Genomic DNA, 144,179 nt, shown 5'->3' with positions numbered 1-144,179 from the left:
TAAAAAGTTGCATTACATAAATTTGTGCCCTTTTTTAGAATCGATTGTTTTTGGATAGATAAATTTGTATTACATAAATTTGTTTTTAGAATCGATTGTTTTTTGATAGATAAATTTGCATTACATAAATTTGTGCCCTTTTTTAGAATCGATTTCTTCTAGCTTTGTTTATAGATATTGGTCATTTCCCCATAGAAGCAAATAAGAAAGAACTTTTAAAAGGGACAAAGTCTCAAGTTGTACTTGCAAAACATGGCCATTACCTTCGAGGTGGCGAAAGCCCAACGTCATAAAAGGTTACCTACTCTAAATTGAGATGGGAAACTACATTAAGCTCTCACCATTTGTTATTGGAGTAGTGATACGGTGACATTGATTGGAGGCTACTTATCTTCAAGTCGCTACGTTTTGTGTATCCCCAATGCTACATAAAACACATTTCAATTCATATTGAGTTAGTGGAACAATCCATCATATGGAGGGTGGATTCTGCCCTGTACACATCAAGGTAATTGACATGATGAATTGTGGTGAAGAAGGCTTGTCTACCGTGCAAGATGTGCATAAGTGTGCGCACCCATACAAGCACACAAATAAGCTGACACGAAAGAGAACGCTTCTTGAATGCTTTCTACACGCGACCCATAGTAAGATGACACAAAAGACATAGGCATACAAACATCATTCGCTTCTCACCGGAACCACACAAACATAGGCACATGTAGGGAACGCACACGAGTGCGCACACATACTCTTGATCTCTACACATGCACATAAGCATGATGAGAGCTTATACAAAGAGTAAGCCTACGCGTCCACGTAATTGAAGGTGGCAATCTGCTTGTGGTGGACAGAGCCTATCCACAAGGTGTCATCTCTCTGTTGCACCTCACTCACAAGCTTGACAACCTGCCCATCTCTGTCCTCCAGCGAGTCTAAGAGATTTCCGTGTGCATCGAACAGTGCAATCATGGTGAACATTCGCATTCCCACAATCTTGTAAAGGAGTTTGATGGGCAATGGAAGCTTGAAGAAGCTTAGCCTCAGCCATGGCCTCGTGCTGAACACCTCCTGCAGCCGAGTCCTGCAGCAGTCGATGGCCACCCAGAAATGTCCCTTCTCGTTCATCCTCACGTTGTCGGGGAAGCCCGGCAGGTCAGCGAATACCTCCAACGTGCCCTTCGCTGGCCCTTCTAGCCAATACTTCAGCACCCTGCTCAGAAATGCACCAGAATGCATGCATCCAGTCACATGCTTTTGCGCCATGCTTTTCAGTGCTCTCTTGCGTGAACTGATCACACAAAGCATGGTCAAGTCTTGGCTAAGAGTAGCTCACCTGCAATTCGTCGTCTCCGTGATCAGCAAGAACGTTTGATCCTCCGACAGTTGCAGTCCGTTGGGGAACGCTAACCCTTTCAAAACCACCACGGTCTCTCTTGTGGCCGGATCGTACCTCAACAACCTGCCGGAGTCCTCGCCTTCCAGAAGAATTCTCTGATGGTGCCTGCCATTTCACACGCTTACGCATTTTCAGACAGCAATAAATTGAGCCACAGGCTGTCCGAGCTTGGGGGGCTTACAGTCTTGTGTGGCGTGTGCTGCTGTCGGTGAAAAAAATCGATCCGTTTCTGTGAATGTCCAAATCGTTTGCAAACTTAATGCGTTCGCCACCCGCCTCTTGAGTCAAGATTTTAGCGATCCCACCTTCAGGACCAACAGCTAGTAATCCGTAATATGAATCTGCGAAGTAAAGATTTGGATCGCTGTTGTGAAACCTAAGGCCTAAAGGTCTTCCGCATAATTCTTCATCCCTGCGCTTTGGTCTTTTCGTAGAATTCTTTTCGATGCATTTTGCCATCCTGAAAAGCAACGATTAGGAGAGCCTAGAAAGCCTACGGTCTAACGAGATACTGCTCACAGACAAGCGTCATAACGAGGAGGACTCAAATCACAATTTACCATTTAGCGGAAGGCAAAGCAAACTGTTCCCAGCCTCTTTCTGCACTCGACCAGCGCACAACTCTGCCGTCAGCCAAACCTGTGTAAGGACCTTGCCCGCTAGCATCGAATTCGAGAGACTCTGGCCCATGGACCTCGCCTTTGAAGCGCAAAGTAGCGAATCGAAGTCTGCTTGCCGCATCTCGAGGCCAGTTGTTCATGACCTGACGATAGGAACCAAGAGTATGTTTCATGGGTCGATAATCAAAATCTCCCAGAGGACCAAGGCCCAAGGGATCGATAGCCACCAAGATTGCCAGGAGAGCGATGAAGACGAAGCATGCGACGGGCTGATGCTTGGTGATAGTGGTCCGAAGGGGGATCAGAGAGGTCCAAAGATACCTAATTCTACTTCTGAGAACTGGCAGGCTCTCCATGACTGCAGGACTAAACAGGAAATTGGAGTGATCTATTGATGCATGAGGGTTATGAGGATTTGATTTACGTGAAGGGCGAGCGGCTCTAGTATATTGGACCATATAAGACAAGGGTTAGGTGGATGCGCACATGGAAGTCATGAAAACAAGGGTAGGTCCGCAGTCATAGGAGGGAGTATTGACTCTTTTGTTTTGTATCCACGACCGCATAATATATTTGAGTTTGCTGCCTAATTTGCCATTAACCCCAGCAGCATGCAAGAATGGCCTCGGCGGAAGCTTTTAAATTTTACGTTGTAGAACTCGTTGAATACAAGATTAAATATGCCTTTAAAAATTTTTTTAAAAGGGGGCACGATTTGGGTGCCCCAAAGCACTGCCCCATTGACTATGCTTTATGTTAAAGGAGTTGTGTATTTGAAGTACTTTTTTTTCCAAATTGTCTTAAATAAATGGCATTGATAAAACATTTACATTGATGCTTTTATCTATAAGGATAGCTCATTTAACGAACGTTATAGATGAGTAGTTGTAGTAGATGTTGATGTAAAGCTGAATTGGCTTTTGTTGATGCGAGGCACCTAATTGATTTTTTATGATTACCGGTGCTGTAGTTCGTATTCTGCCTGTTGGTTAGCAAACTTGTCTTCAATAGCACCTAGCAAGAATTTGAATGGAAATTGGTTAGTGGAATTGGTAAGCTTGGTTCACGATTCGTGAATCTCTTTCATGAAAGAAATAAATTTGTGTGTAGCTTACTTGTTGGCATCGAAGTAGTGTTGTACAAGTTTGTGTCTCTAGCGAGCGAGGCACATAAAAGATGGTTTGGAGATTATAAAATCTAGAAATCTAGTCATGGTTGATAAAACATTTACATTGATGCTTTTATCTATAAGGTTCGCTCGTTCGGAGTTTCTCATAAGATACAAGTTTACAAGTATTTGATTCCAATGAATCTAAAGTTGACTAGCTCGAGAAAAAGCTTTTGGCATGCTGCCCTTGAAATGATGGAGTAGCTGTAGTAGACGTTGGTGTAAAGCTGAATTGGCTTTTGTTGATGCGAGGCACCTTATGAAGCTGAATTGACTTTTATTGATTATCGGGGCGGTAGTTCATATTCTGCCTGTTGGCTTGTAAACTTGTCTTCAGTATCACGTAGCAAGAAGTTGCATGGAGATTGGTTAGTAGAATCGGTCAGCTTGGATCATGATTCGTGAATCTCTTTCATGAAAGAAATAACTGTGTGTAACTTACTTTTGGGCACCGAAGCAATGATGTTCAGGTTGGTATCTCGAGCGAGCCAGATACAAAAAAGACGGCCTAGAGATATTGCAATCTAGAAATCTAGTCATGTAAACTTCAAGCTTCTAGCTTTTAAGCGTGAAGTTTCCTGGCAGCAAGTTTTTTTTTGTAAATTTTATCAAAGCATGTGTGATGGCATTTTGTAACATAGTATAACTACATCATGATCTAACCAATAGATTGGTATATTGTTGATAATTAATTCTGACAGCGGTGCATTTGTCCATATGTGATCTAAAAGTGATTTGTGATGTGTTGTTGGTAAGTTGTTTACTAGCACCAGGTTATTCGAAGACATTAATTAGTGTAACATTCTTCGCTCTTTAGTTCTTGCAAACATATTAATATTGAAGTCACCAAGGATAAATGTCGGGAAAGCACTAGGAATTGTTTTTATTTTGTTGCTGAGTGTTGTCAAGAAAGAGTCTGTATTACTAGATGGCAAATGGATAAATTGCTTTGATATAAAGGGATGGGCCTCCGTCAGAGTCTAATTTTGCTTCTATTATATCATAATCAGTAGTTGTTTGTGTGCTTGTTTGTGAAGATTGTATTTTTTATCATATAGAAGTGTTGTTGCATATCTACTAGGACTTGTGATCAATTTATATTTTTCGCTTGGAAGATATGTGGTCAGTTGCTGTTTGTTGACCTCTGTCATACAAATAACATGGTTGTATTCTATCAAATAGTGCACTTTTAGGTCATCTGCATGTGCTAGTAAGGAATGAGTGTTTAATGTCATTATAGTATGGTGGGTTACACAAAATTCTTGTATTCGTAAGATCGAAAATTGCCATGGGGATTTTGTTAATAGTCGTGCAGATTTTTGTTCAACGATGCTATCTATGTGGAAGTTTGAAGTTATCAGTGGTGATAGAACATATAAGTTTTCTTTTGAACATACATGTGAGAGTGCAGTATATGTTAAGCCATGTCTATGAACATTTTTGGGGAAGAAAACTACATGTTCTAGAGTTAATCCCTGTGAATGATGTATTGTTCGAGCTACAACACGTTGTATTGGGAATGGTTTTCTTGTTACTTTATTTGCGATGTTGTGTCATATTTGTATTTCTTTTGAGATAGGAAATATGCATGTCCAACATGTTGTATTCCAATTTTGTATAAGCTTGCATTTCGAGCTCGTGTTTCCGCTCCTACATCAGGTTGGAGAAATTGTATCCAAATTATCAATGTCTGTTGTTGTTGCTGTGCAAAAGTAGCCATCCGCTCCATTTACCAGTCCATCTGATGTGTCATAATTTCCTGCACAAAGTTCCACTAGCATTAATGGCTTCAGCTCGAGTGTTATATGCAAGCCGGCTGTTTTCTTTGGATTATCTAGTAATGTTATGTATATTTTGGAACGAGGGTTACGAAAGTATTTTTCTTTAAAAACGTAGACTTGCCCGGGTGTTTTTTGGAAAATGATGTTGTTGTGTTGATTTGTAGCTTTTTGGGTATAGAATAAGTGTGGTATTGTCAAGTCTTCTGCGGGTTTACAAAAACATGCTCGGTTTATGGCATCAATCTCTTGCTACGTTTGCTTGTTTTTTCAAAAGTTGTTTAGAATGTTATAAACTCAATATCAATTTAGTGCATAACTTGTGAGATTTCATAGTATTTAAAATTTTGTGTCCAGATGTTTGTAGGTAGTATACCTTGCTGTGCGAATAACCACTTGTCACGCACAGGGGACGCTTGATATAAGTCACCGAAGAAGAAGATATGCAATCCTCCAAATGGTAGATGTTGTACATGTTTGATTGTGCGCAAATGTTTGTCTAGTATATTAAGCATTTGTACTCCATTTGTGCTCCTGTTAAGGATATCTCATCTACAACTATTGCATGTACTTCGGAGTATGCTTTTGTGAGTGTGTCTAGTCGTTCATCTAGTATTTTTGTCTTTTCTTTTTGGTTTACAGGGACAAATAGAGCAGAGTGTATTGTCATCCCACCTATATGAAATGTAGCTCTGCTAGTGTATGCTAGCCTCATGACTTTTAGTTTTAATGGATTGGCATGTTTATTAGAATTAAATTTTCTTATTAAGAATTCAAAGAGCACCCTTAGGATAGTTGTTTTGCTAGTATCAACTCCCCCGATAATGAATGCACATATTTGTTGTTCTTCTTGATACATTAACTTGAATGCAATGCCATCAAAAATTTGGCGTTGTTCTACATTTAGCTATCATATTTGTCTATGGTATTTGTCTGTGGATAAGGCAACTCCTTTTGGTGTTTGTAAGTGGTATGATTGAGTGTTTTTTTGGCAATTATTGTTATTTTCTTCATAAGTCAACTTGTATAGTTAAACATTTGCACTGTTGGTTATCTGGATGCTATCTTCACGAAGTCTCCTCGTTGTTGTGCTTGTAAATTCATCGTTGTCTTTCGATAATTGCTCAGTAGTTTCTTCGAAGTTAGCCCAATTAGTTTCGTCGTTTTTGTAATTAGCGTATTTGTATTTTTTTGCTGTCTTAATTATATCATGAATCTGGAGATTGTATGACTTTTCCCATGTTTCACATGAAGTTTTTAAGTTTTCTTCATTTTCCCAAAAAGGTATGTGTAGTAGGAGCATCTCTTTGTATTGGTTTTCAAGGTCACGATGTTTATTGTATTTTATTGATCTTATGATTCTATCTTTCTTCCTTTTTTGAAAGTTTTCACTGTAGTTGTAAGTTGCTGCAATCCCGGATAGGCTGAAATGTTTGAGTGCAGAAGGACACATTTTGTATTTTTCTATGATGGATGTGCACATTATATCTATGGATTCATCATTTACAGCTTGAAGCTGGTAATTGCATTTTAGTATGAAAGCTCGAACTTGTGGAGGTGCTATGTTGTTAAACTAGAATGTTCTAGAAGCATGGTTCAATGGTAATGACAATATTAAGAAAATTGCTTGCTACACAGACATTTGTTGCATGTTTAGCAATGCTGACCCAAGTTGTTTGATACATGTACTGGCATCACTGTGTTTGTGCTTACATTTTTCTATAATATTTTTAATGTTTTTGTTATTGTATTATCACATTTTGTGAGGTATGATGTACAATATGACGCAGTTGCATATGGCTCTAAAATATATTGAGTGTCCATGTTTGATTTCCATAGGTTTATAAGTTGCGGTGCAAAAGGTTAGTGCGTATATTTGCCAAAAAACGTTTTAAAAATACTCTTGGATGTTTTAATGTTATGGAAATTGCGTGTTTATATGTATCTTCATCCAAGTGTAAAGTAGCTAAAAAATCTTCAAAGGTCTTGATTTTACTCTCTGCAATGTATAATTCTAAGAATTGATATATTTCTTCTGCTTTCTCAATATGTTTTGGATCCATATTTTCATTGGGTACTAGAATTATGGTTTCTTTCATTGGTGGTTGAGGAAATCCAATGTATTTGAAGTGGGAAGATCATTGGAAACCATGCACATTTAAGGTTTTGTCTATTATATCCATGGCTTGTATGTGTACCTTCACTTAGAACCTATAAACAATGCAAAAACAACGAAAAGTACAAAGCCATTAAAATCCCTTACATGCATGTTTTTTTGCTTCTAAATATAGAATAACAAGTGAATGCATCCAGTTTTGTAAAGATTACATGGCATGGATGATGAGCAAAGAGTACTTAAAACCAAGTTACCATTATCTTAAACGTAAGATGTTACATTAAGTGTAAGTAAGCAATGTGTTCAAATGGGAAAAAACACTTAATGCTAATTTAATTAAAGGTAACAAATATTGGACGCTCTTACAAGCTCAATTCTAGTTAAATTTGTAGGGCACTAGGTGCCTTAAAGGAATAAAAGCTTCTCATATATAATTTAAATGGAAAAGCTACTTGATATTTCCAAACTGATTGTTCTTCTCGAAGTTGGCTTTAATGACTCTTTGCTTTTAATTATTTACCCTCTATGTCATCTCCAATATCTATCTTCCATTTTTTACTTCGCATGAACTAAGTTTGAGCTCGTCAACTTGAATTGTCCATGTATTCTTTTTGCATTACCTTGCTTGTGAAACCTCAGTCGGTTCTCATTGTAGTAGGATTCAATTTCCTATTCTATCCCTAAAAAAGATGGGAGCCATTCATTTCCAATGGCAACATTGATTTTGTTTGCACTTGTAGTGATGGTGTCTATCATCAATGGTATTACTTTTGCTTTGACATTATTTTGGCATTTTGAGCAGTATAAAGCATCATTCTCCAAGCTCTGGCTCATTTGTCCTTTGGTGCCACATTCTAAACAAACATAGTAGAAAGGCTTGCTCATAGGGTTAAACTTAAATTCTCCTTCAACCTACATAAAAACAAGAAGGATTTTAATAAAAATTTTCTTTTATATTTACGTATAACTATGCATGTTACACGGAGAAAAACGTAGTTCGTTGTAAGAAGACTTTTGTTTTTTCTCGTATCTTGCTACCTGCATCAATTCTTCTCGTAGTGTAGCATCATTCACTAGAACAAGAATACTGGATGTTTGAAACTGAATGGTCCTTTTTGGACTATATGTAAGTACTTACATAATTATTTTTAAGAATGCACATAGGGAACTCCTTTGATTGCAACTCACCAACCATCTAATTTTTCTCATCTTCTATCTCAGAGAAGAAGGTAATCTAGTATTAAATATTTTTTTTTTAATTTAAGAGAGTTAGTATAACGTTGATACTAGTTATAGAGCTAATTTATGGATATTTAAAATGAGCAAGTTTAGTTACCAATTCATTATCTGCATTGTCCTTGCTATATGCAACTTGTGGTTTTTAACCATCTTCCAAGATCACCACAACAATGGTGCCTTCAGTTTCTTACTGAAGACTCATGTTAATTCTTTTATAGTACTGTTTGGAAAGAAGTTGATCTCAATTTCTTAAGGCTATATGTTGTATATTTTTGAATGGTATGTAATTCGGAGGGTTACCTCCGCATCCCCTTTGTCATATGTTGTTTTCTTATTCGAGATAATATAATTTTCGATCCTTATATAATGATTCTTTTGTATATTTGTTCAAATTTTTTTATTAGCTTCTTATGGAGTTGCAGGGTGACTGTTATATGAGTCCCTCTTCATCTACCAAATCTGTGCATACATTTAAGTACGAACTATGAAGTCAAACGTGCCATAGCGATTCAGCACCAATCCTTCAAAAGCAACCCCTTACATTCATTCTACAAGGTTTGCAACTTTGACCACTTTGAGCGCATTGTTATAAAGTTGATTAGTTGCCATCCTACAAAAATAATTAGATGTAAATTAATAAAAACTAATATTACATTGTTATAAATGACTTATTTAAATGAACTAGTCTAACAAAAAGTAGGTAGCATAGGTATTAGTTAAATGTATATCTGCGTGGTATTCTCACCCAAATAAAAAAAGTATATCTATGTGATAATATAGTTTGCAAATCGATTTCCCTATGCTAGGAAAACTCTATAAGTTAACCTTAGAAGCTACAAAAAACAAGCTTTTAAGATATCTTAGAGCTTTGTTTGGTCACATTCTCTTTGCAAAGGACATTGCCGAGCATATACTTAGCAAAAGTGAGATAATAAGGATTAATATTCAAGTATATGTGAAACATGTTAGGAATAGTATGAACATTCTATTACTTTGATTAGTATGTACTTTTTACTAGTTCTCAGACCACAATTATGAAGGGCTAATAGTGAGATCATTACTATTTGAGACTATTATAAATATTCACTCCATGTATTATATAAGCTTCTTTATTAGTGCGAGTTTATTTTATTATCTCAATTTCAAACCTTGTAAAGATTCTAAGTGATATTAATATATAAATATATATGAAAATATTGATGAGAGAGAATTTGTATTTTAAATGAAATAGTCTACCAAAAAGTAGGTAGCATAGGTATTAGTTAAATGTATATCTACGTGATAATATAGTTTGCAAATCGATTTCCCTGTGCTAGGAAAATTATATTAACCTTAGAAGATGCAAAAAACAAGCTTTTTTATCTTAAAGCTTTATTCTGTACCATTATCTTTGCGAAGGACAATGCTAAGTGTATACTTAGTATTAGCCTTTTCTTATTGCAATTTGGTCACTGCTAATTACAAACTATTTAAAGAGCTTATGAATTAGTAATGGTACGGCATGATGCTCCGATCTTTGAAATTTGTTGCAAATAAAGCATTTCTTGTCGTGTAATCATCTAATTTTTTATTGTGGATTCACAGTTAAACTTTGAAAGTATGGAAGCATAGTATTGTTAACAGTCTAAGCTTTTCAAGTACATTTAAGCTTTGTTTAGCATCTTTATCTTTGCAGAAAACAACATTGAGTCTATACTTAGTACTAGCTTTTTTAGACTGTAATTGGCTCTCCATTAATAACAAACTAATTAAAGATATTATGAATTCGTGGTGGTATGGCATTATGCTTCATGCTTCAGAATGGCCATTGTTGTTGAAACCCCATAAAACTTACTAATTTAGTAATCTGGTGGGTATTTTTTAAAGCTACGTGAGTACTATTTAGAGCTAGAATAAATCCTTGTATAATTTATTGCAAATAAAGTATTGCTTGCTGAAAGTATTCTAGTAATCGATCCATTAGCATAATTCACCATGTTTGCATAATGGAAAGCTTACTTGAGTAATGCATTCAAACTTTCTTTTCGTCGTTGGGTTCATAGACACCACTCATACTAATTGTGATGAAAAATGTTTCCTAAGTGGTTGTGTTCTCGCTAAAGTCCTCGAGGTCCCAGCTCACATTGAGCTTTCTACGCCAATGCATAATTTTGGGAAAGGCTTCGTGATCGCTGTCTTTTATGCATGGTAGTAGTCGATGGGTCTATGGAATGGGGTTTGAAGTTAAGATATTGCCAAAGTGGTTATGGTTAGGATAAACACACACACTGATGGGCTTCACTGTGCTCCAACTGGGGCACTTAGCTAAAAACCCACATGCCAATCGGTGAAAAACTCATGCGGCTGTAAACCCAGTGTGGGAGACATACCTCACTGAGTTTTTGGGCAGAAGTATGGAGCTCCAAATGCTATAGCACCCTAGTAGTGCGGACTTCTACCTAAGCATAGTAATAGAAGAGAGCAATGATGAAGACTAGTAGCATGGCTTGAGTATCATAGCATCGCTGTGATCGAGTTTCTATAACTTGTATCTTACTTGATCAGCTTCCATGGCACTAAAGTCATGGAGTAGTTTCATGAGGAGGTCTAGCTTCGCGTAATGCATACCCCTTCTGGTAGCAAAAAGACAACTGTATGACTTTGTTGAGCATCCAAAATGGAGACAAGCATATCCACTAGTATGAGGAAGGTGTTCCATGCACTCCAGTCAATAGAACTATTAGCTACATAGACCCAGATTGTCATCTAGGCCACCATGCTCGTTTGCATATAGATCTTCACCTAAGAAGATGTATGTTGGATTGATGTCCTTTTGCTAGATAGAAGGATTAGCTGTGCTAAATGTATTCGCTTGGTGCAGGAAGAATAATTTATGGGGGTAAAGGAGAGAAAAGCTTTATAGCTATTGCTATTTGTTTATTTTGGATAATTGCAAAGGTTCTTTTGAATGATTGCCAAGAATTTCTAGTTGTCAAAAAAAGAGGTTGGTTGCGTAGAAGATGTTGTTTGCTTGATCACTTTAAATTCTCATTTCGAGCATCAAACTATCCTCTAATGCCAAAATCACTCTAAAGTTTGCAACCCAAACATTCGCTAGCCCAAACGATAGTCCCGTGGCTTGCCTCGCCTTCAATTTGCCACCTTTTTGCTTACAAGTGATTCAAAGAACCTACATATCACGTCCCTATTCTCTAACTCATCACTCACTTGTCTAAGGTTTATTTTACCTTCCTACAAGACTCAAAGCAGCTCGTTAGTCTACTTATCGCCCTCCCTAGTCCCTCCAATGCTCCCAAACTTTGTCCATTCCTTCATATATATATTTTCTCAATAATGTCTTCTTCTTCGATTGATGCTCTAAGGGGATTTCATTAGTACAATAGGCCTAGCACGATCTTTGTATTTCTGCTCCATCTTCCCGATCAATAGAATCATGACAAGTCTCTTATTCTAGGTTCATATTTCCTAAACTTTGTCTAAGCTGGTCATGTAAACAGGTACATTCAAAAAGAGGCATCTCTTGGCATAATGAAAGATATTAGGTTGGACATCTACTCCTACCCAAGCATGTCCCTTTATCCCTTATTTTGGCTGCCCTTTCTCTTGAATTCGATGGTTGCAAAGAAAGAAATTTTCTAAACTCCAACATCTTTTCAATTCAAGCACTAACCTTTTTACCATTGCTATCTTACTCATGATTGTGATCTTAGAGAACATTTTAGAGCATGTTTGACTCACCAAACCTCCCCACTCTATGCATTTTCATCTTTCCTCATACTCCCTTGGGCATCAATGCTTAGTACCCAACACTTGGGGGAGATGATAGCGAGCGTTTTAGCCTACCATATCTAAAGATGCAAATGGACACAAACAATTAATGGTTCCCATGTCCACCCTTCTCACACCATGGCCAATATTTGTACAGACATTGCACACACTTTGTTGGTCATCTAGTTGAGCATGAAAGGATCCTCCAAGGTTGCTTCAACTAGGAGGACTTTTCCTCAAAGAGTGGAGAAGTTGCCCTATCAACTAGGACATACACAATGCTCTTGCATTTTTTGGTACAGGTAGTAATCGTCCACATCCAATTTAACGATTTTATGAGACAACTTCAAGAATGCACATTCCAATCAACCAACCTGTCAAAAACAAGATCAACATCACATTTGCTTCCACGTTGCACCAGCAATGAGATGAGGTAGTTCCCTAGAGATCTATGATCTTCTCGCCCAATTCTGCACATATAGACATGTAAGCACTTGATGTACGCTAGGCTTTTATATTTTCTACAATTTTGCAATATGGATATAAAGTTCTCAACCGAAGGTGGCTGGGGTGTTTTGCTCCAAATAAGGGAGTGCCCTACTTTAAGCTAAGCATTTCCGCGCCACTATTCATATGCATTCACAATTCATGTATTTCACATTCATTTGCAATTCTTGTATTTCATTATTCACTTGCAATTCTTGCATTAGCTTGTATTCCAAACAACAAGCTAGCCTTGCAACCGCAACTAGCCAAGTAGATTGCTACCGACCAATACCTCTTTTACATCCATAATAGAAGGATGATGAATTAAGAGGAGTACATTTATCTCCCCTAGAGATGTTATCAGAAAGCTCACTCTCTCTTTCTCCATCTTTACTTTCTTTAGAGCTACTATGTCTTTGGTTTCCTTATCCTGAACTCTATAAACAAATCCATAAGAGCACTTCATCTATCCTGTTTAACCTCTCAAACTCATCCACAATTCTATAACCTTGCATCATATTTATCAATCATTGTGGTGGGATAACCAATTGTTCCTACTTAGAGTCTAATTCAGGATGCGCATCTTCATTAACGTCTATAAGCACGCTCTCGTTCAATCCCCTCTCTTATTGCTTGCCTATCCTAGCATCTTGGTTCTTCCCTAAAGTACTTCCAACATTGATGTACAATCTCTATAGATGTCACTTTTAGATAAAAGAGGCAATTGGATACCTTTTCAATCAAACAAGCTATTTCTACGTCTTTAACTCTTATAAGCACAAGTGATCATGTCCCCCTGCTCTCATAAGCACAAGTGATTATGTATTAAGATCCATTGATAAAGTCCACGTACTAGAGAAAAGCCATCACCCATTGATAAGGTCCACCTACTAACAAAAATCCCTCACCTTCAAGTTTATGTAAGTGGATATTATATGCTTCTTTTTCCTTGAAATAGGTGAGAGATCCAGCCGACCTCGACCTTCACATCAAAGGAAACAGGATCTAATTAGGTCTACATCAAAGACCTAAGAAGCAGACAATAGGAGGGCTACCATTGATGCTCTTGTAAACTAGTGTTTCTCTTTTCTTTTTTGATGTTGTAATAATCCCTTCTTTCTCCTCCATCCCCTCATCTTCAACCCCTACTTTCTCATTATCCAACACATCACATATAAGCTCCACAACCCTACTACCCTCATGGATTGTCGCCTTCTATTGGAAAGCCATCTCCACTTCTCCCCCACCCAACCCCTTAATCATGAGCCACAATAATTACCTCCTCTAGTTTCCCACAACCTCCTAGTATTTGCAACTACCTCTCCATTGCTAGTGCTTTTACTCATGACTCCAACTTCTTTATCTACTTGGAAGGAAGTGATCGTCTAGAAAACAAAAACTCATAACCTCTTGTGGAGGATATCCAAATGGTTTCAAGCACATATTACTTATCCAGAATGAATTGGATAGGAGAGGGTGTTAATGAATTGCAGGTGAAAACTATATGAGACAAATAGTTCACTGTGCATCAAGAGTGCCAACTTCAGGATGACACTCGACACCTCATTGAGAGAGAGTCAAACTGTAGATATTCTCCTCTACTCAATGAGAGGCTGCAATACTGATGCTGGTGGCATTGGGAGTGTCATTATCTCTAGGACTATTTGGTTCTAGTTCATCTTGCAAAAGGGGAGACTTACTAGAGGAGTCTTGCATGCATGCCCCGATCTCATATTGAGGACATATCAAACTTGTTGCTATGTTGACCTTATCACTGGATGCATCTCTCAATGCGATGCCTACTAGGAAGTGATCCATGAATGATTCTACTATACCAAACTCCAACTCAGATCCTATGCTGACCTCCCCCCAACCCTTGCCATGGACAAAAGTTATACCCAACACGGATGCTACTATGCCTAACCAATACAATACCCCTTTTTGGAGAGTTCCAGTCTCTAGATTTGAGGGTGCACTACAGCTGCACATTGGACAACTATTTTTGCAACAAATGTGCAGCCACTTTAAGTTTGATTCGATGACTGTTAACATAGTAATCAAAGAGGGATACTCGCTCTTCTACTGTTGCTACTCTTGCTACTGGAATTGGTTCATGCAATGTTGATCGTGAGATGATAAGCCCATGGATGCCATATCCAATGTATACATTCCTCTTCCAGCTTTAGCGATTCTCTTAAAAATGTCAGAATGCCTCTAGGCGATCTTCATTATATGTTTATGTAGTTGACTTGGCTTTGCCCTTTTTAGAGCACTTATCTCGGGCACTTGCTCGTCTATATCACGACTGGTGTCAAAATCTGTCATTCCATCCTCTATATCAATTGTGGCCACATGAGCAGCACTGAATGTTTCATAGCTACTTATCTTTTTCATGTCCTTTTGGATCTTCTTCCTTAGTCCTACAATGAACCACGCTATCAGGTACTTATCATCAGGATGTGGGTCACACTTTGCAATTAGGCACTATCTTTTGCCTAGGTACCTATGTACATCCTCCCTGTAACCTTGTTTGAGCTTGCTCAATTGGAGAGTGGGATCATCTTAAAGTCTTTCCGTTTGGAGCCTCCTCTTGAACTCGATTTGTAGTAATAGGTCTCATGTGGCTCATTCTTCTACTACGAGGTCGAGGTACCATTCGGAGGCTTCGTTAATTAAGGCCATGGAAAACCATGCTACCTTGGTTTCATTTGATTGATCCCCTCTAGCTTGACATGCAGCATCAAAATGCTGGAGGAATCTTGTTGGATCGCCCCAGCTATTGTATTTTGGAAGTTCTAGTTTGCCTATGGGGTCTCCTGCCTTGATTATTATTGTGTCGGCCATAATTGTTGCAATGGAGAAAGAAATTGTCCCCATCCGCTTCTAGGGGTCACCATCACCGCAATGGCAATCTACCATGTTGTGACTTGGAGTCAAATGGATTGGATGAATTTCAAGGGGGAAATTTGGGGTGGAGGGTGGTTGGAGACATTGGTCGGAGTGTAGTTACATGCAAAATTTTCAAGAGGTCGATTGGGTAAGTCCTCCTCAAGTCCGATTGTTGATGTGTGTTTTCTAGGGGGGTTAGACATATGTCGGTGTAATAGGGATCATTGTGCTATAATTGTGCCTAAGATTGTCCCCCTTGAGTGTGGGAATGTGCCGGTGCAGGCAAATCGTCAATCGGAGGTCACAAGTGAAATTTATAAGCGAATTAGTGTAAAAATTAGCCCACACGGGGGTGCAAATTAACGAGTGCTATGGATGCCAAAATGGTGTGTATTGGGCTTTAAAAAATTCCCCACGGTGTGGTATTTTTTTTGTGTATGGGTTTAGACCGAGTTCAATTTGGTTCCCAAATGGGCACGTTATGGTTGGACTTAAGGATGGGTGCAAATTAGTCTTACGGAAACTAAGGGATCTAACTAAGCAGTTAGTGACTGTGCAGTTAATGTAACTAACCTAAGTGTTCAATTAATCTAATTGATCAACCTAACTATGGGTTAATTCAACTAACCTAGCTGAACCAGTTATGCTAACTATCAGTTAACTTATAACAACTAGCCTAACTAACCTTAGTCTTACCTTACCAACCTATCCTAGGTTTAACATACCTTAGTTAACCTATATAGGGTTAGGTTAGGTTAGGGTGTCTTTATTTAAAAAATAGAGAGAGAGGGGGGCGCCGGCACCGAGGTCGTCGGCTCAATGGGTGGGAGAGGCAAAGCGTGGAGGGGGGTGGGGCATGAGGGGGGAAGGGATGTGTGGTGGAGGGTTGAGGGGGTGCTATAGGGAGTGGAGGCAGAGGAGGGCGGAGTTCGCACAAGAGGAGGAGGCGATGGAGGGGCACCGAGCGCTGGTGGCGGGTGGTTGTGCATGCGAGCGGAGGAGGACGGAGGTAGGCATCGCTATTGGTGGAGGGGGGTTGAGCCATTGGTGGAGGTGGGTTGGTGTGGCACCATGGGTGCTAGCGAAAGTGGGCGTATGGCAAAGCAGGCATCACCCACATGGCAGGCACCACCGTCGATGTGAGGGTGGGTGCCACCTACATGGCAAGCCGTCGCTAGCGTGCCACCGCAATGCTAATCTGTTTGCACTATTTCCTTTAAAAGATAACGTTATCAGCATAATATTTAGAGAATAGAGCAACAAAGTGACTTAAACTAGTCGATAGTCACAATTGTTAAGCTAGCTTGGGCTAGAACAGTCTCGAGATGAGTGACCTCCCAGGAGGTTTTGAGAGCAATTTCACAAGCCTCCCTCACACATAGCCAATGATGCCTTTAGCACTAGGTATACCAAGGACTATGCCTTGGTCACCACCTTGGTCCCCCGCTTGGAGGAAGCTAGGGAAAAATCACAATTGTTGGCTTCTTGCAGAATACAATCTTCCTACTTTCTTTTACAAAAAAAATTCATCTCCCACATTCCCTTTCTTTCATAGGTCATTATGCTTCGTTGAACTTCTTTTATCACTCCCTGTTTACACATAAAACTCAACCTATTGTGTTGTGACTTCCTTTTTGCCCGTTGATGGCACACCTGGTCCTTTGCAGTTTGTTATGCTTCGTTGAACTTCTTTTCTCCCTCCTGTTCTTACACAATTCTCAGCCTGTTGTGTTATGACTTCTTTTTTTTATGTTGATTGCATGCAAATCTTCTTCGTTTGCATGAACATGAGCTTCTTGTGCTATGGACTTAGGAATCCTTACTCTAATACCACTGCGATGGGAAACACTCATGGAACTTGTAAATACTTGAAAACACAGCAAACACGTAACGAGGATATGTGCAAACTTTCAAAACTCACAAACAAAAAGACATAAGCATGCTAGATGCAATCTCCCCTGCTAGGAGTGGTTCTCTCCTTCCATGTCCTATTTATTTGAATTCCAAAATAGCTTGCTTTTTCTAAAAAATAAGTTGTCTTTTCCTACTATAGTTAATACGCATAGGCCAAGTCTCTAATGTTCAAAATTTGAAATATGAACATGAGCAATTGTAATGTCAAAAATCAAGCTTAGCCTAGTTCATCCCTGCATCACTGGAGTTGTGCCTAGATGCCTAACATATGGTGAAAAGCCATCGCCAAATCAATTATTCTTCCCTTGAATTCACAAAATTAATAATAACAAAATATTTCAAGCATAGAATAAGCTTGGAATTAATCATCATAATTAATCAGTCTTTTAGTATTTGAGCGACACAAAATTAATAAATCATAGATGGATGGTGCACATATGCAACACATGCCATCAAATGGTGCACACATGCCACACATACATAAAATATGAATGGTTCACGCATGCTACACATATCATCATCACATAAGCGATACACACAATGATACACACTCATACAGCCATAGCCGTATATCCAATCATGCATCATTACTACAAATAGCGAGCATACACGCATTGGTGGATGCATGACAAAAATGCTTGATCTCACTCAACTAAATGCTAATGTATTAGATTAATGACATAATTCCAATTCTCATCATAGGGATAATTATTCCCTATGTAGAAGGGGCTAATTAACCTAGCCAAATCACCTCATACATGAGATGAAATTTGGGTGGTGTCAAGGGGAATGGGGGAATTAAATAAGCAATTAATCTCCAAGTTCAACCTTTTAGGGAAACGTGTTACCATGCCACATGTAGAACTTGGGAAAAGACAAACCACAACTGGGATAGAGTAATTCATACAAGTAAGAATTAAGAGGGCAAACCCATGATATAATAAACATCCATATTATGCATACTTTTTTCATAACAAGGATTGTGGGGAAGATCTAGATTGCCAGGCCATTAATGCCGAAGGTCAACAAGTAAGAGGCATGCCACCAAGAGACATTAAATGTAGCCTATGGTAGGGAGACATCAAGAGACATCAAGTGTAACTTATGGTAGGCTAGGAATCATATCACGATTTAACAGTGAGGTCCAATAGGGGAGCTAGGGGTCTAAGCACTCATTCCCATAACCAACCATTATGGAATCCATAGTCTCACACATGGCAAATGTGGTTGCATTAATAGATATAATATTGAAGCTAGATCTCACAAGATTGACATGATAATAAGTGTGGGATGGCAACAAGATTGAGCAAGTACATGAGGCTCGAGTATGAAGACATTGTTTATTCATGTTTGAAGCCTCTTTTATAGGCAAAGAAGACCTTTCAAATACATCACATGTGAAATCAGCTACATCTTCCCTTTTTCCTCTCCCTATATCACTCAATCACACCTACTCATATCCACTCACACACTTCATAGCTTTCTCTGTTTGTCAATAAGTTTCAGCATAGATGACAAAGAAAACAAGCTTCCCTCCTCCTCTAAACTTTTTCTCCTTGGCCTTGAGCACTTTCCTCAATGTTGTTTGCATGAAGAATCATACAAAGAGGAGGAATAAGATGCACCTAAATTTACCGTTAAATTTTACATCAATTATCATCCACATTACCACACGATGATCTAGCATTCCCCCCCATAGTGATAAGGTGGCTAGAAAGCCCATTGCCAGTGGCAGTGTTTGCAAATTCTTCATGAGCTTTTTTCTTGGCAAGTCTCTTTTAACACTCTCCATTGTAGTATCCCAACTTGTGATAAAATATTGAAACTTACCTTTGTTTTTATTAGTTTCACCTTGTGACTTGTTTTTTATCTAGAGAAGAAAGCTTGAGCTACATCGCCAAAGTATATCATCTATTTGAATGAGCAAAACAATACTCTAATAAGTGCACAAGATCAAGAAAGCCTATAAATGCCGTAACAATGTGAGAATCCCATGAACAAGATGCCAAAAACTCATGAATTTACAAGGGTATGCACTGAAAGCAAAAGAGTAGCAATTGCAAGAAAACCAAGGAAACCTAAGTGTTTATCAATCAAAGGTATAGGTTAACCAAAGAGTGGCAATTTCAAACCACATCATCCATGAATCAAAGGTAGAGCTTCACTAAAGCTTGTAATGAGCTATATAGGTTGAGCCTATTCTACTAGATGACAAACTGAATCTAAGGAAATGCTAGATATAGAGGTGGCACACATGCACATAAGCTATTGGCTTTAGTGACAAAAACACCTTTACAAATTGAATTCTAGCGGCATTTTTTAGTAGGTTGTGGTAGGAAATGAGAAAATGGTAGTAGAATAATCTAGAACAAGATGAGTTGAAACTCAATTCAATTGGGATTCACTACTAACTAAGGTTAGTGAAAAAAAAATAAGGTTAATGGAGCACTAGCATGCAAGCTCTCCATCAACAGCAAGCACACAATTTGACTAGATGTGTGCTAGCTTGTGGACTATGAAGCTAGGTGCTCACAACATTGGCATGCTAGAAGGTGTGGGATGAAAATGGAATTGGACACTATGTACTATTTTGTGTACTATGCAAGTACTATTTCAAGTACATTAATTACACTTCTTAAAAAGTACTATCCAATACTATGCACTTTGTTAGTACATTGCTACTCTATCACTATGTGCTACAAATACTATCTATTGTTATGTATTACAAGTATTAGATAATAACTACTTTTTACCATAGCCCAATTAGCACACTATTGCACAATACCATAATATCATGGACTACAAGTACTAGATAGGAAGTACTTTTTAGTACTGTGCAATTAGTACTATTGTATTATGTCATAGTACTATGGATATGTTTGTAGATACTAAAAATTAATAACCAAAAGGTGAAGGCATGCCAAGAGGAAAAAAATACTTTTTTGCTCATTGTATTTTGTGAATAAGTTATTGCTTATATTGGGTTTGTATGTTCCTTATTTCTTCATCAATAACTTCTTTGTCACATGAAATGTACTTATCTACAAACTTAATGATTTCATCATTGTTTGTTTGGTTGTATGTAGATGCATTGTTTATCCTATACAGCTTCTTCAGCAGAGCTTTCAATAGTATCGTTCTCTTGTTGGGGGTTGCATTCCTGAGTTGTTTCTCTGGTGCCAAAAAAGTGCAGTTGTAAGTTTTTGCATCATGGTTTTTGTTTTAAGGGCACTCAAAAAACTATCAATTATGATTTCGTGTATATTTATAGAAGAGTACTTAAACTCCATGAGGAAACTTGAACTGTCAACAAACAATCACCATCTTCCGAAAATAATTTTGGAGATTTTCTATGCTAAGCATCAATCTCATGTATTGCAACTAGATGCAAGCTTTGAATTATTCTAATAGAATTATGTTTGGTTGTTCTGTTTATATGTGTTTGTAAGCTTATTTTCATGGCTAGAGTCTAAAAGGTTCCAATATGGATTTGTTTAGACTTAATTTACTATCTTGGAATATAGGCTTACAATTAATTTGCTATAGGCTGATAATCCTAACATAGATGTAATGGTGATTTTGATTTTCCATGAGTTGTTGGTGCATCCCTTTTGCATATTATCTTTAGTAGAAGTTTTAAAAAGCAATAATAAATTTTTAAGCTCTTATTGGTAGAACTATGACTATATCTTTAGAGATAGAGGAGCTTATAGATAGAACTATGATTATCTCGTTAGTAGAAGCTTTGAAAAGTCAAGCAATAAATTTTCAAGCTCTTATTGGTAGAACTGACTTTAGAGATGGCTAGAGGATGGGCATGCTTTTATTGAAAATAGTATAGCGAAAAGATTAATATTGACGGGGCTAGAGTTTGCTAGCTATGGTAGAGATCTTCTTTTTGTTTATTTGATGATGATTCAAGGGTGACAACTTAGCATTAAATATTGGTATTTTGATCATTTAAGAGTGTTTTTAATGAGCAAGGTAATTTATGAAAAAATTAATGGCAATGATTATATCATGCTCTTTGTCATGCATGCCTTTTATTGTTTTGTTATCAATCTTCAATACCTAAAATATTCAATATAAAAAAGAATACTTCAATATGAAAAATGAGATTCATAGTACCACATTTTCAAAAAATAATCTAGTACTAGTGAAGAGGTAATGCAACATAAAAAGTTAATAAATTTATGCTCTAAGTTTCTATAAATGTACAAACAATGTGCAAAAAATTAGAGATATCAGTAGAGAATAACTTTGCTCTCTAATCCTTGTTATTATGAAAAAAGTGACAAACAATGTCAAAAAAAACTTCCTTTCATCTTTGCTAGGGGATAATTGTCTTCTAATTTTGTTTCATCTCTATAATAATACATAGACAATGGCACAAAATAACTCTTTAACAGGCTACAAGTGAGATTACCCTCCCATTTTGCATGCACAAAATTAGCTACTTTATGAGAGCTAAGCCAAATAAAATTTATTAGCATGTCCAAGTGGCATAGATCAACTGAGGTAAGGGGGATAAAAATAGCCAAAGAGGGTCTCTCTATGGAGGCTTGAAAGAGGGAGGGAGATATTTTCAAGTATAAGTAGCTTTACTTTTATGGACTATCACAATCACCAAAGTTGGTGCATGCTTTTCTTCCTTTATGCATGGCATGTCTATGGAATAGAATGATTTTGTTAATCATTGAGATAAAATTAGCTAAGGAAATGATAATGTATGGTCGTCTGTTTCTTGAATAATAGTTTGTGTATTGTTTCAAATTTTAAACATGAAATAACATCAATTTGTAGATCAAGGTATATGTTGCAACTATCATTGTAGACATCTTAGTGGAAGAGAAGAAGCCCATAGGTCTTCCAATTCATAGAAGCATGGAATTATGGGGTAGATGGCATAAAGTAAGGAGACATCTAGTTGAGCACATGTGCAAAATTATGAGATCTCAATGGAAAGGTGTACAAAAACATTTATATAGAGCTAGAGAGCTAGAAGGTTGTACATCTTTTAGTAGAAGATAAGAGTCATTAAAACATACCCTTTTTTGTATCATATATATCTCAATATTATGCTCCATTCTTGCTTCATCGTCATATTTCTCCAACATTTAGAGCTTGCATTATCATCAAAAATATTTATTTATTATTTCCCTTTCAAGTATATCAAACTAAACATATTTATCAACTATATGCATATATCAAAATTTCATGCAGTGGAATTATCATATATGTATGTTATTGATATAGCCATTGAAATTTGACCATATCTTCGCTATTCTTTTTGCCAGTAGCCATGTCATAGCTTGAAATCATTCTTGTAATTTCTATCATTATGTAAACTTTTAACAAGATGCCCATTTTGTTATTGAGTTCTATAATTGCAATTTGTAAGTCATATGAGTATGTTGATTAACTATAACTACCTTTTATAATGAGGACCATCAATCACATTGAGGACCCATATGAAGATTAAGTTCTCAAAGTTTCAAAACATGATGTTTTATTATTGTTTGAATAAATTTATATGTAGTTTGCCAAGAACTAATACTGGCTCAAGACACTTGCCAATTAGATTTAAATCCAAAATTCTATAAGAACATCAAAAAGAAAATAAAAAATACCAAATAAATATTGATGTATACAAATTTTAAAGTAGTAATTGGATCTATCTAAAAAAGGACTAATTGAACTAGCCACGTATAGCGATCTCTTGAAGTGAAATTTGTGCTATTGTGTTTCACCTTTTCTATGCACTTTTCTCATGTTAATTCTCATCATATCATACCTCTTTTGTTCCGTGTGCTTCAAATTACACCTTTTCTATAGCATTATCAATTGTATTCTTTGCAATAAAACTACCTTGTTTCCATTCATCAATTTCCATATCAAGTAGTTCATTACAGATATATATCATTAGGTCACCCCATAACTATTTTAGAATATCATACCACACATGGCCATGCCCCTATCTAATTAACTTCTAACCTTAACAAAGTATTCTTCTACTTATCAATCAATTGTGGTTTTGATTGGCCTTACATTTTGACTACTTCCTTGATACATTCCATCATCTACTTTGATTTTTCTTTGAATGTAGTATTCCCATTATAATGCAATCATCGAATTGCTAATCTAAGTATTCAAAAAAAAATTATCTGATTCCCTTTTAATGTTATTGCCATAATACTTTGATACTCGAGGTGCTTCTATATATTATCCTCTCAATAAGTTCAAAATGTGAAGGTTGAATCTTGAACTTATCTTTGATAATTGCTAGCACATATTAATGAGAGAGCATCAAAATATTTTCCAATCATTGATTTTGGCTCAAGAAACTATATGCAATGAAGACTTGGTGCACTTTAATTTTGATTAGCATTAAAATCAATTTTAATACAGGATCAAATGAGCACTTTTGACATGAGGGGTACCTATATATCACTAAAAGATTAATCCTTTTGAATTTTCAATTTTTTGGAAATGCCTCAAATGATGCCAAATCCATTCTCTTTGATAGTGCTTAAAGTTAGATCTCCTTTGGAAATCAATTTGACAAATGAAGTTTTATTGATGGAATGGTATTATGTCAACACCTTTTCCCATAAATCATGCATGAGAACATCACAAAATATGGTCTCCTGAATCCCACCCACCTTGGATTTTTTTATTCAAATGACAAGGGAAATTGGGAAGATCATGTGAAGATGGTGTGTGCCACGGGCATGAGATTTATCACATACAATAGGTGAACTATAAAACTCTAGTATGAAAAGTGGTGGCATATTCACTCTATCAAGGCAAGGAGGGAGTGAAGTGATGAGAAAAGATGGGCAAGAGCGGACAAAATCCCTAGTGATTGCTACATGTGATGGTTGCTAAACTGACTTTGTTTGTGGGTTGTTGCTATCATGCATGTTGTGCAAATATTTCTTTTTTTTTAAGAGGACTATGTGGGTTTTATCCTAGTACCACATGCCATTGTGCCATCCATATTGTTTGCTACTCTGACAGCTAGCATTCTATAAGCTATGGTCTATTGCCACACTTTTGTATTATGTCTTATAATTGCTCCTTGGTGGTTGTGTGCAATACATACTAAATTTATAGGGTTTTAAGTACACTAAAATTTTAAGGTTTTAAGCCTTTGTATATATACCACCAAGTCTAATACTCTAATGTTTTATTTTAATGCCACTTCTTTACTCATACCTATCTATGATTAGTCTATTCTATTGTGGAAATTTTTAAAATGCATGCCATCAACATGTGTCATGCCTTACTTGAGCCTTAAAGGATTCTTATGATTAGTCTATGCCACTTCTCCTTTACTCCAACCTATCTATGATTAGTCTATGCTATTGTGGAATTTTTTTAAATGCATGCGATCACCATGTGTCATGCATGCCTTACTTGATCCTTAAAGGATTCTTTATAACATTACCTTGTATCGATTGCTAACTCATCTATTCATGACTTTCAAACACGGTTCAACAATCTAGTTGTCATATTTAGACTTAAACCTTTGGCTTCTTTAATAATTTCAAAACAAGATCTAAGCTTCACTAAATTGACACAAAATGAATTCAAAGGGCACATCGGAAAGTAAACCATATTGAACAACAATTTTATTTTTTATAATGGTATTTAATTGACTTAAAGAAATTCAAATTAGCTAGCAAAATAGAACATAATGAAGCCTAAGAGATTGAACTTGGGACCACAAACATAGGATCTTAAACCTAGTTAGCTATGATATCACATGTTGGAAATATGAATTAATTACAAAATATTTCCATGATGGAGAAGACATGTGTAAGAAACAATTACTTGTTACATGTTATATTGACCCCAATGGGAATTGCCTCCTCCACTACAAAGTCTGGGCCCTTCCATTAAGTACAAGATTTGTTCCTTCTTTCTCTCTTTTTCTAATGTTTACCATTCTTTGTCTATTTTTCACTCTCTTTCTTTCTTTATCCGCAATCCCTTCCCATTATTATTTTTCTTTCATACTCACATTTTCCTCGTCCTTCCCTTTTTGCATGCAACTCTTATGTCATTATCTTCTAGAGGGGTTTCTCACCTTTCCATTTTACCAATCTATTGCCAAGGGATTAACTACATGGTCGCTTGTCATTTCACTCATGGAGCTTTGCCCTAAAATTTCCCCTACATAAATTGTTTGCATAGAGCTATGGATACAAAATCATATGGCTTTGGTTTTCACTTATGGGTTGGGTAAGGGATGAGAGTATTGATGCTCCAAGAAATCCATTGAGAGTATGCCTAAAACACATCAAATTTTGACCAAGTGATTTGAGGCAAAGATATTAAGCAAGCAAAGATATCACTTCACAACGCACTTTGTCAATGGAAGATACAACATTGCAATATGAAATATAAAATGTAAATGGTAAGAGTATAGATAGAATACTTGATAATAAGGCAAACAAAATATGGCTTAAGAGTATCCAACTATTAGGTAAGGCTTGAGAGTATCCATGCTCTAAGGAATCAAATTACCAAGAGTATGCCTAACAAAAGTCTGACCAAGCAACTCAAGACAAAGGTATCAAGCACAAAAAAATATTGTTTCATGGCTCATTTCCAATGAAAGCTGCTATGTCATAGTATGCATTAATGTAAAGGGTGAGAGCATAGAGGGAATAGTTGATAATAATAAAACCAAAGGCAAACTCTATGAGTCAAAGCATATCTCCTAGATTACAAAGGTAGGTCAACATATATGGAAGCTGGTATAATACATAATGTGCATGGAAAAAGGTAAGCTTAAAAAACAAACTACAATTGGTGTCATGACCAATATAAGGGAAACATGTCAGATCGTGGATTCACCAAATAAGATTGAACATTAAATTGGAGTAATTCATACAGTCACCAAATCGCATTCCATGTTTTTGATAAGCCAAATTATAGAAATTTATAGTGTACATGAAGACAATATTATAGATTAAATAATAAACTAAAAATGCTAATAATTCAAAAATCATTCTATCTGATTTAGCACATTGAAAGTAATAGGATAAAGTGTTTACTATTGACATCTAGACAATTGTCCAACCTTATTAAACTAGTGAGAAATCAACAAAGTTAAAGTTAAGTATACCATTTTAACCATTAGCTTAGTAAAAGTAGACTTTGAAAAGGCTAGTCCTTGAATGCTTTATCAAGATTTCCAATCACTATTAATGTTACCAGCTAGTATGAATGCCTTTAAGGTTTTTAAATATAACCTAGTAAGAACGCTTGTAACCTTTAAAAATATCACCACCTAGAAGGGACGATGCTAATAAATGTATCCATTTCATTATCTCGAAAAGTTTATTCTACTATAGATGTAGTCTATAAAAATAAAATTTAAATACTTGTAATGAAAGGAAACGTAAATGGGGGAGTGTATCCATGGATATATTATAATAAAACAAGTCTAACAACTATATAAAAATCATTAAAATTACTTAGCTATATAGCTCATATAATAAAAAAATGTTCACAAAACTTTAACAATACTTAGTTGAATAACTCATTTAATTAAAAATATTCACAAAAGTTGAGAAGTGGAATTCATAGCAAATCCTAGGTGGAGTGAGTGAAAAGACTTTCAATGAATGAAAGTGAGAAATTAGAACTAAGGAAATGGATTTTACTTGCAATAACCTCATTTAGTTTAATTATGCAACACTAAGTACCAAAAATTAGAGTCTAAGAACTAAGGTGCCACAAGACTTTCAATGATTGAAGGTGAGGAATTAGAACTAAGGCAATAGGATTTACTTATGACAGCCTCATTTAACGTGAGGAATTAGAACTAAGGCAATAGGATTTACTTTTAAGTGTCTAAACCACAAGCTTTAGACACTTAAAGTGATCATTATTCTATTCAACAAAGATATTTTAAATTCATCACCTTCTAGAGGAACTTTATGTTCATCATCCAACTTATAAACCATTAAAATATCATTATACAATATGTAGCAAGTAATAGCACATTAGTGCCTCCTCATAGGTTGTGCTATCACCGTTATTTAATTGAGAGGATAATATGAAATCATACATTAGAATAATGAAACTAAATGATAGAGTGTGGTTCACAAGATTAAACGATAAAAAAATTAAAGAACAGGTAAAATTGACCACCATCGATTAAACAAAAAACATAACATATTAAAGCATGCAACACCTAGCTGATCAATATATCAAACAAGCACCTAGGTACAAAGGTAAGATGAACAAGCCTTGTCATTACAATAACCTCCGATATGGAGCTATCCGCTTCCAAATCTACTTGCATGTGGGGGGTGAGGTCAACATTGCAAGCCACCATTGTTTCCATGTCTTATATTTCATTAACTTCTCTCAACATGTTGCTTGTCCTGTGGGTAAGTTAGCTATGCTACAATTTTGTTGATAAGTGCCTTCCAAGGAAGGAACTTGAGTTGATGTTGAGGGTAGCTCAAGGTTTGAAACATGATCAACCATGCCCATTGTTCTTTAAGTGCTCTGACTTTGTAACAAAACAGGGTGCCTAGTAGGGACACAAGAAGGGGGCCTAAACGTCAAAGTTTTTGTTGCAAAGGGAAGGGAGTGGATGACTGATTTGCCACATGAATCGTATTAGTGAGAGTATTCCAATTCAAGAGGGAGCTCTAAGCTAGGGACTATCTTTGAGCACTGAATCTGTAAGTTGCATGGCCACTTAAGCCAACCGTTGGCTGCATCCAATATTTTTTGGCTTTGGTTGCATAACTTTCACAATTCCATGAGAGGTATAGTCCCTACTAATAGACATGGATGGATGCAAATTCCATGTCGCACTGGCAACAATTTTGGATGCAACCAAGATGGGTGTTCATACCTATCATAAGCTGCAACCACTAGATTTGGCCATGTACAAGACATATGAGACACAAGCATCGGTGACAAGTTTGGATAAACAAGGAGAAGAGGGGTGTAGAAATTTGATTGCTAGATTTGTGTCACAGATGAGAAATGCGTATATATAAAACATGTGTACAAGCTTTAGGGTTGATGGCATTTGAACTTATAATAGAGCATCCCATGATAAACCCTATGAACTAATCTAAACATTTGCATGTGTTCATCACTAACCACAACAATGCTAGAGATTTTGCAAGGTGACCAAAGAGTAGTAGCACATATTGCATTATGAATCCTATACTACCAAAGTGGAGGGACAACATGTTGTGTAGATGCGGCCTTGGGAAGTGCCTTTAGTGTGCCTAAATCAGTACAAGACAAATAATACCCTCTACAGGAATAAGATGACATCATAAAAGGGATGCATCACGGAGCAAGGTCCTTGGTATTTCTTTACTTTTTTTGAGTTGGGTCAAGGACTTCAGTAAGAATGAAATAGAGCCGACACACCTCAAGACTACAATCCCTCAAATAGTGCTATAAATGCCCATAGTGCGAGAGGAAGAAAGATAATAAAATCAATCTCTTGATTAACTTCATAAAGACAATGCAGGAGATTTGTGTATTGACATCACAAGCAGAGTGAGAGAGGAAGCAACAGGTTGAGAGAGTACTACACACAGTCGCATCACAATTAGAGACCTAAAGCTATTACATAGTGGATGAGACCTTGCTTGGAAAATTTTGTAAATTCCATCAACCCAAGATTGCGAGACAAGTGGTACTATTATGGAAGGTGGCGTAAATGTGCTTAGGTCTAGGCCCCTTTATAAAACTGGGCTACTACAAGACAACAATGTAGTAAAAGGACCCAAGAAGATAGATGAAGCACATTGGTAAACAAGAGCGAGTGGTCGTAAGCTAAAAACAACAATGAGGCAAAACAAATAGAAGTCAATATAGAGATAAATGGACTTTGAATCACTTCTAAGACCCAAAGAATCATACAGTTAAAAATCCAATGTCCGCTATGGGAAGTTCTAAAATGACTTTATAAATAGACTACAAGTCTTTATACAATTAGCGAACACTTTGTCAATTCGATAACATGAACATATTTCATAATGGACAGAACTTAATGCAAGTAGATATTGTATGCTGCAAAGGAGCTAGCTAGATACATAAACAACAAAGGTGCCTCAATATTGAATAAGAAATTTAAGCAACATTCACATGTGGAAATCTTGGAAGCTAATTATTACAAGATATATGTCTTAATAGCAACACACCAGTCACTGTTGGAGGAATCAAAACTATAATAGCAACCTTGAACATCTACACATGATTTAGCTAAATGTTGTTTGTAATCATAGCCCACCAAGATTATCATCAACTTTGTTTTCATAAACAACAAGCAACATACCCTATATTTACATACATACATACAAACATGTGTGTGCGCGTGTGTGTGTTTGGGTTATTTTTTGTTTGGGTTCGCTATTGGGCACTTTGGACTCTATGGAAGGATAGAAATCATAGAGTTTTAGTGATCCTACTTTTTCACTGTTTTCTTTCTTTAGGTAATCTCGGCAACAATCCTTCTATGATTGTTTGCAGACCAAGTACATAGATCATGATGTATATCTGTCCTATGTTGAGGTTTTCCCTTGATGTATTTTCCATCATCCTATTCTGGGATGGTGATTATGAAATAATAAGCAACTCAATTTTTCACCCAAAAAAAAAAGGGGGTGTGTGTGAAATCAACAAAAATTTGTCACTATCAATAATGACAAAATATCATTGTTATGAAACCTCGGCAGCACAAAGTCACATCAAGTTTAGGTATAATATGATCTTGCATCGTTTTATAGTACTACTACAGACAAGCACTTGCAATTCCCACTATCATATAGGAACAAACCACTCTCATTTGCACCAAACATATTAGCCATGCAACCTTCATATAGCCCTAAAAGCTAGACATACCCCGAGTTAATAAGGTGGCGTGTCCAATGATTTCACCATCACTTGTTCCCCTTGAGTGAAAAAAACACTTGAGTAAACACCTATTTGTATAGGGACATTGGTTCTCACAAAAGGTGTGTGTCATTATATGATTATAAAAGATGTGAGCATAACAGATGTGAAGCATCCCAATGCGGCATATAAAAAGATCAACACGTAGGAAGCATTATGAACAATGTACAACAGAGAACTTATTTTTAATGAAATAAGTCCCAGTGTGTAGGGATAAAACTGGCATCAGATTTCAGCACTTCAAACCATGCCAGGGCCTGGTGGGTCTCTCTTATGACAATAAGACCTACATAGCCTGTAAGAGTTTCTAAAGCCCATTCACATATTCTAGATCTCTTTTTTTTGCAATACATGAGCTTAGTTCTCATTCAAGGATATGAATCATTATCAATGGATGAAGGTTCATACTGTATTGTAGAACTACTTGACGACAATTAAAGTGCCTCAGGCAAATCCTTCCAAAATGGACAGTTGCTCAATGAAATGAAGTAGGGGGCAATGAATAGTCCTTCCTTATTTGTAGAGTGATCATTTGACATCTCTTTAATCTTGGCCAAATACTCATCGGCTTGTTGTTGTATTTCCATCAACTCCTGTATGCTTTTATGTGCAATCCCAACAATCTTCTCTAGTGCAAGCATTGGAAATGGTTCTTCTATAAGAATTCCGACCTACTCAAACTTTTTGTATTGACCAAACAATATCTTGCAAGAGGAAACTATGATCAATCAAGATTTAAATCTGCTTAACGTAATGAACAAATCTTAAAATTTCGGAAGTGCAATGTCCCTTTGCCTCCTTGTGAACAGATTTAATATGTAACTCCTATACACAATTAATGGAGAGCAATCAAGTAGTGGTATATGGAAAGCAAAACATTGAGAGCCAAGGTAATGAACTTCCAAATTTTCACAAATGTTGAACATTAGCAAACAAGTTTTCAAAATTTCAAAGATATAATATTGGATTGAATCCGTGTGAATGCCATAAAAATAAAATTTATACGAACAAGACTATGATTTAAGCATCCTTTACAATTTACCATATATTAAGACATTGTACTAACTAGAAAAACTATATCTAGTAGTGGTAGTCAAACATATTAGGCATCCAATTACTTACTCCAGCACTATCCTCACTCTTTGACAATTGTTACATTGAAAGAGTCATTTACAAAAATCGATGAGACCATTGGATCCTTGGGAATGTAAGAGTCTAGTATTCGAAGAGACATGAATGTGTCCCTTGGGAATGTGAAGGCAATGAGACTCTAGAAATAAAAGGCTTCGTGAAGAGCTCAATTTGGAACAACAAAGAATACATAGGAGGCATGCTCCATCAAAGAAGGATGGGAAAATATAGTGAAGGTTGTAAGAAAGGATCCAACGAAGCAATACATATGGATGGAAATTAAGAAAGAAAACCAAAAGTATAGGCTACGGCAAGTAATGGAAGCTCAAGAAATGAAGAAGAGAAGACAAAAACGAGCTGCTGCAAAACTGAGTGGAGGCTCAAGAGAGAGCCAATATAACAAAGCCCTAGGGCAAAGTTGCGCTAACTGGACTAAGTGTCCTAAGTGGTACAAGTACTAATTGTACCAACAGACCTAGCTGACTGTAACTAGGCCTACAAGGCACATAGCAATGAATGATGGCACCTATGGTAGCCTATACAATGGCCTACAAAAAGGTGCATCGCCACCTGCTAATACTTCCAAGAAAAAAATTAATGACCCGTCTTTTCATAAGTTATCCTAGTTGAGCTTAACTAATGAAATTTTAAAATGGTCACTCAAGCCTAAAGATTACATTAGCAAGTATAAATAATTAGGCGTTAACCTTTAACATACAAGGAGAATAGCAAGAAAGGGTAAAAGCACTTCACACAAGTGTCCGTCGCGATAAGAGGCTACACTCCTAGGATTAAAGGATGATTTCTTAAAAGCTGAACTCAAATAACGTAGATTGCCATGTCATGACCACAATCCTAGTAAAGTATACAAAGGAAAATCATTGACACGGTCCACAACCAAAGGAAATCACATGGAGTCAAACAGACTCCATGTCTCCTCTTCCATATCTATGAAGGGAAAGCCAGATAAAGAGAACCAAGTATCACATACAACAAAATCCCCACATTATCCTCATGCGCATAGAGCATGATGATCTGTACCTCCAAGAAGTGAGGGGTAAGGGGAAGTGCCAAGTAGTTCCACGGGACGAGGCACCAAAGTCCTCCACAGAAGGTGGTCATAGACAAAGAAATCTCCTCTAGAGTTGAAAGAAAGTATTGTTGGAATCACATCACATGAGACATGTAGAGCGAATGGGAAGCCCTAGGGCAAGACAATATGGAAAAAGGTTCTCTCTCTCTCTCTCTCTCTCTCTCTCTCTCCCCCCAGGAACCAAAAAGGAGAGAAAGGGGGAAGAGAAAACCCTCAGAACCAGCGTGTAGAATTAGCCCGTGAGCAAACCCTATACAAACGGCAACCCAGGAGCAGGGAATCAGCCGGCAGCAGCAGCCTGAACAAGGCGGAACAGTCCGTACAGGTCCGGACACCTGTACGGAATTGTATGGAACTCTGGCGGGGCTGTACGGCAGGGATGTACAACCTCAGACAGCTGTTTATGTACACGGATTTGGAGTAGCAGGTAGCTGAAGCATACGGGCTTATCTCAAGAGGCTAAGGAGCTGATGGGAGGGCTGGAGCAAGGGCTGCAGGGCCTCTGTCTCTCTCTGTGCCAATATACACACACACACACACCTTTCTCTCTCTCTCTCACACACACACACATACACAGAGGGGAGGAGGTGGGGGGGGAGAGTAACATGAAGGATAAGAGGCAAAGGAGCAACTGTAGGGGGAACAGTGGGCTAAGGGAATTAATTGATTCTCAAGAGAGGTGACCGGAGGAAAAGTCCAAGGGGAGCACACATGGCAAAGAGTACTTGCACACTTAAGAAGTAAAGAAACAAAGGCAAGGTCCCTACAAATAGAGTCCATCCCCCTACTTGAGAGCTCCCCTTGGAATCCTGAACAATAGCAGTGGGAGGGAAAGTAAGAGCCAAATGCTCTAGTCACCCTCTATTCCCGATTCCCTTCCTTGCAAGGCAATAGACACAAATCAAGGATAGAAGATCTTTGAAACAACCTTCAAGGTGAGGATGTAGGATTAGCAGCAACGACTTGGACATTTGGTACACCATATGTGCAGATAAGGACTTGGGAAGTGCCTTCAGTGTGTCTAAATCAGTACAGGACAACTAATACCCTCTACAAGAATAAGATGACATCATGAAATGGATGTCATCACTGAGGAAGGCCCTTGGTGTTTCCTTACTTTTTCCTTGGTATTTCTTTACTTTTTTTGACTTGGGTCAAGGAGTTCAGTAAGAATGTAGTAGAGCCAATGCAGGAGATTTATGTCTTGACATCACAGGCATAGAGAGAGGAAGCAGCAGGTTGAGAGAGTACTTAGACAGAGTCGGATCATAATTAGAGACCTAAAGCTGTTACATAGTGGATGAGACCTTGCTTGTTCGCAAAAATTATAAATTCCATCAACCCAAGATTGCTAGACACGTGGTACTGTTATGGAAGGCGGCGTAAATGTGCTTAGGTCTGGGCCCCTCTATAAAATGGGCTGCTGCAAGACAGCAATGCAATAAAAGGACCAGAGAAGATAGCTGAATCACATTGGTAAACAACAGGGAGTGCTTAGAAGCTAAAAACAACAATGAGTCCAAGCAAGTAGAAGTCAGTACAAAGATAAATGGAGTTTGAATCACTTCTAAAGACCCACAGAATCATACTGTTAAAAAGCCAATGTCTGCTATGGGAAATTCTAGAATGACTTGCTAAATAGAATGCAAGTCTTTATACAATTGACGAACACTGTCCATTTGGTAACATGAATATATATCGAAATCAACAGAACTTGATGCAAGTAGATATTTATGCTGCAAAGGAGCTAACTAGATACATAAACAACAAAGGTGCCTCAGTAAAAAATTTAAGCAGTATTCACATGTAGAAATCTTGGAAGCTAAGTATTAGAAAATATATGTCTTAATAGCAACACATCAGTCACCGTTGGAGGAATCAGAACTATAGTAGCCAATTTGAACATCTACACATGCTTCAACTAAATGTTGTTTGTATACATAGCCCACCAAGATTATCATCAACTATGTTTTTCATAAATAACAAGAAACATACACTATATCTACATACATACATATGTGTGAGTGTGTGTGTGAAATCAACAAAAATTTGTAGCACATTGTCCCATTCTTTGAGACTACTTTCTGTGATATGATGACAACTGGTTTTCAACCCCCCCCAAAAAAAAAAAAGTGTGTAAAATCAACAAAAAATTGTCACAATATCGATAACAAAATTTCATGACAAAAAACCACTGTTACAAAACCTGGGCACACAAAGTGTAGTCAAGTTTTAGGTATAATACAATCTTGCATCGTTTTACAGTACTACTACAGACAAGCACTTGCAATCCCCACTATCATATAGGAACAAACCACTCTCATTTGCACCAAACATATTAGCCATGCAACCTTCCTGTAGCCCTAAAAGCTAGATCTACCACAAGTTAATAAGGTGGCAAGTCCAATGATTTCGCCATCACTTATTCCCCATGAGCGAAAAAAGAATTGAGCAGACACCCATTGGTATAGGGATAAGATTTACATTGGTTCTCACAAAAGATGCGTGTCATTATTTGATTATAAAAGATGTGAGCACAACTAATTTTAAGCATCCCAATGAAGCAAATAAAGAGATCGACGCACAGGAACCATTATGAGCAATGAACAACAGAGTGCTTATTTGTAATGAAATAAGTCTGAGGTGTGTCGGGATAAAACTGGCACCAGATTTTAACCACTTATGACCATGCCAGGGCCCGGTGGGTCTCTCTTATGACAATAAAATCTGCAACCTTCAAGAGTTTCTATAGCCCATTCACATATTCTAGATCTCTTTTTTTTGCAATACATAAGCTTAGTTCTCATTCAAGGATATGAATCATGGTCGATGGATGAAGGTTCGAACTGTATTGTAGAACTAGATGACGACAGTTAAAGTGCCTCAGGCAAATCCTTCAAAAGAGGACAGTTGCTCAATGAAATGAAGTAGGGGGCAATGAATAGCCCTTCCTTACTGCACCATTTGTAGAGTGATCATTTGATATCTCTTTCCTCTTGGCCAAATACTCATCGGCTTGTTGTTGTATTTCCACCAGCTCCCGTATGTTTTCATGTGCAATCCCAACAATCTTGTCTAGTGCAAGCATTGGAAATGGTTCTTCTATGAGAACTCCCACCTACACAAACTTTTTGTGTTGACCCAAACAATATCTTGCAAGAGGAAACTGATGATCAATCAAGATTTAAATCTGCTCAACATTTTTAATCTGCTTAACATAGTGAACAAATCTCAAAGTTTTGGAAGTGCAATGTCCCTTTGCCTCCTTGTGAACAGTCCATAAAAGCTAGATTTATATGTTACTCCAATACACAATAATTGGAGACCAATCAAGTAGTGGTCTATGGAAAGCAAAACATCGAGAGCAAAAGTAATGAACTTTCAAATTTTCAGAAATGCTGAACATTAGCAAACAAATTTTCAGAATATCAAAGATACAATATTCCTTGTGAATGCCATAAAAATAAAATTTATAAGTACAAGACTATGATTCAGGCATCCTTTACAATTTACCATATATTCAGACATTGCACTAACTACAAAAACTATGTCTAGTAGTGGTAGTCAACATATTAGGCATCCGATTATTTACTCCAGCATTAACCTCACTCTTTGACGATTGTTACATTGGAAGAGTCATTTACAAAAATCGATGCATTCCTACCATTGGATCCGTGGGAACGTAAGATTCTAGTATTCGAAGAGACATGAATGTGTTTAGCATTGTAAACATGGGAATGTGAAGGCAATGAGACTCCAGAAATAAAAGATTTTGTGAAGAGCTCAATTTGGAACATCAAAGAATACATAGGAGGCATGCTACATCAAAGAAGGATGGGAAAATATAGTGAAGATTGTAAGAAAGGATCCAAGCAAGCAATACATATGGACTTCCAAGGATGATCCCCTTATGCTTTTGGGGGAGCACATCCCAAAATATTCAAAAGAAGGCACATAACCTCATAAGCAACCCAAAAGCAACAGACATTGTCAAAATTTTTAAAATTGAGAAGCAAACTGCAGAACCTGACCACCAGCCAATATCTCTTTTGAAGGCCCCCCACCTACAGGTTCCCTTAGCTAAATGCGTAGGGTGCCTCAGTTTTGGAGCTGGTTGCCTCATGTTGGGGTGATTTTGAAGCTGTTTTTGCTGGTTTCTGTGGGCAAGCACCTGTAGAGCCCTAGGCACCACTTTTGTAGCAGAGATACAGCCTTTTGCTACTTGGGTGACCATTTTTTAAGGGAATTTCTCTGATTTCGATTTGCTACAGCTGCTTATTGCTGTTCTGAACCAAGCTGCCTTGACTTTGGAGAAGTCCCTGCTGTTTCTTGACTGGTCGCCTCTCTTTTTGGGACTGTCTGGAGACTGTTTGTACATGCCCTAGCTGGCGCACAAGTTGCAGGCCTAAAATAGTAATTTTGCCACATTTGGAGGTGTATCGGACTACTGTCCAGCACTATTTCGACCTGTTCTGGAGGTTTTTCTCTGCTGCAGCCAGAGTCGCCTCCATTTTGGGGCCATTTCCTAGCTGTTTGGACCCGCTCCAGCTCTGTTTCGACTGTATTCAGTTTGAAGACAGCTCCAATAAGTCTTCAGATTGTTGCTACTATCTCCATGTCTCTCCCTGATGTGTGCATAAGCTCCATGTGACGTAATCATATTTATCCCAAGAAAATAAAGAGAAATCTTTATTAGATTGACTTCGGTAAAACAAAGCTGACTTCAATTAACTAGCAAGAGTTTTATTTTTCTTTGCTTTGCATTGGTTAAGAGAACTGTGGGGACGCCCACAAGGGACTAGGAATAGTCCAAGAATCAGAATGCATGCATTTGTCTAACCTCTAATGGGTTAAAGTCTTGGATATTGTTTATCGAATGTGTAGAACCTAGAAGAATCCCAAAAGGCCCAAATTATAAGGGGCAAGTGCCAAAAAGCAGGTCCCACAAGAGCAAAAGCACCAAGAAAGTGGCACCCCACTTTAATAAGGGCCCACTAGACTCAAAAACGAAATTCAGTGCCAAAATCGGAGAAATAAAGCCCAAAAGCCAACTTTTTAAAGAAAAGCAAGCCTAGCCTATAAAGAGTTCCCTCAAGAACACAGTGTGTATTGTACTCAACCTCATTTTCTTTTATGAGCCAGCTGTACAAAGTTTATTCTATTGCAATAAAGACCTTCGGGGGGGGCCAACCCTTATTTCTGGGCCCTAGTGTGTGTGTTCTCTGTTCTTTCTCCCCCTCTCTCAGTTTGTTTGGTTTCCTAGAAGAAATCTGTTGTGCTGCTCCCCGTCAGATGAAGCTATCAGACATTGTTTTTCCATGTCATCTGAAATCTATCATGGTGATTATCTGCTGCAAATTGAGGATGCATTTCTACTAGAAGTGATTCGTTTTTACGGTTTCTAGGCTGATTACAGATTCGTTTTAGGGTTTCTAGTCTGATTACAGTGGTATCAGAGCTCAGCCTTGTCAGTTTCCTTGGTGACAACAATTCAAAGTGCTTCTAGATTGAAGAGGACGGTAGCGATTTGGAGAAGGGAGATTTTCAACACGAAAGATCCAACCAAGAAAGCTATAGATTGATAGTGAATCAATTCAGCTTGCTTTAACCAAACCAATTCGCCACTAATCAGTGAATAGAGTCCCACCGATTTGATTTGCAGGCAATTGGTGGAATCGATGCTTTTTGGATCAGTTCAAGTTTCGAAACAGTCCTGCTTAGATTGTGATTTGAGCTACATACTCACAATCTCAAAATTGGGACTGTTTGCACTTGATTTGAAGCAGCCCAAGCAATGTCATCAAATCCTTGCGATTAGTCAAGAGAGAGAGCGCAAATCAGAAGATCAATTCCCTCGGCTTGCAAGTTGCTATTGTTTCTAGGGCTTGCAGCGATTGAGAAGGGGCAGACAAGCGGTGAATAACACATATTTGGGATTGGGTTATTAAAGCACTTCAAGATTCGACACTAGAAAGCATTATCTACGTTTATTTTGAGGAACTAGAAACAAAAAGATCACAAAGATTTTGATCAGATACATGTGGAAATTCCTTATTAAAAAGGGATTCCAAGTAAAGGCCAAGTGAAAAGGGATTCCGAGTAAAGGCTAAGTATATTTGATTTAATAGTTTTTTCTTGTCTCTAAACCTTGAATATTTGTCTCATGAAGGATAAAAGTCTCCCACGAGCTGCCAAAGAGGTGCCTGTACACCGCTCCCACTGACTCCTGAGAGTGAAGATAATCTCCGCCCAAATGGAAGCAAGAGTGTCAGCCTCCGTGCATAAATGGCCCCCAAGGACAAAAGAACATCGCGAACACCATATCCGCCATAGGGTAATACTAGAAATCACCTCCCAAGCTGACCCTGCAGGTGAAGTAGGCCTGGAATCCTGAGCTGGTACTGGTACCAAAAGTAAGTCCTGCGGCTCCATGATGCTAACATCTGTGGGACCCCGTCTCTGGCGACACTGCATGAAGAAACCGTGGTCTCCTGGCTCTGACTCATAGAGGGCAAAGGCTCCAAATCCTCTCCCCCAAAGGGCAGCGCCCCATGTCATCAGAAAAGACTCGGATGTAACATATGAGAACATCCTGAAGATACCTGTCCAAACCACTCTAGAGCTGGGGCAGCTCCATAAACAATGCTTACTAGATTCCTCTGCAAGCTGACAACGCATACACAAGGAGGGTCTACCCATTTGCTGAAGCCAAGTACCCACACATATACCCCTATGAATAGTGAGCCAAAGAAAGTAGGAGACTTTCCTGGCTCTACTGATGCCCCAAAAGTGAGTCCAGTAGCTCAGCAAGAGCTCTGCAGTAAGTCCCTGTGTGTGCCAATGCTGTGAGGCAGATGGTAGGTGATGAGAGTCTCTCTGCTGAATCCTGTAACCTGCCCTCGTCGAGCACTGGAAAAAAGAAAGAGGACGAGCGCTTGCCACCAACAGGCCACGCCCACTCGCCTGGGTCTCAGTCGAGCTCCGCAAGAGGTCGACCCTGAAAGATCCAAAGTCTCCATCTAGGATCATCTAGGAACCTTGAATATTTGTATGTTGTTTTCCTTGTGTATGTCAGAGAAACAAGAGAAATATACACTTGGTTTGATTAATTATGAAAGTTATACTTCCATGGATTTTGAAAGAATTCCTTGATCGGACAAAATCTAGCATTGGACACAGCAAAGATATTCACTTTCTTATGCCAAAGACATATGGAGCTTTGTGATTAATTCCTGTGATCGGTGGCAGTGAATATCTGTTATGAATTGCAAGAGGTATTTGCACAGTAAGCATGGATGTGCTAAGGAAGAGAAGTGTATTGTCCTCCTGATTGTTTCAAGAACGGAGTATAGTTCAAGGGAAGGCCACCTCAATGAAAGGGTGTGTTCGCCGAGTTTCCAAACCAGTTTTCACAAAGCTATTTATTCCAAGCTATATTATTTCAGCTCTGGAGGATTCCATTTTTGTTAAGAAACCAGTTTCTTCTATTCAGTCAAGAATATGGAATTTTCCAAACTAAAGGCAGCATCAAATTGCCTTATGAATTGCATTGCCTTCTCAGCTTGACCATATTGGCCATTATATGTGGCAAATCTCACTGACTTCCCACCATCTTTGACCTCTTTGGTCTTTGCCCTCTTGCCAGACTTCTTCTTCTTCTTCTTCTTATGCTTTGGCTTTGATGATCCAAAAGAAGAAAATGATGTCGAGGATGAAGAGGTAGAGCTAGAAGAAGAAGACGAACTAGAAGAACTATGATGATGCTAGGTTGTCAATTTAATGCATAAACCAAAAAGCATAAACCCTGTTTCTGGCTGTTGCAAAAAGCACTCATAACGCATCTGTTTCCCCTTTTCTGAGTACAAAGGCATGCATCTCTTTAGTTCTGCAAATCTCTGATTTCTGTGTTTTCTGCTGATTTCTGACAAAAAAAGTAGTTGACAGGTAGGTGAAAACTAGAGGCAAAAACTGTCTCTGCAACTGTCTTTAAATATATATATATATATATATATATATAATAGTAACTGGATGAGTAACCGCTTGGTTACACTAACCAGACTAACTTTCTCTAGTTTGGTTAGGTAAACTGTAACTGAGCCACTAACCAAGGTAACTGAACCAAACTAAGATCTGGTTAACTGAACCAGTCTGGTCTGGTTAGCTACAACTAGCTGGTTAGACTAACCAAACTGGTTGACTATAACTGTATCCTTAACCAAAGAAAACAAACTATGGTTAGATTACCCAACCCAGCATGGGTTAACTATAGGGTTGCCACCTCAGCATGTGTGCTGACTGCCACATCAGCTGCTTGCCTATGCCACATGTCAGGTTGCCACATCATCCCACACGTGTGTGCCACGTCAGTCCACACGTGTACGCCACGTCAGCACCACGTGTCTCTATTAGAACGCCATGTCAACACACACGTCTGCCACATGTGAGCGCCATGCCATCGCTTGTGTCAGCGTCTCTGAAACGAAGCAGAAGTTCTCACAGGTACGCAGGACTCACGAGTCACACTCGCGTAATACTTCACCCGTGTAAACAAGCACCGAACCAAAATCATCGTCGTCTGGTGGATGTTTACAGGGGCGACTTAATCTGTGATCTCAAGCAAGACCAGTGAGACGTGCTCACGAACAGAAACGTTGATGCCTTCGTCATCTACCATTAATCCGTCACGCGCCACTCCTCGAAATTTGATGGCAAGAGCTCCGGAGCTTCATCCCCGCCTACATGAAGATTCACGGACCCTTCTGCTTGTTGTCACGAGGCTTGAAATTTCCGCATTGCCTCGCCATGTGCGCCCGTGTGAAGGCATCGCCTAAGTTCTAGCCCATGAATAGGAGGCTCTACATATTCATCATCAACGCTTAAGGCTTTTTAAAAAAAACGCACCCACGGTTTCCTTCGACCTCCCGTCAAGCGTCCGTGAGTTGCTATATGAATGAGCAATTACTTATGTCTTAGCCAACCTTCTGAAATCATATCGTGACCATATGTTCTCGCTGCCTACTCCAATCTCTGAAATTCGCTTTTGCTGGATCGTCATAGCCAAGGCCAGTGCTTTGATTCTTTGGTTAACCATGGTTAACCATCTTGGCCAAAGCCAAATCTTCCTAACCGAGGTTAAGCTCGAGGTTAAGTATCTTTGACCGAAGCCAATACTTTGACCGAATAAATATAACTCTTTTAACATAATTAAATAAATGAAGAACTCAATAATTATGATCAATAAATGGCCAACTAGAACTTTGACTTTGGAGTATTTACAGCTTGGTGACACCCCTTTCTTCTGCAAGGCATGGAGTGGTGATGCAATCTCTGCAAACTATCGGATAAATCTCCTGTAGTACGAGCACAAGCCAGAAAGCTACGTACTTCATGGATGTTCTTCAGGTGTGGCCAAACCCTAATAGCCTCGACTTCGGCAAGGTCCATCCTGACTCCATCCTTGGAAACAAGGTGCCCGAGAAAATGGATCTCATGCATGGCAACTTATGCTTCCGAAGCTTCTCAAAAACAATTGCCAAGTGCTTCCTATGTCAAGCCTCATCCTGAGAGAACACGATGATGTCATCAAAGAAAGTGCCAACAAAGGCTCGGTGTTCTCTAAAATTCATGTCCATCATTCTGTTGAAGGTGGCAGTGCATTCGTTAACCCAAATGGCATGACAAGAAACTCATACAGAGCAAATGTGGTCCGGAATGTTGTTTTGTGCTGAATTCTGATTTGGTGATAACCACTCTTCAGATCAATGCAGATGAACATTCCAGATCCCTGTAAATATCATCTATCCTGGGTATAGGGAATCTGTTCTTAATTGTGATTTTATTGAGGGTGCAGTAGTTCATGCACATCCACCATGATCCATCCTTCTTCTTCTGACCTTTCAGGGGGCAACTCCTGTGGAAGAGAGTCAGAAAAACACTCCTTAAACTGAAAAAGAAAATCTGTCCAATGCTTATCCAGCTTAGAGAAATGAGATTTTTCTTCTACTGACTTCTGTTCAGATGCAAGCACTAAGTACGTTGACAGGTGTTTTTTCATTACATTGCCAATGGCAGAATCAGATACAACAGGAATAGATTCTCCCTTCAGCTTAGCATCAAGAACATGCGTTTTTCCATGATGAGTGATTGTAATAGTTGTATTCTTCATATCCAAAACAGCCCCAACTCGGAAGTGCCAAGGTATTCTTAGTAACACATCACAACCATTCAACGGCACAATATAGAACTCTTCCGTGTCCACATAGCTCTGAATGTGCATTCTCAGCTTGCCTATCACTGGAGTAACCGATTAGCTGTGAGCCTCAGGCAAAGCCATATCTGCATCACACAAAGGACCCATATCTTTTGTCCATATTTTCAACTTTCTCTGGAAAAATAAAGTTGGCCTTGGCTCCCGGATCAAAAACATCAAAGTTGTTTGGTCTCTTATCTTGCCCCATGTTCGATATAACTCTGTAGCATCCATATTCTGAACAGCCCCGATCAAGTCTGGCAAAAGACCAGCAGTGGGTTTAGGCTTCTTATTCCTTCTTATTCTACTGATCATTCCTCTTCTCTTCCTTATGCTCACCCTGCTTAGTAGGAGGGAACTTCCTCTTCTTGTGTGGGCATTCGAAGGACCTATGGCTCTCCTCCTTGCAAATGTAACACTTGTTGGCATCATAAAGAATTTGTTTTTCTTCTTCTGACATACGGGTACGAGACGGTACTCGCCTCTGTCTTGCAACAAACTTTTCTTTCATAGGCTGCGAGAACTTTTGAACTTCTTCGGAGATTCCATCTTGCTGCCCTTTGACTTTGGTGTCTCCTATTGGCTACCTCTGAACCCATAAACCTTCCCCTGCGTGAGTGCATAAGCCATAGTGGCATTCTCAATCAACTGGGACATGTTGGAGACCTTTGTCTTTGTGCAATAGTACCGAATCTCCTTTGGCAGCCCACAGCAATACCTTTCAATTCGTTCGGACAGCGGTACATGCATGTAAGAATTCACTGGCAACAAGGCTTCCCAAAACTTCTTATTGTAGTCTTCCAAATTTCTGCAATTCGCTGCATCTAGCTTATACCAAGCGATCATGATATCCACCTCGAAAGTAGTGGTTAACCATGCGGCTGAGAACACCTGTTTGATTTCTATCCATGTGGTAGGTGCTCTGCCCTGCATAGTAAATTGGTCCACCATTGGAGTGCATTGCCCTTCAAGAAGGTGGCTGCCTGTTGAACTTTGGATAACACGTAAAGTGTCCACCTGAATAGACGGCATCAAATTGTTGCACAAATGTCAAAGCCTTCAATCAGTCCTGCATCCCATTGAAGGTTTCAAACTTCACATCTGCCCCTCCCTCCTTATAATCTTTCAGCTTGCCTTTAGGGGTAAGATTATCATAAACGGAGGGCTGTAAAAAGGGCGGAGCCATCATTGCTCTCACATTTTGAGCCATACCACCCGTACCCATGGTGGCGTTAAACATGCCAGATCCCACTCCTTGCATCTGTTGCATATTCCAAGTATTGCCCATCATTCCAAGCATCCTTGTCTGCATACCAAGCTGCATCCCAAGATTTGCATACATAATGTTCGCATTAGCAGGGGGCATTCCACCCTCATATGCTGCTGGAAATTCTGCATTCCGGGCTGCATGCTGCCCAAAAAACTACCTGGCATTACAGGTCCTTCCGTGGGCTGTCCCACCATAACTTGGAATGAGTGAAAATTATTGGCATTACCCATTGCAGGGGCAACTGAGGGCATCATTGGTGGCTGTTCAGCTGAGGCATGTGAGTCTTCTTATGCTTCTTCTGAGCTGTCTTTTTGCTTCCATGAGGAGCAATATTGGTAGGAGGAGCTTGCATAATCTCCATGAAAGTCTGCTCCAACTGTGACAAGGCTCTAACTGCACTTTGCATTTGTAACTAAAAAAGAGCATTAGGATCAAGCTCCTCTGCCTCATCCACCTCATCTTGTGAGTCCTCAGTGGCATGCTCAGGAGGAACACGCTCTTCCCCATTGTCGTGCTCCTCATCACCCTCGTTGTTGATACTATGCTCCTCCTCAAAACTTTCCGATGCCCTATCTTCCTCTTGCCCCTCCTGCTCTGAGATGGTGAATGACCTCTCACGGTGTGACATGCTTGCTGAGATTGATGGCTGTAGCAAAAATTGCAATGAAGGCTTCCTTCACCCAACACTACCAGGGCTCACCTCTATAGAAAGATGGTGACGATCCCGGCAATGGAACCACTGTAACCGGCCTTCAAGAAACTAAAGGGCAATAATCCTCATCTACTCAGTCATAAATCTCATAAATAGCCACAATGCAAGCTTCAGTCACTTCCACCACTTAACAATACTTAGAAATAAACTTCAACAACAACAATGGGGAGGCTAGAATGCCTCTGCTTAGTGAAAATATTACACAATACACCCACTGGCCCCAAATGCCTTGGCGTCCCTTTCGGTATTTATTTAATGCTAATGCTTTACACCAGGGGCTCACCCCTATACTGTTCCTCTCTACATATCTTCTTACTATCTTCTGGGCATCTATTCCACAGTGCTCCACTAGAATCCAACTGGCAAGGTAATCTTAGGCATCCACTTATGACCTGACCCAAATGAATGGCATCCAAGCATCCAAACCACTAGCAAACTGTGCTCAAAGCAGCTCGAGGCTTTCACATGCAACACATTGGCCCTCTGGCCTTTCCCTACTTTGCTTTTGAGTGCTTACTTAAGCCTGTGGGGACCAAAAAGGACTCCAAACATAAGAAAAACATTGCAGATAACTTCAAAAGAAGAAATGACAATCGAAAGGAAGACAATGACCAAATACCTGTTGTCTGTGGCAAAGGGACAAGCTGAATCTTCGTGCCTATCCTCTGACCAGGCTCCTAGCAGGGTGCAGGTGTCTTTCAGCCTTCGAGAGAAGAGAGAAAGAACAGATAAAAGGCGGAAGGAGGTCAAGCAAAGAGTTGGAGAGGCTAGGGTCCATCGATTTGCCTCGAATGGCTAGGAGAATCTGTACTGAAGGGATAATCTGCCTCCAGATCCGTGCCCTGCTGCAATCACTTCGAGATCCGCACCTAGACTTCGTACAGCTGCCTTGAATCCTGCACCAAAGTGTTCGTACAGTCTGTACGGTAGTCGTGTAGTTGCCTAGGGAGGCGTGCCTACAATCGTACAGCCTCGAGTTGCATGCAAGAGCTGGAGCAATCGTCAGAGCAACACCATGCAGGTGCAAGAGCAGCAAAAACAGGCAGGGAGAGCAAGAAGATGCAACGAAAACAGCTCCAAGGGCTTCTGCAAAACTGAGGATGCTCCAGGAGGGTGAGGGAGAGAGGTGGTAGGTTGGGGGAAGCACATGCGTTTGCATGCATGCCACTTGTCCCTTTATTAAAGTCCTTACCACCTTTATAACCCCTCTTAAATGTCTATGCCTTGCCCCTAGGACCTAGTGGGTGCACTTAGGAAGCAAACTATTACTAGACTTAACCACAGTTAACCTGGGGTTGAGTTACATTAAACTTTACATCCCTTTGCACGTCCCCGTGACAGAGGTTGGGTCTTTTTCTCACTGGTGTGTTTGTAATAAGGTTGTCGAAAAGGAGGGTCTGTTGCCTCCTCTCTTCAAGAATGTGGGATGCCTCTCATGAAGCTTGTTGCACTGCATCCCAAGCCCTGAGATTACCTGCTGCATATCTCACCTCTAAGCTCATACCCAATCAAGTAGCCGTCATCCTAGGAAAAAATCAACCTAGTACTAGGTTCCCAAGGGCCTCCCAACTCTGGTTGGGTCTCATGGAGTCTATAGACTCATGGCCCAGCAATGTCTCCAAGTTGTCAATGTGGGAATACCATATTTAAGCCATTTTCCTAAGCATGCCATCAAACCTAAGTATTCTGTAGCTTTTGACTCTCAAAAGCTAGGTCGGTCTTCTTCAAACAAGGCTGCACATACTGCAAAATCACTAGCATCAAGCCAAAGTAGGTGACACCTTCGCCTTAAGCTTGAGAGTCTAGAAATCCTCATCAAGCTTTTCATTCCAGGGTACAAAACTAATAAAGTTTCATCAATGTTCTTTGAAAAAAATAGAAAGGTTGTGTTTGAAGAAATCATTGTGAATAGACAGCAAAATATGCCCAATAATGTGCAGCAAGGTGCTGCTGCAAACGTTCATTAAAAGAAATAGTTAACTTTGAATACGCTCTCACTAACTTTTTCAAAAAGACAACAAATCTTAGAAACGCTTGAAGTAGCCTTATTGTCTGCGGAACTGGTCAATCCAAGATGTTTTGGATCCTCTCATGATCAATGCTCATGCCCTCTTCGGATGTGTCCAAGATATGGGAGCTCTTCACAAAAGAACTCCCTCCTTCACAACAACTGCAATGCGTAGGGTGCCTCAGTTTTGGAGCTGGTTGCCTCATGTTGGGGTGATTTTGAAGCTGTTTTTGCTGGTTTCTGTGGGCAAGCACCTGTAGAGCCCTAGGCACCACTTTTGTAGCAGAGATACAGCCTTTTGCTACTTGGGTGACCATTTTTTAAGGGAATTTCTCTGATTTCGATTTGCTACAGCTGCTTATTGCTGTTCTGAACCAAGCTGCCTTGACTTTGGAGAAGTCCCTGCTGTTTCTTGACTGGTCGCCTCTCTTTTTGGGACTGTCTGGAGACTGTTTGTACATGCCCTAGCTGGCGCACAAGTTGCAGGCCTAAAATAGTAATTTTGCCACATTTGGACTACTGTCCAGCACTATTTCGACCTGTTCTGGAGGTTTTTCTCTGCTGCAGCCAGAGTCGCCTCCATTTTGGGGCCATTTCCTAGCTGTTTGGACCCGCTCCAGCTCTGTTTCGACTGTATTCAGTTTGAAGACAGCTCCAATAAGTCTTCAGATTGTTGCTACTATCTCCATGTCTCTCCCTGATGTGTGCATAAGCTCCATGTGACGTAATCATATTTATCCCAAGAAAATAAAGAGAAATCTTTATTAGATTGACTTCGGTAAAACAAAGCTGACTTCAATTAACTAGCAAGAGTTTTATTTTTCTTTGCTTTGCATTGGTTAAGAGAACTGTGGGGACGCCCACAAGGGACTAGGAATAGTCCAAGAATCAGAATGCATGCATTTGTCTAACCTCTAATGGGTTAAAGTCTTGGATATTGTTTATCGAATGTGTAGAACCTAGAAGAATCCCAAAAGGCCCAAATTATAAGGGGCAAGTGCCAAAAAGCAGGTCCCACAAGAGCAAAAGCACCAAGAAAGTGGCACCCCACTTTAATAAGGGCCCACTAGACTCAAAAACGAAATTCAGTGCCAAAATCGGAGAAATAAAGCCCAAAAGCCAACTTTTTAAAGAAAAGCAAGCCTAGCCTATAAAGAGTTCCCTCAAGAACACAGTGTGTATTGTACTCAACCTCATTTTCTTTTATGAGCCAGCTGTACAAAGTTTATTCTATTGCAATAAAGACCTTCGGGGGGGGCCAACCCTTATTTCTGGGCCCTAGTGTGTGTGTTCTCTGTTCTTTCTCCCCCTCTCTCAGTTTGTTTGGTTTCCTAGAAGAAATCTGTTGTGCTGCTCCCCGTCAGATGAAGCTATCAGACATTGTTTTTCCATGTCATCTGAAATCTATCATGGTGATTATCTGCTGCAAATTGAGGATGCATTTCTACTAGAAGTGATTCGTTTTTACGGTTTCTAGGCTGATTACAGATTCGTTTTAGGGTTTCTAGTCTGATTACAGTGGTATCAGAGCTCAGCCTTGTCAGTTTCCTTGGTGACAACAATTCAAAGTGCTTCTAGATTGAAGAGGACGGTAGCGATTTGGAGAAGGGAGATTTTCAACACGAAAGATCCAACCAAGAAAGCTATAGATTGATAGTGAATCAATTCAGCTTGCTTTAACCAAACCAATTCGCCACTAATCAGTGAATAGAGTCCCACCGATTTGATTTGCAGGCAATTGGTGGAATCGATGCTTTTTGGATCAGTTCAAGTTTCGAAACAGTCCTGCTTAGATTGTGATTTGAGCTACATACTCACAATCTCAAAATTGGGACTGTTTGCACTTGATTTGAAGCAGCCCAAGCAATGTCATCAAATCCTTGCGATTAGTCAAGAGAGAGAGCGCAAATCAGAAGATCAATTCCCTCGGCTTGCAAGTTGCTATTGTTTCTAGGGCTTGCAGCGATTGAGAAGGGGCAGACAAGCAGGTGAATAACATATTTGGGATTGGGTTATTAAAGCACTTCAAGATTCGACACTAGAAAGCATTATCTACGTTTATTTTGAGGAACTAGAAACAAAAAGATCACAAAGATTTTGATCAGATACATGTGGAAATTCCTTATTAAAAAGGGATTCCAAGTAAAGGCCAAGTGAAAAGGGATTCCGAGTAAAGGCTAAGTATTTGATTTAATAGTTTTTTCTTGTCTCTAAACCTTGAATATTTGTCCTCATGAAGGATAAAAGTCTCCCACGAGCTGCCAAAGAGGTGCCTGTACACCGCTCCCACTGACTCCTGAGAGTGAAGATAATCTCCGCCCAAATGGAAGCAAGAGTGTCAGCCTCCGTGCATAAATGGCCCCCAAGGACAAAAGAACATCGCGAACACCATATCCGCCATAGGGTAATACTAGAAATCACCTCCCAAGCTGACCCTGCAGGTGAAGTAGGCCTGGAATCCTGAGCTGGTACTGGTACCAAAAGTAAGTCCTGCGGCTCCATGATGCTAACATCTGTGGGACCCCGTCTCTGGCGACACTGCATGAAGAAACCGTGGTCTCCTGGCTCTGACTCATAGAGGGCAAAGGCTCCAAATCCTCTCCCCCAAAGGGCAGCGCCCCATGTCATCAGAAAAGACTCGGATGTAACATATGAGAACATCCTGAAGATACCTGTCCAAACCACTCTAGAGCTGGGGCAGCTCCATAAACAATGCTTACTAGATTCCTCTGCAAGCTGACAACGCATACACAAGGAGGGTCTACCCATCTGCTGAAGCCAAGTACCCACACGTATACCCCTATGAATAGTGAGCCAAAGAAAGTAGGAGACTTTCCTGGCTCTACTGATGCCCCAAAAGTGAGTCCAGTAGCTCAGCAAGAGCTCTGCAGTAAGTCCCTGTGTGTGCCAATGCTGTGAGGCAGATGGTGATGATGAGAGTCTCTCTGCTGAATCCTGTAACCTGCCCTCGTCGAGCCCTCGTCGAGCACTGGAAAAAAGAAAGAGGACGAGCGCTTGCCACCAACAGGCCACGCCCACTCACCTGGGTCCCAGTCGAGCTCCGCAAGAGGTCGACCCTGAAAGATCCAAAGTCTCCATCTAGGATCATCTAGGAACCTTGAATATTTGTATGTTGTTTTCCTTGTGTATGTCAGAGAAACAAGAGAAATATACACTTGGTTTGATTAATTATGAAAGTTATACTTCCATGGATTTTGAAAGAATTCCTTGATCGGACAAAATCTAGCATTGGACACAGCAAAGATATTCACTTTCTTATGCCAAAGACATATGGAGCTTTGTGATTAATTCTTGTGATCGGTGGCAGTGAATATCTGTTATGAATTGCAAGAGGTATTTGCACAGTAAGCATGGATGTGCTAAGGAAGAGAAGTGTATTGTCCTCCTGATTGTTTCAAGAACGGAGTATAGTTCAAGGGAAGGCCACCTCAATGAAAGGGTGTGTTCGCCGAGTTTCCAAACCAGTTTTCACAAAGCTATTTATTCCAAGCTATATTATTTCAGCTCTGGAGGATTCCATTTTTGTTAAGAAACCAGTTTCTTCTAATCAGTCAAGAATATGGAATTTCAATTTTGCCATTGCAAAGGAGAATGGATATCTTCCGTGGATATTCAGAAATACACAGTTGGACCTTATATGATCTGTGGTTCTCTCAAGTGCAAGCTTGGTCTCTCGATTAATTCCAAAGCAATCAATTTATATGATTCAAGCATAGCTTGAAGAGTTCTCATAAAAAGGGAAACAAGAACCCTTGAGATCTAAGGACAAACCCCAGTTGAGGGAAGCATGGTCTAAGTTAGCCCAGTCAACAGTCATGAATACGCCTTCATTCCATTATGACACAATTATATGTTTACAGTTATCTCATTTCATAAGATTTCTGTTATGATATTCAGTTTCATTGTTTCTATTATAGAGCATGCTATGCTCAAGAGCCGGCTCTTTACATGACAATATTTTTATATGGCCATCGTTGGCCAAGTCAAGATTTTATCATCCTACAATTTTCTTCTATTGGGACCTGTCTACAGAATAAATAGAAATCTTTATGGCCTCTCATGGATTAACATGGCTAGAGTGACACACCTTTACCGTTTATCCGTCAGTAATATACTCTTTTAGATGGAGAAATTCAGGGGACAGTAAGTCGACACCTAATAGGCATGGTAAATATTGGCGACAAGCAGTGAAACTTATTTCCAAAACAATTCCAAGAAGAAGTTCATATTACTTGGAAAAGTATTAGTATGGAATTTATCTGTAAATCACTCCATTTGAGAAGAGTTGAAGAGTCTCTCAAGGAAAGAAGACAAAGAAAGGCTCCAAGAAATAGTTTTTACAAACATCTAAGGCTAAGTATCTCTTTTATGTTGATAAAGTTTGCTTTATGTTAAGATCTAACCCTTGTATGGCAATGCAAGGAGAATAATGGACTGTTTTCTGGAATTTGATTTAGGAAAACACTGCTCATTAATGAGAAGTCCATGGAGCTTAATATGCTAGAGCATTGGTACAAGTGATCATTGGCCAAGTGTTTCTGAGATTTTATGGCCTTCATTTATTTGGATTTGAAGACAAAGGTGCAGCTAAAGAAGCCAAGGAAAATACAAAGCCCTTTGAAAAAATAGCTAGTCTTCTTCCAAAACTATTTGAGGATTATCCACAAGGAAGATGTCAGGGCGGAATTGAAAATTAATGGATTTCTACCATGGTTGTCTTGGAATACCTTTTCCACCCCGGATGCAGTCAACTCCATAAGAAAAAGGGCATGGATTTGCCATGAAAGAACGGCCCATGGCTGCCCAATGCTCTAAAACGAAATTCAACGCCAAAATTGGGGAAATAAAGCCCAAAAGCCAACTTTTAAAAAAAAAGCAGGGCTCAGCTTTTTGGAGCCCATGCTTTTGGCTGGTAGCCTAGTCTATAAAGAGAGAGGCCTTGTGCCCTCAAGAACACTGAGTGTATTGCACTCAGCTTCATATGCTCTTTTATGAGCCAATTGTACAAAGTTTATTCTATTGTAATAAAGACCATCGGGGGGGTCCAACCCTTATTTCTGGGCCCTAGTGTGTGTATTCTCTATTCTTTCTCCCCCTTTCTCAATTTGTTTTGTTTCTCAAACGAAATCTGTTGCTGCTCTCCGTCAGATGAAGCTATCATATGTTGTTCTTCCCTGTTATATGTGAAATTCGAAATCTATCTTGTTGAATATCTACTGCGAATTGAGGATCCACCCTGCTTTTTTACTACAAGTGATTCATTTTTAGGATTTCTAGGCTGATTTAATAGGATACCACACAAAACAATGGAAGCTACGCGAATCGCTGGATGGCACAAAGAGGGGCTGAAATGGATGGAATTATGGGGTATAACTGCTGTTGACATCCCCGAAGATGCATGTGAAAACAGTGACGCAGAGAATGCTACAGAAACTATGGCAAGAACCGGGAGCAGTTTTATAAGCAGGAAATCAATCCGATGGAAAGCTATGAAATGTAGAAATACCTTGGGGAAGACATATCAATATTTAAAAGACATTTAATCTGTAAAATCAGAACCAACTCACATGATCTCGAGGTGGAGAGGGGAAGATGGGCAAGACCCAGGGTACCAAGAGAGGAAAGAGTGTGTAAAATCTGCCACGCAGGAGAAGTAGAAAATGAGCAGCATGTACTCCTAACATGTCGAGCATATGCGCAAATCACAGAATGTTATGGGGGCAATAGAAGCAACCTAAAATCCCTACTGGAGTGGCCAGCCAAAGAGCTAGGCAACTACATAAAGGAAATTTTAGAATATCGCAACAAAGTACTTAGTCTAGCACACAGGCTAGCACAACAAGTACTCACTGCATAGCACATTTATGCTATTTTCTTTCAATGGATGTAAACAATCACTACTTGTTGATAGTGATCACTGTCCCATAGATCCTGAAGGGTCTCACGAGGACGTTAATACAATCATATCATCTCTCTCTCTCTCTCTCTCTCTCTCTCTCTCTCTCTCTCTCTCTCTCTATGGGGAGTTAGGGATTAAGGCACAGAATAGAAAATATACATAAACGATTCTTGATAGGGGAGTTAGGGATTAAGGCACAGACACCCTACCCCATCCTATTGGCTGAAACAGGGATGATACATCTGGAAGAGGAATCATTGTGTCAATTCATGGCTTACCTCAACAAAGTTGAGAAGATGGATGCCAATAGGATACCACAAAAGGCGATGGAAGCTACACAGACGATGGGCTGGCACAGAGAGAGGATAAAGTGGATGGATTCATGGGGTATAACAGTCGCAGATATACCTGAAGATGCATGTGAAATAAGGGAGATTGTGCAACAGAAATGCTACATAAACTCTCGCAACACCTGGACACAAAAATGCAGTTTTATAAGCAGGAAATTAACTCAATGGACAGTTATGGAATGCAGAAATACCTCGGGGAAGACTTTTCAACATATAAAAGGCACCTAGTTTGCAAAATCAGAACTAGTTCATATGATCTCAAGGTAGAGAGGGGTAGATGGGCAAGACCCACGATCCCTAGGGAGGAAAGACCAATCTGCCCCACAGGGGAGGTGGAAAATGAACAGCATGTACTCCTAAGATGTAGAGCCTACACAAACATCAGAAAACGCCATGGGGGCAGTAGAAATCTAAAAAGTTTGCTGCAGCAGCCAGCCAAAAAGCTAGGAAGCTACTTGAGGGAATCTTGGAACATCGCAACAAAGTATTGGGTCTACACACAAGCTAGCCCAGCAAGTACTCCATACAGTCCCATAGATCCTGAAGGGTCTCACCTGGATTTCAATACAATCATATCATTTTCTCTCTCTCTCTCTCTCTCTCTCTCTCCTTGCACTCCTCGGGAGCTGCCATGTGCCCTCCCTAAAGTAGATGTACTAGAGGGTTTCTTGCTGTCCCATAGACCTTTTGGTCTCCAATGGACGTTAATAGACTTTCTTTCTTTCTTTCTTTCTCTCTCTCTCTCTCAACCCGTCTTAAACTAATGTATGGCCGATTATCTCTTTTATTTCAGTGTAAAATGTAGGTAATCTAAATAACTTGGAGTTGCTTTTTACACTCCTTGGGAGCTGCCTTGTGCCCTCCCTAATCAGATGTATTGGTTTGGAGGTTTCTTTGTTGTCCCATAGACCTATGGTCTCCCGTGGACATTAATAAGCTTTCTTTCTTTCAGCCCCGCTCCCTTAGCCCACCAAGCCCGTCTCCCTTAGCCCCACCTAGCCTGTCCCTTAGCCCACCTAACTAAGCCCATCTCCCTCATCCTTTAGTACCAGTCGTCCGCGCCTCCAACAGCTCGCACCACCCACTGCGCCTCCAACAAATAGATCACATCGCCAACAGATAGTTCGCCTTGCCTCTAACTAAACAGACTTAGAGTTCGCACCTTCAACCATAGTGGCTCTCGGGTAAACCGCGTCGCTAGTAGCTCACAGGTTACAAAACCCCAGGTTGGGTTGAGCCCCTGGGCCAACCTAGGGGTTAGTTATAGCAGAGGAGAAGGCAATCAGATTCATACAAGAAATAATGGATTCTTCTTTTTGCCTCAACTCCAACCAGCAAGGCCTCCTGCTCGTCCATTGCAGCCCTGCCATCACCTTCCCCCTATGGAAAGACATACCTACAGCACAGGAAAATGGTGAGTATGATAGGCCCACAACAACATATTTACTATTTGCAGCAAGTACTTGAAACTCTAGAAAGGCGGGTAGATGATTTGGAAGGTAAAGGAAAACAAGAAATTATTCAAGAGGTATCGCACAAATGTAATTTATCCCTACCAGCACCTCAGTTTGTATCTACAATAATGGAAATGATCACTAACCAAGTGAGCTCCATCAAGCATGAAATGGTTGCTGATGTTAGTAATAAAGCCGATAAATATGACCATTATGTAGAAGTAAAGGAGCATGAGAACTAAATGACCAACAAAATGACCTTACGCATTGGGGGGCTACAAGAGAGCTGCCTTGGTGTTGAAGAGGGATACACAGAAGACAAAAAAATCACATGCCTCAAGAAGGAAATACCTCAAATTGATGGGATGAAAATGATATAAGTTTGTATCACTCAAAGGGAACACAAATGCAGGTCTATTTCAGAGAGAGGAAAGCAAGAGTTAAGATTCTCAAACAAACAAATAAGCCAAAGGTACAAGGATCTGGATATCTAAAGAGCTCACTCCAACTCAGCTCAAAGGAACAGTGAACTCATTAAAGTGAAGGATGCACGTAAAGCGAGCGAATGGGCGGTCTATCGAGATAGACAAGCAATAATTAGGGATTTCAAATCCAAACCCAAAGACTCTCAGTCTTAAACTGATGGAATGAAGGCCACCTCGTGATAGAATTAGAACATAGTGTGTGCTATAATAACTTCGAGCTGAGATGCTATGTGCACTCCTTGACTCTCTAATGCCCAGAGATGCAGCTATCTTTTTTGGTATGTACTTTGTTTCATAGGCCAATGAGGCGTCCCAAAGATGTTAATAGAACTCTCTATGTCTCTCTCTCCAATCCTCCCCCTTCCCCCCAGCCCCCTAGGCTGTTGTGCCACTGCCGCATCATTAACCAGGCCTTCAAGAGGCTGTCACGCCACTCTACTAGGCCCCCATGACTTGTCGCGATTGCTGCGCCTACTTGTTAGGGGCCTGTTACTTGTCACAACTCTTCTCTAGGCCCCCACGCTGGATACTATAAATTTGGAGCACGTGGATTATGGTAATTACGGAACTCTGTGTTTGGAATTCACAAAACTAGAAAATCGAGGGTAAAACACAAAAATACAGTTAGTCTATTAATCGTTCATTAAAGACTCTAACTGAAGTCATTTTCAAGTTATCTGATGCTCACTCGGTAGCCTCCAAGTCAAATTGAGGTGACTACCTCTCGCCTTAAAGAAACCTCGAATATTCTTAACCTGCTTTCCCCCTTTGTCAGCTCCCAAGCCAGCTCGTTTTTGCATTTCAAAGTAGGATTACTTGCTTCAACCCGTTTTCCCCCTTGCTAAGCTCCCATCCTGCTTTCCCCCTTGCCCAGCTCCCAAGCCAGCAGCTCGATTTTTGTGGTAGCAGCTCATTTTTTGTACTCCACTTGCAGATTCAGCTCCAGTGATAGATTTCCACAGTCCCACGACTGTTTCAAGCCATTTCTGGTCAAGTTTTCTGTCATTGCTGCTTTATCTGCTGGCAACAACAGTTTCGAAGGTCCATCCTGCAAACCATCGCCAAAAAGAAGCTCAGTTTGCAGTCTTGAATGCAGAAATCTGTTTTTGGAGCTGGAAAACAATTCTGGGACTGTTTTGACGTTTTCAAATCCGATTTCAAATTATTTCAAACTGTTTCTGCAAAAACGACACTCTGCTGCTGTCCATTGTTTCTGCAAAAACGCATCAATTCTGCTACTGTCCGTACATGTCCATACGGACATCCATACATGTCCATACAATTGTATGGAATCAGCGTTTTTGACTGCGCATAGTCCATACAGCCTCTTGATATCTGTCCGTACAGATTTTGTTGAATTTGGACCTCCATACAGCTCCAAACACCCTGTTTTTCTTGCGGTTCAGCCACCATTTGCTGTTGCAGAATGCTTTTGCAGATTTCAGGTTGTACTTTGAGCCTTCTGAGCTTCTATAGTGACCTTACCTACTTTGGGCCGATTCACGGCTCCTGTGTCACATTTGTAGGCAGATTGCAATAAATTTGCAGATTTGCAGCATACTGCATGCAGTCACATTTTGCAAAATTGCAGTGAAATTTTGGACCTTTACAGATTTGCCCACTTTTTGGCAAAAAAATTTTTTTTTCAAGAAAAGTAGTTCATTAAGAATAAAAACCGCACAGCAAGCTCAGGGAGTACATCATGTCAAGCATGAGAAAAAAAACAGCTCAGAATGAGCAAACAAAAATCCCAGGTGGCAGCTGAAAATGCCACCTCATCCCTGAAGGAGAGTCAAAGAAGAAAGGACAATCCTTACAGACTCTGAGAAAAGCAACCCTCCTAGCAGTAGCAGTCCTAGAGGTTCCCTGTATGTTCTCCCAAATGGCCATCAAAGTGTGTATAGTATTTGCCCAAATACTGGCCATAATCTGAGAAGGGTGAACTTGGGAGTCCTCCAAAGCCTCTATACATCTAGCTCTCCAAATAATGCCATGCTGTAATACTAGCCAGAATCTCCCAAGATGTGTCTACAGAAGCGTGGGGAGCTCTGAATGGAGTAAACGGAACATCCCGGAGGGAGCATGACTCCACAAGGTGTCGTTGAACAAAGAAAGCCGTGTCCGTGTCATGTCCCTCGAAGAAAGCCTGTGGACCAGTGAGTGATAACCAAGCAATTGATCCCCAGGTCATGAAGAAGGATGCTCTATGAAAAATGCAAAGTATCCTAGCAACACCCTTCCAAATCGTCCTTGCCTGAGTGCACTCCCAAAGACAGTGCTGCACTGACTCAACTGTTGAGTGGCATCAAGGACATGTAGGGTCAGTCCCGAACCTGGATCTCCACAGGTTCACTGCAATCCCTCCATGAATAGTAAGCCAGATGAATAACATGATTTTCCTATTCCTGAGGGATTTCCAAAGTCTCCTCCAAAAGTTTTTCTGCATCTCTGCAGAAATCTGAAAAGTATCCCAATGAGAAGCTCTGGAGGGCCTCCAACCTCTACAACTGAGCAGGAATCTCCTGGCATTTCTAACCGTGTAACGAAAGAAGGGGATGCTCTTCTCTCAGTGACCTGCAGCTATCCACTTCCATTCCCCTTTTTGGCATATTTGCCCTCTCTAGAGTCCAAATTTGGGACTTTTGCCAGATTTGCTGATTTTGCAGTGGATTTGGCTAGTACAAGTGACATTTGGGGCTTTTGAGTCACACTTGCTCAAATTTGCAGTGACATTAGGCTTATTTGGTCACATTTGAGGATTTTTAAATTTGCCCTCTTAAGAAATTGGGGGGCATTTGCCAAAATTACCTTTTCATCTCTCGTGTTGCATGGTGAGACATTTTCACACACAGATCTTGCAAGAATTTTGTGCTTTTGCTCCCGTTATCTTGTAGTGGCTCTCGTGCTTTGAAAACATCAATTTCAGGTCCGTTGGAGCAGATTTGTGCAACACTTTTGCAAGACAGCCCTTTGCAGGGGGGGTGTTTTCTTGGATTGTGTAATTTTGCTCAGTGTTTGGACACCACTTTTGGAATTCACATTTGCAGAGATCGCTGTCATTTTTTACCTGACATTTGCAGCTAGCAGCCAAATACTTTGAGCAGCCAGCTCTTTGCAATGATAGCCTTGATGCTTTGACATTTGCAGGCACTCTTGTTCTTTGAGGATTTTCTTATGCAATGGCTCACCATCAGTCTCTTGGAATGCTTGGCCATGAAGACAAGCTTGATGGTACCAACTATCCCATGTGGTTCGTACTTGGTGCGCCACCTATTGGTATCCCAAAAATTTTGGGGTATTGTCAATGGATCAAAGAGTATACCTGTCTCTTCACCACAGGCACCTGCTGCCACCGCAACCACCACTGTCACTACTGGTTCATCTTCCACTACTGCCAAAGTGTTTGTCGGAATAGATTCGTTGGGATCAGAGAGATGCACATGCACATGCCACTGTGATTGCTATGAATAGCAAGCAAGAGGGAGGTATACCTCACATTCGGTCTTGCAAGATAGTCAAGGATGCATGGGATACTCTTTGCCCAGTCTTTATCACATTCGCAATGAGGCCCGGTTTGCCTTTACATAGCTGGATAATGTTAGGATGAAAGAAGGGGACAGCATGGATGCCTATCTCACTAAGATTAAGGATTTTAGAGAGCAGCTCATCAATGTTGATGAGATTGTGCCAGACTCACAGGTAGAGTCTACACACTTGATGGGCTCCCTGACTCATACCAGGGCGGTTAGAAGGAGGAGTGATTGAGAGGGGGTCGCCGAGCGGTCAAAGTCAATGGTCGGTGGCCAAGGTCAAAGTCAATGGTCGATGGCCAAGGTCAATGGCCGGTGGTCAAGGTCAATCATCGGTGGCCAAGGTCAATGGCCGGTGGTCAAGGTCAATGGTCGGTGGCCAAGGTCAATGGTCGGTGGTCAATCCACCACCCCTTTGTGGCCTCTCCCCTCTATTATATAAAGCCCCCTTCCCCCTCACTATCATATAGCACTCAAGCCTTCAGCCTCTCAGCACTGAAGCTGATCCAACAATGCGCACTTAGTAGGGAGAAGGCGACTTGTCTAGCCCACCGTTGGTGGAAGAAGATTGCAGCAACTGCTGCACTTTGTAGCTGCCCCTCTTGCAGCCTTTTGCCCTTCATTCTAGAAGGAAGAACTCGTTCAAGTTTTGCCATCTCCTTTGTTACTTTGTTGCTGCACTTTTGTTGAGTTGTTTCCCAGCAAGTATTCATCTCTTTTGCTTCCACTGTACCGTGATTTCTAACATGGTATCAGAGCCCATGTTCTAGGGCTCACCTGGGAGCTTGAAGGAAGGGACTTCCACGCGAGAATCTTCACCAAAGACGGTCCCGGTTCAAGTATTACTTGCTGCCCTTGCTGTCCGAACAGTAAGGAAGAAGATTTCTGTTTCCAGACATGTCGACAAAAGCCTCATCCACGACAACCCCCTCTCCCTCTTCTTCTCATCTTCCTTCTTCTCCCTCTTCTTCTCATCTTCCTTCTTCCTTCATCCCCAACTTGGGAGAAAAGCGGGAAGCTCGATGGTACCAACTACCCGATATGGAAGGTGAAGATCCGGAGTCACCTCGTGGCCCGGAAACTATGGAGGCTCGTCGCGGGAGGTGATCCAAGGCCGGTTGACACCTTGGACAGCAAAGGAAACATAGTTATCCCGGCGGATCTGGATGATCTCGAGTACTGGGAAGACCGAGATGCTCAAGCTCTTGCCGTGCTTATTGGGACGACGGCAGACATGGTCATCTTGCATATGATGGTAGAGACTTTCGTGGAGGCATGGGCCATTTTGAAAGACCTCTACGAGACGGACAACATGGCCCGCATCCTAACTCTCCAGCATCAACTTCACAACATGATATGAGTAAGGGAGACAAAGTACACGGCCACCTGACGAAGATGAAGGTTGTGAGAGACCAACTTGCGGCAGTTGGTCAAAAGGTGGATTCAAGCCACTTGGCACTGACGGTGCTACATAAGCTACCAAGGAGCTTCAAAGGTTTCATGACGACGGTCATAGCAGGTCCCCATGACTTTTGAAGAGCTTTGCCCTGTTCTCATCCAGGAGGAGGCTAGAGAGGATTTGCACTCCCAGGCAAACGTGAAAGCCCTAACTGTGAAGGACAGGTCCGGCAAGGGCAAGTCCAAGGACTTCCACAAGACGACTGACGATCAGGCGCGCAAGAAGAACATGAAATGCTTCTATTGCAAGAAGCCTGGTCATATGGCGAAGGAATGCCGCAAGAGGAAGGCAGACCTAAAGCGAAAGAAGCAGAACAAGGGCAAGGAGGAGTCAAGCGGGGAGGCGGCAAATGTTACCACAGAGACGCTCTTCATGATCTCAGAAACATGCTCTGCTCGCTTGGCAAGAGAGAACGACAATGGTTGGTTCGTGGACAGCAGTGCCTCGAAACACGCCCTTCAAAAAGGATTGCTTCACCACCATGAAGTCTACTCATCCAGGCTCCAAAGTAACGGTGGGGGACAGCAGAACGTGCCCGGTCAAAGGTGTTGGAAGTATTCCTTTCGTCACGAGCTCCGACGAAGAGAAGGTAATATCTGGTGTACTTTATGTTCTTGACTTATGCAAAAACCTTCTGTCTGTGAACCGGATGGACCAGCATCAAATGTCGGTTCTCTTTAAAAGCAAGGGTCAAGTCACAGTAAAGACCAAGGACGGAAAGGTGGTTGCTAGAGGAGTACACGACCATGGGTTGTATCGACTCAATGCCCTACTTGTTCATGGAGATCAGGGCCGGTCCAAACTCTGGCACGAACGGTTTGGGCATGTGAATTATGGCACTTTGATCGACATGCAGAAGACCAAAATGGTGGATGGACTTTCGCCAATCACATGCAAAGATGGTGTTTGTCGAGCTTGCTTGGAGGGCAAGTAGCATCGAGACAAGTTCCCTCAGGAGGCTTCATCCAAGGCTAAGGCCCTTCTAGAGTTGGTCCATTCCGACTTATGTGGACCGATGTCTACAAACTCCTTCGCAGGTTCAAGGTATTCTCTTTTATTTGTCGACGACTTCAGCAGGATGACTTGGGTTTACTGTATTGCCAAGAAATCTCGGTCCTTTGAAAAGTTTAAGGAATGGAAGGCAAAGGTGGAGAAAGAAACAGAGAGGCAGGTCAAGGCTTTCCGTACCGATCGGGGAGGCAAGTTTACATCAACTGAATTCAACAGTTTCTACAAAACACATGGAATCAAGCGACAATTGACTACAGCCAGGACTTCTCAGCAAAATGGTGTAGCTGAAAGGAAACACAGCACCTCAGTTGAGATGGGATTGACTATGTTGCAAGGCAAGAATCTTGCCAAAGCCTATTGGGATGAAGCCCTTGCAACCGCAATTCATATTCTCAACCGGACGAAGACAAAGGCTATGGAACACGACTCCATACGAGGCGTACTATGGTAAGAAACCAACAATCTCTCACTTACGGATTTTTGGTTCTAACGCCTATGTTCATGTGCACAAGGATGAACGGAAGAAGCTTGATCCCAAAAGACAGCAATGCATCTTTGTTGGCTACAGTGAAGAGTCTAAGCATACAGACTCTTTGACCCCAAGAAGAAGCAAATCATTGTCAACCGAGATGTGGTGTTTGAGGAGACACTGCCAGAGATAGTTGATGATGATCACGAGTTCAGAGCTCTTCCCCCTCCCCCACCCAAAGTTGTCATTGAGGAGGTCCCCCAAGAGGCCCAGAAGCCGAAGACGAGGAGGAGCAACCAGCTGCAGTACCCACTTCAGAGGATCCTCAGCTAGCGAGGAAACTCCCAAAGTGGTATCTCAAGACTTTACAGGAGTCCTCCCGAGTGACAGATATACCTGAGAGCAGTTCTGGCCTTCGGAGGTCCCAGTGGCATGCTTCGGCTTCATTTGCTCACTGTGCATTGGTGACTCAGGTCCTTTGAGGAGGCCAAGGACATCCTAGAGTGGCAGGCGGCCATGCAGATAGAGATGGACGCCATCCAGAAGAACCACACATGGGACTTGGTGGATCGACCTCACAAGAGGAAGGTCATCGGAACCAAGTGGGTCTATCCAACGGGAGCTTGGACAAATACAAAGCTAGATTGGTGGTGAAGGGATATGCTCAGTTAGAGGGTCTTGACTTTGATGAGACCTTTGCCCCAACTGCTCGGATGACATCGATCCGGACAGCTCTTTGAGTGTGGTGAATGCTTTCTTCTGTGGAATTCCCCATTTGAAAGCTGCATTTTTCTTGGCAAGGTCGTGAAGTGAAGGTCTTATGCACATCCTGAGGCTGTATTCTCACTTGGTGATAACCACTTTTTAAATCTATCCTACTGAAAACTGAAGCCCCATTTAACTAATCCAGTACATCATCAATGCGCGGAATAGGGAATCTGTTCTTGATGGTCATTTTGTTTAGTGTGCAGTAATCGACGCACATACGGAATGAACCATCTTTCTTCCGTTACAGGGGAGCAAAAAGGAAAAGAATTGGGCTGAATCAGCCCCTTAGACAACAAGTCTTGCACCTGGGCCATAATCTCCTCTCGTTGAGTTGCACTAGCTCTGTTTGGGGCCCTATTAGATGGCTCACTACCAGGAATGAGTTCTATGCCATGATCTTCAGGTCTCTCAAGGGGTAACTCCCTTGGCAAAGCGCCAGAAAAACAATCTTTAAAATTTTCAAGAAACTGAAATTTATTCGATCTGCCTCACTTATTTCAGCATGCATTTCAACATCTCTCTTTTACAAAAACCATGTAAGCTGAAACTACAAACTTTATTTCTTTTCCAACAAAACTATTTGATACAATGTGAATAGTCTCCCCTCTATTCCTATCCACCACACGCCGTGTTTTGTACAAACTCCAACACTCTCTCAGGAAGAGTCAACTTCACTGCCTTGCGATGGAAACAAGGCATACACAAAACCATATCGTGATGTTTCAGTGGGTAGATGAAGAAGTCTTCCTGATCCACATAACTTTGTACATGAAGGCCTAGCTTCCCTATCAAGGGAGTGACTGGCACAGGATTCCCACAGAACATCTAGTCAGTATTCGGAGCCCTACCCAACTCCTCCATCTTTATTCCCAGCCTTAGGGCTAAATCCTCTTATATAAGTTATTTGTAGCCGTGGGATCAAACAAAATCAGCGCTTGTTGGTCTCTGATCTTGCCCCATGATAGCAGCAACTCTCGTTCCTCCGGGTTTGACACACGTCCCAGAACATCAGGAATTCGTCCTGCCATTGGTTTATGTGGTCCTCGTGGCTTCTTTGCCTCTTTTCTCTTCGGAGTTGAAGGCTATTCTGGGCATCGGGCAGCCACATGCCCCTCTTTGCCGCTTCTGAAGAATTTACCCTCTTTTCTGAAATTTTCAATCTATTCAGAGGTAAACTCTAGTCTAACCTTATAGGGCTTCTGTACTTTTCCTCCCGCCATTGGTTTATGCGGTCCTCGTGGCTTCTCTGCCTCTTTTCCCTTCGGAGTTGAAGGCTTTTCTGGGCACTGGGCAGCCACATGCCCCTCTTTGCCGCATCCAAAGCATTTACCCTCTTTTCTAAAAATTTCAATCTGTTCAGAGGTAAACTGTGGTCTTCCCTTATAGGGCTTTTGTACTTGGTAATCCCCTCTTCTAAGCCCTGGGAAACTCTCTTGTCTCAGACTTGGGGGTCACTGGCTTTTTATCCCCTGGTATTCCTGCCTGTGGTGAAGGCACAGTAGTAGGATCTTGCATATATTAATTAGCCACATTGGCTGAATGCATAAGATCTGAAATATCTTTGATATCCTTAGTTTTCACTTGGGCTTGTATCTTTGGAGTGAGTCTTGCCCGATACTTCCTGAGTTGAGTCTTGTCTGAGACTTTCTTGAAAGGTGAAACCTACAGATATGAGTCCCATAATTTCTGATTATAAGACTCAACTGTATCTTGTGCATCCATATACATACTTTCCCAACCAAGGAGGACATGGTCCAGCAACGGCTTGGGAATGAATTGTTTATAAAAGGCTTTTTTGAAGCCCTTCCATTTCTAGGGAGCTGTATAATTAGCAGTTGGGGCTATCCACCATGCATTAGCTGTACCAGTCAAATGCAAACCAATCATACGAAGTTTCGAAGACTCACTGAAATTTTCCAAACTAAAGGCAGCATCAAATTGCCTTATGAATTGCATTGCCTTCTCAGCTTGACCATATTGGCCATTATATGTGGCAAATCTCACTGACTTCCCACCATCTTTGACCTCTTTGGTCTTTGCCCTCTTGCCAGACTTCTTCTTCTTCTTCTTCTTATGCTTTGGCTTTGATGATCCAAAAGAAGAAGATGATGTCGAGGATGAAGAGGTAGAGCTAGAAGAAGAAGACGAACTAGAAGAACTATGATGATGCTAGGTTGTCAATTTAATGCATAAACCAAAAAGCATAAACCCTGTTTCTGGCTGTTGCAAAAAGCACTCATAAATCTGTTTCCCCTTTTCTGAGTACAAAGGCATGCATCTCTTTAGTTCTGCAAATCTCTGATTTCTGTGTTTTCTGCTGATTTCTGACAAAAAAAGTAGTTGACAGGTAGGTGAAAACTAGAGGCAAAAACTGTCTCTGCAACTGTCTTTAAATAAATAAATAAATAAATATATATATATATATATATAATAGTAACTGGATGAGTAACCGCTTGGTTACACTAACCAGACTAACTTTCTCTAGTTTGGTTAGGTAAACTGTAACTGAGCCACTAACCAAGGTAACTGAACCAAACTAAGATCTGGTTAACTGAACCAGTCTGGTCTGGTTAGCTACAACTAGCTGGTTAGACTAACCAAACTGGTTGACTATAACTGTATCCTTAACCAAAGAAAACAAACTATGGTTAGATTACCCAACCCAGCATGGGTTAACTATAGGGTTGCCACCTCAGCATGTGTGCTGACTGCCACATCAGCTGCTTGCCTATGCCACATGTCAGGTTGCCACATCATCCCACACGTGTGTGCCACGTCAGTCCACACGTGTACGCCACGTCAGTCCACACGTGTACGCCACGTCAGCACCACGTGTCTCTATTAGAACGCCATGTCAACACACACGTCTGCCACATGCGAGCGCCATGTCATCGCTTGTGTCAGCGTCTCTGAAACGAAGCAGAAGTTCTCACAGGTACGCAGGACTCACGAGTCACACTCGCGTAATACTTCACCCGTGTAAACAAGCACCGAACCAAAATCATCGTCGTCTGGTGGATGTTTACAGGGGCGACTTAATCTGTGATCTCAAGCAAGACCAGTGAGACGTGCTCACGAACAGAAACGTTGATGCCTTCGTCATCTACCATTAATCCGTCACGCGCCACTCCTCGAAATTTGATGGCAAGAGCTCCGGAGCTTCATCCCCGCCTACATGAAGATTCACGGACCCTTCTGCTTGTTGTCACGAGGCTTGAAATTTCCGCATTGCCTCGCCATGTGCGCCCGCGTGAAGGCATCGCCTAAGTTCTAGCCCATGAATAGGAGGCTCTACATATTCATCATCAACGCTTAAGGCTTTTTAAAAAAAACGCACCCACGGTTTCCTTCGACCTCCCGTCAAGCGTCCGTGAGTTGCTATATGAATGAGCAATTACTTATGTCTTAGCCAACCTTCTGAAATCATATCGTGACCATATGTTCTCGCTGCCTACTCCAATCTCTGAAATTCGCTTTTGCTGGATCGTCATAGCCAAGGCCAGTGCTTTGATTCTTTGGTTAACCATGGTTAACCATCTTGGCCAAAGCCAAATCTTCCTAACCGAGGTTAAGCTCGAGGTTAAGTATCTTTGACCGAAGCCAATACTTTGACCGAATAAATATAACTCTTTTAACATAATTAAATAAATGAAGAACTCAATAATTATGATCAATAAATGGCCAACTAGAACTTTGACTTTGGAGTATTTACAGCTTGGTGACACCCCTTTCTTCTGCAAGGCATGGAGTGGTGATGCAATCTCTGCAAACTATCGGATAAATCTCCTGTAGTACGAGCACAAGCCAGAAAGCTACGTACTTCATGGATGTTCTTCAGGTGTGGCCAAACCCTAATAGCCTCGACTTCGGCAAGGTCCATCCTGACTCCATCCTTGGAAACAAGGTGCCCGAGAAAATGGATCTCATGCATGGCAACTTATGCTTCCGAAGCTTCTCAAAAACAATTGCCAAGTGCTTCCTATGTCAAGCCTCATCCTGAGAGAACACGATGATGTCATCAAAGAAAGTGCCAACAAAGGCTCGGTGTTCTCTAAAATTCATGTCCATCATTCTGTTGAAGGTGGCAGTGCATTCGTTAACCCAAATGGCATGACAAGAAACTCATACAGAGCAAATGTGGTCCGGAATGTTGTTTTGTGCTGAATTCTGATCTGGTGATAACCACTCTTCAGATCAATGCAGATGAACATTCCAGATCCCTGTAAATATCATCTATCCTGGGTATAGGGAATCTGTTCTTAATTGTGATTTTATTGAGGGTGCAGTAGTTCATGCACATCCACCATGATCCATCCTTCTTCTTCTGACCTTTCAGGGGGCAACTCCTGTGGAAGAGAGTCAGAAAAACACTCCTTAAACTGAAAAAGAAAATCTGTCCAATGCTTATCCAGCTTAGAGAAATGAGATTTTTCTTCTACTGACTTCTGTTCAGATGCAAGCACTAAGTACGTTGACAGGTGTTTTTTCATTACATTGCCAATGGCAGAAGCAGATACAACAGGAATAGATTCTCCCTTCAGCTTAGCATCAAGAACATGCGTTTTTCCATGATGAGTGATTGTAATAGTTGTATTCTTCATATCCAAAACAGCCCCAACTCGGAAGTGCCAAGGTATTCTTAGTAACACATCACAACCATTCAACGGCACAATATAGAACTCTTCCGTGTCCACATAGCTCTGAATGTGCATTCTCAGCTTGCCTATCACTGGAGTAACCGATTAGCTGTGAGCCTCAGGCAAAGCCATATCCGCATCACACAAAGGACCCATATCTTTTGTCCATATTTTCAACTTTCTCTGGAAAAATAAAGTTGGCCTTGGCTCCCGGATCAAAAACATCAAAGTTGTTTGGTCTCTTATCTTGCCCCATGTTCGATATAACTCTGTAGCATCCATATTCTGAACAGCCCCGATCAAGTCTGGCAAAAGACCAGCAGTGGGTTTAGGCTTCTTATTCCTTCTTATTCTACTGATCATTCCTCTTCTCTTCCTTATGCTCACCCTGCTTAGTAGGAGGGAACTTCCTCTTCTTGTGTGGGCATTCGAAGGACCTATGGCTCTCCTCCTTGCAAATGTAACACTTGTTGGCATCATAAAGAATTTGTTTTTCTTCTTCTGACATACGGGTACGAGACGGTACTCGCCTCTGTCTTGCAACAAACTTTTCTTTCATAGGCTGCGAGAACTTTTGAACTTCTTCGGAGATTCCATCTTGCTGCCCTTTGACTTTGGTGTCTCCTATTGGCTACCTCTGAACCCATAAACCTTCCCCTGCGTGAGTGCATAAGCCATAGTGGCATTCTCAATCAACTGGGACATGTTGGAGACCTTTGTCTTTGTGCAATAGTACCGAATCTCCTTTGGCAGCCCACAGCAATACCTTTCAATTCGTTCGGACAGCGGTACATGCATGTAAGAATTCACTGGCAACAAGGCTTCCCAAAACTTCTTATTGTAGTCTTCCAAATTTCTGCAATTCGCTGCATCTAGCTTATACCAAGCGATCATGATATCCACCTCGAAAGTAGTGGTTAACCATGCGGCTGAGAACACCTGTTTGATTTCTATCCATGTGGTAGGTGCTCTGCCCTGCATAGTAAATTGGTCCACCATTGGAGTGCATTGCCCTTCAAGAAGGTGGCTGCCTGTTGAACTTTGGATAACACGTAAAGTGTCCACCTGAATAGACGGCATCAAATTGTTGCACAAATGTCAAAGCCTTCAATCAGTCCTGCATCCCATTGAAGGTTTCAAACTTCACATCTGCCCCTCCCTCCTTATAATCTTTCAGCTTGCCTTTAGGGGTAAGATTATCATAAACGGAGGGCTGTAAAAAGGGCGGAGCCATCATTGCTCTCACATTTTGAGCCATACCACCCGTACCCATGGTGGCCTTAAACATGCCAGATCCCACTCCTTGCATCTGTTGCATATTCCAAGTATTGCCCATCATTCCAAGCATCCTTGTCTGCATACCAAGCTGCATCCCAAGATTTGCATACATAATGTTCGCATTAGCAGGGGGCATTCCGCCCTCATATGCTGCTGGAAATTCTGCATTCCGGGCTGCATGCTGCCCAAAAAACTACCTGGCATTACAGGTCCTTCCGTGGGCTGTCCCACCATAACTTGGAATGAGTGAAAATTATTGGCATTACCCATTGCAGGGGCAACTGAGGGCATCATTGGTGGCTGTTCAGCTGAGGCATGTGAGTCTTCTTATGCTTCTTCTGAGCTGTCTTTTTGCTTCCATGAGGAGCAATATTGGTAGGAGGAGCTTGCATAATCTCCATGAAAGTCTGCTCCAACTGTGACAAGGCTCTAACTGCACTTTGCATTTGTAACTAAAAAAAAGCATTAGGATCAAGCTCCTCTGCCTCATCTACCTCATCTTGTGAGTCCTCAGTGGCATGCTCAGGAGGAACACGCTCTTCCCCATTGTCGTGCTCCTCATCACCCTCGTTGTTGATACTATGCTCCTCCTCAAAACTTTCCGATGCCCTATCTTCCTCTTGCCCATCTGCTCTGAGATGGTGAATGACCTCTCACGGTGTGACATGCTTGCTGAGATTGATGGCTGTAGCAAAAATTGCAATGAAGGCTTCCTTCACCCAACACTACCAGGGCTCACCTCTATAGAAAGATGGTGACGATCCCGGCAATGGAACCACTGTAACCGGCCTTCAAGAAACTAAAGGGCAATAATCCTCATCTACTCAGTCATAAATCTCATAAATAGCCACAATGCAAGCTTCAGTCACTTCCACCACTTAACAATACTTAGAAATAAACTTCAACAACAACAATGGGGAGGCTAGAATGCCTCTGCTTAGTGAAAATATTACACAATACACCCACTGGCCCCAAATGCCTTGGCGTCCCTTTTGGTATTTATTTAATGCTAATGCTTTACACCAGGGGCTCACCCCTATACTGTTCCTCTCTACATATCTTCTTACTATCTTCTGGGCATCTATTCCACAGTGCTCCACTAGAATCCAACTGGCAAGGTAATCTTAGGCATCCACTTATGACCTGACCCAAATGAATGGCATCCAAGCATCCAAACCACTAGCAAACTGTGCTCAAAGCAGCTCGAGGCTTTCACATGCAACACATTGGCCCTCTGGCCTTTCCCTACTTTGCTTTTGAGTGCTTACTTAAGCCTGTGGGGACCAAAAAGGACTCCAAACATAAGAAAAACATTGCAGATAACTTCAAAAGAAGAAATGACAATCGAAAGGAAGACAATGACCAAATACCTGTTGTCTGTGGCAAAGGGACAAGCTGAATCTTCGTGCCTATCCTCTGACCAGGCTCCTAGCAGGGTGCAGGTGTCTTTCAGCCTTCGAGAGAAGAGAGAAAGAACAGATAAAAGGCGGAAGGAGGTCAAGCAAAGAGTTGGAGAGGCTAGGGTCCATCGATTTGCCTCGAATGGCTAGGAGAATCTGTACTGAAGGGATAATCTGCCTCCAGATCCGTGCCCTGCTGCAATCACTTCGAGATCCGCACCTAGACTTCGTACAGCTGCCTTGAATCCTGCACCAAAGTGTTCGTACAGTCTGTACGGTAGTCGTGTAGTTGCCTAGGGAGGCGTGCCTACAATCGTACAGCCTCGAGTTGCATGCAAGAGCTGGAGCAATCGTCAGAGCAACACCATGCAGGTGCAAGAGCAGCAAAAACAGGCAGGGAGAGCAAGAAGATGCAACGAAAACAGCTCCAAGGGCTTCTGCAAAACTGAGGATGCTCCAGGAGGGTGAGGGAGAGAGGTGGTAGGTTGGGGGAAGCACATGCGTTTGCATGCATGCCACTTGTCCCTTTATTAAAGTCCTTACCACCTTTATAACCCCTCTTAAATGTCTATGCCTTGCCCCTAGGACCTAGTGGGTGCACTTAGGAAGCAAACTATTACTAGACTTAACCACAGTTAACCTGGGGTTGAGTTACATTAAACTTTACATCCCTTTGCACGTCCCCGTGACAGAGGTTGGGTCTTTTTCTCACTGGTGTGTTTGTAATAAGGTTGTCGAAAAGGAGGGTCTGTTGCCTCCTCTCTTCAAGAATGTGGGATGCCTCTCATGAAGCTTGTTGCACTGCATCCCAAGCCCTGAGATTACCTGCTGCATATCTCACCTCTAAGCTCATACCCAATCAAGTAGCCGTCATCCTAGGAAAAAATCAACCTAGTACTAGGTTCCCAAGGGCCTCCCAACTCTGGTTGGGTCTCATGGAGTCTATAGACTCATGGCCCAGCAATGTCTCCAAGTTGTCAATGTGGGAATACCATATTTAAGCCATTTTCCTAAGCATGCCATCAAACCTAAGTATTCTGTAGCTTTTGACTCTCAAAAGCTAGGTCGGTCTTCTTCAAACAAGGCTGCACATACTGCAAAATCACTAGCATCAAGCCAAAGTAGGTGACACCTTCGCCTTAAGCTTGAGAGTCTAGAAATCCTCATCAAGCTTTTCATTCCAGGGTACAAAACTAATAAAGTTTCATCAATGTTCTTTGAAAAAAATAGAAAGGTTGTGTTTGAAGAAATCATTGTGAATAGACAGCAAAATATGCCCAATAATGTGCAGCAAGGTGCTGCTGCAAACGTTCATTAAAAGAAATAGTTAACTTTGAATACGCTCTCACTAACTTTTTCAAAAAGACAACAAATCTTAGAAACGCTTGAAGTAGCCTTATTGTCTGCGGAACTGGTCAATCCAAGATGTTTTGGATCCTCTCATGATCAATGCTCATGCCCTCTTCGGATGTGTCCAAGATATGGGAGCTCTTCACAAAAGAACTCCCTCCTTCACAACAACTTCTCATGTCTTAGTATCTCTAGTACAACACAGAGATGCTCAATATAATTGTCGAGTGTACAGCTATATACTAAAACATCAACTAAGAACACGACCATAATTTTTCCAACATAATCTTGGAAGAGATCATTAATCATCTGCGCTAGAGCATTAAGAAAGTACAAGAAACTCATGATGGCCATCTGGTTCAAAATTCGTCTTAAAGACATCTTCCTCAACTCTAGGTATCTACTAATAACCAGTACGATGGTCTATCTTCATAAAATAGGTGTCTCCTTGCAGCCTATCAATCAAATCATCCGCTCTAGAAAGGAGATATCGATTCTTGAGTGTAACCTTATTTAATTTCTTATAATTTACGCACTTTCTCCAACTTCCGTCCTTCTTGTGCTTTACAAGCACCAGTGCAAATTCACTTTTTCTCATCAGCCACCTTTGTGGGTAAAAACTATCACAGGGACATGAATTTCTACTTTTTAGGAATTTATGGTGACTGACCCGGCCTCAAACTTATTAAAATTGTAAAGGACACTTCAGTGCAATTAATTCCATGGGCCAAGGCAAGGGACTGAAGGTTAGAGAGGGGTGAAATCCCTCTTACTCAAAATAGCTGCAAGAGCCACGTTTGGCTAGCTAGCTTGGAAAGCAAGTAGAAAAGTCGAAATTTGCTTTTAGGGCTGTTTTTTAGACCACCGAAGAACAGGGAGAGGCAAGTCACAGGCTAGGAAAGTACTCCAAGGCTATTCTATCACATCACCTTGCTGGTTTTTTATTACCAGGGCAGTCTATGGGCTATTGGTGGGCTGCCAGGGGTGCCATAAGCTCAAAAACGAAATTCGTTTTTGGGCCAGGAGCCTCCAGATCAGTTTGTTTTTGCTGCATGCCTACTGTTCATGCCTTCCTAGAGGCCCAAATCTGATTCTCACTTCTTCCAAGCGCCTATCAAAATCGCACTTTTCCAGGCAGTTTGGAGCTTCCACGCAACTCGATTTGCTTCCAGACTTGGGCATTCTCTTCCAACAAGTTTCCAAGGTTGCTTTCGCTCATTTTCACCTACCAGGGTGCCAAAGATCTTGCCAGGGAATTTTGTTTTTCCATGGAAGAAGGGCTGCCATGGAATGTTTTACTGGACTGGGATGCCTTTTCTGTGATTGCATAGCAAGACATAAGTACCTGTGATCGGATTATTTAGTTCGCTCTCTATGGGCTGATGCATTGCGGTGCTATTCTTGTATTTGCAAGCCTTTTGAATATAAGATAAAGAAATACCGAAAGGGGCGCTAAGCTTAGGGCCAATTTGGTGTCTGGTGCAAGACGGGGGCAATCAGCTCTTGTGTTCTAAGTTGATTTGGCTTGCTGTGGAAAGTTCTAAGTGGCTATAAATTAAGTATTTGCTGGCTATTAACTGTTCAATTCCCTTTGAGGATCCTGAAGGCCGGTTACAGTGGTTCATTGCCGGGACAGATTCAGCCAACATGTTGTGCAGTAAAAGCACAGGATGTGCCAAAGTATATGCCTAATGAGGAATAGCCAGAGACAGGGAACAGGACAAGATCTTGATTGAAGAACAATTAGTGGCACACAATGGTAGATTTCCCCGTCGCTATTCGGATGTGATGTGGATGGAGGGTGGTGAATTGGCAGATTCACCTCAGTTGATGCAACTCTACTTTTCAATTTGAGCCAACTTGGGTATTCACGCTCAGCAGAGCATGCGGTTGGAGCATTGCCTGATGCTCAAGAGGGGGGTAGCACCTCCACTCCTTTGGTACAGAACGCTTCGGATATCTAGAGGTCGCTTGGTAACACTGTATGTCTCACACGAGGTACTGCTTGCCGACGGTATATCTGCCGTGGGACTTCTAGATCAATGTACTAGTCACTCTCAGACTATCTGTACATGGTATATGAGTTGTTACATGCAGCTCTACCAAATCATTTATTGCATGTATATCTTGTTTATCTTGTAATCTTGAATATGTAAGAAAAAGGCAAAGTCCACCAAATCTATTGAGATGGTTTTGTGTTTGGATATGGTTTGCAATGATTAATCACAGTATACTTAAATCAATGCAAGAACCAAAAAGGAAAGCAAATTACCATGAATCGGGGGTAAAGTAGAGGCCAAAATTATGTACCTTGCATGCTTTTGGCCTTAGGACTACCCTCCATATCAAGAGGCTTGCAGCCCAACATTGCATATAAGGCATCTAGGTAGGGCATAAATGTGTGAGTTAAGTGCAATGTTAAGTCCAAAAGTATGCACTTTCAAAAAGCTTTATATCATACTCTCCTTAGATGCTTTTGGCCTAAGCATTGCCCTCTTAATGAAGCTTTTTGCAGTTTCTTATGCATTAAATGAGCCGGCTTTGCTGTGTGAGGCACTTACACCCACCAGACATCTCATGGAGAATTCTTTCCTCCCACTTTATTTATTCGGTGCCACCTCAAGCGTGGACCCTCCGTATTAAGTGGAAACTTAGAGAGCGGAGAAGATACTAGGACCCTAACGCACCCAAGCATGCGGAACTTGCCTTCGACCCCCAGGCCTCCAACTCACCACACTAATCTCCATAAACCGGCAGGTGCTCAATCTAGAGCTGCCATACACATATTGGACGTCGGCTCAACATATGCAAAACTAGTCTTGTTGTGCATGTAGCACATTCTTGTAATGGCAATATATGCCACTCTTACATGACAATTCATCAAAGGGAGTATCCCTAAATCTGAGATAGAATAGCATACTGCGGTCATAGTTATCGTTGAGAAGAAGGATGGCCTACATGCTAGAACAAAAACAAGAAGTGCTTAACTGCGGTCACTGCCACATAATTCTGATGGCACTTGATGCCAAACTAGTTGGTTCATTGTCTGATATTATTGTGAATATATGTGGTTTGGATTGTGAGCTTGTGTGATATGTTGCTGATATACCACGGATTATGGACGGTTTCCTTCCTGCCAGGACTCTTTTAGAGCTGCCAGGATAGATTTGGACAGTCCCATATAGCCATCTTTTGTTGCAGGTTTTGATGAAACAAAGCAAAAAGTTCGGTGCAAAAGGGGACGTTCGTTGTGTTTTAAAAGAGAGGTCTGTCACCATGGGGACGTGAATTTCTAATTTTTAGGAATTTATGGTGACTGACCCAGCCTCAAACTTATTAGATTTGTAAAGGACACTTCGGTGCAATTAATTCCATGGGCCAAGTCAAGGGACTGAAGGTTAGAGAGGGGTAAAAATCCCTTTCGCTAAAAATAGCTCCAAGAGCCATGTTTGGCTAGCTGGCTTAAAGAGCAAACAGAAAAGTCGAAATTTGCTTTTAGGGCTGTTTTCTGGACCACAGAAGAATAGGAGAGGCAAGTCACAGGCTAGGAAAGTACTCCAAGGCTATTCTATAACATCGCCTTGCTGATTTTTGACTACCAGGGCAGTCCGTGGGCTGTTGGTGGGCTGCCAGGGGTGCCATAGCTCAAAAACGTTTTTGTGCCAAGAGCCTCCAGATCAATTCGTTTTTGCTGCATGCCTACTGTTCATGCCTTCTCAGAGGCCCAAAACTGATTCTCACTTCTTCCAGGTGCCTATCAAAATCACACTTTTCTAGGCCATTTGGAGCTTCCAGGCAACTAGATTTGCTTCGAGACTTGGGGATTCTCTTCCAGCAGGTTTTCCAAGGTTGTTTTTGCTGATTTTCACCTGCCAGGGTGCCAGAGATCTTGCCAGGGAATTTCGTTTTTCCATGTTTCCTGATTTCCTGGGGTTTCCCGAGCTTTTCGATTGCTTGATTGCTTTCCGGTAGCTTTCCTACTACCTCAAAACCTTCAGATCCTTTTGTTTTGTGCAGCTGGCCATCCTGTTTGCTAGGTGTGGTTGTTTTGCTGGCCTCTGTCTTTCTAGGACTCCCTTGACGGGTATCAGAGCTACCAAGATAGATTGAGTTGCTTCCCTTGACGGGTATTCATAGCTACCAAGGCAGATTGGGCTGATTTCTAGACTGCCAGGACTCCCCTAGTGGGTATCAGAGCTGCCAGGTTAGAACCCTCAGCCAGATTCGGAAGAAGGGCTGCCATGGAATGTTGCACTGGACTGGGATGCCTTTTCTGTGATTGCATAACAAGACGGAAGTGCCTGTGATCGGATTATTTAGTTGGCTTTCTGTGGGTTGATGCACTGCAGTGCTATTCTTTTTTTTTGCAAGCCTTATGAATAAAAAAGAAAGAAATACCGAAAAAGGCACTAAGTTTAGGGCCAATCTGGTGTCTGGTGCAAGGCGGGGGCAATCTAGCTCTCGGGTGTTGTGTTCTAAGTTGATTTGGTTTGCTGTGGAAAGGTCTAATTGGCTATAAATTAAGTATTTGCTGGCTGTTATCCGTTCACTGCCCTTTCCCCTAGAGCTAAATCTTTCCGATCATCTACCGACCTAACTAGCAACAAACCATGTGGCAACTCAGATGGAAAGACACACACTTTTTTTTTTGGTAATATCCAATGCTGTATTTATATGCTCATAAATTTACAAGATGGGAAGTCTCCAAAATCGAGAGTATCCCAAAGATCAGAAACATAAAAAGAAAAGCTCTATGCAAGAAGCATCTATATCACCCTCATGGCAGGCATCATATAAGGATTGCCGCAACGATGCGCGGAAAGATTCATATGACTTGTGAATCTGCCAACCCAAGTATGCCAAATTGTGCTCACTCCACATTGTCCAAAGAGCCCAATATCTCACCCAAGAGAGAAATAGTGAGTATTGAGACAACGACCTCATAAATCTGCCAAATAGCCAAAAATGTTTCCCAAATCTGTGACTCGGGAAACGGAGCCGAAGATGATCTGAAATTCTCCCTAGGAGGTTCCTGGAACACGGGCAGTGCCAAAGCAAATGAGGGACAGTCTCTGAAGGAGCCTGACATCTTAAACATGTGGATGGGTGCAACGCGACGTTTGGCAAGTGTGACCCCCACTGACAATGTGCCTATCATGCATCTCCAAAGAAAAAGTCTTTGTTTCAAAGGCATTTTACACTTCCATAATATCCAGAGATTCTTCCGCCACCATGAAAGAGGCTTCCTGATATGCCACAGAGTATTGGCATATTGCTGAATCCATGGAGCAGGCTGAAGAAGCCTGTAGGCTTTGATAAAGGTCAGGGCAGGCAGAGGAACAGGATGAGAGCATGTAGCAGAGGGTTGCAATTGCCAATCCATAAGCTTGTCTGTGTCAGCCACAGGGGGAGCAGGTAGAAAAGGATGTAACAAATCAGCAATTTTCTTCCATATCAAACGATGGTGCATTCCCAATGCATAGGAAGCAGTGGCCTGAGGAAAGGATAAGACATAGCCCTGATTATCTACCACATCATGTATATATCTAATTCCCAATTTCATGAGATTGTATGCCCGAACAAGTTCCTGTAAAGCAAGTGGAATGTCAAAGATGGAAAGACACACATACACACACACATTTTTTTAGTAATATCCAGTGCTTTATTTATATGCTCATAATTTTATAAGATGGGAATGGAGAGTATCCCGAAGATCAGAAACATAAAAAGAAAAGCTCTATGCAAGAAGCATCTATATCACCCTCATGGCAGGCATCATATAAGGATTGCCGCAATGAGGCTCGGAAAGATTCATATGACTTGTGAATCTGCCGACCCAAGTATGCCAAATTATGCTCACTCCAGATAGTCCAAAGAGCCCAATATCTCACCCAAGAGAGAAATAGTGAGTATTGAGACAAAGACCTCATAAATCTGCCAAATAACCAAAAATGTTTCCCAAATCAGTGACTCGGGAAACGGAGCCAAAGATGATCTGAAATTCTCCCAAGGAGGTTCCTAGAACACTGGCAGTGCCAAAGCAAATGAGGGACAGTCTCTGAAGGAGCCTGACATCGTAAACATGTGGATGGGGCAATGTGGCGTTTGGCAAGTATGACTCTAACTGACAATGTCCCTGTCATGCATCTCCAAGAAAAAGTCTTTGTTTCAAAGGCATTTTACACTTCCACAATATCCGGAGATTCTTCCGCCACCATGAGAGAGGCTTCCTGATATGCCACAGAGTATTAGCATATTGCTGAATCCATGGAGCAGGCTGAAGAAGCCTGCAGGCTTTGATGGAGGTCAAGGCAGGCAGAGGAACAGGATGAGAGCATGTAGCAGAGGGTTGCAATTGCCAATCCATAAGCCTGTCTATGTCAGCCACAGGGGGAACAGGTAAAAGAGGATGTAGCAGATCAGCAATTTTCTTCCATATCGATCTATGGTGCATTCCCAATGCATAGGAAGCAGTCGCCTGAGGAAAAGATAAAACATAGCCCTGATCATCTACCACATCATGTATGTATCTAATTCCCAATTTCATGAGATTGTATGCCCGAACAGGTTCCTGTAAAGCAAGTGGAATGTCAAAGATGGCACTCCAATAAATACTTTCTTTCCTCATTCAGTTAGCCCCCGAGCAATTATCAGGAGCCCATTTGACCTGGGAAAGGACCTGTTTCCAGTCAAGTATCAGAGCAGTAGAGAAAGGACATCCAGGTATCTTCCCTACAAATCTCCCAATGACAACCTCCCAATCTTCAGTAGTCCAATGACCATAAGCAGAAGTCCTCATGTTGACACACATAGATGCTATCATACAAGTCCATGGCTGTTGTTGGCGGAAAAAAGTATGGAGCATAGTCGCCTTCCTTGCAAGTACATGATATCTTATGTTGAGGATATTAAGTCCACCATGCATCCTAGGAGAGCACACCATTTCCATCTTCATCAGTCTCAATGCTTTCACAACAGTTTTTGTCCTCCATAACATCTCCATAGCTTGAGACATAAAGGCTGAAATATCTCTAGAGGACCAATGCAGCAAAGGCAAAAAAATTGGACATAAGATTACAATGGACTGTACTATTATGAGCCAGACATGAAGTGGCCAAGTAGAAATTTTCCAGTATTCCAGTTTATGTTGAAGTCTTTGAAAGATCCATTTTAACTGCTGCTTCCTGATGATATGCCATCCTATAGGATATCCCAAATGCCTGACTACATCTTTGGAATGCACCACCTGACCTGGCCAGAGAATAGAATGCCAGTCACATTGTTTCAGGGGAAGCAATTTAGATTTGTCAAAATTGACATGCAATCCCGCTGCCAATCCATACAATGATAGAGTGGTCATAAGCATGTGAACCTCACGGGGAGAATTCTGTGGCATAAAGAAGGAATCATCAGCATATGCTTGTGCCAAAAAGATGCAGCCCTAGGGATTTTAAGACCAGTCATCTGTCCTGTGTTCGTAAGATGATCCAGATACATTAAGAGGGTATGGGTCGCAATGGCATAGAAGAGAGCACTAAGAGGGCAGCCCTATCTAACTGATCTACCCAATGTCCATGCCCGAGATAGATGACCCCCAAGAATGCACTGAGAAGTAGAGCCAGAATAAAGCCAGTAAACTGCATTTGCTATCTTCGGACCAAAGCCCAATTTTGTCATGATTTGAGAGATAAAATCCCATTGAACAGTGTCAAATGCCTTAGCAATATCTACCTGCAATATGAGCACATCTTGATGCGAGTACTTAGCATATTCAATTGCAGTCAATGCATTGGAGATATTGTCATGGATTTGTCTTCGCGGCACAAACCCATACTGATGAGGATGAAGGCCCGCATTCAGTATCCCATGAAGCCTATACACAATCATTTTGGCAATGAGTTAATAAACTACAGGCATCAAAGTAATAGGCCTCCAATCTAACATATGGTCACACAGATGTTTTTTGGGCACAAGTTTGACTATGCCATGCTTCCAAGATTGCGGTAACTGATTTTCTTGCCAGGCAACATTGATCATTTGCAAGAGGACATCTTTCAAATCATCCCAAAAAGACTTTTTCCCCAATTGCACTCCCTCAACTTCCACTGCAATAGAAGGAGGGGTAGGTGTGTCAGTGTCCCAGAGAATGCAGAACCTGTTACGGTTTCCCATAGGGCGTGGAGGACAAATGACCTGTCCCAAAGAAGCAGCCAGGCCAGGCAATTCTTCATGCATATAATCTGGGAAGTTAACAACCTCAACCCATACAGGACAATGATGTCGTATAAGACTTTGATAATCCTTGTTTGGGGACCAGGGCATAGCATGTACCATCTGCTTCCTGTAAAAGAGGGGAGAAAGCTCAAGTAGCTGCACCTCATAAAAGCCTCTAGATGCAAAATATACTCCCTCTACGAAGCACCCTCCAAGGATGGACTTAATCCACTGTGCAACATCACTGGCTGCTGGGATTCTTCCTGGAAAGAAAATAATAACCGCGGTTTGAGATAACTTCCTGAGAGGATTCACGAGGGATGGCAATTTCAATTTGTACGTGCCCTCTGGAACTGGTTTGCCCCATTCCTAGCGTGACTGCTGAAAGTCATCCTTTAGGGTATCCACCCAAAGCACGGGACTGTACGGACAACACTGGACTGTACGGAGGTACACACGGGGATGTACGGAAAGAAGCCTGACTGCACGAAAATACAGACGCGGCACGGGAAGACTAGTTTGTACGGAAAGACGGATAGTTGTACAGACGTACGGAAAGACCTTCAGGAAAAAGTACGACAACGCAAAAGGTACGGGGCTATGTACGGAGCTGTGTAGAGGAGAACCAGAGCTGACGTGGGTTTTCGTACTGACATACGGAATCGTACTGACGTACGGATGCCGTATGGCGACCGTACAGATGTACGAACGGGGCTGCGCGGGATCCCTGGCGAGGCCGAACAGCAGAGCTCCAACACCAACGCTCACACACCGTCTTTACACACACACACACCACACACACTTTTTTTTTTTTGGGTGAAACCAAGAAAATTATATTATGAAACATTCATTTACATCAGGCAGTGCTCGAGAAAAGAGCCAATGCCCTATCCATCAGAAGCAGTAAAAGAAAAGCTGAATACAAGAAACATCCAAATCTTCCTCATGTAAGGCATCATATAAAGACTGCTGCAATGAGGCTCGGAAGAACTCATAAGGGTGCTGAAGGGGAGAATTCAGATATGCATGATTTTGCTGCAGCCAGAGGGTCCATAAGGCCCAGTATCTGATCCATTGGAAGAAAAGAGAATGCTGCACAACAAAGAAGCTGATAGTTTGCCATACATCCAAAAAAACCTGAAGAACCTGTGTGCAGGAAATCTGAGAGATAAGAAATAGGAGATCTTGTCTAGAAGATCTCTGGAATAACAAAACCACAATAAATGCGGAATACTCTCATGAGTATGGTGACATCTTGGACAAAAAGGTGAGGCAATCCTTCTTTGAGCCAATTTCACTCCCACTGGAAGAATACCAACAATGCATCTCCATAGAAAGAGTCTCTGCTTCAATGGCATTTTCAACTTCCATATCAATTGCAATTTTCCTTTCCACCAGGCTAATGACTTATTCAGATGCCATAGAGAATTAGCATGATGAGCAATCCAAGGGGGAGGTAATATCAATCGATAAGTCTATATAGAAGTCAATAAATGCAAAGGCCGAGAGGATATTCTTGGACTTGAAGACTGAAGGTGCCAATCTTGAAGCCTGTCTCTTACATTCAATGTTGGAATCGGAACCAAAGGGAGTAAGAGATCAGCAATAGCTTTCCAAATAGGTCTGTGATGCATCCCAAGATTGTATCACACACCACACACACACACTTTTTTTTTTTTGGTGAAACCAGTAACTATAAAATTAACATGAAATCAATGTACATGACATTAGACTCCAAAGGAGAGCCTAATGAAAGAACTCAAAAACAGTAAGAAAACACTTCAAGGCTAGTAGCATCTAAGTCCCTCGTAGCATAACTATCATATAAAGATTGCTTGAGAGACATTCTGAAGAAAGCAAATGCCTGAGGCATCTGTTGTCCCATCCTAAAATGCAATCTCTGTGTCCAAATAGTCCATAGTACCCAAAAGCGAGCCCAGTGAAAGAAAAGGAGGAATGGAGACATCTGAGGTGAGAAGCATCCAAACATCGAGAAGAGTTTCCCGAATCTGATAGAGGGAAACCGGAGCCGTAGCAAATGAGAGACATGAGTGATCAATATTCGAGAGTGCGGGCAAGACCATAACAAATGGGGAACTGTCTCATGGTGATGAGAGCAACGGAGGCAGGAAGAGGAAGCAATACGACGTGCTTCCAATTTCACCCCAATAGAAAAAGCTCCCACTATACATCTCCAAAGGAAGAGCCTCTGTTTCAATGGCAATTTAGCTTTCCAAATTTTCCTGAGTTTTGATTGCCACCAAGATAAAGGCCTATCCAAATTCCAAAGAGTGTTGGCATGCTTATCAATCCATGGCGGTGGAAGAAGAAATCTGTAGACCATCGAAGATGTCAAATTATGCAATGAAAGTGAACACCTGGCAGGAGACAAGGAAATCAGATTCCAGTCCAATAATCTGTCCTGAACAAACAAAGGAGGAACAAGAACAAATGGCTGCAACATAGTTGTAAGTATTCTCCAAATGGGCCTATGATGCAGACCCAAGGGGAATGTCCTGCAAGCTTGTGGAAATGAGAGCACATAACCATGTTGATCCACCACATCTCTGACAAATCTTATGCCCAATTTCATAAGATTATATGCTTTAGTTGGTGTCTGTAAAGCAAGAGGCGATTCAAACACCTTGCTCCAATGGATGCTTTCCAAACGAAGAGAGTTACCATGATGGGAGGAAGCACCTGACCATTTAGCATAAGAGAGAATTCTCTTCCAGTCATGAATAAAAGCAGTAGAAATAGGACAGCCACGAATTTTCCCCTGAAATGTGGTCATGACTGCTTCCCAGTGATCTGTAATCCAATGGCCATATGCATGGGACTTCATGTTTCCACACATAGCTGCTAGCATAATAGCCCATGGCTGTTTTTGCTGTAAGAAATCAGCAATCATAGTGCTCTTTCTTGCCAACATATGAAACTAAAGATTGAGAATATTCAGTCCGCCACCACACACTTTTTTTGTGAAACCAGTAACTATATTATTAACATGAAATCAATGTACATGACATTAGACTCCAAAAGAGAGCCTAATGGAAGAGCTCAAAAACAGTCAAAAAACACTTCAAGGCTAGTAGCATCCAAGTCCCTCGCAGCATAACTGTCATATAAAGATTGCTTGAGGGACATTCTGAAGAAAGCATATGCCTGAGAAAACTGTTGTCCCATCCTAGAATGCAATCTCTGTGTCCAAATAGTCCATAGAACCCAAAAACGAGCCCAGTGAAAGAAAAGGAGGAATGGAGACATCTGAGATGAGAAGCATCCAAACATCCAGAAGAGTTTCCCGAATCTGATAGAGGGAAACCGAAGCCGCAGCAAAGGAGAGACATGAGTGATCAATATCTGAGAGTGCGGGCAAGACCATAACAAATGGGGAACTGTCTCTCGGTGATGAGAGCAACGGGGGTAGGAAGGGGAAGCAATGCGACGTGCTGCCAATTTCACCCCAATGGAAAAAGCTCCCACTATACATCTCCAAAAGAAAAGCCTCTGTTTCAATGGCAATTTAGCTTTCCAAAATTTTTTGAGTTGTGATTGCCACCAAGATAAAGGCCTATCCAAATTCCAAATAGTGTTGGCATGCTTATCAATCCATGGCGGTGGAAGAAGAAATCTGTAAACCATCGAGAAGGCCAGATTATGCATTGAAAGTGAACAGGTAGTAGGAGATAAGGAAGTCAGATTCCAATCCAGTAATCTGTCCTGTACAAACAGTGGAGGAACAGGAACAAATGGCTGCAACATAGTTGTAAGTATTCCCCAAATGGGCCTATGATGCAGACCCAAGGGGAATGTCCTGCAAGCTTGTGGAAATGAAAGCACATAACCGTGTTGATCCACAACATCTCCGACAAATCTTATGCCCAATTTCATAAGATTATATGCTTTAATAGGAGCCTGTAAGGCAAGAGGCGAGTCAAACACCTTGCTCCAATGGATGCTTTCCAAGCGAAGAGAATTACCATGATGGGAAGAAGCACCTGACCACACACACACACACACACACACACACACACACACACACACATACATACATACATACATAAGGGGGCTCTCATAGGTCCAAGTTGTTCAATGACTCCCGCCCCAATTCGCTCAGCACCCTATGTATTACAAGGTGATTTTGATCGTCCATCTTGTACCTTTGTAAACTTATCAAAAGCTGCTAATATAATTGCAAATTCTGAGTATGAAGTGTATAAATATAGTAAAATTGAGTAATATGTTTGAACCTTATCAATTAAAACAGCAGCACTTGCAAATATTAAAGTCAATCAATTTCTTAGAATGGGGCTACCTGTAAATATGCATCCCAAAACCTTGATAAAAGACTCCACCTTTTCCCCTTTCTTCATGTGAAGACCATCCCATGCAATATGGACTTCATCTACAAACTTTTTCATGAGAAATTGTTGCTAGAAGTACTTTTTGAACTTCTTTCACATCTTGGAAGTAGTCCAATCTAACAGTTTAGCACTCCACCAAGCACTGGTGCAAACTCACCATCCAAAGTTTTGACGATTCTTGATAATTCTAAGCCACGTCAAATTGACTTATAAATTGCGTAGCTTTCTTTGTCTACTGTATGTCTTGTCGTAAGTGACAAAACGGACAAATTTACCTCCCTCCTTAAATTCCTTTGCCTTGGAATGATTTTTGTTTATGTCTCGAAGCATGCTTTGAGAAGAGTCTGAGGAAGAGGACAAGGATGAACTCGACTTGTTGGATGAACTTGTACTGCTACTATTGGAATTCCTTCTTCTACATTTCTTGTGCTTGAGGCATGCATATCTCTTTCTCGGTGTTGTGCTCCTCCCCCCCCCCCGCCGCGATTTATGGTGTCTCCTAGATGAACCTCCTGTAGAAGTCGATAAGGGACTTGAAGAACGCTTCTTTGGGAGGATTCAAGGACACCTACGCTTGGCCAATTTCACAGTGTGACCTGCTTCAAATAAATGCTGTAATCGTGGGTTCTTCATACCCCTGAATTTGGCCTTGAAAAAATCTTCATCAAGATCATCAACTGGTACCTCTGGTCCCATCCTGCTGGACAGCCTGGTGTTCAAGGTTGCATGCTCTCCTGATCCTGTTCTCAAAGACAAACTGTCCTCAATTTTGAATTTTTGTTTAAAAAACCTAAGCTGCTCCACACACCTAGATAGGCCAAATCACTACCAAACTTTGTTGGCTGCACAGAATCAGTGCAAAAACTGATTCCCAGTTTTGCCAGGGGTTCTCTCCCTCGTAGAAATGGGAGTGATCTGAATTCCCTACACACTTGCTGTGGCCGGCTGCTCTTCGTAACTTCAATTTGCAAGCTTTTCTCAACCATAAATTATCATTACCAGCGAAAGTGGTGAATTTGGGCCCTGATACCACTGTAATCATCCTGGAAACCCTAACACGCACACAAAACGCAGCACTTCCATCCAAATTGTAGCAGATAAACTCCCCAGACCAATTCGAATTCAGGGAACGTAGGGAAAACATGCATTTGGCGATTCGTCTGAAAGGGGGACAGCAGCGATTTTTTCCTTGGGATCAAAAAGACTCAAAGAGGGCGACAAGGAGCAGAGAACACACACACTAGGGCCCAAAGGCTGCCACGCTCCTGCGAACTCCCTCCCTCCTCCGCTCCCCGTCTACCCCCCCCTCGCTCGCTGCGCGGCCCTCCCTCTACCTCCTCTCAGCCACTGCCGCGCGGCCCTCCACCCCTTCTCCTCACCCCCACCCGTCGATCCTCGCCTCCCCCTCGCCACACTCCACTCACCTCGCCGCCCCGCTCCACTCCCTCTCTCCCCGCCCGCCGCTCCCCCCTCACCCCACTCCTCCTCTCCTACTCCTCCCCTCTCCGCATTCAGCCCCCCCCCCACCCGCCCCACCCCCTCGCGTGGCACTACCAACCCCCCCGCCCCTTTCTGCCCCTCCCCGCTACTGCGCCACGCTGCCCCCCCTTTTTCCCTCCCCTCCTCACCTCTCCTCCCCACCCCCTTGTGCGGCGCTGCCACACCTCCCCGTCACCTCCCTCTCAACCCCCTGCGCTGCGCTGCCCCCCCCCCCTCTCTCTCCTTCCCCCGCCATCCCCTTTCGTCACCACCCTCTCCCCCCCCGTTTCCCGATACCTCTCCATCCCTCTTCTTCCCTCCCCCACCTTAATCCCCCATCCCCGCCCCTTCCGTTTCCTTCCCCTTCCCCCGCCTCGGAGAGTTCGCAGTTAGTCAATGCGATATGGCGGCCACGTGCCCGGAACCGGTGGCCCAGACGGAACCCCCCCCTCCATCAGCCTATCGCGTAACATTGACAGAGCACCAGGTCTCCCTGGTGAAGCAGGCCGCCACGGACTTCTCCCAGACATCCGTTTATGGGAGAGTCATTGGCTACTCCCCTTCACGAGCAGACATCAGGGACTGGTTGCAGTCCACCCTCTACCTCGAGGATAGTCACATCGAGGAGGTTGCACTCATGGGACGTGGCATCTTCTGGCTTAAGCTCTCCTCAGCACAGGCTGCGAGCGACATGGTCAGGCGATCCCCTACTTCTGTGGGTGGTAAGATCATCCTCATGGTCCCATGGTATAGGGGTTTCGGTGTAGCGGACTTCGATGCCCGCTTTCGCATTCCTCGCCATCCAGTTACCCTTATCTCCCCAGGTCTCGCAACCGAGCTTCGCCCGATCATCAAGGACCTGGGGGCGCACTTTGGCTGGCCTATGCAGGACACCTACGTTGATGCGGCGGCAGCCCAAGGGGTGCCACGTGTCAAAGTGGCAGTCCTCGATCCACAGAGCATCCCCTCGGAGTTCGAGATAGAGACCGAGACAGGTGTGGTGACGCAACGCATTCTGGTCACTGGTCACCCAAACCAGTGTCTGAGATGCCATGGCTTCGGGCACCAGGCGCGCTCATGTCCTCGCTTCACGGGTACAGAACCTCAGAAGACCCCCGTTCAGGCAACTCAGGATCCTCCTCACCAGTCAGTGACATCCCCTCCCGAAGGGGAAGGCTGGACGGAGGTCAAAAGAAAACGGAGGGGAAACAAAGCAGGCCCCAAAAAACCTGCCCATCTACAGCAAGAGCCCCCTCCGGTGGTCCCTACTCATCAGCAGCCCGGTAAGGGAAAGGAGAAGGGAAAGGAGAAGGTCAGCCAGCCTCCCCCTCATCCTTCACCCCGCCCTCCTCCCCCTCCCCCCTCCTCGATTCTCCGACCCCCACCCCCTCCAGGATCCCCCTCTGCACCGGTGGTTTCCACTCCACTCTCTTCCTCGAGCATGATCCAGAGGGAGTCCCCCCCCTCCACCTGCGCCACCTGCAGCCCCGAAGCCAGCACAGACCTCACCCACGCCTATCCCTCCGGGCCCGGCGGAGGGGAGTGGCCCTTCCCCGCAGGTGGCCAGCACCCCTCCCTCTGGTTCAAACTCCTCATCGTCGTCCCCATGCCCAAGGGCTGCTCCTAGAGCTCTTCCTTTGGAGTTTTATCGAGCAGGTCCTAAGGATTATCTGGATGCAGTGGGTATTGGCTCCTTCCCTACATGCCTAGACATCAGCATCTTCTTCCTCCGCAAGGGGGCGAAGGGTAAGGTGTCCGTCCTTGCCCCACACGATGGTCCTAGCTATTCCTTCACTATCTCCAGTGAAGGGAATGAGCAATGGACGAATGAAAATGTTTGGGAGACGATACGAAATCAGTCCCACGAGCAGGTGCAGGACTGGATTGGTAGCAGAGCAGCGGAGCTTCTTCAGCAGCAGTGGCAGGAGGGTGATGTTCGTCTGCGTTGGCGCCACAGCGCCAAACGTATCCGACTCCTGGTCATTATTAGACCACCGCTAGAGTGGGCCTACGCAGAAGGGCTTCGCCCATGGAGGACCTCAGAGGTAGCGGGCTTCTACATCATTTCCTTGGCAGAGGCGTCGAGCTGGTTAGAGAGAGCCTACCACCACGGGACGAAGGGCCTCTCCCCTCTGCTGAAGGTTTTAGAGGATGGGTCCGATGATCCGGCCTCTCCTTCGAAACCTTCACAGAAGCGCCTTCGTCTCCACACAGGACATCCTCCGACCACTTCGACATCGACCGCAAGCAGGCAGCTATTTGTGGCCCACCTTCCCTCCTCATGAGTTTACGCATTATCTCTTGGAACGTTAACGGGTTCCACTCATCAAGAACCCGTGGCCCCAGGAAGATGGTGCTCAGACAGGAGCTCCATCCAGCCTTGGTGGGAAGGGTAGATGTGCTCCTACTACAGGAACACAAGCTTTCGGCTTCTCAGACCAGTATTTGTGGGAAGGTCCTCACACGACGCTCCCACACCTACTGGGAACCTTCGATTGGCGAGCAGGTGAGGAGCGGGGGTGTTTGTACCTCCATCGACGCTTCTCTAGTTCAGCATGTGTGTGGTTTTGGCACTCTGATCCCAGGACGTGCGCTTTGGGTGGGCTTGCATATTGAGGGATCCCGTATCGGCATCCTCAATATCTACGCCCCGACCGATCTCAGACGTAGAGCCATTTTTTGAAGATCCTTGACAGACTTGTTGCCAGAGATGGACTCTTGGATTGTAGGAGGGGACTTCAACAACCTTGAGACCTTAGAGGATCAGCAGGGACGAGGCCCAGAGTTCCTCGGTATAGCTCAAGCAGAGCAGGCAGATTGGGACTCCTTCCTCTTCGCAGTGGGAGGTCGAGACAGTTGGAGCGAGTCTTCCTTTCGCAGATGGTCTGGGAGTCTGGACTTCTCTTGAGGTTACAGGAGGGAGGGAGGCAGACTTCTGGAGAGGCTGGACCATTTCTGTGTCAGCGACTGGGCGCTTAGCAGAGGAGGAGAGTCACGAGTGGTTCCAGGGACGACACTCTCCGACCATGCCCCAGTCATCCTAGTCCTGGACTCAGCCTCTCACTCCTCACCTCCACGTTCATGCCGGATCCCAGACTCCATCTACTCTAGAGCAGCGGTTCACAGCAGGATAGTGGACCTGTGGGAGCAGGATTGGGACCCCACCAGGGATATGGCAGCAAAGGTAGCTCAGGCGCTTGTTGAGTCCAGCCTCATTTGTCAGCAGGAGGCGATTCAGATCAGACAGCAGTGTTGGGCGCGGGAGAGGGGTCTCAGACGTGATCTCGCTTCGATTCAGCGGATGCAGCAGTTTTCTCCAAGCTCTGAGGAGCCCAGACAGCAGGAGGTTCGGGCCCGAGCCATGCTAGAGGAGATCACCCAGCGTCGCTCAGAGTTTTCATTTCATGCTTCCAAGTCCTTCTGGGCTAGGAAAGGCGACAGGATGTGCAGAGAGTTCTTCAGGACTCATGGACAGAGGTCAGCAGGGGAACAGCTCCGTTCTCTTAGGGCGCAGGATGGTAGTGTCAGGATAGATCCAGACGAGGTCCAGGACTTGGCGACAGATTTCTACAGATCATTGTTCCAGCGGGAGCCCCCAGACCCTCGTGGCCGCATTTGCAGGGAGGAGGTGTGGAGATCTACACCGCGGCTTGTGCAGCCCAGCATGAGCGACGCCCTTCTCGCCCCTTTCACCATGGCAGAGATGCAGGATGCGGTGAGCGCTATTGATGGGCAGAAATGCCCAGGTGAGGATGGCCTCTCTAGAGCTTTCTTCACCACCTTTTGGGAGCAGATCCACCGGCCCTTGCTCGCAGCCTTCCAACATATCTTCTCCAGCGGGCCGATGCCAGAGAGCCTTGCGACAAGCCTGATTTGCCTCATCCCCAAAGGAGGGGACCTTTTGTGAAGGCTAGCCAAACACAATGAGTGGACATTATTATCGTAAGCAAGATAAACAAAGCAAGTCCATATTATTCATAGACGAGCAAGGCCCCAACATCATGCCAGCCCCTATCTATGAGCCACCCCCCCTTACAAACTTCTAGAAGTAATATTAAAACTTTGAAAGCCCTTCTACCAATATTGTAACTGAAATATATTTTCTCAAAAAGCAACAAAACAAAAAAGAGAAGCTCCTAATTCCATGAAACAAGTTTGCATTGCCCAAATTTTTGACTAGAGAAAATATCAAGGTCAATAGTGACATGAAAATATCATAACACTCCCTCAAGTATCACCATCATCATTTAACAAAATACCTCACAATTCCCACCAATCCAATGACAATAAATTATCAACCAATTTTCAATGGATTTCACATCTATGAGCCTTTTGCAATGTTCCTTCCAGATCATTCTTAGACATATGCCTTGTGATTGTATCTGGCCTTCATTCACTGAGAAAGTAAGTGAAATATTTCATTCTTGAGCATACTTCTCTCTTTCACTAAGAAAATAAGAGCATACCTCTTCAATGCAAAAAAGAGTAGCAGCACTAAAGAACGTAGCAGGTACAACCAACCAGTTGCATGGATCCCACAATATAATGGGAAGGGTCAAATGCCACAAGACTAAAAATCTTGATGTTAGACGTGTATAAGATAGTGGAATTGGTGTTCGAATAAGTCGTTCACAGACACTAACGCTCAAATTGAATTCGGAAATGTTGCCATCCTGTCAACCCAGCACACAATGCCTTTGTGAAATCGGTTAGTTACACACTTGAGAATGTTCAAGAACAGAATTAGGACAATTGAAAATGAATAGCACACTATGTTTTCGTGAAATAGGTAAGGTATACACTTACAAATCTGAGAAAGTTGAATAACAAGGACAATCAAAATTAAATAAATTTCAGTTTTTTTTTTGCTTTTGAAGCAAATCAGAAGGTATTCATATGTCAATCGAGCAAGGACATCGTAGCTGCATGGTACTACACCAGCCCCACACAAAGAATGGGGATTTTGGTACATAGCGTGGTAATCCAGGAGCATAGGCGCCTTGATGGCGGCACACTTGGCAGAGAGTATGGGCAGGTTCATGGCCTACAACAGGATCTGCAAGGTGGTGCAACAATGGGGCCGGCAGAGGGCTGGCACATGGCGAAGATATGGCACAATAGGGTTGGCCATAGACTAGCCTGCTTAGGGCTGGTTGGAGCCAGCCAACCAGGCAAGTTATTGGCAGACCAAGGTGCTGGACCCTGCAAAGTTATGGCCCAATTGGCCCTGGTTTTAAGCCCTAGGAGGGGTCAAAACAGGTCGGCCACGAGGGGGGAAACTGACCAACCAGGTTGGCCAGTCTGTGGCACCTGGGTCGGTGGTATTCCCAGCCCTCTGGGCCTATAAACAAAGGGCCTTTGTGCCCTCATATCTCAATCACTTGGAGCAGCACTTCAGGGAGCAGGAGGAGCAGCAGACCAGCCACCTGTGGGCCTACATCCAGGAGAAGACAAGTGGGCTGTAGAGCTGCAGACCTAGCTCAGCAAGGTGCTGCCCACCTAGGCTGGCTTCCAGACAGCAAGGTGGAAGGAATTTGGACGAAGAGTCTACATACGCTCGAGGTAGAGCACGCGGGCTCAAGTCTAGAGATATCCGGCAGATAGTAGAAGTACGTGGTGGTAATATCAAAGGATCACGCTTTAGTGGGAGGACAGAGGACCAAATCTCTAACTTTTGAGGAGTTGGGTCCATTACTGCTCCAAGACAAGCTAGGGAGAAGCTCTACAATAACGACAACGATGACAAGGCGTTGTTGACAAGGGATAACGCTGGCAAAGGAAAGGGCAAGCCTAACGGTGGCAAGCCCAAGAAGGATGACTTTGGAGATGACAAGGACACTCCCAAGAAGAGGAAGCAAAAGAAGAAGTGCTTCTATTGTGACACGCCAGGCCATTTTGCGAAGGATTGCAAAAAGAAGAAGGCAGATTAGAAACTGAGGTCAGATATGCTGACCTAGAAGCCACAGTGAAGATGACAGACATTGAGATGTGGGCCGACGAGGAGTCAGAAACCTTTGTGAAGGTGAAGGACAGCATGGAGTTCTTGGAATCTTCCAGGTACGTGGCTATTGATACTGACACGAGGGTGGATTCCATGGAGTGCCCTAGGGTTTCATGTTCAGATGGTTGCTGTAATTCAGAAGGGGACAGTACAGGATTGCACAAGTTATTGGTATGTGCCTCGATGAGGTGCATGGCTTGCTTTCAGAGCAAGCACATAGACAGTACGACAATCTAGTATGTATTTGATGTTCTGAATTTAAACCTTTATAGCATCTACGGAAAGAATCAGCTCTTCATATGTCTCAGGTAATGCGAGATTGGAAGGAATGGGCCTTCTTCGAAGGCAGAAGAGGAAGTGTGGGTCCTTCTTCGAATCTCGGACACAGATTGTTGCAAGGTGATGGACAAGGTGTACTGAAGCTAGAAGGGTACCTGCTTGAGAGCTCAGCGAGAGTTTGTTATCTGGAGATATTCTGGGGATTTCATTTCTCGAGATGGTTCTTTTGTTGCGGACCTTGGCAAAGGAAGCACAGGTTGAAGCAGACCCTCAAAGCATGGTGCCTGGAAGACTCCAGGTTGATCACTCATTATGAGGGAGACAACTCGAAGGTCGTGGCGTTTAGATTGCTCGAGTTCGAAGGCAAAGATATGGCACAATAGGGTCGGCCATAGACTAGCCTGGTTATGGCTTGGAGCCTAGTTACGCGCAGTCCAAAGGGTTGGGCCCCTACAAGTTTTTTGTACAATTGATCCTGGTTAGGGGCCAAAACAGGTCGTCCACGAGGGGGGAAACTAACCGACCAGGTCGGCCAATCTGCGGCCCTTGGGTTGGTGATATTCCCAGCCCTCTGGGCCCATAAAGGGAGCGCCTTTGTGCCCTCATATCTCATTCACTTGGAGCAGCACTTCAAGGAGCCAGCGGACCAGCCACCTGTGGGCCTACATCCAGGAGAAGACAAGTGGGCTGTAGAGCTGCAAACCTAGCTCAGCAAGGTGCTGCCCACCAAGGTTGGCTTCCGGACAGCAAGGTGGAAGGAATCTCGACGAAGAGTCTACATACACTCGAGGTAGAGCACGCGGGCTCAAGTCTAGAGATATCCAGCAGATAGCAGACGTACGTGGTGGTAAGATCAAAGGACCACGCTTTAGTGGGACTTTGATCTATCTCTCTTTGTATTGTGTCCATAGTTTTGGACGGAAATTTATTCTTTTGGTAGCTTCTATATCTAGCTGGTACATGAGGCATCCCGTGATGTTTAAACACATGAGACATAAAGAGTCTCGCCATCTGGTCTGCTGTAATTTTCTTTCTGACGGGAATGAAGTGGGCCTGCTTGCTGAATCTGCAAATAATGGTCCATATCCCATCATGTCCAAATGGTGTACGAGGAAGATCAAAGTAAAATCCATGGCAATGCTCTGCCAAGGTCGATCGGGAATAGGTAGAGGCTGCAGCAGTCCAGCCGGCTTCTACCTGTCATATTTCACCTTTTGGCAGGTGATGCATGTCCTGACATATGCCTCGACATCTTTCCTCAATGATGGCCAAAAGAAATAGTGCTCCACAGCTTTGATGGTGGCATCAATGCCTCTATGTCCTGCATAGGGTGAAGCATGACTCTCTGTCAACACTTTGGGCCTCAACTATTTCGTGACTCCAATCTGCCATGCATCATCAGAAATCCGTCTTTGAGAGTATAGTGCTCATGCCTTTGTCCATCAACCAACTGATCATAAATCCGTGAAAAATCAGCATCATTGACATTCATGGCATCAAGCCCATCATGATATGCAATGGTCACCGCTGAAACTTGTGGCTTAACAGACACTGCATCTGGAGTGGGCTTGCGTGAGTGCATCTGCAACAACATTCTTTTTCCCAAGCACATGCACAATCTGAAAATGAAACATAGAAAGAAAATTTGCCCACCTCATATGCTTCTCAGACAACTTTCTCTGAGTGAGAAAGTACCGCAGTGATTGATGATCGGTCTGAACATGAAAATCAGCACCCAAAAGATAATGCTTCCAAGTCGAAAGAGCATGGATGACAGCCAACATCTCTTTCTCATAGATGCCAAAATTCATTTCAGCATCCTGGAGCACTCTACTCTCGTATGCCACGACTCTTCCATCCTGCATAAGTACCCCTCCTACACTGTTCCCACATGCATCTGCTTGGACAGCGAGGGTTTGCAAAGATCTGGCAAAATAATCACAGGATTTGAGCAGAGTCGCTCCTTTAGTAGGTCAAAAGCTGCAATTTCTTTGGAACCCCATCTGAAAGTGACCCCTTTCTTCTGCAAGGCATCTAAAGGAGATGCAATCTCTGCAAAATACCGAATGAACCTCCTATAGTACGAGCACAAGCCCAGAAAGCTGTGTACTTCATGGATGTTCTTCAGGTGTGGCCAATTCCTGATGGCCTCTACCTTGGCAGGGTCCATCCTAACTCCATCCTTGGAAACAATGTGCCCGAGAAAATGGATCTCATGCATGAAGAATTCACTTTTCTTGGCATTGACAAGCAACTTATGCTTCCGTAGCTCCTCGAGAACAATTGCCAGGTGCGTCCTATGTTCAGCCTCATCCTAAGAGAACACGATGATGCCATCAAAGAGAACGTGCCAACAAAGGCTTGGTGCTCTCTAAAAATCCTGTCCATCATTCAGTTGAAGGTGGCAGGTGCATTGGTTAACCCAAATGGCATGACAAGAAACTCGTACATACCAAATGTGGTACGAAATGCTATTTTGTGAACATCCTCTGGCTGAATTCTCATCTGGTGATAACCACTCTTCAGATCAATGCGGCTGAACATTCTAGACCCTTGTAACCTATCCAAAATATCATCTATCTAAGGTATAGGGAATCTCTTCTTAATGGTAATCTTATTGAGGGCTCTATAGTCAATGCACATCCGCCAGGATCCATCCTTCTTCTGGACCAAGAGCACGGGTGAGCAGTAAGGTGAAGAGCTGGGCTGAATCAGCCCCTTCTCCAGCAGGTCCTTGACCTGGTTCATAATTTCCTCTTGCTGGGCTGCACTGACCCTGTAAGGAGGTTGGTTAGGAGGACTGCTACTAGGGATTATATCTATCATGTGGTCTTCTGGCCTTTCATGGGGCAACTCCTGTGGAAGTGAGTCAGAAAAACAGTCCCTAAACTGAAAAAGAAAATCTGTCTACTGTTTTTCCAGCTTAGAAAAATGAGACTCTTCTTCTACTGACTTCTTTTCAAATGCAAACACTAAGTACACTGAAAGATGCTTTTTCATTACGTTGCCAATGGCAGAAGCAGATACAACAGGGATGGACTCTCCCTTCAATTTAGCATCCAGAACGTGGGTCTTGCCACGGTGAGTGATTGTGATTGTTTTATTCTTTGTATCCAAAACAGCTCCAACACGAAAGTGCCAAGGTATCCCCAGTAGCATATCACAACCATTCAACGGCATAATATAGAACTCTTTTGTGTCCACGTAGCTCTGAATATGCATCCGCAGCTTGCCTATCACCGGAGTAACTAGCTGGCTGAGTCACGGACAAGCCATATCTGCATCACACAAAGGACCCATCTCTTCTGCCCTTATTCCTAACTTTCCAGCCAGCTCTGGAGAGATGAAATTGACCTTGGCTCTCGGATCGAAAAACATCAGAGCTGTCTGGTCTCTTATCTTGCCCCATGCCCGCCATAACTCTGTAGCATCTGTATTCTGAACAGCCCCAATCAAGTCTGGCAAAAGACCAGCAATGGGCTTGGGCTTTTTATTCTTCTGATCAGTCTTCTTTTCCTCCTTGTGCTCACCCTGATCAGGAGGGAACTTCCGCTTCTTATGTGGGCATTCAAAAGCCCTGTGGCCTTCCTCCTTGCAAATATAACACTTGTTGGCATCATAAAGAATTTGCTTTTCCTCATTAGACATGCGGGTCGGTACTCGCCTCTGTCCTCCAACAAACTTTGCCTTCATGGGCTGCGAAAACTTTCTGAACTTCTTAGGGGATTTCGTCTTGCTGCCCTTTGACCTTGATGTCTCCTGTGAGCTTCCTTTGAACCCAGAAACTTTCCCTTGCATTAGTGCATAAGCTGTAGTGAAATTATCAAACAACTGAGACATATTGGAAACCCTTGTCTTCATGCAGTAGTCCCGAATCTCCTTTGGCAACCTGCAGCAATATCTTTCAATTTGCTCGGACAACGGTACATGTCTATAAGAATTCACTGGTAGTAGGGCTTCCCAAAACTTCTTATTGTAGTCCTCCAAATTTCTGCAATTTGCAGCATCCAACCTGTACCAGGCGGTCATGATATCCACCTCAAAAGTGGTAGTGAGCCATGCTGTTGAGAAGACTTACTTGAATTCGACCCAAGTGGTAGGTGCTCTGCCTTGCAAGAGGAGGTTGGTCCACCATTGGAGCGCATTGCCCTTCAAAAAGGTGGCTGCCTTTCGGACTTTGGAGGATTCTGTGAAGTGTCCACCTGAGTAGGCAGCATCAAACTATTGCACGAATGCCAAAGCCTTCAATCTGTCCTGCATCCCATTGAAAGTCTCAAAATTGACAGTTGCCCCTCCCTCCTTGTAATCTTTCAATTTGCCTTTAGGGGTGAGATTGTCATAAACGGGGGGCTGTAAAAACGGTGGGGGCATCACTGCTCCCGCATTCTTAGCCATTCCAACCGTACCCATGGTGGGGTTTGGCATTCTAGGTCGCACTCCCTGCATCTGTGGCATATTCCAAGTATTGCCCATTGTCCGAGGCATTCCTGTCTGCATTCCAGGCTGCATCCCAATGTTTGAGTACGTCATATTGGCATTTGTAGGGGGCATTCCACCCATCATAGGTTGCTGGAAATTCTGCATTCTCTGCTGTGTGCTGCCCCTAAAGCTACCTAGCATTCCGGGTGCCTCTGCAGATGGCACCACCATTGCCTGAAAAACTGATCCCCCTCCGAAATATCCTGGATGCATCATGGGCTGAGGAAGGGCTTGCTGTCCTTGATTGACTGAATGAAAGTTATTGGCATTACCCGCTACAGGGGTGATCGAGGGCATCTCTGACGGCTGTCCACCGAAAGAAACATGCCTAGGAGTCTTCTTATGCTTCTTATGTTTCTTCTCTTCTACTCAATCATAAACTTCATAAATGGCCACAATGCAAGCTTCAGTCACTTCAATCACTTAGCACAACTTAGAAACACACTTTAACAACAACAAAGGTGAGGCTAAAATGCCCCTGCTCAATGAAAATAGTACACAGTGCACCCACTAGCCCCAAATGCCTTGGCGCCCCTTACGGTATTTATTTAATGCTTCTGAATGGAAATGCTTTACAACAAGGGTTCAACCTTGCACTGTTCCTCTCTGCAAATCCTCTACTTGTCTTCAAGGCATCTAATCCAAGTGCACCACTAGAATTCCCATTGGCAAGGCATACTCAGGCATTCACTTCTGATCTGACACAACTTAGAGGCATTCAGGCATCCAAACCACTAGCACACTGAGCTCAAAGCAGCCTCAAGGCTATCACATGCATCCACACTGTCCTTAGGCCTTCCACAGGATCACCCTTGCCTTTGGGTGCTTGCTAGAACCTGTAGGAGTCCTGAAAGGACTGCACACAACACGCATGCATTGCAAAAAGCTGCAAAGTAAGAAAGAACAAGGAAAAACAGAATTTGGAACCAACTCCCGCTGTTTGTGGCAGAGGGGCGAGCTCCTTTCTCGCACCTATCCTCTCTCCAGGCTACCCGCAGGAGGCTACCCGCAGGGTACAGGGGTCTTCCAGCAATCAGGAGAAGAGAGAAATAAAAATAGAGAGCGGAGGGTGAACAAGAAAGAGCTGTAGAGGAAAGATGGTTCACAGATCTGCCCCGAAATGATTACCTCGGGATCTGTGCCTGAGTCCTCGTAAGAGAGGGTGCTGAAAGCAGTAGGAAAAGTTCCTCCTGCAGCCTGCACTGGTCCAAAACAGCTCTAGAACAGCTCTAGAAGCCACCACGTAACCAGAAACATGTGCACAAAGGTCCAACATAGCAAAAGACAACCCTGGGCACCTACTAGAGGCACCTGAACATGTCCGTACGGACGTCCGTACGGTCTGTACGAAAATTTTCAAAAAGTTCAGAAATGACATCTGGCACTTCCTAGAAGTGCTTACTAGCCTTGAAACAGTCAAAATAGTTAAAACGGCTAAAAACGACTGAAAACAGCTCAAACAACTCAAAAACTGCACAAGAACAACTGAAAACGTCCAACACCTCTGGGAGAGTGAGGGGAGAGAGATGGAAGGTGGGGGGAGGGCATGCATACACATGCATGACAAATGGCACCTCCTCCTTGCCATTTGCCCCTTCATTAAAGTCCTAACCCCCATACCAAGGACAACGTTGGTTGTCCTTGGGCCCAACTTTTAGACCCCTCTTTTAAAGCCTTTGCCTTGCCCCTAGGACCTAGTGGTGCACCCAGACTTTGCCCTTAGGAACTTCTAGGAAGTGTGCACTTCCTCTAGCCAGTCCCTCACGGCCAAACCATTACAACACTTAACCATGGTTAACCCCGGGTTAAGCGTAGGTTGAGTTACGAAGATACTTTACATCACTTTTCATGTCCTTGTGACAATACATCACTATGTACGAGATGCAACTTTGAAGATGCACCACAGCCCCATCCTTCGAAAATGAGAACCTGTGCATTTTGCCCAATAACAAACATGTTAGCAAGTGCATGCAAGGGTGGGAGTGTAGCCACCATATCCTTTGAGTGCATTTTCACCAGACTCTTGTAAATGAGATGCCCCAATCTCTCATGCCTGAAATTACAGATTTTGACACCAAGTTTGCCTCATTTAGCTGTTTTTCATAAACATCAAGGTGGTACAGCCCACTAGAAAGTGACCCAGTAAGTACATCGTACCGGTTGTCATAGATGGCACAACGATAACCATAAAAAAGAACTTGAAAGCCATTCAAGGAGATGGCTGAGATAGAAATGAGGTTCTCTTTGATACCTGGCACATATAATACCATCAGAAGTGTAGCTGTATCCCCTGATACTGAGGTGACCTCAACCTGGCCAATCCCTTTCACGGGATAGTTGGCACATGTCACTGTGCCACCATGTGAAGCAGCCCCTAGTGACTGAAAGAGAGATCTGCTGAAAGTAATGTGCTAAGAAGCACCACTATCAAAGTACCAATCTGACTCAGAATCTGAGACAAACAAGGTTGTAGCATGCTTCTCTTGATAGTAATGGCATGTAACAACAAATGCCCACTCATGATGAGCAGTGTTTGCTGCCTCATCAACATGTTCGGGGGCAACAGAGGCATTTTTTATGACAGCAAGATCTGTTTGCTGTTTTTTCTTCTTTGAAACTATGCGCTTGCAACATTCAGAGATGTCATCACCTGGCTTCCTACAATAATTACAGCGCTTGATGTTTTTTTTCTTTCCATCCAAACGGGGCAGAAGTTGATGAAGGTCCAAAAGTATTGGGCTTGCTGAAATTCTTGCCCCATTTGCCCTTGCCTCTATGATCTGTATCAAAGGCCTGATATGCACGAATGCAGACAGCCCGATTGGTGCAGCTCTGCTCCTCTTGCAAGAGAAGGGAAACAAACTGATTGAAGCCATAGTGGTTGGGGTTACCCATCGCCACTAGCCTAAGCGTCGTATATCGAATCCCTGGTACGAGTCATGGAGCCCATCAAGTGTCGTTGACACTACTTGTGAATCTCGCACATTATCATCAACATTGATGATATGCTCTCTAAAATCTTTAATTTTGAAGAGACAGACATCCATGCTGTCCCCTTCGTTCATCTTAACAGTATCCAGTTGCCTGCATAAATAGACAACCCGGGCCTCATTGCGAATCTGATAAAGACTGACCAAAGTATCCCATGCATCCTTGGCTGTCTTGCAAGAGCAAATGTGAGGTATAGCCTCCCTCTTGCTATTCATAGCATTCACTGCATGTGCATGAGCATCTCTTTGATCCCAACGAATCTGTTCGGGTGTTGGAGGGTCTGCGGAAGGCACTGAGGGAGTAGTGGTAGATGAACTAGAAGTGGTAGAAGTGGCTGCGTTGACAGCAAGTACCTCTGATGAAGAGATAGGTCTAGTCTCTACTCCATTGAGAATACCCCAAAAATTATGGGATACCAACAGGTGGTGCACCAAGTACAACCACATGGGATAGTTGGTACCATCAAGCTTGTCTTCATGGGCAAGCATTCCAAGAGATTGATGGTGTGCCATTGCAAAATAAAATCCCCGAAAAGAAATTGACCTACTTGTGCTGAAGCCTCAAGGCTATCACTACAATGAGTTGGCTGCCCAAGTATCTGACTGTTGGCTGTAAATATCAGACCAAAAATGACAGCAAATGCCAAGATGGCTTCTCAAACACTGAGCAAAATGCACAAGCTGTCGCCAAAAATGACCTCGAAAAAATAGTCCGATCAAAGGACCCCCTGCAAAGTGAGACTACAAAAGTGACTTCTCAAACAAGAGCAAATGCACAAAATGTCCTGCAAAATCTGTCCCGCAAAGAAGGTCCTACCAAAGGTGACCAGCCCACATCAAAAGACAAATGCCTGCATATATATCCAATCTGAGTACAATCTGCCTACAAATGATGGCGAAAAGTCCCTGTAACGCAACTTTCGGGGCACGAGTGCCAAGTGGAGTGCATAGGGGGAAAAAGCCCCAAAATCTATAAGGCAGAGTACCCAAATTAAAGGGCAAATGCAAGAAAATCCAAAATCTGACTGTACCGAGCAAAGGTCACTGCAAATAACGGCAAATCTGGCAAAGAGGGCAAATATGCCAAAAAGAGGGCAAATGTGGAAAAGCCCAAAATTTTGCTGTAATTTTGCAAATGTGACCAAATCTGCTACAATTTCTTGCCAATGTCATGGAAAAACCCTAAATTTCATATCAAAGCAGCCACATGTCACTGCAATGAGTGCAAATTTGACAAAATAACCTGCAAATTGAGAATATCTCGCAATCTGCCAGCAATCAGGCGGATCTGAGTCAAGAGGGAGAAAATCCCATCCAAATGGTGCTAGAGCTGGTTGGAGCAATTGGAGAAAGGCCAAAATGATAGAAAAAGTCAAAAAATGCTTGAAATCACCTGCAGTCAGTTTGTACAGCATCGCGCACCTGTCCGTATAGGTATGTACAGCTGTACGGCGTCTGTACAATTGTGCGAACGGAGTCAGAATGATGCAGGAAGGTCCTATAAAAACAACTCGAAATTTTCACAAATCGTCGAAATCGGACCTGAAAAAGCCAAAAAACAGCCGCTGGACTGTTTTTCTGCTCAAAAAACAAGTTTCTAGCAATGAAATGAGGCATCCAACTGAACTGGAGCAAATAACAGGTAGGAGCAATGGTTGAGCACGGGAGAAGGCAAGTAGGAGCAAGAGAACCTACTTTGATACCACAATTGGGTGCGTTGCGGGAAGCAATGGAATGGGAGTGGAGTGCAAGGGAGCAAACAAGAAGCTGAAGTAAATGTGAGTACTTGCAAATGCATTATGGCCCCCAAGTCAACCATATGGTTAACCAATGAAGTCAACCCTATGAGTTGACCTGACCTACAAGGCACATACTAGGGCTAAGTGCTAACAAGTCTAGATTTCTTTTTAAATCTAGCTTGTCTTACAAGTTCTAGAATGGAAGATCTGAATAAAGACCAAACTCTAGAGGGCTCTGCTAATCCATGAACGCAGCAGCCTCCTGCAATAGTTTTCTTTTAAAGGTAGATAGAGCAGACTATATGCACAGTTTGGCCACTGATTGAACTGAGCGGGACTTAACGGGGTTCAAAAACTAGGCCCAAAAGGCCAATTGGATTGCTGGATGAAAGTAGGACTTAGAATGGGACAGACTGCAATAAATACAGTTGATTAGTCTACACAAATCGGCACAGCAGAGGGTAATAGATCAGGATCGCAAAGTAAGCACGCGTGTCAAAACAATCCAGAATAGACTGCCACAGCATTCATCTTGCGCCTCGACTGAGAAGGGGCTGCTCAGAGCAAATTTTGGATAGCAAAAGCGTCAAAGTAGTCTAATAGATTGTTCGGGGGCCTGCGAGACTGCCTAGAAAGTCTGGACTTTGAACACTGCTCAAAATAGACACGTACATCAGAACAGTCCAAATACAATAGGGACTATGGGCTACCAGAAAATATTTGCAGATTTTGAATGTTGTGTGGGGCTCAAGTGGTTCAAAGACCAGCTTGGGTTATGGAATTGTGTGCTAGCCCAAGGCATTAGGAGCACATGAGGTAGACCCGTTGGCACAATTGCGATTTGATACAGAATGCCCAGATTCGTGGATTTTGGAATTTAGAAAACATCAGGCAATCACTGTCTGAGCCTTGTCTTAGCTGTTTGGTCTTGTGTGCAGCCCAAAAGCTACTGTGAGCAGCCATTCACATATTTGGGCCAAATTCGCAGTCGCACAACCCCTCTAGCTACCTATCCACACACACGCAGCTAATCCATCTACTCTGCAACCTAAATCAAGTCTACCAAATCGTGCAGACAGTTCTGACACTCACAAGCCAACTAATTGTCCCGGAGAGCTCTGCAAATCTGCTTTGCTTTTTGTAGAGTCCAGAGTGTTCACGCAAACTTGGAATCAACACTGCACCAACACCAGTATCCTAGTCAGCTACAACTTACAAGAAACTTATGTGAGCTGAATACACTTTGTCCTTAAGCCTTGATTAGTGGCTATTTATAGAGATATGTAGTCACTGCAGTGTGCTCAATGAACTGTGGGGACCTAGATAGCCACGGACAAATTTCGACTGGGCCGGTCTGGCAAAATGTTTTGATTGGTACTGTGCAATTCAGCACGTAGTCACTGCAGTGTGCTCAATGAACTGTGGGGACCTAGATAGCCGCGGAGAAATTTCGACAGGGCCGGTCTGGCAAAAAGTTTTGATTGGTACTGTGCAATTCAGCACAGAGTTTGTTGCAGAATCTTGCGATCTGCAATCGCGTCAAAACAGAGTAGCTACATAGATGGCGTATTGCTGCATAGTATAAAGTAGGATAAGTGTGGATTCCAGTGCAGTTGGTCGTAGAGGCTGGGGCATGATTGTTGGCAATGTAGCAGCAGTAGAAGACGGTTAGATGAATGCCGGCATGGAAGAAGAGTGTACACATTAGAAGGAATGGGGAGGTGCTTTGCTTGAAGAGTGGAATTTAGACGAGATCGGACCTGTGTTTTCTTTTCAACGTAGCCACGTCAGTCCCATTATCTCAATCAATTTTTGCTTTAAAGAGTAGCTTTACAGAATTGCCAAAGCCAGAGGTTACGAACTCTGGGAATACATACATTCAATTGTAGCATTATTGTGGTGCCTTCTGATTAAGCCTTTGACTTCAAGGCCTAACTATGAAGCAATTTGTTGTTGGGCTTTGCGCTATTTGTGGGTTGCCTAGGAGCTGTTAAGGGCCCGAGAAGAGGGCAAAGGTTCAAGTAGCAGAAGGCCCTGTAATGGCAGTGCACATAGACTACCAAGGCCGCTTTATAGGCCCTGGCACTGGTTGGCAGAAGCAGCAACAGATGCAGGACAAACAATAGCTCCACTATGCCGCCTCTACACAACAAAAATAGTGAAGCGACTAAGTGTATGGCTTGGTGTAGGGTCACCAGCAATCACACTGCAACCACCTAATCTATCACGCTGATGGATGTTGGGTCCATTACCTAGGTGGGCAATCATGTGGTGAGCTCGCAATTTCAACACTCCCCTTGAGCTCAACCCAAAATCCATTACACCCAACATGCTCCGAAACTTTCAATGTTTCTCTGCACCCAATGACTGTGAATATGTCAACTACCTGCTCATCTATTCTGACATATAGCAAATCAATCTACCTCACAGGTCAATGTCCCACCTGTGAGCCCCGAAATGAGGAGAGCTCACAAGCTTGACTATAGAATGTGGGTAGACAGACCTGTAGGGGGAAGGGATAAGGCTGCCATGCGGGCAGCAGATCAGAGTCCTTTGTGTTATTTTTGGGCAGCCCACTGGGCCACCCAGGTCAGCATGGAGGGCTGAATATCTGCCCACAATTCGGGCAGATGGTGGGGGCAGGACCAGCAGCACAGGAGCAGCATACAATGGGGAGCTGAGGACATTCATACACCTGGCCTCAGGTCGGCAGGGCTGCAGACCAAGTCGGCATCTATAACAGATGCACAGCAGACCAAGTATGGCCACCAACAGCAGATTCAGTCAGGGCAGAAGACAGTCCAGATTGGCAGCAAGGGCGGACCAGGTCAGGTGATAGACTGGTCGACGAGGCTATCACTGGGTCGGCTAGTTTCATGCCTATATAAAGGCCTCCCTTGGAAGCTTTTGGATCATTCACAGGTGGCCAAACTGAGCATTCTCTGGACACTCCAACCTGCAGAACAGCATCGTGCTGGAGTGCATTGGGGAGGGCAAAGTGCAGCAATGAACCTAGGGATGTACATCAACAATACAACATACACAGCATGTCATTGCAGGGCAGAGATCTAGACGTCTGCAGCACACGTAGGTGCATACATACTCACTCTAGGAGAGCATAAGGGGTGCAGCAAAGGTTTGCCTGCAGTACACCATCGGAGCATATCTTTGCAGGTGTGCTCAGCCTTGAGCGATCTACTGAAGCCTATCACAGAAGAAAGGAGTTTCCTCCTTTTTTTCCAGAAAAGAACCTCCTATTAAAACTAGAGAATCAACCATACAAATCAGCAATCCACAGGGCACTGAGAATGGGAAAAAGGAGAAAAAAAGACACAAAACTGGCTTTAGAAAGACCATCCTGTTTCCGGAGAACCTAGCTTATTGCCTAGGGAATCTATGGAATAGAGGCTAACAGCCAGGGGAGGAGGTTTATACCACCAGTGAATACCCCTAGCAGTGATGATATAGAAGATACCTGCAGGCCAAGCCTTGCAAAAACGTTCCTGCCTTTCAGCGGTTCACTCTAGAACCTGGAGTCTCGCACTCCCATATGGCACGCAGGGTGTAGCCGATATCCTTCCAAATGGCGACCAAGGTGGCTGCCAAGGAAACCTGAAGGCCACCATAAAATTGTAGACCAGGCAACCCACATGTTCCAAGCATAGATGTTGGACACCATCTCCCCAAGAAGGATGCAGGCAAGAGGGAGGAGTTGCATCATGCCTATATCCTGAGAACGATGCATCATCTGCCTATTGGCCACTATCCGGAGGGCTCCCAACCAAATCCTATGTGCTACTGAGCAACCCCAAGCACAATGTGGAATCGTCTCCAAGACTCTGTAAAGACATCTACCATCCACTCACATCTGCTCCAACCACAAGCCAATGTCACACTTCCGTGCACCACCATCCAGAAGAAGTAGGAGATCTTCCAAGGCCCACATATGCGACCCAATCCAAGTGGTGTAAAAGAAAAAGGCATCTCCTCAACTCTGTCCGAGCCTATCCCAACTGGTGAGGAGGAGCTTCCTTTGAAGGATGCAGCAAAATTGAGGCTTGTTACCTCAGGGATTGTTTCTAGAGGTGTTGGAACATATGCTGGCAAGTTTTATACTTGAGATTTACCCATATATCTATTCTATTTTGGCTATACATCTAAGTTTAGCCATGCTCCTAGTCAGTAAGCTTCTGAGAAGCTACTAAGCGTTGGTTAGGACTCTCACCATTGGAGAACGGATGAGACCACTCATGTTTGTCCGCTATTGCTTCAGAGGGAAGCTTAGATGAAATACAATAGAAAGGACAACGGCGACCAGAAGGCTCTCATAGCCAAGTGCAAGAGCAGTAAATGGAAGTCACAAAAAAAGAAGGATGACAAGAATGAAGATGGGGATGCTCCTCATGGTGAAAACAAGAAGAATACATCTCTCTCTCTCTCTCTCTCTCTCTCTCTCTCTCTCTCTCTCTCTATCTATCTATCTCTCTCTCTCTCTCTCTCTCTCTCTCTCTCTATATATATATATATATACCTTTGTAAGAGTAGAATATATCCAATCGTACAAATGTAAGAAGAAAAAGAAGAACTAGAAGAAGTGCTTCTATTGTGACATGCTTGGACACTTTGCTAAAGATTGCAGAAAGATGAAGGCTAACCAAGCAAAGACACCGCATCTGCCAATATGGTAACCAAGGAACTTTTCTAAGTGACGACGCCATGTCCCATTGAGATAGAGTATGCAGACCCAGGGGTGACAGTGTTGATAGCAAACATCGGATGGTGGTGCACAGATTTAGACCATGGTGAAGGATCGAGAATGTAGCTCAATCCTGGGATCTTAGGACCAATCCAGTATCACTTGCATAAATGGAGGAGCACATGAACTTGTTGAGCAAGAGATCAAGCATAACTATAGGGTTGCACACATGCTTCAAAGATCATGGTACTTCTAGAAGGTACCTAGCTTGCTCCAATGGTAAGCATTACTAAACTGAAATTCAACGGTATGTGTTTTTGTTATGTTTTTCTAGATTGTTTTGGGATCAATGTTTGTACAGGTGCTTTAGTTGAATGGAGGGTGGAAGCTTCCATACGGATAGAGGGGGATCTCTCATTGTTAAGCAGGGGCTCTTGACACCTACTGCAAGATTGTCTATGAGATTACCCACAAAGACTTTGACAAGTTTGAGTTGCTGATTAGCGGAGGTGATCAAGAGGCATCTTCAGACAGGCCTAGATGCATGATGCTGGAAGGGCCAGATGACAATCCTATCAAAGCCTTCATGGTGGAGACAAGGGATCTTGAAGATCAAAGAATGATGACAATGCAAGTAGAAGATTAGCAGGTGATAGATTCACTCGAGTTGGCTAGAGGGCCTCCTACCAGTGGGAATCAACCTATAACAACCACTAGGATCTCATTGTACAGGAAATCAAGGACAAGGACGACCAGGATGCAGATGGCACAGGTTGTATGTCAAGTTGAAACAGAGCCAGAATCTTTGGTACCTTGCAGAGTCTGGATGGTTCTTATCTTTTGAGGGGGACGATTGGATCACTCTGTTGGTGCTAAGGAAAGTGTTCATGACTTCGACCAAAAGTTGTAGCAGTGTTCTAGACTAGATCCAGTTTTCATAAGCGATGAGGAGAAGTTTCTAGAGATACTATAACTGCAGATTTCAGGACTAGATAAAGAAGACATCCTTGACTTGTTCCTGAGAGCACAAAGGAGCTGATGGAGTAGTTCTTTGACAAAGTTGGTATAGGGCCACAATGTGTCATTGAGAGGGGGTGTTGGAAATATTGGGTCAATGTCCCACCTATGAGCCCCCAAATGAGGAGAGCTAAGGGCTTGACACCTACATAGGAATGTGGGTAGGTGGACCTATAGGAGGGAAGGGATGAGGCTGCCACGTGGGCAGCAAGTTGGCTGCCATGAGGGCAGCAGATTTTGTGTTATTTTGGGGCAGCCAAACTGGACCACGACTTCGGAAAGGTCAACCTTTGAAGAGTTGGGGCGCATGTTGGTACGGGAGGAAGCTAGAGCAAGGATGTATAACAGAGAGGGTGGCACTAACAAAACCTTTGTTGGACAAAGCTAGAGTAAGGGCACGAGAGAGGGCACGCCTGGCAACGGCAAGCCTAAGAGCAAAAAGAGAGACAACAAATCTCATAATGAAAAGCACTCTTCATCTAGTGGAAGCAAGAAAATGAAGCGGCTAGCGTTTTTAACCTAAACGAGGTTAGAACCTTTGGAAATCAAAGGGAACATGTTCAGTATAAATAAAATCAGTTTTAGAAAGCCCTATGAGTGAAAAACGAAATCTGAAAATCACTTTCTGTAAGCCTAAAAGACAAAAAAGAGAGAGACCGTGCTGAAGATGGTAACAAAAGACCATACTGAAGATGGTAAACATAGGCCATGCTGGAGATGGCAAAACAAGACCGTACTGAAGACGGTAGATCACACTGAAGTGAAGAGCCATGCTGAAGGTGACTGGTCGCGTTGAAGGCGACAGATCGCACTAAAGCGATAAGAGCTCTGATGTCCGAAAAGGGTCACACTGAAGGTGACAAGTGCTATATTGGAGATAGCAATACATGGTGATCACCCATGAAAAGAGACTACTTTGAACTGCTGATGAAGATGTGCACATAATAGCAGAAGATGCCCGGCCGTGATGTGAAGTCTTGTCACAAGAATTCACATAGAAGGATACACACGTGTGGCCAGTAAAAATGACATATCAAGAAAGTAAAAATAATGATTAAAAAATATGGTAGTGAGAAAGAGTCATTGTTACAGGTGATCACCTGGTGACACAAGTTACAAAAGGACCACTATGATGCAAACGAGGAGACAACTCCTTATGGGTGGACGGAGTTCGTGAAAGATATCTAGAGACAGTTCATGCCACCTCAGTACCTAGACAGATTGCAGAGTCAATTCTGCAAGATGCACCAAGGGGACACCGAGACTGTGAACCATTACGCCAACAGGTTTACCTAAGGTGTCCATAGAGTCGCAGCAGGAGGAACACCAAAAGTTGGGTAAGTCTCTCCATGGATTTCACACAGATATCTAGTGATATGTCAGAAGTTCCAGGCCGCGGGATTATGAGAGTGCATATGAGCTTGTCCAAAACTTTGAGCTCATGCACACGGGTCAAGGGTCCAAAAGAAAGAAGTCCTAGGATTCCACGACGCTAGGAGATGGTTGGAATGGGCAACAAAAGAAGAGCTGGATGACAAGGGATAGTAAGTGTGAGGCCACAAGAAGTAGAATTGCCCTCCCTTCAAGAAGCTCTAGGCAGAGGAGCCATGTCAAGTGGTTCATCACAACTTCAACTCCCACAGGGACAACATCAGTGGTCATTAAGGAGATTGAAGATCAACAGAAGGGGAAGCGTCACAGGTTTCCCACCATGTTTCAGTTTCACAGCCAGATCGGTGGTCAAAAGGTCCTCATCCTTGCAGATTCAGGGAGTTCGAGGATATCAGTTTCCACCAAAGCCACCAAGCAGTCCCAGTTGACTCTTACTCCAACGGATACCATTGCCTTGAATAGGGCATTTCCGGGACAGCAAGTGGAGAGCAACATGGATACTGCCAGAATCCTTTTAGAAAAATCAAAATCCTAATTTCCAGCTGTTTCAAGGTTTTTTTTAACAGAGAAGTTGTTTCGAGATTCAGACAAGTCATATACTAAAGGCAACAATGACTGGAAAAAACATCTACTAAAGGGAACAATGACTGAAAATAGTCCACCTAAATTTTATATATATCATATTTGAAACAATTAAAAATCTAATGCTTAGTCATGCCTAATCAGAACAACAAAATGTTTCTGATTACTAACGATCCTAATTCCTAGTACTTCCCTTTTATGCAACCGTGAAGATTTTTTCTGCTATTCAAATAGATTTGAAAACTTTAATGACATGCATAAAGACTTTATTAGACACCATTAGATACAAACCATAAAATCGTGCATACATTATGTAACTGGACACTTCCATTTATATATCTTAAGTGTATAATGTGAATGCTCTCTAGTCAAACCAGAGGCACTACATGTAGAAGCCCGAGTGGGTTCCACAAGCCATGATGCTCTCACGCAAGAAGTGTGGGGAGACATGCACTCCACACTATATGTATTTGCGGATTTCGTAGCATGACCTCTACACACAAATGTCTCATTTCAGCTAAACTAAGGCATAACTGGTTCTCTTTGACGAAAGCATTAGATGCTACAAAGATTCTGGATAAATATTGCAACTTAATGCGGCCGTGCAAATTATGCACGATTCTTTTGATATGTGTGATCCAATAACACTTTTTTAAAGCACTTCCAGGAATGTATGTGGACACGTAATATCAATAAGGCCCATTTCCATCCCGTCCTCTCCGTTGTGTGGGAAACGAACACATAATTTATTATACAAACTTAAAAACGATGGGATACGAGTATCTTACTAAGTGTGTTTTTTCTGAATTTTCGACTTGTACAAGGCACAAGGTTTGAGACATTAGCTGAATCAAGCAGTTTGGACGATGGCGTGAAGCAAGCACAAATGCCAGATCATCCTCTCCGAGCAGGGGTTGCAAATCTTGCCTCATATCGGATCCATGAATGAGGTGGCACTGCAAACACTTTTTAAAAGGAGCTAGTTATTTGTTCAACTAGTAGTACACCTTCAAATAAACCAGCACAAATACGTCACTTCTGTTTTAGTCATGTAAATATTCTGTACGACGGGTTCTTACCTTAAGGGCAACAGGGAAGGCCATTATATAACCGAGCATGGACGATTTTAAGGCCATGTCTTCTGGATTACGAATCAACTGTGTAGCTTGTCTGGCGAAATCCTTAGTAGTACTTATGACTTTCGTCCAAGTTTTCCTCGCTTCGTCGTATCGAGAGTACGAAGCCTCGGTCCTGAACACTAATAGCAGCGCAAGGGCGGGAGCTGTTAACTCGTAAGGAAGCGAGGCTGCGTGCAGTAGAGGAAGGAATGATGGCAACCAACCAAAGTCTACGGCGGTGTTGTATAATGCGATCACTATAGAGATGAACGTGATTATAAAAACGGGCGGAATTAAAGACAGGATCACTCTTGATGACAAACTGGAAAGCATATGACGCATATGACGGGAGGAGCTGCGATGTCGAAGCCAATCGGCATGAGAATAAAAAGCCCGCCGTTGTCTTTGGGGCATGCCACTCTCCTTCTGCGCGTCTGCCCACGGCGTAACTCTTATGATGAATTCTATCAAATTCTTGGAAGCCAGAAGGTCGGATAACGAAGTCTCCTGCTCTGCGGAAACAGACAAAGATGTGTCCTTACGGACGCAAGGAACCCTTCCGTTGTCCCGTTGGTCAACACCCAAGCCATTACGCTCGTGTATTCTGCGATTGAGCGAGGCTATTGCTGTGGGCGAAGCTTTCCTGTAGCCGGAATTGAGTTGAAGCGACACCCTGATTCGACACTCGATCAAGCTCCCAGCGTCTTTGTTAAACGAACGAGTGTCATATAATGACGTCCGGCAGAAGGTTGGGAGCTTGTCTCGCGGTAGGCCAACAGCAAGCCCTTCCATGCTGCCTTAGAGATTGATGAAGCATGATCATGCGACAGGCCAGTTACCTGTAGCTCACACGGGGCTTCTTTTGCTTTGCCATGCTCGAGATACCTTGTCTTCTTCTTGTAATGGAAAGCCGTCACGGGCGTTTTAGGTGATACAGTTTTACACTTTTTGGCCTGCCGTCGGGCTCCGGGCTGGCTTTTATTTAATTCTTGTGGTTTGGATATTTGGCTTTGCGTGATTCGTCCTCCTTTGCATGGTTTAGCTGCTCTACTCTTCAGAGGAGCGACATTTGGGTCCTAGGAGAGCATGCAAGGATACGAGGGCGCCCGTTCAGGTCTTTACGGGGTGTCTCTTAGATCCTGCAAGAACGGCACACCCATGTGCAGATGGTTGGGGGTTCATCCTTCCACCGCTCTTCTGTGCACTTTATATGCTAAAGCTCAACGAAAATATTTCCTAATATTGACAGTGTGCCCTGGGGGATTACTTGCGTGTTTTCATACTTGCATGGCATGCCCATGTTCCCGTAAAGTTCGTTCTGCTCCGTTGTGGAAAGTTTGACTCGTTCCTTGCGCTTTGTTTGATTTCGATGTGGAGAATTTGAAGGATGACCATGACCAAGTCACGGAGCAACATAGGGCAAGTTGTGTGTTGGCAGTGTACATTCTACAAAAAGAAATGGCGAATTCTCGACCATGGTTGCTGCCATGCTTCGTCTAAAATGGGTCGTTCCATTCTTGTCGATAAAATTGTCGCTACAATTGTCTGTTCTTCTACCATTTTGTTTTCGTTCTGCTGTTTCTTTGCTATATATTGTGCAAACAATTCATCATGCATGGCGAATTCAAAAAATGAGTTTTCATTTTTTGATTTCCTCCTTTATTTCAAACCATTGTTGTTTGTTTCTAATCATAGGCCTTATGAGCATAGCCGAGCCTAAGGTGACGTACACGGACGACCATGGTTGCTGCCATGCTTCGTCTAAAATGGGTTGTTCCATTCTTGTCTATAAAATCGTTGCTACGATTGTCTGTTCTTCTGCCATTTCATTTTCGTTTTGCCGTTTCTCTGCTATATATTGTGCAAACAATTCGTCGTGCATGACGAATTCAAAAAATAGGCCGCAAGCCTCTAGAGACTCGATGGATACCAATAACGGAAAGTTTCATAGAGGTTGTTTACATGTTCGCGTTCGGCGTGTTGATGGTCATGTCAGTATTTTCATTTTTTGATTTCCTCCTTTATTTCAAACCGCCGTTGTCTGTTTCTGATGATAAGCCTTATGAGCATAGCCGAGCCTAAGGCGGCGTACACTGACAACGCTCGTTCTACTTTTCATGGTGAGTCGTCGATCAAGAATAAAGTTTGCAATAGTCCTAAAATTGTGTCTTATCGGTTCCCAACTTTTTTTGTTCTTTTAAAGAAGTGATCGAAGAATCAAAGTATTTCCACTGAGCCCTACGCATGCAAGAGCATGGTCTGAAGAATGTCGACCTGATTCTTATTTTAGGTTTGCCCGAGCTAAAGCCACGTTCTTATTTCTATTGATCGTTTTTGCCTCAAACCTTTCTATTACTCTGCTATCGCGATGCATCAACCTTTCTCTTCTTTTCTTCTTAGTATGCATTACATGAGTGTCGACATCTGTGCTTTGTTCTTCGAATGCCTTACCACGATGGAAGAATTTTCTCGCTTCACATCCAGAGCCACCTAGGCTTAAGTTATAGTCACTGTATCCATATTTAACAGGGGCTCCTTCTTTTTGTTAGATCCTTCAGTCGTGCTTTCGAAGTCTAATATGTCTAAGCATACATGTTGCTTTTGATGGACGATCTTTTTTATATTAAACTCATCAGGTTATTAGCTTCCCAACTATAGCGGTGCTCCTTCACTCTCACGAATTGTGTTCATGATTGATTTCAAAGCTTGACCCACCTTTTGATTGGCAATTCATCGATCTTGTCAATGTAAGCTACCTTTGTCTTCCCCCTTTCGTATAACACTATCTGGTTGTGCACATTCCATCAAGGGTTGTTTCCCTATCGGCCTTTCTTCTCTAGTACCCCCTACTATTCTTCTCTTATTCTTCTCTACTGTCCTCTTCCTCTCTTTCTGTTATGTTGTGCTTCTGAAAAGTTGATCATTATTTCTGAAATGCTTGCATTCGAGCATGGAAATGGATGTTCAATAAGTAGAGAAAGGGGCCAATACAACTGATTACATCTCAATCTGTATTATTATTGCTCTCTAGCGTTTGTACAGAGAGCTTTCGCTTTTACAATGTGGCGAATCATTACATTGTTTGGATGGTTATTATTCATGGCTTTGTTTTTCGTTTGTCTCAGTCTTCGGTCAAACCATTTATGTATCTTCTAACGTTGTTGCAATATCCAGCCACAACTAAAACAGCCGAAGGAGATTCAAACATTATTATTGGTAAAGGGAAGGGAAACTGTCTTGAAGGTACAAGAGTGTCACTCTGAAGCCACCCGACCGTGTATTGTAGTTCACTTTTCTTTATGCGCCTTAATTTCGTGCACTAATTGCTGTAGACCTAGGCCCGCCAATGACAAATGTTGTTTGGGCACTTGCACGTCAAGGTCTTGTATCTGCCTCGGGTATGTGCTTGATCAAACATGTCCACCTGTTCCAATGTTAACATTGAGTTTTCCCTTGGTATTGGCACCGAGAAAGGCATTTGGAAAAGAGCTAGGGGTTCAAAAGAATTTTGGCATAAAAAAGAACTTTGAAAACTGGTTTTTATGCGGCCATAAAGCAAGCTTGTGATGAAGGTAAAAGCGTCAATCTTTTTTAAAATGTTTTGCTAATTTCATAATGCCTTTGAAACTCATTTTAGTTCACATTTGTCGTCAATTTGGAATGCACTATGTCAGAAAGGGTGCAACACTACACCACAGTGCACAATACATATTGACATAAAACCACCCTTTGTGGAAGAAGACAGTGGATTTGAAATTTCAAATGCTTAGGAGAAGTTGTTGCATTTCTCTAGTGGAGACCAAGAACGTAAAACTTGTTTTATCTATTTTCCATAAGATGTGGTTGTTCAATACACATACTTTACAATGTCAAGGTCAAACTTTAATAATGAAATACTTTTTAAACAATAAGGTGCAACCGTTCTCCACATCGCTTGAATATTTGTTGTTTCTCACATTACACGATTCTATTTTGTCTTAAATGTGAAAACAAAACATTTAAGAACAACTCGAGCAATACCCTCTCATTAAGATATTGCATATTTTTTCCAATTGGCTCAACATTGCGATCAAGAGAGGAAAAATAAATTTGTAATGACAACTTGGAATCCCCAAAGCATGCAGTAGACGTAATAGCTGATGAAGGCGATAATAATAAAGTAGTTGTAGCTACACCTGTGCACTCCACCAATGCAAACAATTGCCAATATTGTCAATTTGGTGCACTGTTAGAGTTTGTGCCTCATTGCTTTGCTTTTGAAGGCAAAATACTAGCAAAATATGGCACTTCTAAAGCCAAACATGTGCCATACCCAATGTTTATGCGTGTCGACTTAACCAACCAAGAGTGTTCTCAAACAATCACATTGCATATCCCGCATGTGTATATTCTACAATTGCGGGACGTCTTGCAAGTAGACGACTATGTCATAATAGAAGGTCCAACTATTACCAAGCGAGTACCACGTGAGGGAGGGACATCATCTTTTTCATTGCGCATCAACATAACGAGAACAATCTTAAAGGGCGAACCATTTGATGACGCCATTTCTTTTGTCCCAGACAATGTCATATGAGCCGACGTACCTTGAGCAACTAATCAGATGGAAAATCTAAGCCAATCTTTCATCTCGATCATTGACACAATAGCTTTTGTCGTCGTGAAAGTGGACCTGGATGGGGACCACCAATTGACTAGATAATTGTGGCGGATGGTCCAAACACTGAGGACCGTGCAACGATGAGAAACACAAGTGAACATCCACCTTACATTTTCACATTTCTCTCATTTAAAGTTTTCTCTATTTACATGTGGCGCTATTCATTTCTGGTAGTTGTCATGTGTTGTGGACTGAAGACATACATTTGCTCATTTGGTGGAGGAATTTGTAGATGAAGGTCTCGTCATGTATGTCGCCAAAAATATTCCCAATAAATGTCATGGGAGTAGTTCTACAAGGCAACCTTTGGACAACATTGGAAAATTGCTTTTACACGCCAAGTTTCACAGTTAGGCTATGGGAAAAAGGTACAACACTCTTCCTCAAATTTCATTGGTAGTAGGTAACAAGATCAAGCTTGTAACAAGCAATCTTGTCTTGCACACAACTCGTTGGTGTTCTACAATTTATTGGCCTCAACAATCCTCTTGTAGAATACCATTGTAGCACTTGCGACAGTGGGGATTGAGTGAGCCGAGACCCTGTGCGACCATACTATTACAGTTGCAACTGTGCCCAAACTATTGTGTAGGTTCCTTGTTTGAAAGGTTGTGTTATTTTACAAATGGCAACCAGGTTGCAGTGCAGGTTTGTGGCCCACACGTGGGCAAGGTGCTCAGTCTTCATTGTCCATTCTTAGAGTTTCATACCTGCGGTGTTGTCAATAGCTCAGGTTTTGTCACTACTTTTGTCCAAAGCTTGTAGCTAAGGCACAATACAGATCCTACTTGTCATTGTAAAGATTGTTGCCCTAACCATGTCTTTCACATGGCAAACATAGTTGTGATGTTCTGCCCTTTAGTGTTATGGTTTTCTCCTTTCGCCACCACTTCTTAGTTTGTCCATATGTTTTCCCATGCTGTTGTAGTTCACGAATAGGGTAACATATGTTTGCACTCCTCCATTGTAAATATTTCCTTTATAAAAAGCTTGTACATACAAATGCTTCCACGTTGACAACGTATTGTCCACCAAAATGACTCTATGTTTAGTTATAGCAAAAAAAAACAATGAAAAATAAGAAAACACATGGTTTAGCAAAAGTTTAAAACCTTACCAATGGATCCAAACATTGATCTTGCCTCGCACAATGCAAAATGGAATGAGGAATTTCTTAAGCAAAGACCAAACAATATTGATTTGTTCATTGGCCTCTCCACTTTTTTCCCTACAACTGATTTGGGATTGGTTCTACAAACAATAAAAGACAGTGCCACAAGCGTAGTTGGTGACCAAGGCATAACACAATCTGCTACTCAACAGACAAATCAAAATGCCCTCAAAGAACTTGCTTTACATCAACACTTTATGAACCCATTGCAAAACCTTGCTTCTTGGCATTCATTACTTTATACATGCCTCGCGAGGTTGTGTCAACGATTTGGGCATTGGTTTTTTGTCCTCAAATATAATGGCGAATCAACCACAAACACTATACAAATGGGCAACGATAGCAAGAAAAAGAGGTGCCTCTACTTATAAACGAGTCTGTGAGTCCACACATAATTGTCCCACTCATTGAATCCAAAAGAAATCATGCATATAACACTTGGATAGAACATGAGCAAGCACTGTTACTACAACTTCTACAACAACATCCACACCTTCTTGCAAGCAAGCTTGCTATGCTCTAAAAAAACCAACATTGTGATGACCAGCACTCCGTTGTCCACATTTACAACAAAATATACAAGCTCAAAAACTCAATTTACTATGCAATAAACAAAGAGTTGGCAAGCACTGACATAGGTCATGCGCAACCAATATGTCCTGCACTTATGTTCGAAGATGCAAACATCACAAGCCACTTACGCAGTCAGCAATGGTGGACTAGCCAAACAAGAAATAGCATGGACAACATACCTAGCAAAAATTGAGGACACTCCAAAGTACGCATGTTTGTGTTGTGGCTACTTGACTTTCTGATCAAAATTAAAGTCCCTAAATACAGACACGAAGATGTTTGTTGAAGAGGAAAACATAATGCCGCTAGCCCTACCTTTGGATTACAAACGCGTATGTTCGCTGTGGTTTGGCCAGCTTCGTGCAAAGAAGGCACCTAGGTTCTCAAAAAACAACATAAAGATGATACCTAAAACAACACATACATGTACTCTTAATAAAGTGGAAGAACACCTCATCTCCATACAAATACCATTTGCACAAGTTTGATAGTTGACATACAAAGGCCAATACGGATTCCACAATAGTGGTATCAATGTGTTTGTTGATGTTGACAAGGCACAAAATATCCTACTAAGATTCTTAAATGACAATGCAATAGTGATAGTTGAGATCAAGCGTCGACTAAGGCATAATCACAATTTCATCGGTGGCCTGGTCCGTAATGCATGCACTCATGAAATGCTTAACACCCCATTGTACAGAGAAAACAATGTGCAAATTAACAATGCTTGGCTATAGCATATTCAAGAGGTCCAAATCAATGAACCATTATCATGAACAATTCCAAGAACACCAACAGAACCCTGCAAATGACGACCTAGAAACAGACACACTGGTCCATGGCATTTACACAAACTAGATAGTACAATGCTTGGTACCATACACGCCGACCTTCGAACCCATAAACATTGAAAAACATGCAAAAAAAGAAAAAATGAGTGCGGTTCGTATTTCCAAGGCCACCAATGCGCAAAACAACAATCCTTGAACCACCAATGCAACAACAAAATCTTACAGCTCCCTAACAAAACTACAAAAAAATATCCCACGCACTGGCAGAAAAAAGCCACACAGCGTTAGACTTCGACGAGTTCCTTGCAAAATTTTATATGTTCGAGGATGAATACATGCTTGCAATAGCAAGTAGTATCTCACGCCCAACCTATTTCTTGCAAAGACACCCAAAGGATATATACACAAACAATTCCAACCCATCTTTAACAAAATATTGGGGAGCAAACACGGCCGTCTAATTTGTGCTGAATTCCCACGGCGTAGCCTCTTACTGCACATCATACATTACAAAGATTGACAAGGAAACAAACACCGTTGTGAAAAAAGCATGGGTTCACTACAAACGAACGTGTTTAAAAGGTAGGGAACGCAATCTTGAACACACACCACATCAGTGCCCAGCAAGCATCATACCTATGTCTCTCCCTTCCCCTCACAAGCGCCACCAGGGAATTTATGTACATCAACACAAGTGATCCCAAGGAACGGACACTATTAGTAAAATGACATGCACAACTTGAGCAATCCAAAAAACACTGATGCCTTTTTCGATGACATCATCAATAAGTACAAGCAACGACAATAGAACTTGCAAAGCAGTTGCTTGGCATCTTTTGTGAGCCACTGCACAATAAAACACGGGTCCGCTAAAAAATGAAAGCGTGGAAGAATAATAAGATTCAATAATTACAACGAGGCAAAAGACCCAGAAAATCACTACAGAAAGCTATGCTTGCTTTACCTACCTTTTGGTTCAACAAAGAATTCACTCAACCAAGATTTTGAAACTTGGAAGGACATGTACAAACAAAACCAACAAATAATAAAGACAAACCAAGCACTTTTCCAAAAAATATCACCATACCCATCAATATCAACTAGTGACAATCCAACCAGTGACAATCCAACCATAAAATTCGATCTTGAAAAATAAAACTTCATGAAAGAAAAAACAAAAAATTACCAAATTAACCAATAATGTAGACAAGAAACAATATCAAATGACTCATACTACATGATGATAAGAAAAATGAACAAGGAACAATGCATTCTACTAGAAGATATTCTACTAAAAAAAAGACCACAAAGAAAAGAACCATTCCACTTGTTCGTATCGGGGAACGCATGAGTTGGGAAAACTTTTGCCATGATAACAATCATGGAAGCGTTGCACCGATTCCACTCCCACAAACAAACGGAAGATGTCCAACTCCTAAAAGTGTTATTGTTGTTGGCGTACATCGAGAAAGCAACACAAGGGATTGGAGCAAATACAATACACACAGCACTTCATTTGCCACTTCTAACAACAATGTATGTAGCACTCTCGACTAAAAAGCTTTACAAAGCTTGTTCGCCCAATACAAATATGTTGAACTAATCATGATTGACGAAATCTCCCTCGTTGGGTTCAACACGTTGCTAGCAGTAGCGGAGTTGCACATGCGTGAAATAAAGCACACTCACAACAAACCTTTTGGTGGTGTTGTTCTTTTTTATGGTGGACTCTTGGGTTTTCACGGAACATTCAAGTACAACGTCCATGCTACGATGTTTTTGGAAACCGTATGTCCACTACTATGAATTACAACAACAAATGCACCAAGAGAACATATCCTTCCTACACAGGATCCACCGCACAGGGTCGCATAGTGAGGTTGACATCCAAAACCTTAACAACACCCACTTCAAGGAGCCACCAAATAATCATAACATTCCTCATTTGTTTTATACAAACTCCGCAAAAGACAAACACAATGAATACATCTTGAACAAACTAGGAGGAGATCCGCACATACTCAAAGCAATTGATGTTAGACACAAAACATGTAACAAGAATATAACATCCCTAATGACCACAGGAAAACATTTGGCCTCCATGAGTCCTTGCACATAAAAATAGACATGATTGTTGAAGTTTGCTTAGAAATCTCAACATCAATGATGGCATTGTTGATGGTGCTGATGGCGTATTCAAAGATTCAAACACTAGAAAAAAACCATACATTGTGTGGGTAGAATTTAATGACCCAAAAACAGGCACACGAGCACGATACAAAAACCAAGCTATGTATGGTCACAACACATCAACATCATGGACACCAATAGCACAAGTAACTCATGAATTTCAAGTTGGCAAAAATCGACTAAACACAATCACCAGGACACAGTTCATAATCCAACCTACGACCACTAGAACTATCCATCGCTCCCAAGGATTACTCATGGAATCTCTGGCGGTCGACCTTGAAGGCATCAAAACACACGACCTTGTCTACACAACACTATCACGAGTGCGTTCACCGAAGAACCGTTACTTCCTATCTCCAATAAAACCCAAACAGATAAAGGTTCCCAATAGTATTAGAAGAGAAAACAAGATTACAAACTAATCAACCTTGGCCATTTGACCAAACTGATTTCTCTAGCACCAGTGCACACGAAAGAAAGCTACAAAGTCTAAGCAAAGTCTAAACACAAGATCATCAGAATCCCACAAAGAAGTCTTGTTCCAAGCATCCTCACCATCGCAACTATGTTTTGCGTGCAAGAAACAATTTCACAAACATTACCCACCATGCTAGTACCAAGATTTGTCAACATCGCAACATCAGAAGGGCAAGGGCTTGCTACATACTACAAACCCAACTATGAGTTGCTGCAACATAAAAGCATATATAAAAAAGGTTGTGAATGTTTGCTCGCAATGTTTCACACACCAGCAAACTAGCAAATAACAATCCTAAACACTTACAAATCACCAAAAGCTAAAACAAAAGAAATCATCCAAATGATGCAAACAATGCTAGAGCTGATGACACCAACAATTTCTAATACATCACGGGAGACTTCAACATTGACTACAACTCAAACACAAGCACCATCACAAAAATTCAAGAGCTGATGTCCACATACAACATGACACAACTAATAACAATACCAACAACAATACATGGGTCTACCATTGATCACATATGGACCAACAACCCAAACAAAAAAGGAAAAAATGGAACAAACTTCGTATACTGGTCTGACCACTTGCTCCTTTACACTACACTACCCACGACTTAAACTACAAATTCTAAAGGTAGGCCCACTGCAACTGGGTTTTTTTTTTTAAAAATGCCGATCAAGTCAGACCCTAAGTATATCCGCATACATTGTATGAAATATTTAAAACAAATGTATGGAGTGCATGTCCCCCTAGTGAACTTTTATTCAAAAACAAATCTAATTAATTAGTCCACATAGCTTGGCGACTAAGGGGCTTATCTCATGGAGGGGAAAAAGGAGGGAAATAATGATGGTTATTTTGGATGTTTTGTCCTTGGAAGAGCCTAATTTAGATCTTTTTCCTATGATGCATGGCATAATGATACAAGGGAAAATGAGAGGGGGCTATAAGGAAATGTCACATCACATCAATGGTTCTCAAGAGTAGGGGAAATAGCACCACGAGGCCTAGAGCATGGGGTGCTATTTCCCATGGTCCCACTCTATTTCCCTCATATTTTCCCTCTATTTCACCTGGTGCATTTGCATAGCATAACAAAAATAGCTATTTTTGCTCTTTTTCCTCTCCATGACATAAGGCCCTAAGTTTATCTTGTTTCGTAGCATAACAAAAATAGCTATTTTTGCTCTTTTTCCTCTCCATGACATAAGGCCCTAAGTTTATCTTCTTGAAACAAAATAATCCCCTTACGCTAAGGTTTCCCCAAAACCATATCTGTTCCACCCTGCTTCCTCATAGCTTCTAGAGCCTTCCTTCTTCCCTTTTTCCATTGCTCATCTTGCGCCCCTCGCCCGCATAGCTATCCTCACCTCGCTTCTATTGTATCCTCCACTCATGGAATTGGAAGAGCCAAGTCTCAGCTGTCTCTGAACAATAGATCGCCTCTACTCACCTCTCTCCTGCTCCTGCCTACCCTTCCTTTATGCTTTTCCCTTCTTCCCTCTTGTGTTTGCTCTCATATTTTCCCTCTATTTCCCTTGGTACATTTGCATAGCGTAACAAAAATAGCTATTTCCCCTCTTTCTCCTCTCCATGACATAAGGCGCTACGTTTATCTTCTTGAAACAAAATAATCCTCTTATGCCAAGGTAATTGCCCCAAAAACCATCTCTGTGCCACCGTGCTCCCTCACAGCTTCTAGAGCCTTCCTTCTTCCCTTTTTCCATTGCTCATATTGCACCCCTCGCCCACATAGCTATCTGTACCTCCCTTGTATTGTATCCTCCACTCATGGAATTGGAAGAGCCAAGTCTCAGTTGTCTCTGAACAATAGATAGCCTCCACTTGGTGCTCCACTCACCTCTCTCCTGCTCTTGCCTACCTTTCATTGGCACTTTTCCCTTCTTCCCTCGTGCATCTGCTCTCTCTCTTGCATGTCCCCTACTCGTACCTTAGAGACTCATCACTCGAGCCTCACATCTTCTCTCTCTACTCTTGCAGCTTCCAAATTCACATTTCTAGCACTATTGCATGTCTGCAACAACGGATGAGAGGCAATGCATGGCGATCATCAAGATCCAAGAATTAGGGGAGAGGATGGATTCAAGGTGGGCACACTTCAACCTTCACGGGAGAGGATAGATTCAATATCATCTCCTACACTCCCCCAACCCATCACCTTCCCTCATGGGGCATTCATTTACAAAGGTTACTAATGTAGCCAGCAACCATCAATTTCCTCTACATTCATTTGTCTCCTGCTTCTTGTGCTTGCCAGGTTGCAGTAAAGCAAAGAAAGTGATAGCAGATGAATTGAAACAAGTAGGAGGTGAGGGAAAATGACAACGATGGAGAGGTAATGGTAGCAAGGAGATGGAGGGATTGGTGAGGAGGTGGTGACAAGACGAAGGACAGTAAGGGAAGGTGGTGCGGGCAAGGAGGCAAAATGAATGGCAAGGAGACGAAGGGCATGGTGATGATGGTGGTGGGAAGACTAAGGTTGGGATCCTCTGCCTCTTCCTAACCTCATCAAGAGTCGTAATGTCTTCTCCCTAGCCACATACTAAAGCCTCTCCTTTAACCTACTCTCTCTTTCTCTCTCTGTCTCTAACCTGGCATAGACGGGTCATGCTACACATACACACACACACATACACACACTCTTCCTATTCCTCCCCCCCCCCTTTTATATTCACTTTACCCTATTTCCCTTCCCCCCCCCCTTCCCCGCCTGTTTATTTTCCCATTTAAGTCCCCCTTCCTTTTTTCTCCTTTAAATCTTCTTTTAAAGCTATTTAAACCTTCCTTTAACCTTTTTTCCTTTTTTATCCTCAAACCCCCTTTTTCTCATCTTTTTCTTCTGTCTTTCTTTTCTCTCTAATCTACCTCTTTATCTCTTAAATTTTTTTCCCTATTTTAAAATTCCTTCTTAATTTCTTCTATTAATTTTCAATTACTACTTTTTCCTTATTATTATTTCTTATATAAAAAAATCTCTACTTTATTATTAATTTATCTTCCTTATCTCCCACTTTAATCTTTTTACTTCTAATTATTCCCTTTTATTTTCCTTTTTACTAGTTTATACCTTTTTAATATTTCCCATTTCCTCCTAATACCCTCTCCCCTCCAAATACACTATGCCTTTTTTTACCCCCCTATCCGACTACCTTATCCCCCTCTTTTCAAAATTATTTTTCCTTTTCAAATATCTCTTTAATTTTTTCATTTTCTTTTTATTTTTTATTATTTTTTCCAAAATTATATTAATATATTTTCCACCTTTTTTGTAACTCTACTAAACTTTACCTGCACCCTACCAAACTTAACCCGAAACGTAACCCCAACTCCCCCCTTCCCCTTGTTCTTTCGTATTTTTCTTGTTTAAACTTACCCATATTTAAATAAACCAAACCCCCTTAATCCCCATGCGTGTCGCTCTTCATCCACACCTCAATACATGCTTCCATCCATGCTTCGATGCGTGATCTATGCTTCTTGCCACGCCTTGTTTTGGGCTCCGCATTGATTGTTACACTTCTAGAACCTCGGGCTCCACACCACCTCATCTCCCCAACTCTCCCGTAACCCATGCCTAACTAGACTTTACTTGCCTATAAAGCAAGAGCCTCTCCTTACAATGGTTCCTACCCCTTCTCTTCCTACCTTTACAACATACTGCCATCCACATACTTGCACCCGCCACACTCACTGCTCACAGTCTGCGGTCGCCTCCTCACGACCCTCTTCAACCCTCCTGCATCATCACTAATCGTGGTCTGGTGACTGCTCTTTTTGCTTCCCCAAAGTCCATGGATCCTCTGTAGCTCAAACATTGAGCGCCGCTACATAGCCTGCGACGGTGGACTCGCCACCACCTTCTCTCTCCTTGAACGTATCATGGGAGTCATGGACTCAGGTCCAGTACTCTCATTAGTATTTGGTTCATGCTTCAGAGCACAGGAAGGGATCCGTGCCCCAGAGTCATGTCAAGGTCTCCAATAAATGCATTCGGCATGTCCAAGTGTACCTCATAGTGGGGGATTCTGGTTTTATTACAACTCCCAAGCTAATCATGGTTTTTTGGGGTCCATGGTGTTAAGCCATGCTTAATTGGGTCGATGGTCCTATCAACCTTCATAGCAACCCCTTAGCCACCGTCCTATCAACCTTCAAGGTATCTTCTAAATGAATGGGTGATGCTAGTTTATGGTAAGGTTACTTGATCAATTTCATACTTGTTAATCAAGCTTGAGTGAGAACCCCCATATGTGTCCTCATAAGGTTGTCATCCCCTAGGGAATGGCTTCCAATTGGGAGAAATCTCTTGTGTCCTCTAAATCAATTGTCTATTGCTTCGAAATCTTTCTTGGTGTACAATATTCGTGTGTTTCCCTTAGGCCACTAATTATTCTCATGCATTATTTGATCATATTTGTATGCTTCTTGTCCCACTCAATGCCGGGGTGGGTACGTATCACTGGTGTGGGTCATGCCCCTCCACGTAGCACACACGTATGTGTGTATATGCTTATACCAAGTGCCCATGGTGATTCAGGGTTTAATATATCAAAGTTTGTCATGGGGTCTACCCTTAAGGGGTCCCTGGATTCCCTCTATTTTCTCTATTTGCAGAGCAAGGGGAGGAAAGTGTGTGTGTGTAAGACATTTACAACACCCCTTTCCATAGTGAAGAGAAGACAATCTTGAGTAGGAATGAGAATTGTTTTATAGATAAACTTTAAAATAAGCATCCACTAAGAATGAAGTAGCATCACTAGAGGGTGAACATTTTTTTCTAAAAAAGGAAATTTGAGCTTTGATAAGTCATTGCAGCATCATTTTTATTGAAGACGGGAGTCTGCCTACCTGCCACCATCCAACAAGCAAAATAGTGAGAACCAGTTTGAACTTTAGTTGGGAAGATAGGTGTCATAAACACCCCTCCCCTTGTTATCAGAGTCACAATAAAAATCAATGCTTGGCCATACACTTATCAAGCTTAAGGAGCGAAAATAATGAACCTTTGTAGAGAAAAAAAGGGGGGAATTTTAATACAAATTAATAGAAATAATGGGGGGGAAAATAGGTTAGCATGATCAGTCTAAAGGTTAAGGAGCAAAAATAATGAACCTTTGTAGAGAAAAAAAGGGGGGAATTTTAATACAAATTAATAAAAATAATGGGGGAAAAAGGGGTTTAAGAGAAAGGAATTTTAACAAAAAAAGGGGGGGGTTGAAGAGGTTTTTTAAAAAAGGGGTAAAAATCTAAATGAATGTAAGCTAAGAAGAAGAAAAAATTATAGATGATTAATTGGGCTAAGAAAGTAAAAGAGAAAATAAAAAAAGGGGGGGGGAAGAGAAAAATTATTTAATTGGGAGAGAGAAAAGAATTGGGATAACTAGGGAAGGAAATGATAGGGAGGGAAAATGGGATGGTGTTTTGACTTAACATTGGGAGAATCCAAGAGGGCACTGAACACCAGGTTGGAAAATGGAAGTTTCGACTTACACACTGTTAACCAAAGCTGCTGGTGAGACCTATGGAGACAGCAGGCTGTGAAGGGCTCTAACACCTCGACTGCAGTGAAGAACACAACCTTCAAGGCAATGGACGACAAATAGGTCCATACTAAGCCATACAGCCATCCCCCAAAAAATCTTTTACTTACACCAACTCACACCCTTGCGTGAAGGAAGATTTGAGTGCACGAAAAGCACAGTGAGGATGCACAGTGACTCCTATCGAGGAGCACAGGGAGGGAGTAGTCAAAGAATGCACTCTGAGTAGGGGAAAGGCAGAGCTATCTAGCATAGCATGAGAAATCTTTCCCCTTGTGCAACCTCGCGACTATCTAGCTGAAAATGATCCCGGTATATCTCATCCCAATTTTTTTGCACATTTACTCCCCGTCGAAGTGGTATCTGGAGCATGGTCCCCATACAATAGCTATAGCGGTGATGGGTTTCGTTGTTTCACAGAGAACACGGACCCTAGGCTGAGGTGTATGATGGAAACTACCATAGAGGAGATGCATGTAACCCCTTCAAGGAAATAGGGGTTGTGGAGGAGCCACAAAATTGAGACCAGGTGCAAAACTACACATGGGAAGCCTTACTCCCAAACATTGAGTGCTCACTTGAGTAGGATGATACAGTAGAAACCTACATACTCACGAAGTCTACGCTCATGCAGAGCATTCAATGAAATGCATGGATGCATGTACATAGAGGATTACCGCCCTCTACCCTCAACACACCCAAGAAACGGCCATTCGACCATATTGGAAAAGTGCTTAGACCCAGCATGGACCCCGTTGAACATTTCATGTCCAAAGCTCCTGGTCAGGTTGCTTTCTTCTGGAACTCACTGTTTGCTAGACTTGCCTCTAGATTAACCGACTTTGCATGATTTATACAGCCTCAGATGCCCTGTCAGACGAGTTACTTGGCAACTGCATTGACCTTTCAAGCTATTGGGAAAGTGTATGAGCTCTTGTAGGCCGGGTTGCTTGCAGTTCCTTTACAAGCATTTCTTATAAGCTCTTATGTGGTCACCTCATGGTCACCTTTGAACTATCGTCCTCTCGAGAATCTTTTGGGAGCTCTCATTAGTCATATGTTATGAAATTTTGGGCGGGAATCTTCTTGAGATCACCAGAGCTTCGTAGCTTCTCTCTTGGGCTCTCTTGGAGATCCTTAGGATTTCCTATTCAAAATCTGTCACTGCAACCCACTATTCACCTCCATGATCTTACTCCATAGATGAAGGTTTGTCCGTGCTGATATAGGTCACGACCCTTTGCGAGATCCCCTCTCCTTGGAGATCCTATTTGTTGAAATAAGCTCTTCCTGAGAGCTTCCTTGTCATATTTTCCAATTATAGTAGATATAATAAACCTTTTACACTAGTAAGGATGTCTAGGGTTATTTCAGTGCGTACTATTACAATAGATGACCAAATACTTGCAAAATAGGGACATGATATTAACGATACCTAACCTCTGCTTATTAGCATGTAGTTTGAGATTATTAAACCTATCCCAGCTTTTTAGTTAAAAAGGACGGAAGATAATGAAACACTTCCTGGCGAGTTGAATCACTCTACAATGTTCCTTAGTTTAGGAATGTTTACTATAGAGACCTTGAGTATTTGTGTTCCAGAGAAAGGGTGAATTAATGTGCACCATCCACATGGAGCATTTGGATACCTTTGATTCAAATATTAAGGTGCCACACATTGCACCACCAACAAAGGTTGATATAATTACCAATATAAATAACCTATGACATTCTGACATCAATAACAAGTGGAGCTGCTCTTTGAAGCCTGCAGTCCCACATAGAAGATGCTAGTTCTAACTTGCCCTTGTTGCGAATGGATGCAGGTGAGTGGAGCTCCTTCAGTATCATTCGGTATTTATATGGCAAAAGTTGTTCAATTTTTGTAAAATATTGTGTTATATAACCCTTCTTCATAAAGTTTATCTTGTTGCTTTAATGAAAAGGATGAGATGGAAAATGTTTGTCTTGAAATGTCCACACACACACTCCTCCCCTTTGGGACCCCTATGATCCTAGGGTGTGCAAGTTGGGTCTACATAACCTTTATGCAAGGAGAGGAGTCTTTTGGACTTGACTGAAATCTCTATCTTTATGGCATGACCATGACTAATTATGTATTACTATAGGACTAAAAAGAGATACAAGGTATTACTTCAGAGCCCTTGAAGGCTTTTGAAGAAGAAGAGTGGGACTATATAAAAACAAAAACTCATGGAAATGCATTCCTTATTGGTTCTAATTCTCATAAGAACAATGGATATGTATACAAGTGTACTAAGTCCAACCAATGGCGATGTATCGGAGGGGAATGGTAAATTCCTTGGAGGAGAACCATAGGGACCACATCAATGAAGTGGCCTCCCATGGAAAAATGTCTTATGGACCACCATAACTATATTGTACTCGAGTATGGAGGGAAGGCTTACAATGCCTTTATGGCCTATCTATTGGAGATAATGGGCAGCTAAGTGTGGAGAGGGACTTGACCGATAAAAGAGCCCTCTTTTCCCACAACTGTTTCGCCCCAGCCACCCATTGCAAGCCCAGGAACCTTTAATGGATCATCGATCCATAGCCAATAGGGCCCCCCAAGAAGAAAAAATGGGGGTATTAATTAATTTCTTTGGACAAGAGGGGGGCACAGATGTTGATTAATGTAAGGTCTTATTACTACGATTGAAGGTCAGATTGATTAAGGTAAGGTAGGGGGCGCATTGAATTAAGTGTAGTGTTAGAGGCTTCTTGAAGAAGCCACAGAATTCGAGAAGTTTGACAGAATTCAAGAATTTTATGCGCTTGGCCTTATAAGAGGAAGGGGGGGGGCATAGAGAATAGGCTGGGGGGGTGTGAAGCCCTCCTAATACAAGGAGGAAGAAGGGGAGTAGCAGGGGAGAGAAAGGAGGAAGTAGGGAGCGGAGGAGTGAGAAGAAGGAAGGAGGAAGGAGAGAAGGAGGAGGAGTGGGGAGAAGGATGGGGAGAAGGAGGGAGTAAAGGGGGATGAGTGGGGAGAAGAAGGGAGCAAAGGAGGAGAAGTGGGGTGCGAAGGAGGAGAAGCAGGGAGCGAAGGAGAAAGCGGGACGTATACTTAGAATGAAAGCAAAAGGAGGGAGTGAAGGAGGAGAAGGAGGGAGAGAAGGAGGAAGTGGGGAGAAGGAGAAAGCAAAGGAGGAGGAGTAGGGAGTGAAGGAGGAGGAGGGAGCGAAGGAAGAGAAGGAGGGATGTGGGAGGAGTGAAGGAGAAAGCAGGAGCAGGAGGGAGAAAGCAGATTAATTAAGCAATTAATTGGCAGGAGTGTAGATAGGTTAATTGGTGAATGCAAGGGGGAGTGTAGATTCATTAATAGATAGGGAGTGTAGATGCGAATAGGGAGATATAGGACCTATAGATGGGTCACGCTACACACACACACACACACACACACACACACACACAATGCTAAAACCTTGAGAGTGGGGTATTGCTATTAAGCATTCGATAATCCATGATATGCTACGGAGACAAAAGTATTATAGTAGGTTTTGCAACCTATGTTACGCAATGGAAGACTAGGCATCTGGATTGGTGATAGTTGAATATGGATTCATAGTATGGTGGAGAAAGCCTTTGGATAATGGTAAGAGTATACGTCTTTTATGTTCCTTGTGATAACAAAAAGTCCAAACTACAATAGGGCATGGGCTTGGAAGGGCTGATAAGAATGTATGGCATTCATGTTAAAACTATGCATTAAAAATTATATGGGACGTTTCATGGAAGTGCTCATGTGGAAATGTAACAATGCATGAATATGTACATACCGACTAGGTCGGCTTGAACATGTGGATGGATATATAAGCCTCCCACACATGCCATAGTGACTCAAGTTGCAGATTCTTCACCCAAGGATAGGACACGGTGCATAGTCTTTTGGCTCTCTCAACCGATAGTCTCCTAATACTACAAGCACCGATAGTCTTCATCGCCCATAGCCGATATCAGTCATGGAGGAGGCAAGCTAAAAAGGCTCATAAAAAGGCATACTAAGAGCTGCTAGTGAAGGCATCCAAGAGACCTCTAAGCTCTTATGAATGTAGAGAGTCTTCGATTTTGGTGCAGGAGATATATGACCTCCCAGGCATAATAACCGGATAGTTAGTAGACAAGGAAGATTCTACTACCAGGAGTTGTGATAACTAGAGAGATAGTGGGGAGACTAAACGACTAGCGAACAGAGATTGGTACACAACTTGAAGCTATAAAGTCATGGTGTGATTGCATGCTACGTGAAATTCAATTGTTTATGTAAATCTAAAGGCAATATGGCTATGACATATGATACGTAGAGAGAAGCTAGTGCTTGCTAAAATATACCCGCTCTTCTTAAGCACTACTTGCGAGTTAGAGGTCGGCCACCAATTGATAAGATTGGTCACACCCAGTAATACTGAAAATTGCTCTTCAGAGCTCATAGCGCATGTGGAGAGTTTTTTGAGTGTGGCTGGGAGAACTTACATGCTAGACATTACCACGGGTAAGTACCTTCATCTGAGTTGATCAAGGTTAGCCCACAAATCAAACCATAAGTTGTTCAAATGGCGCCTCTACACATATCATTTTCACTTCATACATTGATTTTGGTTGGATGTTTGGATGGGCTTGGCTGCAAACTATTGAGCCATGATAGGCTCTCGATCTAAGGATCGACTTACTAAGTTGATGGAAACTCTCTAACAAGTGACAAAGCCGATCTTTGCCCATTAGTTAAGGTAATTCATTTTTTGCAAGCTGGCAACCTTTGAAATTTGATACATGATTACACTAAGACTCTAGTTTGTTAAAGTGTCAATCATGATGGTTGGATGCACTAAATAAATATGGGGTTATATACCATGGTTAGATATGGTACTACCATGCTTGGAGTTCTATATAGAGGGTGATTCATTGTACACCTGGGTTATAGAGCTTGCCATGATATGATTAAAACTACTATTTCTTTAGTGAGTATGTGTGTTATTTAAAGAATGACAAAAAGAAGGCCTATTACCTACAACTCATGATATAATGGCTCCCACTTAAGAGTTTGACTATATCACTTTATTAAAGTTTATCCTTACACCTTACATTATGGGAGATACCAGACTAAGGTATGACTTGGAATTTTTTGTCAACCCCTTACTTGGGTTATTCTGAGTATTTGTGTTCCAGAGAAAGGGTGAATTAATAGGCACCATCCACATGGAGCATTTGTATACCTGTGATTCAAATATTGAGGTGCCACACATTACACCACCAACAAAGATTGATATAATTACCAATATAAATAACCTATGACATTGTGACATCAATAACAAGTGGAGCTATGCTTTGAAGCCTACAGTCCCACATAGAAGGATGCTAGTTCTAGTTTGCCCTTGTTGTGGATGGATGCAGGTGAGTGGAGCTCCTTCAGTATCATTCGGTATTTATATGGCAAAAGTTGTTCAATTTTTGTAAAATATTGTGTTATATAACCCTTCTTCATAAAGTTTATCTTGTTGCTTTAATGAAAAGGTTGAGATGGAAAATGTTTATCTTACCTTTGGGACCCCTGTGATCCCAGGGTGTACAAGTTGGGTCCACATAACCTTTATGCTAGGAGACGAGTCTCTTGGACTTGACTGAAATCTCTATCTTTGTGGCATGACCATGACTACTTATGTACTACTATAGGACTAAAAAGAGATACAAGGTATTACTTCAGAGCCCTTGAAGGCTTTGAAGAAGAAGAGTGGCACTATATAAAAATAAAACTCATGGGAATGCATTTCTTATTGGTTCTAAATCTCATGAGAACAATGGATATGTATACAGGTGTACTAAGTCCAATCAATGGAGATGTATCAGAGGGGAATGGTAAATTTCTTGGAGGAGAACCATAGGGACCACATCAATGAAGTGCCTGCCCATGGAAAAATGTCTTATGGACCACCATAACTATATTGTACTCGAGTATGGAGGGAAGGCTTACAATGCCTTTATGGCCAATCTATTGGAAATAATGGGCAACTAAGTGTGGAGAGGGACTTGACCGATAGAAGAGCCCTCTTTTCCCATGGGTATTTTGCCCCAGCCACCTATTGCAAGCCCAGGAAGCTTTAATGGATCATCAATCCATAGCCAATAAGGCCCTCTAGCAAGAAAAAATAGGGGTATTAATTAATTTCTTTGGACAGGAGGGGGGCACAGATGTTGATTAACGTAAGGTCTTATTACTACGATTGAAGGTCAGATTGATTAAGGTAAGGTAGGGGATGCGTTGAATTAAGTGTAGTGTCGGTGGCTTCTTGAAGAAGCCATAGAATTCAAGAAGTTCGATAGAATTTGAGAAACTTCTGTGCCTGGCCTTATAAGAGGAAGGGGGGAGGGCGTAGAGAATAGGCAGGGGGGCTGTGAAGCCCTCCCAATATAAGGAGGAAGAAGGGGAGCAGGGGAGAGAAAGGAGGAAGTAGGGAGCAGAGGAGTGAGAAGAAGGAAGGAGGAAGGAGAGAAGGAGGAGGAGTGTGGGGAGGAGGAGGGAGTAAAGGGGGATGAGGAGTGGGGAGAAGGAGGGAGTGAAGGAGGAGGAGCGGGGAGCGAGGGACGTATACTTAGAATGAAAGCAAAAGGAGGGAAGGGAGAGAAGGAGCAAGTGGGGAGAAGGAGAAAGCGAAGGAGGAGGAGTGGGGAGCGAAGGAGGAGAAGGAGGGCTGCGGGAGGAGAGAGTAGGTCGTGACGCGAAGGAGAAAGCGGGAGCATGAGGGAGAAAGGAGATTAATTAAGCAGTTAATTGGCAGGAGTGTAGATACGTTAATTGGCGAATGTGAGGGGGAATTAATAGATAGGGAGTGTAGATGAGAATAGGGAGATATAGGACCTATATACCACTTACAATGGACTGTGCAGTGGAGGAATTAAACTTATTATTAAAGTGTAAAAATTGGCATTGGGAAGAGTGGCAAGGACATCATCTCTTACCCCTAACTTCCAAGGCCCAACCTTGTGAAAAGTCCTTTCAAGTTTCTACACAGAACTCGAGAATACCACGACTGACCTTGCGGAGATGCCATAGTCAGGAGAGGACCTCATAGGAGAGATGAAGTACGCAGACATTTCAGGACAGGACCTCATAGGAGAGATGAAGTACGCAGACATTTAAGCACTCTGCCCAAGATAGAGCTTGCAGGCGAATTACGGGTAATGGATTGAAGGAGGAATCCAAAGGCCCCTGCCCTTGGAAGCAGAGTTCTGAAGATGGCCAAGCCCAAGGCACCCCAGAAGCCAGAGAGGTGGAAGGTTGGGCACATGGCTATCTTCTATTAGCATTCCGTCAAGAAGATTCCTACCGGAGGTGATCGGAATTAGGGGAACATATCAGCCTGAAGCTCATCGGATTCTATCGGAGTTACGGGTACATGTTTGGATTGAAATCCGATAGGTGAAAAAGCTTTCTTATTCGATATCCCTCTCTTGCCGGACCTTGCCTGCGTGTGTAGTCCGATTGCATGAGTCAAGCATCCGATTGTCTTCCGGTAGGCATCCGATTGCCTTTCTTGCCTGAACCACCCCAAAAAAGCTACGCATCCGATTGTCTTCCGGTAGGCATCCGATTGCCTTTCTTGCCTGAACCACCCCAAAAAAGCTACGCAGGGTGAGACAGCTACGGACACAACATACTTCCTTGTACTACACAGTTCAGTGCCTGAAACTCTGGCACAACTAGCCCAGCACTCTACCTTTCTTTGCTCTACGCGGTAAGTAATCTATTGCTAGGACGACTCTGGTATATGGCTACGGGGTCTCGATTTTCTGGTCCCAGAACAACGAAAATCCTATAACTGGGGCTTAGGGAGTGCCTGCCTGCGTTGTCATGGAAAGGATGCAGAGTCTAGGCCTTTTCATATTGTGAGATCTCCGCGAGTACCATCCCCGAAACCCGCTCTATTCACAGGAGCTCCCAACCAACAGCGATACACGAATGGTTACGGTTAGAGCTGCATGATTCTGCCTGGCTATACGAAACTATGGGGAGCGTATATTCAATTGTTTGTTTGAATTTAGTACATGTTGTATGATTGTCTATCCAGACTTTTCTGCAGGGAACTAAGCTTGGAAGGCACTGATGACCACTTGGAGGTCTTCACGGTTCAATCGTCTCGAACCGTAACTCTATGAATTCTGCAGGTGCTCATTTGACGATCAGAGCATGCTACCAGGAAGCTGCTCTTGTAAGCGTATTCTCTGTCTTTTTACTTAGTGGGATCTACGAGTGGGATATTTAGATGGAATGTCTCCTGGCAGACGTATCCGCTACAGCTCTATTACTATACCCCTGGTAATTGCAGAGAGTGCCAATACTTCGACCAACTATCTTTACGACGTGCTTGAAGCTGGGTTTCGATTCCCTGTCAGAATGTAGCACCATCTTCTGTGGTTATTATGACAAACGTAGTCTTCCACATGCCCTCGAAGGTTGAAGGATAGCAACCGGGATGGACACTATTGCTATAAACTTAAATTTAAGACACTTTTTTCGACTTGGGGAAGGTTTCGTCAGAGAGCCCTTCCAAAAAACTGTCGCTCGTGGTAGCTCTTGAGCACAAGAAAACTGATAGAAAACATGTTGCTTATCGAAGCCAAAGTTGATCACTAATAGAGTTCGTCCACACGAGATAGTAATACCCATACTGTTTACTACCCCTAAGCATGCTCATCTCTAGGCGGGGGGCACGTATGACCATGAGCAGAATGATTAGGATATACACCAGCCATAACCGTGACCCCTGAATTTAGACCTATGGAGAAAAATGACGTGCGTGCAGTTGGCGTCTCTTGTAGCCATCATGTAGAACGATCAGATGAATGCTCGAGGGACTACAGACATTAAGGAAGCCCTCCTATGTTTCCGAGAACCCTCAATGAGATAGAGCAGTTTATTGCCTTTGAAGGGCTTTCTTTCACGACTTTGCTTTTCATGGACTCGCGTTCCATTATATGCCAGCCAGGGATCGTCACAAATTTTGAGCCCTTGGTAAGAGTATTTATGAAGGTCAAAGAAAGGGGATATTTCCTTTGGAATTTTGATTATTACATAAGATTTTTCTTTTGATAAAAGAAGGCATGATGCTATGACTCGGTATGATGTTAGAACTTGGCTCTTCTTTAGCATTGGGGCCTACCCTATACTCAAGAGAAGCTTCTTCCTTGAAGTACACCTCAATGGAGCTATCTTTATATGGACTCTAGAATTTGTTGACATGGTTATAGCGGCTAGAGGTTTATTATTTTAAACTTTTATAGCATGATGGTATGCCCACTTGTGGGAAGATTTGGATAGAATATGAAGCTTAATGGATTGATCATGCTAAGAATATTATGGTTGAAGGCTTACTAAGAAGGTTGAAGTAGACTTGCAAGTATTATGGGGATAAACGTGGTACTAGAGAGACTATGGAGATGGGTAAGGATGCTAGTAGAGCAAGCACTAATTCTCTTTAGTTGGATTCATTGTTTACACTTCACTTTTGGGAACTGGCTAATTGCAGTAATTTACTGGCTATTACAACAACAACTTTTAGTTGTTTTGTAGAGAGTATAACTTTTGAGATTCCTTATGTATTGAAAGATATGCAGCTTGCAATATGGCTATCCACAAATTGCATATTATAGGAATGTTCGGAATAACTACTATGTCACATTGAAGATAGAAATATTGAGTACAAAGATTAGTACTTTTCCTTTGAGAACCTTGGAATGGTGCACTAGAAAGAGGAGATGGGATGTATTGGAATACTTACCAAGATTTCAAGGAGGACTTGCCATATGTTTACTCATGAATGTTTACCCCTAGGATGGTAGTAGATCAAATAAGCATAAAGGATGACAGTCTTGATGGCATTTGGGAAAGGGTACTATTTTAGTGTTCATTGTACCTTATTCCTCTTCCAGGACCCACACATGGTTCTCTTTGTTAAGTCTAACAAGGATGTTATGAAGTATAGAAAAGCAAAGGTCACATATAGAGACTTTTCTTGCACCTCGCATTTCCTTATATTCTCCCCCTTAATTAGTGGTGCCACCCATACATTGAGGAGTTTGTGTATTGGTTATGTTTCTCATAATCTTTTGCTTTAATATAGATGAAAGAGAAAGGATTCTAGTAAATTCTCTTTAGCCAGTTTCATTATTTACACTACTTTTGGGAATTGGCTAGTTGCAGTAATTTACTGGCTGTAACAACTTTTAGCTGTTTTGTAGAGAGTATAACTTCCTCTACAAATGTCTGATTGATACGCTTCCACAATAGAAATTATAGCTTGTCCAAAGATCTGAAACTTCTTAGTTCAATTTAGAATGTGATTCCTTATGTATTGGAAGATATGCAGCTTGCAATATGGCTGTCCACAAATTTCCGTCACTACTTGAGAATGCAGTAATTTATTGGCTGTAATAACAATAGCAACTTTTAGCTGTTTTGTAGAAGGTATAACTTTTGCTACAAATATGTGATCAATATGCTTCTAAAAGAAAAATTATAGCTTGTCCATAGACCTGCAACTTCTCAGTTCAAGTCAGAATACGATTCCTTATGTATCGAAAGATATGTAGCATGAAATATGGCTGTCCACAAATTTCCATCACTACTTGAGAAGGGAGTCCTTAAATTGATTACCATTTGCTTATTTTTGGATCTTCCTATACTCCGCCCTTTGATAAAACATTTAGGTTTGAATTTTGTTTATCTAAATGGTGTGACATGGATAACAACTGTGCGCCACCTTTGAAGCATGGCTTTCGGATGAATGGTTCTAACTTTTGTCTTGTTGTGATGGTGCCAAGTGAGTTGGCACACCTCTCCATCGGATTTGCAAATAGGATCTTGGACATGACACTATGGAAAATGATGATCTAAATGGAGTGACATGGATAACAACTATGCGCCAGCTTTAAAGCATGGCTTCCGGATGAATGGTTCTAAGGTTTGTCTTGTTGTGATGGTGCCAGGTGAGTTGGCACACCTCTCCATCGGATTTGCAAATAGGATCTTGGACATGACACTACGGAAAATGATGTTGGCAACTTTGAAGAACACACTTGGGTGACTTATGATGAGAGACATAGTATTCTCAACCCTATTGTACACACTTATCTGTTTACATTGACAACTAGAAAGTGAACTACCTTAAAGCTTACTCAGTCCAGAAATTGTCTTAGGGTTTTACCATTGGAGGAATGGACAAGAAAATTTACCTTGGATTCTCTAATGAAAAATGTAGCTAGATGGATTTCTATTTGCATAGCGATTCTCTTTGCTGCACCTCTAAGCATTAACTTAATTGTGAACATAGTCTTGATAAAGAAATGGTTGCCAGGGGCCTTGCAAAGCTTTAACTAAGGATGTGGAATCATGGAGATGTAGATTCTTTAAAGTAGTAGGTAACACACACACACACACACACACACACACACACACACACACACAGAGTTGAAATGGTTGCAAAATGAGCCCAGGAAGGCTGTAAACTTTCTTCATGCCCATATAAAGCTCTAATCGAAGGTTAAGATACTAACTTGGAGCAACAATAGTATTTCTACCCTACAAAAAATCCACGCTATATGAAAGGTGTGACGGTAGTTTAATGGTGGAACTAAAAAAGATCGATCTAGTCCTCTTTGTCTCTTGTGTTTTTTGCCCCTTTGTGAGTATCTAGTCCTCTTTGTCTCTTGTGTTTTTTACCCTCCTTGCCTCGTTGTCGCCCCACATCGATGCCCTTTTTTAACGCTGATGCAAAAAATGAATAAAGCCTCCTACTATTTGCCTCTCCTTCATCGAATAAACCTTGGTAGACTCTCTCTCTCTCTCTCTCATCCTTCTTATATATATATATTATATAACATATATATATACATATTATATAATATATTATTATGATAAACATTAAATAATCTATAATATATAATATATTACATCTCTCTCTCTCTCTATGTGTGTGTGTGTGTACATCCTACTATCTGTCATCTCCTTCATCCTTTCGTCTCTCTCTCTCTCTCTCTTATATTTATATTTATATTTATATTCATTGTGTGTGTGTGTGTGTGTACATCCTACTATCTGTTATCTCCTTCATCCTGTCCTCTCTCTCTCTCTGTCTCTCTCTCTCTCTCTCTGTCTCTCTGTCTCTCTCTCTCTCTTATATATTTATATTTATATTCATTGATTTACTCTCTCTCTCTCTCTTCTCTCTCTCTCTCTCTCTCTCTCTCTCTCTGTGTCACTTTCTCCTATGTATCGTTTCTCCTCTTTCTTCTATATTTATATATATATATATATATAAATATAAATATAAATATATATATATATATATATATAGTTACATATTATTCTTCTCTCTCTCTCTCTCCCTCTCTCTCTCTCTCTTCTTCTTCCTCTCTCCCTCTTTTATATATATGTGTGTGTGTGTGTGTATCTTATATTTATCTATATTTAGATATATTTATTTCTATATATTTGTATATTTAATATATACTCTCTCTCTCTCTCTCTTTGCATGTCAGTTGTATTTACTCTATGTGTCAGCATTTACTCTGTGTGTGAACTGCGTGTCAGCTCTAGAGTCCGGAGTCCATTAGACTGCCACTACTCTAGTCTCCTCGGTTGTGAGTTGGCCAAATCGATGGTGGGCAGACTATCTTGCACCGCAACACATGTCTTGTGTGCAATTGCTATTACTCTACATGTCAACTTCGGAGTCCGGGGTCTGTCAATAATATATTATATATCATTTATTAGTTATTATATTATATCATCTTATATTATATATTATGTAATATAATATAATATATTATTATCTCTGGTTGCCCCGCCATGTGGGTTAGGCCACGTAGACATCTGCTGCCCAGTGGCAAGCTATCTGGCCATGTGTCTCCATCCTCCACACATGCATCATCCTCTCACACACACATGCCCCTAGTGCTTTTACTCACTGCTGCTCTGATCTCATAGCACGTGTTCTCCTCTCACGTCCATGCAGCCTGCACCCATTTAGTCTTTGGCGGCTCCTTCACTCGTTTGCGTGCCTCCACGATCACCACGTGTCCTCGACGATCAGTCTGCAAACTGTCTGTCCCTCTATGTAGAGTCTATGGCTCTCTTTGTCTGGCTTCTCTGCCATGTGGCAGAGCTCCCATCGCGTGCACCATAAATTTGCATGAGCACAGCGGGACACGTGATGTCATGGTCAGCCCATGGCTCTGGTCTTGTTTATTCAGCACACGTGCCACATCATCCTTGTCAGTTGCTTCAAGCCATGTCATCTGTGACTGCGCTACTCGTGTCGCACCACGTCATCTATGACTACATCACACCCATCTACTGCACTGCCCGTGTCTGCTCTGTGCTCTCTAGGATTGTGCCACCTCATTTGCCGCAGTGCTTGCAGTGCCATGTGTTGGTCTCCTTCTCCTCCTATCCCCTTGAACTCCCTCTTCTTCTTGAACGTCCTTTCTCCTCCCTTGAACCTCTAGAATCCATCCCCAAACCTCCAAATGCTTGCCACATCATCAAGTCCGGTAATAGTCTCCTTATAGAATAGAATAGAAGATCGGTTGTGTCTCATTCAGATTCCTATAAATTAATATGGCGGAAATCCTCTTGAGTTCTATCTGACCCATCAGCCATTGGTTGCTTCTCTGCTGCTATCTTGAACACAATTTGTCAGCCAGTTCTCTGGAATCTTACCCAAAATTTTGTGCAACAGAAAGGTTTCTTGAACAATGAGAGAGAACGAACAGCTGATGTCTCCTAGAGGTGCTTGTTACCTTCAGATGGATCCCAGAGCTAAAACCACATTTCTTGTAGATGTTGCGGGCACGCAGCACAGCCAGCTAAGCAAATGATCCTTCCTCTGACCTTAAGGCATTACTACACCATATTGATTCACATAAGCTAGCATCCCCCCTCAATCTGCCACTACCCTTCCATGTGAGCTTCCCAGCTCCACGCAGCAACCAGACCCTTCATTAGGTCCTAACCCGAAATATAGAGTGGAAAATTAGAAATCAACTTTTCATACCAAGATAACTCCCTCCAAATCCCAACCTTGGTGCCTTTTCCATGCTCAATAAACCAATATGACAGCTCAACCCATGGCTTGCCATTCCTAAACAAGTGAGAGATCCACTTTCCAGTCAGTGAAGTGTTTTTCGGGGCAATGTCCAAAACTCCTACCCCACCCATTTTTGTTTAGGGGCTTCCAGAGTTTCCCATGGGATATAGTGCATGTGTCTTCTTCCATCTTCTTTTGCTTAGACAAATGCCATGATCATCCTTTCAACTTCTAGCCAATAGCTCCGCTTAAAGTTCCAAACTGACACAACATAAGTTGTTGACACATACAAGATGTGCTTGACAACCAGGACTTTTGCTTTCCGGCCAAGAGGTAACCCATGCCATGCTTGTAGCTTAGCCTTGATACGCCCCATAAAACAATTCAAACATTTCCTTAATGATATATCCCGCCCAAGCAGAACTCCTAAATACTTGATCACTTCCCCTCTGTGAACCCATTGTATTGACAAGGCATCTAACCAATCTGGAAGCTGTTCATTGCATTTTGAAGCTAAAGGATTTTGTCTAGCTGCAAATCGATCCAGGGCCTTACAAAACAAAATCATTGCCTCCATTATAGCATCCACAAACTATCTTTTCTCATGGCAGAAAGCCATAATGTCATCAACAAATAGCTAAGATGTAAGTTGGCTACCCAACTATAGAGACAGTCCCTAGAACATGACAGTTGATATCTTTTGCTTAAGCATCCAAATTAAAGGAATTGAGCCAAATGCAAACAATAGTGGAGCTATCGGACAACCTTGCCTAATCAAACAACATAGAGTGAATGCTCCAACAATTCCACCATTCAAGCACAATGTAGTAGAGGCATTTCCAAAAAGCATGGCAATCATCTTGATAAATCCTTGCTGAAATCGAGCTTATCCAACATGGCTAACAAGTAATCCCACCGGATACAATCATATGCCTTATCAAGGTCCAGGCCAAACATAATACAAGTTTGTCTAGTCATTGAAGCATAATCCACTGCAAGACATACATCAAGTATATTGTCAAAATTATCTTGGCCTTTTGAAAACCTAGTCTGCTCTTTGTCCACAATTTGCATGTAGAGATCTTTGATCCTCAGCAAAACTACCTTAGTAATCATCTTATAAGATATGTCAAGCATGGAGATTGGCCTCCAATCCCCCACATGCAAGCTACTTTGTCTCTTTGGAAATAGTTTGATCAGTACAGTATTCACATCTGGAGATAAAGTCCCCTTAGCCACTAAAGCATTTGCCATATCAACTAAATCCACGCCCAACATATCACAAAAGTGGATTAAAAACTCAACAATAAGACCAATCCGAGCCTCGTACTTGATCCTTTTCATATACTTAAGGGCATCCCACAACTCTGCCAATGTAAAGGGTCTCGCCAAAAGTACTCTCTATGAGTCCCTTTACACCAAAAGTACTCTTTACGAGTCAAAAACATAAGGACAAATATCTACAAGCAAGGTATCTAATGCCTCCTGCCTCTTAGGATCATGTAACACTAGTTGGCCTACAAGCCCCTTAAGATGAGAAAGGAACACTTCTGCTATGTGCCAGTACTCAAGAACCAGCTTCCCTTTCGGATATAACACTCTATCAATGGATTATCTTTACAATTTTTCTTTAGAGATTGAAAGAAAAAATGCAAGGGACAGTCACCCAACTCAAGCCAAGTTCAGTTGCTTCAAATTCTTGCTCTTCTGCCTCATCTGACTCTCTGATTAGCATTTCCTGCTCTAACTCAGTCAGGAGCATAGCAATATAGGCATCCTCAGGGCATTCTTTCACATCATCCTTCAAAGATTGATAGGTTCGAGCCAAAATCTATCTTCCATCTAGACCATTTAGGTTCTCTTTCCCAATCTCTAGAGGCAATGACTACAACTCCTATCCCAAGTTCCCAATGGGTACATGGGTCAAAGCTTAGAGACCTTGCTACTTCCAAACCGATTTAGTCATCTTGCAAAACCTCTTAGAACCAAAAAAATTCTTCTTAAATTTGAATGGAACATCCAGAGATGTACCAATCTTAACGTGAATGGAGAGCTTCCATACAAGAGGTAGGTGCTCTGAAAGATAGGTATCCAAAAAGTGTTTACCCCCCAATGGGGCATGCCACCACCCTTCCTTAGATGCATACATCCTATCTAACCTACCTATCCTGAACCACTCCCCCTTCTATTTTTTAGTCCACAGGAATCCCCCCAAACCATTGGGATCGAGCTCCAAACAATTGACTAGACCATGACTTAAACACACCTCATCCCAAGCTTCTTACTCTGCAAGCCACACGCTCCTTAACATTCTGGGACCTATCATCCCTAGACTCGATACAATTCCAATCCCCCCTAATAAGCACATCTCCCCACTTAGCTTTTGATTCAAACATTTCCAACACTCACATCTCTCCCCAGGAGAGTTCGGCATAGACACTAGCAACATTGAACCTGTAGCCTTGAACTTGAACATAGCAGCAATACACCAACCACCATCCATCCAGAATAGCTCTCTTCCCCCAACTACTGTTTAGTGGCTAATCCCTCTCTTCCACAAGTAGGACAATTAACAAGAACATCATAACTGAGACGATCTAGGGAAAACCAAAACTGATCTTCTTCTTCACATTTTATTTCTTAGATTGGACTTTGAAGAAACCTCTCAGGTAACTTCCATTGGGGTGGTCACTTTAGTGCTCTCCTAAACCATACAAGTAGTCGTAGCCTCTACAAGGGCATCTACATGGATCGCCTTGGATTTCCCTTTTTGCCCAACCATTTTCTAGTGTTCTTCATGAGTAGCCACATGTAGGAGTCTTTCTTCTCCATCTTTTCCATCTCCATCTCCACTTGAGGCGGTGTCATTTGCGATTTACTCTCACATGCAATAGTACCTTTGTCCTCCCCACCTTTAACCGGGACTGGAGCTGAAGTCTCCTTTTCCCCAAGAGCAAGTTTAGTATTTACCATGCCTCTGGGGCACTTCCTAGCAAAATGTGACGTGGACCGAAAGATAACGAATGCATTTAGGAAAACTCCAAATCATACCTGTTGAGCCACAACCTTACCATCAAGGAGCTCGATCTTGACACAATTGGGTACATCATGATTGCGATACCATAACACCCATGCTCTCCTAAGATTGGGTTGGGCTTTGGATGCTAGGGGAACCAAAAGCACTTGCCCTAATGATGTTCCAATATATCCCACCACATCACAAAAAATTGTAGGGAGGTTGGGAAAATCAATCCAAATCGGGCATTCATGAAATAGGAATTCATCGATACTAAAGTTTGGGCTCCAAGGAATGACAAGTATTGTAGAGCCAGGGAAAAGGAAGGATCTGCCCACCGGTTCATCCCTTAGCTTTTCGGAGATGAATCTGACTAGAAAAAAACCCTTTGTCCATGAACCTTACCAAACATGCCAAAGGTGGGATATCACATTCATAAGAAAGAAACTCTTCTAGCTCAGAGAAGGTTGGAACACGGCCCATGAAGAATTGGTAATGCCCTCCTTTAGCCAGCAGTCAAGTAAGCTCTTGCTTAAGCACCTCCAAGCCCAGATTACATGTACCCACATGCTTTTTCCCGGTCTCATACATACCGTGACTTATTGCAACTTCTCTCGAGTGTCGCTCTGCTTCTGCATACAATAGTCTTTGTGCAACACCGTCTTCAAGCTTTGCAAATCCTCCCTCCAGTATTTGGAGAAGTTTATCTGCATAGCACGGAGTTGCTTGCCCTAACTGCTCCTTTCCTTTGTCCTCAGACTTAGTTTTACTCTTTGCTTCAAAACCAAAATCCTCATTAAGCGGGAGCCTCCCACCTACTTCCTTACTATCCATCATTTCCCTCACCTCACTCTCTTTGAAAGCTTCACCAGTCATATCCCCCCATCATGGGTGTTTCAAACCTATCACAGACCTCACACACTGCATAGACGGAACACTCATACACTCACCTTGGAACACTCCCCTCCCTCTAAACTACTTGTTTTACACTTTTTAAGCTTTCATGAATGTTCAATTTCACTTACCAACTACCATGTGAGGATGTTATCTTAGCTTGATATTCCATAATCTATGGTCCTCATTTTGGCTTGCCCCTTGGGGGTAGGTCTTATTGAAGATTTGAGTTCTCAAGAAACAAAATTGGATTTTGGATTTCAAAAATTCTTTGCCTTTTCATGCCACGTGTTTGATTGGTCCAAGTTCCACGTACTGCTTCCCTCCCTTGAAATCCTCTCTCTCTCTCTCTCTCTCTCGTGTTCTATTGGTCCAAGTTCCACTTAAAGTTTCCCTCCCTTAAAATCCTCTCTCTCTCTCTCTCTCTCTCTCTCTCTCTCTCTCTCTCTCTCCTACTAGCTTCTGACCTCCACACCCTCACCACTTGTAATCCTTCCTCCTCCCTCTCTTCTATGATTATTGTTTTTTGCTCTTGCTTCTTCTTTTGGTTCCGCCAACCTTTTGGACAAGCCTTATGAATGACAAAAGTCATTCATTTATTTTTACATGTTTTACACTTTTTAGGTTTCCATAATGCTGAATTGGTTGGATTTACTAACCTCTTACTAACTAAGGACCAATCCATATGATAATGTTATCATAGATTAATGTTCCTTATTCTCATAATTAGAAAGAGTGTTTAAATTTACTTTAAGCTGGCTTTTTCAAGAAGTTTAATGTAAAGCAATAAAGATTTGTAAAAAGATGAGATATGTTCTCACACTCCTCTTTGCCACAAATTGGCCTTTCATCAAACATGCCAACAAAATCAATGCATCTACATTTACAACATCTAAATCCCAATACATTAACCATGTTTTTTTCAACCATCATTTGTTTACTTTGGGTTACTAAGGTGGATATTTGTTGTTCCATTGAATCAATACACATCTATATGTTTGTTTTAGTCCCTCGTGTGCATAATTATTTGCATCATTTTTCTCCCTCTTTATGGTGACTGCTCCATTGATATTGCAGTGCTAACCTCTATTTGAAGTCAAATATTGAAACTTGTTATAGAGAATACATTATTGAGTTTGACACAATAAGAATGACATCCCTTGGTCCCCTTTTCTTTCCTTTCATTTAACCACACCTTGTTTCACATAGCATGTCTTAGAACATGTGAGGGCCACCAAGTTTTCCACTCCTAAGATACCATCACTCATGGATTCGTTCTTCAACATCATAAATTTCCTTACCTTTATCGATGATATACTCATCCACTAATCTAATAAGATGTCACTTCTATTACTACATCTAGAAGATGCACAATTTTTAGAAACTTTAAGGGTATTGACTTTAGTGAAATCATCAAATCCAAAACGCTAGTCCAAGTGTGGTGCTTCATGGACTACTTTATCGCTTAAGTTCTATTAT

At 42.3% G+C, this 144,179-nt stretch overlaps 2 protein-coding genes and 1 pseudogene across 7 annotated transcripts; all 3 read right to left on the bottom strand.

Annotated features, from left to right (window-relative positions):
- Positions 1-488: 488 nt before the first annotated feature.
- LAP3 (Calcium-dependent phosphotriesterase superfamily protein) lies at positions 489-2,421 on the bottom strand. The gene is made up of 4 exons (XM_087379335.1): positions 1,960-2,421; positions 1,581-1,859; positions 1,337-1,504; positions 489-1,213 (listed from the first exon to the last, which is right to left on the bottom strand). Exons 1-4 carry the CDS (start codon positions 2,373-2,375, stop codon positions 808-810), a joined length of 1,269 nt encoding a protein of 422 aa, XP_087235461.1. The 5' UTR covers positions 2,376-2,421; the 3' UTR covers positions 489-807.
- A 32,386-nt stretch (positions 2,422-34,807) lies between these two features.
- On the bottom strand, positions 34,808-110,312 carry LOC147898866 (voltage-dependent chloride channel 1, chloroplastic-like). Of its 6 annotated transcripts, none has more exons than XM_087379668.1 (4): positions 109,214-110,306; positions 108,923-109,099; positions 89,426-89,632; positions 34,808-35,667 (listed from the first exon to the last, which is right to left on the bottom strand). In XM_087379668.1, the coding sequence occupies exons 1-4, from the start codon at positions 110,042-110,044 to the stop codon at positions 35,464-35,466; spliced, it is 1,419 nt and encodes a 472-aa protein (XP_087235794.1). In that variant the 5' UTR covers positions 110,045-110,306; the 3' UTR covers positions 34,808-35,463. The 6 variants fall into 6 exon arrangements, with proteins under 6 accessions (XP_087235794.1, XP_087235795.1, XP_087235799.1 ...); XM_087379669.1 differs by having other exon boundaries at positions 108,923-109,090; positions 109,214-110,303; XM_087379670.1 differs by having other exon boundaries at positions 35,457-35,701; positions 109,214-110,311.
- LOC147898867 (uncharacterized) lies at positions 94,147-95,649 on the bottom strand (annotated as a pseudogene).
- Positions 110,313-144,179: the final 33,867 nt, after the last annotated feature.

This window comes from Dipteris shenzhenensis, chromosome 9 (genome assembly GCF_047967505.1).
Source record: "Dipteris shenzhenensis isolate YYH24624 ecotype China chromosome 9, Dip_SZ_1.0, whole genome shotgun sequence".
Taxonomy (NCBI): Eukaryota; Viridiplantae; Streptophyta; class Polypodiopsida; order Gleicheniales; family Dipteridaceae; genus Dipteris; species Dipteris shenzhenensis.
This window is presented reverse-complemented; position numbering and strand designations above follow the sequence as displayed.

Excerpts from the sequence above, each read along its gene's own strand:
- LAP3 (XM_087379335.1), bottom strand. The coding sequence starts at position 2,375 with ATGGAGAGCCTGCCAGTTCTCAGAAGTAGAATTAGGTATCTTTGGACC. Across the intron at positions 1,860-1,959 it reads GCTTTGCCTTCCGCTAAATG|GATGGCAAAATGCATCGAAA; the intron begins GTAAATTGTGAT and ends GTTGCTTTTCAG. Across the intron at positions 1,214-1,336 it reads ACGGAGACGACGAATTGCAG|GGTGCTGAAGTATTGGCTAG; the intron begins GTGAGCTACTCT and ends ATTTCTGAGCAG.
- LOC147898866 (XM_087379668.1), bottom strand. The coding sequence starts at position 110,044 with ATGGAAGGGCTTGCTGTTGGCCTACCGCGAGACAAGCTCCCAACCTTC. Across the intron at positions 109,100-109,213 it reads CCTTCCCTGTTGCCCTTAAG|TGTTTGCAGTGCCACCTCAT; the intron begins GTAAGAACCCGT and ends CCTTTTAAAAAG. Across the intron at positions 35,668-89,425 it reads CTCTTTTTTGCATTGAAGAG|GTGGGAGTTCTCATAGAAGA; the intron begins GTATGCTCTTAT and ends AAGTTTGTGTAG.